The sequence below is a fragment of the Choloepus didactylus genome, chromosome 5 (assembly GCF_015220235.1).
Source record: "Choloepus didactylus isolate mChoDid1 chromosome 5, mChoDid1.pri, whole genome shotgun sequence".
Classification (NCBI taxonomy): domain Eukaryota; kingdom Metazoa; phylum Chordata; class Mammalia; order Pilosa; family Megalonychidae; genus Choloepus; species Choloepus didactylus.
Window position 1 is genome coordinate 77,360,540 of NC_051311.1, and position 144,179 is coordinate 77,504,718.

Here is a 144,179-nt window from a genome sequence, read left to right on the forward strand (position 1 = left end):
AACATAAAGGAGGGATATGGGACTCTTGGCATTGGTTATGTTGTCTGACTCTTTATTCTACTTTGGTTTAACGCTATCTTTCCTTTTGTCGCTTCCTAGCTGTCATGTTTTTTTTTTCTTTCTTTTTTTTTCTTTTGTTTCTCTACCTTTGATTCTTCCTCTTTCTTTGTGGAAGAAATGGAGATGTCCTTATACAGATAGTGGTGATGGTGGTGAATACATAAATATGTGACTATACAGGGAACCATCAATTGTTTACTTAGGATGGAAAGTATGGTGTGTGAACAAAACCGTCTTAAAAAAAATGGGTTGATGAAGAAACCTTGAGGGCACTATATTGAGTGAAATAAGACAACACATAAGGACAAATATTGCAGGGTCTCACTGATATGAGCTAATTATAATATGTAAACTCATAGACATGAAATATAAGTTACCAGGATATAGAACGGGGCTAAAGAATGGGGAGCAGTTGCTTATTATGAGCAGAATGTTCAACTAGGGTGAACTTAAACATTTGGAAGTGGACAGAGGTGATGGCAGCACGTTGTGAGAATGACTAACAGTGCTGAATGGTCTGTGAATGTGGTGGAAAGGGCAAGCTCAGAGTCATGTATGTCACCAGAAGGAAAGCTGGAGGTTAAAAGATGGGACTGCATAAAACAGTGACTCTTGTGGTGGACAATGTTGTGATTAACTGTACAAATATTAGAAATCTCTCTCACGAACTAGAGCAAATGTATGACACTATAACTAGAAGTTAATAATAGAGGGGCATATAGGAAAAAAATATACCTATTGCAAACTATATACTACAGTTAGTAGTATTTTAACATTCTTTCATCAACAGTAACAAATGTACTCTACCAAAACTATGATTCAATAATGGAGGGATATGGTTACGGTATGGGGGGATTTGAGTTTCCTTTTTTTTGTCTTTCTTTTCTGGCGTAATGAAAATGTTCTAAAAATTGAAAAAAAATTAATTGTGGTGATGGATGCACAGCTATATGATGGTACCATGGGCAACTGATTGTACCCTTTGGATCTTTGGATAATTGTGTGGTTTGTGAACAATCTCAATTAAAAAAAAAATCCCAATGGCATGGAAAAGTTCAAGTCATATCTCCCTGAAGGCAAATTATGTCCTTTACCAAATAAGAGTAGTAATATCCATCACACAAGATTGTTAGGGGCTCAGATTAGATCACATATAACAAAGTATTTGCTAAATAAATCTTTATTAATATTTATAACTTTTATCTGAAGTAACTAATAAATGGCCTTAACAGAAAAGTCCCACCTAAATGATTTCTTTTGTAATAATTAAGAAGTTGAAGACCCTTCTCCCCACAAATATGCTGCAAACATGTACACACACTTCACACATACTATGCACATGCAGAACATATACACACTCAACACACAGCACATATCTGTGTCCGGGAAAAATGATAAAGATGACTGTTGAACTGTTAAACATTTTTATTGTGAAGACTTGTAATCTTTACAGAACATGCAGGATAAAAAAAGTGTCAAATAGATCAGTAAGCGTATAAAACGTCATCAATATTTTGGACCAGCAACTGGTTTGCATGAGGCACTAAGCATCTATGTGGAACAGACATGTCTTAGGTTACACAGCTTACAGATTGAATCACAAAATAATTTCCCGAGTGATTTTCTTTATATAAAGATAAAAATATCTTTACAGTTAAAAAGTATGTAATATAGTACTTTTTCAATTATGTACACAGTTTAAAAGTAAAACTATGTTCATGCCAGTGTCTGTTTTAAATGCAAAAAATAATAAAGGTAACAGGGTGATAATTAAATTGTTAAGAAAAATGTATGAAGTAAAAAAAAAAAAACAAGCTGAGTTCCAATATGTATATGAAAATAAAAATACAAGCATACTTGTAGTTTAAAAAAATCCCCAAGGGCAGAATCACAATATGAGCAGGAAAAGTAAAAAGCTTTTGGATGTACCAGGCAGCTTTCTGTATGACTCAGGTTTACAGGTAAAATTCCTCAGTTTGATTTCAGAAGAATTTGAATTTATTCCAGCAAATTTACCTCCATCTTTTATTACTACCTCCTCCCCCAAGTTCTCTTGGAGCAGAGTGATGCTTGGATCAGGTCCAAAGCTCCTGGCAGGGTGGGGGGTGGGGTGGGACCCTGTGTCACAGCATAACAGATGGGTTGCAAGTGCTTCACTTTGAGGGGTTACATTTGCAACAACTGACAGTCTCATACAATAGCCTCCGTTTTGACAGCCCTTCCCCAGAGGCCCACAGATCAGCTGAAAAAGGGAGCACAATGTTGAGCCACTAAACCACCCCAGTAATGGATTAGTTTGGATTCAGGAATGTGTGATTATTCCTGAAAATAAACGAAGCTGAATAGACATGCTGACCTCATTCAGCTGATGAGAGGCAGGGAAAGTTGGCTTCTACCCCTGCCAGCCCGGAGAGTGCGCAGCCCCATTCATCCACCTTAATCCACTTCATGGGGTCAATGTCCACTGTACTCAATATGCATAGAGAGGCTGCATGATCAAGCACAGGCATCAGCTTCACCAGACTCTATCTCAGAGTCAGAAATAAGCATGGAGAACTAGGTAATGGATTTTCTAGTTTTGTTCTTCAGGGAGGCTGCTGACCTAAGGTAAGCTGATGAGTTAGATCCTATTGGAAATGGAAAAAGTGAAAAACAGGAAGGCACTTAGGTTTCTTTATCTGCATAACAAATATTCAGGCACAGAAAATTATCATGGGTTAAAATTTCAAGAAGGATAAGGCATTAGTTGGATCATGTGAATGCAGAAGATCATGGCTGTTAACTTGCTAAGGATCACTAGATCCCATTGGATCAGTAAAGTAAATAGTGGCAATCCACTTAACTCTTCAGATGGTGGGGGGACAGCTTACTTAAAATCTGCCCACATACCTGTGCACTCAACGACTGTAGCCTGGGATTCTTCCCCCACCATAAAATGACCAACATTGAAGAGTAGGCAGTTGAGGTTGCTTTTTTTTCTTCTTAGTTCTTCATATTTCTCTTAATGACACTACCTTTTAACAACATGTTCATATCTCAGTGAATAAAATAATTCACATGCAAATGAAAAAGGAAAAAAATTTAAATGGGTTTTAAAAAATCAGACAACCAAAAATAGATGAAATAACTCAGAAGGAGACAAAATAATAGTAAATTGTAACCAAGAAATTGTAACTGATTTCTTTGTTCTGAACCAAGATATTCATTCATAAACTGTTGCTGTATTAGCAACTTGGAACTTGAAATCTGCACCAAGAAAATTAAAAGAACGAAAAAAAAAAAAGATCAGATATACTTCTTTCCTTGAAATGTCATTTATATTTCTTTCTGCATGTTGACACGGATACTGCTGAACACTTTGCCAAAAGCCTCAAAGAGTGGGTCACAGAAGGTGTGGATGTAGATGGAATAGACACGGCCGATGCACTGAATCTCAATCAGGAAACTCTTAATGCATGGAACAACTGCCCAGATGTGCAGGAAAGAGAGAATGGCAAAGTAAATGCCCCAGATGAGTGCCATTGGCATGCCAAAGAGGGCAGACAGCAAGCGGTAAAACCAGTATTTTGTCACAGTGAAGGTGGTGAAGCTGGCCTTCCAGATGCCGTCAAAACTGTGTGTTCCTTCTGGTTCTGCGATCACATCTTCAAAATCAATCTAAAAGGAAGAAGTGACAGAATGTGAGCTTGGAATAGAAGATGAGAGGGAAAAAAACCACCACCACCACCACGACACTCCTTAGTGTCTGTAAATATATCTTAGCTTTTATGTGAGGGTTCTGGGTGAGATGTTCAAAGGCAAAGCTACTTAACCAGAAGCGTCGGCATCACCTGGAACTTACTGGATATGCAGATATTTGGTCCCCACCCCCACTCATTGACTCTCTGGGGGTGGAGCCCAGGAGAACTTTCAACATGTTTTCCAGGTGCTGCTTTATCATGAAAAGGTTGAGACTCAGTGCCCTAGAGGAAACTAAATGGATATGATACAGTTCCCTGACTTGAGGTAAAGCCTGGCAACATGGATAAGGGTACAAGATACTCAGTAAAATGTAAGCAGCATGACAATAGTTAACTGCCCTCAACAGCTACACACACAATGTTAAAGGGTAGTAAGTTCATAACCGATGATCTACTCCTCAAAATTCAATCAGTAGAATTTCAGGAAGTTAGATCACTCTGTTTTGAGGCTTCGCTGGGGTGGTAGGATTTGAGCAGGATTGGAAAATGGGGTACGGTTTGAAAGGAAGGAGGAAGGGGCCTTGGAAATGGTGTGAAATGAAGAAGGAAGGGCAAGTATGGTGAGTGTCACAGGTGGAGCAGACCTGGGTGACCAAGGCGGGAGTTATAGGTTGAAGTCAGGCAAGATTTTATTTTACACATGGTGGGGGTCTGTTCTAGTTTACTAATGCTGCTGGAATGCAAAACACCAGAGATGGACTGGCTTTTATAAAGGGGGTTTATTTGGTTACACAGTTACAGTCTTAAGGCCATAAAGTGTCCAAGGTAACACATCAGCAATCGGGTACCTTCACTGGAGGATGGCCAATGGTGTCTGGAAAACCTCTGTTAGCTGGGAAGGCACGTGGCTGGTGTCTGCTCCAAAGTTCTGGTTTCAAAATGGCTATCTCCCAGGATGTTCCTCTCTAGGCTGCAGTTCCTCAAAAATGTCACTCTTAGTTGCACTTGGGGTATTTGTCCTCTTTCAGCTTCTCCAGAGCAAGAGTCTGCTTTCAACTGCTGTCTTCAAACTGTCTCTCATCTGCAGCTCCTCTCTCAGCTCCTGGGCATTCTTCAAAGTGTTCCTCTTGGCTGTAGTTCCTCTTCAAAATGTCACTCTCAGCTGTACTGCGTTCCTTCTGTTTGTCAGCTTATTTATATGGCTCTACTGATCAAGGCCCACAGTGAACAGATGGGGCCACGCCTCCATGGAAATATCTCATCAGAGTTATCACCTACACTTGGGTGGGGCACATCGCCATGGAAACACTCAAAGAATTCCAATCTAATCAGCACTAAAATGTCTGCCCCACAAGATTGCATCAAAGAATATGGCTTTTCCTGGGGGACATAATACATTCAAACCGGCACAGGGTCCATGGAAGACACTGGAGCAGGGCGAGTTTATTAAGGTGAATTTGAAGACTGGGGAAAAGACGAAAGAGACACTAGGCAGGAAGTAACCTGAGTTTGAGATGGCAGAGCCAAAACTGGAATAGAGGCCAGGAAAACCAGAAAAGAAAGGACTGCACAGACGTTTATGGGAAGAATCCACAGGACTGGGTTACTTCGGCATGTGGAAGAGAGAAATCTAAGATGAGCTTTGAGATCTTGATCTGCCTGCTAGGGAGACAGAGGTAACATTATCAGAAGAAAAAAATTAGAAAGGGACGGCAGTTAAAAAACGTTAAGAAGAGAATTTCACTTTTGAATTAAACTCAGTACAGTTTTGGATAAGGACAGATTGTAAATATCAGTGTTCTACACCTAATAATCCTGTAGAAGTCCCTATTGGCGGCCATTAGGATGTAATCAGATGAGCACTTCTACATGCATCGTCTCTACGTGATCTGGGGTTTCAAACCAACCAGTGAAGGTAAATTATAGTCACTTTACAAATGAAAAAAAACTGATGTTCAGAGAGGTTAAGGTGACTTGCTAAGGCAAAGAAACAGTAATGGCAGGACTAGAAGACAAAGTCCCTTTCCCATAATACATGTTCACCTAAAAAAATAAATTCTCAGGAGCTTTTTATCCCTTCTAGGGATTTACACAGTTTAAGCCAAAGCATTGGATTAAATAAAATTACCAATAAAACGATAGGATGGAGGTGGCTCAACTGCTTGGCGGTGGCAGCTATATGCAAGAATCCAGTATAGTTCCAAATCCAAACAAGTTGATGACTGCCAGCAGCAATCCAGCCGAGCTCAGGAATGAGGACTTGGAAGCCTCCAAGCAGCCGCTCACTGCCAAGGAGTCACCTTTGATTCAACACAATAAAAGTCTTTGGAAAAAGTACATGGTGCTTACCAATTTTTAAAGTTTATTTTCTAGAGTATTCTAGCTACTTTTTATCTATTGTCCAATGTAATATGCAAAAACGGTATGGCCACAATTATATAAACAAATTTAAAAAGATTGTCATCCTAATTTTCTCTCTATTCTTTTTGCTCATTTAAATCTAGGCTCAGAGGTAAACACTTGTGGGTTTTAATTTTTTTTATTTACTCTTTTTTTTCTGAGTCCATGTTAACATCGTAAGTCAGCATCAGGTCTCAACTCCAGTCTTCTTGTGTTGAGTTCCTCGGCTATTTATTCTAAGTTTGGTACTCTGGTTTTCTTATTAGTTCCAATTTTTTAGCATCCTCAGTGGATATGAGACCACTCTTTTTCTCCCCTTTTTGCTGTATTTTGTGTTACCGTTTTTATACTTAAAAGTGTCAATCATCGTAAGAAGGAGAATCACAGGGTAGAAAACAGGTATAGGCCCTATAAGCCTATTGTTTAAATTGTCCTCACAGGCTGATGAGTTTGCAGTTCTCACTGGACCAGTGCACACTTGGATGAATATTGCTGTGGGTCACTAATCAAACTGGATGAGGTTCTCCTTTCATCTTGATACTTTGTCCTAAGAGCTCGATTGATTCAGAGAGAACATTTTCTGCCTATTGGGGGCAGCACAGATTGTGAGGTCTGCGTTCGAAGGCAGCCAACCATTAGATTGGGGGCCCAAGATCCATGGTGCATGAGTATTATCTTTTGACAGATGGTTGCCAGCTCTTGTGGGGTCATCTAAGTCTAAATCCTCTCTTCCTCCAGGAAAAACTCCTGCTTCTTATATGTGCTCTCATAGCAATCCTAATTCTTGCAACTAGCATTCTAAATGGCATCACTTCACCATGGATGACCTGGGCCTTCAGCAATCACTCTGGGAACACTTGACTTGAACAAAATTCTTCCTCTGAGAGGTGCCTTAGGAATGAAAGAGATTTCTCAAGACCAATGGGCAGCATACTTTGAGTGGTATGCAGAGGACTTCCAAAAAAAATTCTGAATCAAAAATTGCCTTGCTAAGAAATTCTTTGGCCAAAGCTAATGAACAATTTGAAAAACTTAAGTGATGACAAACTAGATTAATTTCCCCAGTAAATCCTCCCCGTCCTTGCTCCCCAACTTCCTCCCAGTAACCCACTCTCCCTTGTCCCCCTTATTCTTCTGATTTCTCTGCTTCTGCCACTTACAGGTTTTAAAACGTGACAAATCCAAATGGGTCATTTAATGACTTTTCTGCTTTCCTGCACAATTTATTTAATTGTTTATTATGGGATTGTGTTCTGACATTGCATTCTTCCCCAAAGCTAACAAAAATAAGGGCCTGAGGTTTTCTTTCCATTGAATTTCAAGATGCTCAAACATTTTGTTTTTTAGAAATGACCTTGTTCATGAAAGGGTTTGGAGAAGTCAAAACTAATACACCAGAGCAGGTGCTCTTAATCTGGGATCAAAGGATGGGCAATGGGGGTCCATGAATGCCTTGAAATGGCACATGTTTTGAGAGTCTAATGGGGGTGGGTCCATCACTTTTATTAGAAAAAAATAAGTCTATTACTAAAGGAGATTAAGAAGCACTTTATTTGGGAAACAGGATTCCTGTCTCTTTAGAAGACAGACTCAGAGCAGATCTGCCTTGAAACTGTTTTCCAAGGGAAGAGACAGTTACTAATATTTGTTGACTGGCTGTTAATAATCCAACACTGTTCTCATTTAACTCACAACAACACTATAATATAATATTCTCATTTAACAAACAAAAATGTTTGAGTCCCAGAAATGTTAATAATTGCCTAAATAAATAACAGGCAGAACAATAGTACAGCACTTTTTCAAATTTTCTATAAGGTGATCATACTATTTCATAATTAAATGGCATATTAGTTAAAAAAAAAAAAGGGGGGTGTGCTGAATTTGACGCTTCTGGTAGCTATAATAATTTCCACAGAATGGTTTCTGAGGACAGTGTTACAATGATATGTACACAACTGGCTTTTGTCCAGATATCTATGAACATATGACTCTGTGGAAGATTTCTTTATAATAATTATAATTTCCTCAGAACAAATATAAATACTTTTTTTTATGAACATACTAGAAATCCTTAAGCCTTCTTTTAAGTTGCTTAGAAAATTTCCGAGTGGTTGCTTTTTGAGTGCTTTGCAGAAACTGCCAGTGAGCATGATTTATCCTCAAATATCTAACTGAATTTAGAGCACGTCTCCAGGGGTGGACAGCAATTCGACAAAAATAACATGTTCTATAAATAACTCAGTTGCTGCGTTAGTTTTGAAAATTTAAAGTGGCTTAAAAGAATAAGAAAAGTACAACAAATTAGATGTAGCCAAGAAAAAGAAAGCAAGGCAGGCGAAGGACACACAAAGGAAACAGAAAAAAGGTTAATTTCTCTCTTCCTCCATTTCCTCAACTCTAATAGTGAAAGCGTTTTTGTGAAGATTACATGAGATAATTTATGTAATGCTTAGCATGGGGCATAGAGCCCTGCATACAGTAAACACTCAAAAGATAGTAGCATTAAAAATTCCCTTGCTCTGGGTGACTGAGATTTTTAGCAATTATAATAAGAAAAGTTATCAACAGCACAGTGCAGAGTGGCTCTGAGCTCATCCTCCACCAGTGGATCATAAGAACTAACTTTCATTTGTAACCATCTTCACCACAAACTCTCTAAGATGTATGTCACTATTTCCATTTTACAGATGAGGTTACTGCAGGAGGTTAATAAATTACTCAAGGTCACAAAGATAGTAAGTAGCAAAGCTGGAACTCCATCTTATTTCAAGTCTGAGCTTTTTCGGCTTATGTATCCCCGGGACTGACCAGTGCTTGCAATAGTCTTACTTGATTAATTTTCACCTTGATGGATATGCTTCCTAAAACATTTGCATTTTGATTATTAAAGAAATTACTGTTAACTTTTTCAGTTTAATTAGGACATCTAGTAACTGGGATGTTTTGCAGTTTTGGTACCTATTGTACTTTCATGGCCCTGCACAGTACGTTCTCGCAATCCTGGGCACCCAGCCAAGGACTCTTATTCTAATTGGCAGATAAGGAAACTGAGGCACAGAGATTAAATTGGGCAAGACATTCTCAAGGTCCCAAGTGAATCAGTGGAAAAGCTGAAATTAGAACTCTAACTTCCTATTCCCAGGCCTACGTCCAGCCCTGCACTCCACACTCTTTCCCTAGGAACTCACATCGTCCTCAACATATCCCTTGTCTGCCTACCCCATTCATATCTCTAGGTTGCATTTAAATCTTTCACTGCCTCCTAAGAACTGACTTGACTCTTTGCACCAGTTTAGGAGAAATGCCCTTTCCATAATGTGAACATGGACATTTTTGTACATTTATCTGAGGCAATGAAAACTGGAGGGATATTTTTTTAAAATACCCTCTTTGTATATATTTTTTTCCAGGTATGACTCTTTAATGTACAAACATAAAAAAAGACAAACCAAAAAGCAGTTTTTACACTGAACCAGCAGAGATGATTACATTCAGCTGTATTAGCAAACGCTGCAACCTGTTGACAGCTCCTGTTAGAGTTTACCTTCCAAGCTGAACTGTTCTATCCTATTTGTTTATAGCAGAATCAGAGAACGGAGCAAAGAAAACCACCTCAATCCTCCTTCCTAAGCAAAGAGGTCAGAACAGGACTGTTCTGCGTTATTAGCTAGAAGGAAGTTGTAAGAGTGGCACTGGCAACTTCATGTAAAACCCTAGGCCCACAAGATGATTTTAAGAGCCCCACTTGTATATATGTGAGTAGGAGACATTTGGTCTGAACATACAGGGTGGTTTGAATGGTTCTAGGCCAAGGAACAAATGCTATATCTTCAGTGAAATAAGACATAAACTGTTACCCAAAAATATCTTGAGGCAAGGAGTGATTACCAGATGTGGAGACTCAAATCTTGGACTTTGCAAAAATAGAATCTGGGGTGCTGGTGACCTGTTTTAGTGAAAGTCAAAGGTCCCAGAACATAATCCTAGAAAGTCTATTTTAATCACCCTCGGGATAGCTAACATAACTTTAAGAAGAAAAGAAAGCATTAACCACCCTTCCCTTCAAGTTTTAGCATCCAACAGGAATTGGGGCTCTGAAAATTCACAAACACTTTTTTCCAGGATTATGAACAATTGTGGCAACTGGCCAACTGCGTTAGGAGCAGGGAAGCTGAGAGTGACCCACGTGTGTGTTCATAAGGGGCAGACTTATTGCCATGACCAGCACACCTCCACATTCGGAGAGAGCATTTCTGCTCTGCAGTTCTGCCTCAGGCAGGATCCATGCCCTCACAGGGCCAAGTGGATGGAGTGCTGAGAACAGAAGATTCTGTCTTTGGAAGATAATGGTTATGAAGTGATGGTTAACAGGTAAGGCGTAAGAAGAGCATTTGGAAACAACTCCTCCAGATGTTCTGTCACTAAATTCTTAAGAGGATAGAGCCTTAAATGATTGAGAACTTCTAAAGAATCTAAAAATAAAGGAGGGTAGAAGGTATCAAAAACACAAGAGCTCTTTATAAATGCTGACCGTGGCTCACTTTGTCCTCCAAGTTCATCTAAGAGCTCAAGTGAATTCAAGACATGAGGCAGAGACACTAGACCTGTGTTAGGGGCAAAAAACTTCTGGTAGTAGCTCTTGGTGACATCAATCATCAGCTCCTGGGTACACTCCAGGAGCTCCCCTGAGAAGAGTCCTGCGCAGCCTGAGAAGACGATGAATGGTGGGACCACAGTTTCTGGGGGGTAATACCATGTTGTCAAGAATTCTGCAACAGTCCTTCAAAACACACTGGTGCCCAATCACACAGTTTTCGTCAATGTGAACGTAAGAACCAATCAGAGCTGTGTTGACCACACAGTCCTCAATAAAGACATGGTCTCCAATACACAAAGGAAAGAATGCAACACCTTCGCTGAATTTCTTAAATGGTGGCCTTATGATACTACGACTTTTCATAACACAACAGCGTCCAACTCTTACATTTGCCAGATCCCCTCGGATAATACAACCATTCGTTACAATGGTCTTGCCATTGAGAACAATGTCTGGCTTCCACACAGCACTGATTGTCGACTAACTTTGTTGCCAGATGCTGTCTGGATGTATTCGGACTTGTTGTAGAGCAGTTAGCCCAACTCCATCACCACAGCTGCCGCCTCCTTTTTTTCAGCTCCCGCTTCTATAAAAGTCTCTGTACATTTTTGACATGTATTCAGAACGTGCTGGACCCAACAAAATTCTGCTAAATGACCAGTCATTCTATGTAAAGGCAGCTCTAAAATTCCACATCAAGAAAGCACAGTTGCTTCAGCAAATTCATAGATATTTAAAGCTGAAGGGATCCTTATAAAAATAGAGTTCCAGGTGAGATAGAGAAACTAATGACCAAAGCTGCCAATGACTGACATTTAATGGCAGAACTCGTGCTTAGGACTTCTCCCATTACCGTCTACTATCACCATACACTGTTGACCAGTCTGGCTGCTGCTACATTCCATGGCCAATGCAAAAGGCTGCTAGGCTTGCATCACAATTTAAACATCGTCTTGATCACAAGAAGCTCCTCACGTCTATTTGTTGAATGGATGACAGTGCGTTTCTCTGACGATCCCCAATACAATGTTTACATGCATCATCAATTTGATTTCCCCAAATAAAAACAATCACTCTTGAGTCTCATCTCCTCAGGGACCAACTCTCTGTAGGAAGCCTGATCTTGCCTGGAGCAGCACTTCAAGGGCTTTCTTAAAAAATTTCTTAAAAAAAAAAAAAAAAAGAAAACCAAGAGATGTAGGTGCTATTTACTTTCTTATAACAGGATACCAAGGACTGATTTTCTGTTCTGTAATCTATGGAACAAGTCGCCTTTCTGGCAAGAATCACTGTGCGGATCTAGAGTTCAAAGGCATGAATTTGCTTCAGTGATATTTCTGTCTTAATAGATGCTTTATAAGGAGCCAACTGTTTATATTACTAGATTCTTATAAATGGCATTAAATAACTTTGTGCAACATTGGCTTATGATGCTACAATTTCAGAAACATTAAGTTGACAAAAATCTAGCAGCAGATGTCAAGAAAAGCAATCTTTTTTTACTGTGTTTTGATAATACTTGGCTAATACAGTAAATCTCAGAGAAAATTTCCTCCTGTTCAATGTATATTAAGGCAGTATGTTAAAAACAGTTTATATGTAATCAAGATTAAAAAAAGTATGGCATCATTTTTGTCTCAGAATCTGGACAGATTATTTTTGAATAAGGGATATTTTCAAAGAGGATACTTTAAATACATTTGGGATTTCATAAGCAATGATGCACATATGTTCTGTTCCTATGGGAAAATATCTTTTTAGCAGAACCTGAGTGAATTAGATACATAGAAATATAAATAGCAACACTCACAAAGATGCTAACAGAAAACTTGTCTGTTGCCTGCCAAGCATCCACAACCCCACTTTTCTGCCAACAGAATCCTGATTTATCCAGGTAGAGGCAATGGACCTTTGATCTTAGTGATGTCATGGTTGGTATAATCTTCCCATGGTAATGTTAGTCTCCTGAGCAAGAGATTGGTTTAAGGTGAACATGTGATCCAGTTCTGGTCAATGAGATCTAAGTGGAAGTCTACTGAGTGAGATCTCCAGGAGAGCTTTATCTTCTTATGTAAAGAGACAGAGGCATCTGGCATCACCCTTTGCCCCTCTCATCCTGCTTAGAAAATGGTGTGCTGCCTAGATATGGAGAAGTCCATGTGGTGACACAAGGTGACATGCATGATTAAAATGCCAAGAATAGAAAAAATGCTGCTTTTGCTGAACAATGCCAGCAGCTGCCCATCTCTAGAATTCTCCTTATGTGAGGCATATATACCTCTATTTTTAAATCACAGCTATTTCGATTTTCAGCTACCTGTAGCAGAAAGCATTCCTAGGCAATACAGTAACTAATAATCTTTCTTTCCTATAGGGTAGCATGGCATGTGAACATCTCATTTAAAAAGTTGAATTCAACTTATAACCTCTTCATATCCTTCCAACACTACTAGACACTATTCCCAGAACACACTGCTTAACCTGTATCAAAAAAATGTTCGCTTTACATTTAACAAAGCCTAAATGGGATGATAAATGGACAATGAAGAAACAAATTCATGCACTCTTGGGATTGATAGCATCTAAAGTTGCTCCCAAAGATCTCTCCTCCTAGTATCTATACCCTGTGTAAAGCCCTCCCCCTTGAGTGTGGATGGGACTTTGTGACTTGCCTGTAAATAATAAAACATGGCAAAAGCAATAGGGTGTTGCTTCCAAGATTAGGTTACAATAGATGGTGACATCCTTCTTGCTCATGTCTCTTGCTGTCTCACTGGCTGGCGCTGACGGAAGCCAGCTGCCATATTGTGGAATTGCCTTACGGAGACGCCCACATGGCAAAGTACTGAGGGAGGCCTCCAGTCCACAACCAGTGGGGAACCGAGGCCTGCCCAACAGCCTGGGAGGGTCTGCATCCTGTCATCAGCCAGGTGAGTACACTTGGAAGTGGCTCCACCCCTAGGAGGCTCCATCTCCAACCCCAGATTGCAGCCTGTGAGAGACCCTGAGCCAGAACCACTCAGCTAAGCCACACTCAGATTCCCACTGCACAGAACCTATGAGACGATAAATATTCATTGTTAGATGCTGCGAAGTTTTGGGCAGTTTGTCATGCAATGACAATGACAGATGATTAATACAATTCCCAAAAAAAAAACCCACCTTTATTTTGATTATTTCTTATTTTCTATTTTATTGCTCTTTGCTACTAGACAATTTGATCTTCATGTTTAAAGAAAAATACATGCAATGAATATATATCAAATAGCCTGGAATTTAGTCCTAGTACAAAGCCTGGAAATATATGAAAAGGAAATACAGTACTTTCAACTTTCTACAATTCAGCACCAAATAGAAATAAATATTAGAAGTATTTTAGGCTATTGATAAGTATTAGAACAGCATTCTCAGCCCATTTACCTAGAATGGCCTGTATATACAACCCAGATATGCACAAAGATGAAACAAGTTCCATCTAGAAGTTCCATCACCAAATCTGGACTCTTGAATATATTACCCCTGAAGACACTAGCAGAGGAGCTCTCAATCTGTAGCGTAGGATGCTTGTTAAAATGCAGATTCTCTGGCCCCATTTCAGACTCAGATCAGACACTCTGGAGTGGGCCCTGGGAACCTGCATTTTGAACAAGGACTCCTGTCTGCCTTCCTCTTGTTAAAAGGCTACAGTCTGAGAAGCTCTAAACTAGAGCATGCCTTGCCCCTCTAAAAGTAGCGACAACTCTCTTTTGTCCATGCCACTCTTTTGGCTTCTGATACCCTTTCCACCTCCATGTCTTGCAACCCTAGTTTTCTTCCTGCTTCTTTCCAAGAGCTGCTTGTGTGCTGGGTGGCATCTCGAAGCTGGTGGATAAATTAATGGAAATCATCTTTGAAAGCATTTTCCTAATCTAAATTTTCAAGTACATATTATTGGATGAGGAGAACTAGCCATTATTTATTTATGAAAAACACACAAACTGGCAGTAGAAATCCTGACATTTTCATTATACTAAACCCTGTATAAACAAATGCATGTTTTAAAAACCCAAATATGCACTTTCCAAATCCTAAAGTATGTACCAGACAGACTCAGTCATACAGAAAAATGGTTTAGACCAATTTCAAATTCCCCTCACTGTTCCTGCACATATTTCCAACATATTGAGCTCCCTTTGAAGTAAATGGATTAAATGTGTGTGATTGTGTGGGTGCCGAGGGGGTTGAGAACTAGCACAATTAAAAGTTACCAGAACATGGGAACTTTGCTCTAATCTTACCATGTGTTTTCTCAGCGCAAGCTTTCCTGGCCCAAACTGGACTGTTGGGGAAAAGACTGGAGAGTGCTGCTGATGCAGCACTGACTGAAAACGTGGCCCACGTGGCAAGGAATTGAAAACTGGAGGCAACGGCTGTATTGTAAATGCCTGAGATTACCTGGATTCCCAGAGGTTTCTGCCTCCCACCCTAGGAAAACTGTAAACCTTGGGTGTGAATATCGATGTCCATTCTTGCCTTGAATGTTGGCTGCCTTGGGGTGGCAGGAGCTATGTAGCTTCCGGTTGCAAGAGCTGTCCCATGAGGATGGGGTGAGGGCTGCATTCCTGTACAGGGTTACAAGCTGGAAGAGGGCAGACGTGTGTGTACTTACCCACCTCTGTGAGTGGATGAAGAGGGTTGGTGTGTGTGGAGGGGATGCTGATGGAGGGGAGTGGGGGACTTGCAGCTCCTGACCAGGGCATCCAGCTCGGACTCTAGGGTCTCTCCCTTTGGAATGACCACCTTCTTGTTGTCTCCTAGTTATTACAGAGGCTTTGGGATGATGGTATTTTACATTTATCTCATCGATTTAACTCATCTGATTCTTTTCACAAACTTGTGAAGTTGTAGGTGATCTTCATAATAAGAATGGCAAATAGCTTCTTTTTCCCCTCACTAAAGAAAGGTCACTAAGCCGATAAGGTCACCGGTCTGAGACCAGGACTTAGGGTAAGGTCTTTTTCTGTCTCACCCATCTTGGTATTCTCCATAATACCTGGTAGTACTATACACATATAAATTAGCAAATAAAGATTTCTCCAGAAAGTGCTATATTATAAAGGAGTTATAAACATCAATTGAAAAGACATAGGCATACATAACATTTTACTAACCACATATGAATTCTTTGTCTTAGAGCACAAGTGCTTATTTATTATTTATTCATTGGTACCCCCCTTTACTTGAAATGATGTTCTTATTCACTGTAGCTCTAGAATTCCACAGCCACTCTGATCAAAATGAAGTGGAGGATTGATTATCACTTAGGTAATTTGGGCAGAAAGTCCCTGGAGGGGGGGGAGGCAATTCAAACTCAGAAGTCCTCACCTTAAAAAAAATACTATTTAGAAAATATAAATTAAAGTATGTTTTTGTTTGGTTGCGCTTTGTCCCAATTATCTGAATAATGACTGCTGTGTAGACCTGGCCCAAAATCAGGGGGCATGCACTGGAGTATGATGAAGAGGGGGCCTCAAAGAAATAGCAGGAGTATAAGCAAAGCAGCCCCGGCCACTGGCTCTGCTGGGGATCAGCAGAGGATCCCGATGGGGAAGGAACAGGGTGACAAGAGTGAATTTGTTCCTTGGTGCCTCTGGCCTCCACTTTTTCTCATGTTTTTTTTTCTCTCTCTCTGTCTCTCTCTCTCTCACACACACACACTCTCTCTCACTCTCTCTCCCTCTCTCTCTGTAAGTTCCCAGTGCTTTCCTACTCTAATTTAAGGAGGCATATAAGCAATTTATACCCTAGAATAAGTGTAAGTGCCTGTGTCTTCTTTCCTGGGGAGTGCACAGGGGATGCACAGAGCACAGTGATAATCTCCAATTGTCCTGTTAGCCTCATCTGTGGACTCCAGGCATCAGTGTAACAGATACATTCTGAGGCAGGAAACTTACAGAGGACTTGGAATAATAATAATATTAAGACATATACTCTACAGCTCAGTGGATTTATATCACATCTTTGTGAAGTAAGCAAGGAAGGCATTACATTTCCCATTTTACAGATTTGGAGATTGAGCCTCAAGGAGGCTGTAAATCAATTACATTAATCAGTGACTGGACCAAACCCAAGACTTAGGTCTCTAGGTTCTTCCTCCAGTCCTCCCTACATCACTCCTCTCTCTTTAAGCCCACGCTGCATCCTTCTGTTTCTGCAACCCTGCTCATTCAAACAGACACGTGGGAATTTCTGAACCCTCATGCTCTGGTTGCCCTCCCTTTCCTGCACCCATGCTTCCCATCCAAACTAACAGAAAATGCCTCTCCTGGCTCAGCAGATAACCATTTCCATCAGGGAGAAGGGATGTGAGCCGAGCAAAGAGGATGTGGGTGGTCTCCTTCGGCTGTCAGAGCCCCACCTTGTGCAGCACCCTTCAGTCCCCAGCAACTCAACTCCTCTCTGGCCAGGACCCCTGGGACATTTGGTTACTGGGTCCCCACTGCCTTGCCATTTCTTTCTGACTTCTCTCTGCTTACCATAACATTGTACTTTTCCCTCATTCCATGCCTTGGGGGCAATGGTTCCAGAACTTTAGTATACTTGAGAATACTTGTTAAATGTAGATTCTTGGACCTTGAGTTCCTGAATCAACTTGAATATTTAGGGGGAGCACCTCCTACCCCCAATCTGATGTGAGTGGTCTGGGGAGGACACTTGGATAAACAAAGGCTGTCTTGGGCTTCACTTTCTGCTAGGTGAAATGATCGGAAAAATCTGATACTCAGATTGGAGTGAGCAAAATCAGCTCACTGATTTTGAAAGGCAACACAGTGCCCTGGTCAATATAATGGAGGCTGGAGTTTGAAGCCCAGCTACACAGTGTTATCTCACATAAGCTACTAAACTTCTCTGTGCTTTAGTTTCTCATCTGTTAAATGCAGATGATAATAGTACCTACTTCATAAGAATATTCTGAATATTCCATGAGTTAGCTTATGCAGATGTTTAGAATAGCTTCTGACCCGGACACCCTGACCATGAGTATGGAGAAGGGGCAGGAACTTCGTAACAGTGTCAAGAGGATGGAGGAGATGTTTCAGAAATGGAGAACCTTTTGGCATTCCTGACATCTTCCACGTGGGTGGCTGCTTATTTTGCACTCTGCCATTAAATGAGCGAAAGGACTAGCTCATCTCTCACAAGTGAACCAGTCTCCTGGAGTGCACGTGCCCATGGGACACGTAACGACTGGGCAGAGAGGGTGCCCTGGGTGACTGAAGACCTGGGGGTGTCAGAGAAGGATGTACGAACACCAAGTAGATGCAATTCTCTTTGCTTCAGATTAATTCCTTTTTATCCTATACTTCCTTTTCTTTCCTTAAAAGGCAGCCACCAGGATTCTCCATTTTTTACTCTTCTTAGGATGGAGTATGAATTACCCTGAGGTTCTTATATTTTTAAAATTTAACCTAAATTTCCCTGTTCTGATAACAAAGATGTACATTCCTAGTATACAGCCTCTTTCAAATTACTGAAAAGTAGTGAGACGTTTCAAGTTTCCAAAGTGGTTTTCTACCTCCTTGCGTAGGCTGTCCACCTTTCTCATGGGGATCCCAGGCAGAAACGTAAAACCACCTTTGGTGCAACTGAGAGCAGCTGGGCATGAGCTTTCTTCAAGAACCTGACGTATCTCTTGCCCACAGGCCTCAAATTTTCATTATCACAAAATGCACCTTACTGCAGATGACTCAGTGCAAAGCAGGCTGCACATCTTCCATTCCCTTTTTTGTCTCCTATGTCTGGTGTCGATTTGGTGGCACCTGCTCATGTTGAGTGACGCCAAACAAGTTGACCTGGAGCAGTGAACAGTGTAAAAATAGGCTAAGCAAGAGCCAGTCATAGAAGCATTGAGACTAGGTGATAAGGCAGTGAACTTGAATAGAGAGGAGTGAAGCTGCTTCTCGTGTTATCTTGGGGCACTCATCCTTGCCTTACTTGAAGAGAAATAACTACAGATCTTCACAATAATTCTCTTCCCAAACAGAAAAGCCCTGCATCGTTTAATGCATTGAATCTTATTTCATCCAAATGTGCAATATAAGGATTCATTCAGAGGCCCCACTGGCTCACTAAATTCGGTGTTTACACTTGGAAGTCTATTATTCTTTAACTTACAAGGCATATCATGGAGCAGATAGGAATGATCACCACATGAAAGAAAATAAAAGCTCACTGTAGCCTATCAAAGACACAAGAAATGGAAATGTCTTCACCATTTTCAGGCTACCCTTTAGTCTGCATATTCATTTGTTTGAACCAGACCTTTTAAAATTTAAATACCACTGACTTCTTTTCGGTTTCTGCAATACACTTCCTGATGGCAGAGGTTGTTTCCTACCATTCAGTTAAGTCGAACTAGGGTTACTAATGGCTTTAGTCTTACCTCACTGCTAGAATATTTTTCCTTCCAGTGTTTATTAAACAAATAGAAAATGAATGAGATAAACCTTTGCAGGTTTGAACACTGTGTGGTACGTGAGGAAAAAAAGGTACGTACTAGGGTTCTTGCAAGGTCTGAGCCATGATAATCACAGTCCATTATATAAAACTGTTGGGCACTGTTCTGGTTTGCTAATGCTGCCGGAATACAAAACACCAGAAATGGATTGGCTTTTATAAAGGGGGTTTATTTGGTTACAAACTTACAGTCTTAAAGCCATAAAGTGTCCAACATAAGTCATCAACAATTGGGTACCTTCACTGGAGGATGGCCAATGGTGTCTGGAAAATCTCTGTTAGCTGGGAAGGCACGTGGCTGGTGTCTGCTCCAAAGTTCTGGTTTCAAAATGGCTTTCTCCCAGGACATTCCTCTCTAGGCTGCAGTTCCTCAAAAATGTCACTCTTAGTTGCTCTTGGAGTTTTTGTCCTCTCTAAGCTTCTCTGGACCAAGAATCTGCTTTCAATGGCCGTCTTCAAACTGTCTCTCATCTGCAGCTACTCTCTCAGCTTCTGTGCATTCTTCAAAGTGTCCCTCCTGGCTGTAGCTCCTCTTCAAAATGTCACTATCAGCTGCACTGAGTTCCTTCTGGTTGTCAGCTCATTTATATGGCCCCAGTGATTTAATTTAGACCCACCGTGAATGGGTGGGGTAACACCTCCATGGAAATTATCCAATTAGAGTGATCACCCACAGTTGGGTGGGGCGCATTTCCATGCAAACAACCTAATCTAAACGTTCCAACTTAATCTCCACTATTATTTCTGCCCCACAAGACTGCATCAAAGAATATGGCTTTTTCTGGGGCACATAATACATTCAAACCAGCACATTCTACCCCCTGGACCCCAGAAAAACATTTTCTTTCAAAATATAAAATACATTCATCCCATCACAGTATCACAAAAACAGTTAAGTACAAGATCCCATTAAATTAGTTACAGGTGTGGTCTGTCCAAAAGCAAAATTCCCCTCTGACTGTGGACCTGTAAACTTAGAACAAGTTATGTGCTTCCAACATACAAAGGAGGGACATTCATAGGATAAACATTCCCATTGCCATAAGGAGAAACTGAAAGGAAAACAGGGTTCACAGGACCAAAATAGTTCCTAAAACCTGCAGGACAAACTATTAGATTTCAAATTCTGAGAGTCATTTCTAGAACGACATTGCATCCTTGGGGTTTGAGAGAGTGGGAGTCTAACCCTTCCTAAGGGCCTTTTTGGCAGCCCTTTCCTCTCTAAATGCTGGGGTGAGTTCTCCAAAATATCCACACGCTGGGGAGACCACCTTTTTGGCCCCACCCTCCTCAAACATTGGGGCAGCACCCGGATTCTCTTCCATCTCCGGGGCACATGCTCAACCCCTTCAGAACAGTGAGGTGGCGGCCAGGCTTTTCCCATTCCCCTGGGAAATGTGCTCCACCCTCTCTGGGTCCTGGGGTGGCAAAACTTCCTGAGAATCAAGGCAGAAGGCCCACCCTCGACCTCCGGGGCAAACTCATCCTTTCCATGCGTGTGGGACGCTCTGCTCTCCCAGCCCAAGACCTCTTGACTCCAGACCTCAACCTCCATGGCTGTCTTTGAAGAAATTTTTCCTTCAATTTGTTCCTTGTCTGTCTCCTCCAGTCCAGACCAGCAACAGCTCTGTCTATAAAGATCTCGCAGAAATTCTGTTGGCTTCACATGAAGCACACAGGGGTCAAAGTCATCAGACAATAGGACTTTCCACAAATCCTTTCTGCTTAACTCCTTTTTCAATCTTGGCTTGTACTGAAATGGCGGTTGGGTTCCATGTTTGGTAACATCCTCACGTTGGGCTGTAGCTTCTGGGATTCCACCCCCTGGAAGCCCGTAATTCTCCAAGCCATCAGCTTCTAGTTTCTTTGAACTCAAGAGTTCAGTTCTAAGTTTCTCTCTCTCCACTTGCATTTTGCTATAAGCTCCAAGGAGAAGCGAGGGTACATCCTCCATACGTAGTCTGGAGATCCCCTCAGCTAAGTATTCCAGATTGTTGCTTTCAAATTCTTCCTTCCATCTGACACCAGGACTCAATTTTGCCAAATTCTCTGCCACTTTAAAACAAGGATTGCCTCTCTTCCAGTTCGCAACAACATATTCATCATTTCTGTTCAAGGCCTCATCAGGAGTATCTTTAGAGTCCATATTTCCACAAACAGTCTCTTCAAAGCAGTTTAGGCCTTTTCTATTAAGCTCCTAACAAATTCTTCCAGAATCTTCCCCTTATCCATTTAAAAAGCTGCTCCAACATGTTTGGTATTTGCAAACTCAGCAGCAAAAGCACCCTGCTCTTGGTACCAAAATCTGTTCTAGTTTGCTAATGCTGCCAGAATGCAAAACACCAGAGATGGATTGGCTTTTATAAAAGGGGGTTTATTTGGTTACACAGTTTCAGTCTTAAGGCCATAAAGTGTCCAAGGTAAGTCATCAACAATCGGGTAATTTCACTGGAGGGATGGCCAATGGTGTCCGGAAAATCTGTTAGCTGGGAAGGCATGTGGCTGCTGTCTGCTCAAAAGTTCTGGTTTCAAAGTGGCTTTATCCCAGGACGTTCCTCTCTAGGCTGCAGCTCCTCAAAAATGTCACTCTTAGTTGCTCTTGGAGTGTTTGTCCTCTCTTAGCTTCTTTGGAGCAAAAGTCTGCTTTCAACAGCCATCTTCAAACTGTCTCTCATCTGCAGCTACTCTCTCAGCTTCTTGCATTCTTCAAAGTGTCCCTCTTGGCTGTAGCTCTTCTTCAAAATGTCCCTGTCAGCTGCACTGAGTTCCTTCTGTTTGCCAGCTCATTTACACGGCTCCAGTGATTTAATTTAGACCCACTGTGAATGGGTGGGGTAACACCTCCGTGGAAATTATCCAATTAGAGTGATCACCCACAGTTGGGTGGGGAGCATTTCCATGCAAACAGCCTAATCCAAATGTTCCAACTTAATCCCCACTATTATGTCTGCCCCACAAGATTGCATCAAAGAATATGGCTTTTTCTGGGGCACATAATACATTCAAACCAGCACAGGCACTTTATGTCACGTGGCCCTCCTCCACGTGTAACCTCCACCCTCTCCAACAGGTGTTCTCCACCTTGGCACTCGTGACATTTTGGGCTGGGTGATTCTTGTTGAGGAGGGACTGTCCTGTGCATTTGATGATGTTTAGCAGCATCCTTGGCCTCTACACACTAGATACCAGTAGCATCCCCTTCCCACCTACACCCACTCCCAAACTGTGACAAGCATAACTGCTGGCAGACATTGCCAAATATCCCCGGGGTGGGGGTAGGGGGCAAAACTGCCCTTGGTTGAGAACCACTGCTCTAGAAAATTAGAATATGGGTCCAGACCTGAAGTTTAGAAATATTAATAGCCTAGAATGCCTGCTTATTTATTGCTTTGTAGGCACTTTTGGTTTGCAGTACAATGAATACTCATTGAATATATGTTAAACACCTACTTTTGAGGATGGAAGAAGAGAATCGAGGAAACAGAGTTGGCGAAAAGTCCATAAGCTGGCTAAGGGTCACTGAAAAAGGGATAATGCAAATAGAACAAATATGGCCTCTGGCTGCTAACGCTGGCTCAGGAATCAATATCCAGGGGGAGGCATGTCCTTCCATAGGGCATAACCTTACTTTTAAGGCAATAGAGGAAGGAACTTTCTTGTCCTCCTCCCCCAAACACCAACTTATTGAATTTAGACTGGAATCTTGAATAATTCTCCCAGGAGGATGTCCCAAGCTCTTTCCTGCCTTGGGGCCTTCCCACTTGCTATTGGTTTTGCTTGGAACACTCTTCCCATCTCTCTTCACCTGGCTAACTCTGAGTTATTCTTAATATCTTAACCTAAATATTCTTTCTTCAATGAGTTCTTTCTGGCCCCCATCCCCACCCCCTTTTCCACCTGGATCTTTTTTTTCATCAAGCCTATCACATGCTCATTTAATGGTGTGATTCTGGGTATACATCTTATTACTTCTATTACTAGACTGTAAGCTCCCTGGAACATAGTAGGTGTCCAATTGATATCTGTCAAATGAATGAATTAATGAGTGCTCCCATTTGCTAAGCTATAATTTTGGTAAGAGAGTGAACAAAAGGTGACTAGTGGCAGGGAAGACCATCAATTCAGTTTTTGCTTATCAGGAAGTCTGGTATCAAACCTACAGATTTTCAAGTAGTTTTGCTTATTTTGCTGACGCGTTCCCTAAGAACGTTACGGTGGTCTGGAATTCATACAACTTGATGTTTACCTTCAGAATCATACAGCTGGGGTGCTGAGTGATGGGTTTAAAATCATCCAGGGCCCTAAATACGAAACTTAATATAGTTCAGAGAGAAACAAACTCTATAGTTGGGTATTGGGAAAATCTGACTCAAAGTTATAGTGCTTCTGCCCTGTAGCTCTTAGTCATCTGACCCTAATGCTCACAGATGCACCGTTAAAAGAGCTTCAGAAATGTGGCCACATGAACTAGGTGAATTTGACAACTGTCAGCACTCAGAAAGTCTGAGCATTTTCTATTTAGCTCGATCTTTTAAGACCATTGCTCTAACTGAAATTGTGAGTAACTACGCACTTCTCTCTTACGTGAACTAAGATGAATTGCCTGGTTACAAAAATAGAAAAGTACTGAAAGTTTGTAACCAACTTTGGAACTGATTTTCCGCTCTGTCTTGGAACACAAACAGCCAATTTGGAGACAAGGGCAGTAAAAGGGAAGACTGCAGAGTTCTGAGCCCAGATCAGAAGAGGAAATGAACTCTGGCTCTTTGGTTTTCTTCAGTACCGAATGTTTAATTTGTGGGATATCTGTATTCAGCATATCATCTGTTGACAACTCAATATTTCAAAGATAATTTAATTAAATCCCACAGACCGAATATTAAGAGTGATGGTGCGAAATGACAAAACCTAAGAAGAAGGTAGTAAAAATGTTATTGATGAGGGGTCTTCCACCATCTCTCTGCATGGACTTTTTGCGGTTTTATAGTCTTCAACACTTTTATGAGTACTGTCAACTGGAATCACAGAATTTTAGAAATGCAAGCAACTTAGAGATCGATCGTCTGTTTCAACTTCTTGATTATTATAGATGAAGAAACTGTTGTCCAGATTGTGTAAGTGACTCATCCAAGGTCCAAAGTAACCCTGGAGGTCAGTGTCCAAGAGAGGACTGGAATTCAGATTTCCTTTCTGAGGTTCAGTTTCCCCATTTGCTCTAAGGAGTGAAGGGCATCTGTAAGGCACTTCCCAGTGACTCGATGTCCCTTCTCTGCACGAGGCATGGTGAAATGAATGAAGTCTCCCACTCTTCAGGTTCTGTGAGTTCTCTGTGACCACAGGCAATGCAGAAATTTTGCTGCACCATTAAAAGAAAAGCCAGTGCATGTTTTGAGCCCTGTCCTTAGTATGCCAGAGCCATAAACCCAATAGGAAAAAAGGGATGGGGATGACATTCTGATATTTTAATAAAAATGCTAAGGACTCCCAAAATGAGGACCTAGAAAAGTGATAATTTTTTCACTGTGGTGCTTGGGATCTTAGAAGTTTTATCGTGGTCCACAGTTTTATTATTAAGAAATTCTGAGACTCAATTCTGGTGTATGTTAGCATTACCTGAGCTTTAAAAATGAATACATAGGCCTGGGCTTCTCCGTAGACCAATTAAATTAGAATTTGGGGGATAGGGAATACACAATACTAGTTTTTAAAAGTTCCCTGGATGATATATGGCCAGGATAAAGAACCACTGGTCTAAATGCACAGAACAGTCACCCATTGCAGAAGCCACACTCTCTCATGGGTTTAAATCACAACAGAGTTTCACACAAGCTGCAAAATTGTGGGAATATGCCATGTGTAGGAGGGTGGACCGGCAAGCTTGCCATAAAGATAATGTCTCACGCTGACCTTTTGGTACATACAATGCATGCATTTTGCTGTGCTCTACTTTTAGATGTTTACCACTTGCATTCTAAACCAGTTTAAAACAATGTCACGTCAACTCTTCCTTGCCCCCAAACAAACCAGGTAACTTTGCAATAAGAGCAGTGTTCATATGCACGCTTATGTTTAATTATGAGCCTGTGTGTAAAGGTTGCTATACACCAAATTGCAATTGCAGAGGAAGAAGGGTTTGAGAAGTTATATAGGCAAGTAAGGGTTTTTAACATGCAACTTAGAACAAAACAATCTCTTGTGACACCTTCTTGGGATGAACCATTGTTTCTACTTGGAAGTTCTCTCACATAACCTAATGCATTTTTTTTAAAAAGCTAAGCATACCTCTCCCCTCTTTTTTTTTTTTTTTTTTTGGTCCACTGTGGTAGTGTTTTTCTTGTAAGTTTCATAATAACTTGGCAATGACTGAAGGTAGTTGTCATTCTGCGTTCCTTTCCAACTGTTCTAATAAATATTCCAGGAAAAATAGTCCTTACTCTAGCCTTATCTTTTAGGTGTCTCTTTACCCCTTACCCATTTTCTACTGCTTTTCCCTAGGAGCTCTCTGGCATCTCTACCTCCCTCTTAAAAACAAAACAGGAACCAATTCTTAATCATGCTGACCAATAGCAAATAAGGCAGAGAATCTTGTATGTGACCTTCCTTTTGAAATATTTCACCGTTATGCTTCCTTTAAATTATCATTAAATTATTGAGATATTCGGTGATCTGGAACCACTGACAGACTCAGCTTGGGTCCCCTTTTGTCCAAAGGGTATGGAGTGTGGATTCCCTCAAGGGTATGTTTGTAATAGTGATTCTCAACCTGAAGATCTTATTCTCATCGGGCAATTGGCATGATGGTTACTGATTTCCATATTCGTTATGTTCACCAAGCACCTTGGTTTTCCACATGACAGGCTCCCACAAAAATGAGAACTCTTTCTTGTATTTTTAAATTTTTTGCAAGTTTACCTACTGTGATGGCTAAGTTCATGTGTCAACTTGGTTAGGCTCTGGTGTCCTACTGAGGGTATTTGGGTATTACTGGATTTAAACCATTAATCAGTTGATTGCATCTATGGCTGACTATACATGCAATCAACTAAAGAGACTGCCTTCAGCAATGAGAGAAGTCTTATCCCATCAGCTGAAGGTCTTAAAGGGAGACCTGATGATTTCAGCAGTCAGAAAGAATTTCTATCTCTACTTCAGCCAGCTACCTTCTCCTGGGGGAATTCACTGAAACCTTCACTGGAGTTCCCAAATTGCAGCCTGCCCAACAGAATGCAGACTTACTTATCTCCAAGGATGTATGAGCCAATTCCTATAATAAATCTCTAAATATTTACATATACATGTAAATATATGTATCCTGTCAGTTCTGTTTCTCCAGAGAACCCTGACTAATACACCCATTTATTTTCTACTTAGCATCTATACATTTTATTTCTAGTTCTTTAGCATTATCTTACTTTGTACTGGTCTTTATCTTATTTATTTGGGCTATTTTGTCAAAATCACGTTGTCATTACTTATATCATAGACATCAACAAGGCCATCGTAATTGGTGTCATTTGTAAGCTGAGTCCTCTGAACTCAGTCATTCCAGTCACTGATAAAATAGTAAAGGAATAAGATGTGGTCCTGACTGTATGTTAGATACCAAGTCACACCAAAAATTAATATTATAGATCGTCACTCTTTTTTGATGGCTACATCTTAACTGAATAATGATCCTAATATTTTATGTTTGGCTTGTTGATAGAGAAACTATTTGGGACCAAGCTGACAAGTCTTACTTTTATGCATATTATAGTAAATCCACTGCCTATAATAGTAGACATGGGAAAGAAGCATATCTGGGAAAATAGCTTACACTTGGCAAAGGCATTGGTGATGAAATAAATGAAATCGGACCCTTTCAGAAGTCCTTTAAGTGTTTTGCCCGATTTTAATCCACCTACTGCCTGAGAAGAGATTTGAGTTCTGTGAGAGACCACCTCTGAGGTAAAAAGAAACTTCCATGCTGTTGGAATAGTGGATTAACAGTTACCACCTTCCATAAGTAAAATCTCAGAGCTCTGTCTACTTAAGTCTAGAAGTAGTAAAGCCAAAGAGAAGGAAGCAGGGGCTCGGGTTTCTCAAAGCTGTTGTCTCCTACAGGCGAGGAAAGTTTTGTTCTTTTCTTCAGAGCTGCTGCCTGACCTAGCCATTCCTGATTCCCTCCATTGTCCAGGGGGAGTTGAGGGGCTGGGCAAGAGTTCTTCGACTGCTCTCCTGGCAGGAAAATTCCTGGGTGGCCTGAGGCCCAGCACTCAGTTTACACACGTCTAGCCCTAGGGAACAATGCCAAGCTGCAGCCGATGGCATCTCTTGGCAATGTGGGAATTTGCCTGCCCTGCCTGCCAGAGTCTTAGGAGACTAGCCTTATCTTCCAAGCCCCCCAGAATTTGTCCAGGTGGCACAGGTGCTTACTGGAAGGCTCAGGAGAGACATAGCTGTGCCCTCCTAAAACTGGGGATTAAAAACAAATCTTATTAATGAATATTTTAAATACATGCATATATTAGAACATGCTTTATTTTAACCTTATTAAATATAGTGAATGTTTTGGATTTTTTAATTAATTTTTTGATGTCTTTTTCTCACAAGATTCTAAATGTGGCCAATATAGAGAAAAGGGACAAAGAAAGATGCTCCAAAATATAATCCTACTGTATCTTTTTCATCTGCAATAGACATTACATTACCTAAAAAGGCATTTCAGAGTGTCAGTTCAATTTGGCTTCCCTTTTCTGACAGCCAACTCAGGGTGGGCGCTGGGCAGCCAGTGATGTGAGGTCTCTGACCTGCTCTGAAAAACTCAGGTGTATAGTGGGAAGAGAAAGGGGAGAAGCCGGTGGACGGTGAAGTGGAATATCTGGAAGATGGTGCTAGAAATAAAAACAAAATATGGTGTGAGCAAAGAGGAGGGATGACTGATTCTTTAGAGGGTGATCAGGGAAGGCTGACAGGGGCACGGTGGGTGGAGCGAGGTCCTGTCAGGCAGCTTTGGGGGAGAAGGCCCCTTGGCAAGGTTGGTGCCCAGTACGTGGTAGATGCTTCCTAAATATTTGTTGAGCGGTTAAATGGTCTTTCTGGGGAGTATGTTATTTGAGAAGGACTCTCATGCTTATCTTTCTAATTAGGGAAATGGGAGCTTACCCCAAATATTTTGTTTAACATTTTTAGACAAACAAGTTTCCTTCCTATTTAGTAGCCTGATTCTCAGGGACAGATGAAGAGGAAAGATCTGTTGATATGACTGAAATAACTGGTGATGAAATCCAATGAATGCAATTTCATTTCCTTGATCTATTTCATTATGCACATTTCTAGCCATACATTATTACTGCTAGTAATATAGAAAAGGCAAAGAGGGAGCTGTGATTGACGGAACATTTTAATTATTCTACTAAGAGATTCATGGTGACTTGTAAAATGCACTAAGTCTGTTCCTTACTTCTGGCATTTGTTTTTGAGAACAAATACATAATTACTAGGGAGGAAGTCACAGAGAAACTACTTTCAGGATTAACTAGGCATTTCTTCTACAAATGGAAAACTAAGGTTTTTTTTTTTTTCCAATTGTTTCTTGTTTTTGGAATGTGTTTAGTGGCACAAATATCTACAGAAGTTGAATGGGCAAACTTAAAAGAAGAACCTTAAAAGAAACTGTTAGTGCAAAGCCTGTTAGGACCTGCTTTCTTCTCTTACCCTTGCCCCTCTCCACACAGCCCAGGCAGGATCAGCCCCACCCAGGAGCACCCAACCTTGGAGATCAGGGTCATTTAAAGACTCAAGTGATTCACCAAAGCTGACATTGCAGCTTGTCTGGTTCTGAGTACGTGTCCCACTTCTAATAATGAAGTTTTCCCTTGTCCCTGACACCACACCCACTTTGTCCTCCACTTTCAGTCTTTGGGGCTTGACCCTCCCTGCCTTGTTGGGAATCTTCCCAGTATCCATATTCCTAGAGGTCTGGGGTTTGGCAGTGGTCTTGCCCTGCCCCTCCTTTCCCAACCCCACTGGGGGGCCTGGAGTCTGAACTTAGAACTGCAGGCCTGTCACTCTCAACACAGACCATGTCTGGAAACCCCCTGCCATATGGTGCCCACCCCACTGTGAGGACACTGTCATCTCTTTCTTTACTACGGTGACACCACTGTTTGCTTGGAATACAACCTATTATCAGAGAAGCACTGGGGTGAGTGGTGAAGAACCTGGGCTCTGGCATCTAATTGTCTGGGTTCAAATCTAGGCCAATTCTAACCTGTGCAACCTTGAGCAAATTTCTAAGTGTGAGTTTCTCTATCCGCAAAATGAATATGATGGTGATAATAATAATAGTACCCACTTCGTAGGGCCACTGGAGGATTAAGTAAAGTAATTCGTGTAACCAAACTGGCCTGGAGGAAGTGTCAGAGGGATACATCCCATCTCCTGCTTCACACCAGTCTGCATACCCAGAGCCCTTTGGCTTGACCCCTTTCACTGAGATTAGCTCATCAGGTCACTCCATGGTCTAAAAACCACTCTGTGGGTCAGTGGCAATCTAGAGTGGGATAGATGTCATGGTTGGGTCCTACTGCTCTGGCTCTTGCTTGTGTCCTTTGCTCTGACCATGCTCAACGGTTGCCTGTGTCTGGGTCATGTCTGGCACCCTCCCGCCTCTGGGCCTTTGCTCCTGCTGCTCCCTCTGCTGGGACCCTTTCCTGCCACGCATGCTTGGCCTTCATGTGCTCAGCTTTGGAGACTGCTAAGGCCTTTCTCCTGTGTACCCTACTAGACCCTGTCCCTCAGTTCCACGACCTCACTCAGATTTGCTTGCATGTATGTTTCCCCACTAAACTCTAACTCCCTCAGTCATGTCCTAGAGCCTGGTCATGTCATGAGACATGACAGCTCTGTGCAAAAATGGATGTGGGGAGTCCTGGAGTTGGGATGTGCATAACCTGGTTCATCACAGAAAGGGTGGCAGGACATGGAGGAGGGCCACTGTGATACATTTTTTTTGTCTTTGCTTCTTTTCCTCTCAGTCTCTCACTTTCTAACCATGGGGTCCAGAAATCAGCATCCTATCCAGTCAATTACTATAAATGAGAAAACATAAGTGTGTCTGATACCTGTGACATCCATGAGATGATACAGTGAAATCTCTAGACACAATTTATCTTTTTACATGGGATCTATCAATGTCCATTTGGAATGTAATATCTTTGTTGGGCTCAGGAAAGGTTTACATATTGAATGCAGATTTTTAAATGTTTACTTTTAAATTGCTATGAGATAGAATATTAAATACAGGCATATACCATAAAAACTAATTTAAAACTCTTTAAAATTAAAAATGTCTGGCTCTTAGTTAGCTAAACAACTAACGATGGCTAAGGGGAAGCTTAGTTGAGTCTTTAGAAATATGCCCTTCCTCTGATGTGAAATAATGAGAAACCAGAGGCATCTTCTCAAGGTACAATAAAGAAAACAAGATGATTTTATATCTGAAACATCAACATATTTCCCATGAGAGGCAGGAAATATGTATTCTGTGCAGGTGTAAATCTGTTCTACCAATTAATTTCCTTGGTAGTTTCATAGTACATGGATCATGCAGATTTCCTTTAAGACAATAATAAAAACACACCCCCCACCTTGAACAATGGTTCATGTGAAAGCATGCCATTTTAGGTTTCCTGGACTAACTGAAAAACAGTTAAAACATTTTAAACACATTAATCTTCAATTCAGTAATTGAAAAAATATGTGATGGAAGGATGTCAGTTTTACTAACCCTGTGTTTCAGGTAAAGAAACTAAGGTCTAAGTATAGAGTAGATTGGAGCTTAAGCTCTCTGCAACCTAGTAACAGTACTGTTGATGGCTGGGAAGAAGGGCATGAGAAGGGTGACACAGGAGAATAGAGAGGAAACAAAGGCATGACATGCCTGGCATGTGGAGATTTTGCCCATACTGCAAAAAAAAAAAAGTGAGTAGGGACTTACAGGTATCAGAATCAGTGGTATGAGGTCATTGCCAATCCATTTGTGGTAATGTATCTTCCAAACCGAGACACTCCAAGCATGAAAGGGGCACCGTTAATAGTTACATAGGGCTAACCAGCGTTGACTAGGATTGTATGGGGCAACCTAGACCATTTGGTCATCTCACTCCTATGTTACCCTGAGGCTCCAAGCTTTTGGTTGACACTAAGTTCAAGTCACCTCAAGGGATTGGAGAACCACTGAGCAAGGTTGATTTGGGAACCCTCCATGGTGTTTCAAAACTCTCTGCTGGGGTTTCAGGTGCACTAGCTCTCAAGTATTCTTGTGTCAGGGAGAACACCTAGAACTACGAAGTGTGACCCACTCGTTTCCTTAGGGTAGAAACAACCAGGATGTGTATCTCTAAGCCCAGTTTTGGTTGGGTACAATAATTTCTAAATCTGACTTCATAATGTAATTATTACGGAGCTTTTAAAAATACTGGGCCCAGGCAACAGTATTTTAAAAAATTCCTCCAGTGATTCTGATGCCCAGCCAAATTTGGGAGCCATCTTGGATTTGCAAAGAGGAGTTAAATGCTCCAAATTTCCAACTTTCAATGGAAAGTTCAGAAGTTGAGAGCCAATACAGAAAGAGAGAATATTAGAAGCAGAAATATTTTCCATAGCTGCACTACAATTTTTCATAGGGTCAAAACGGGCAGTTAAAACAAAATGCATGTCCCTTATTTTGCTCAAACCTTGTTATCTAGTTCAGGAACAATCTGAGGTATCGTGGATGAGTAGCTTTTTGAACTAAACCCTGAAGGATGAAGTAGACAGTAGAATTGGGTAAAGGAATTCCAACAAAGTTTGTGAAGGAAACTCAAAGAAAAGCAAAGAGGTAGACTATAGACTCTATGTGGGCAGCACTCATATTTATCTTTTTCCATAGTGTATTCCACAACACATAATAGTAGATGAATAATAATTATTTACTGAAAGACAAATGGCTTTTGTGGTGGGGGTGGGGCACCATGCAGTGAGAATGACTCATTCATTTCCTTACACTTAGAGAAACTGAAGCTTGGAAATATAAAATAGCTTGCCCTGAATCTTTTTATGGCTGGTATTTTTTAACACCTTTTAGCCAAACAATTTTGCTCCCTATTTATAAGCAGACTCTCAGGGACTGTTGAGAAGATAAATCTACTGAATTACCACCTTTCACTCTCACTTTCTTCCTTGGTGTCTGGGCCACACTAATGGAAGAGGAGAGGTTAGTGCAAAAATCTCTTCTCCTTCTGGCACAATACTCTTTCCAGCATTAGGCATATTTCTAAGGACTGAGGCCTCCTTTTTAGGAGTTTCTTTTAAAAGGAGTAGAGTATGCAAACCTTGTTCTCCAGGTCCACAGAGTACGGTATAATAGATAATATATACATGGTCTACACAGCATGGAAGAAGAATGAGTATGTGTATCTTGGCATAAACCAACTTTGTAAAAAAACTGCAGCCATGATCTTTCTCCATTGTAAACCCAACCAGGAGGGTCATGAAGGGGCTCAGATCTCCATGAATCAGTGCATATAACCTCCTTCTCCTAGGGATCAGTGTTCTCTGGGCATTCCATCATAGGGGAATTATGTTTAAAAGGAGGACAAACTAAAGGATAGTTTCATTTGGAATATGAAAGTGTCTGTTGTTTCAAGGACTTGAGTGGGCAGGATGCATAAGCAGGTGGTTTTCAAAATTACTGGACTTTCCAGATGCTGCTTACTATTGCAGCTGTTTGTACTTTAATCTCCTTAATAAGTGGAGCCAAGATTGCTGTTATTTGGAAGAATAACCCATATAACTAACTTTTGCAAAATTCAAGGCTATTTGGCATATCATGTTTTAAATTTTGATAAATAATACAAAATTTTATTCAGTTGAACCAAGGTGGAGCTATTCCTTAATAATTTTTTTTTCACCACAGTTAGGAGATACACAAAAAAATGACCTTCTTTTAATAACAATTTAAAATGTATACTGCTGTTGCCTGAAGTTGAAAGCATTTCAGATGCATAAGAACGAATAATATTTCCTATTTTAGTATCATTCTTTTCCCAGTAATGTGAGGATAATTTCTCAACAAAGATGACCATAATGCTATTTTACAAGCTGAGGATTCTGAATTCCATGCATGATCTCTTATGTGGCAGAATATCAATAACTATCTTTTGACACTATCTCCTAAACAAACAAACAAGCGACACTGATACCAATTCCAACAGAAGAGAATATTAACATGATGCTGAGGGCTTTGAGACATCTGATCTTTTACAGTTTCTGCTTTTATTATATGCATATCAAATAAACATATTTTTTAAAATTACAATTATATTGATATTAATTACCCATTGCTTTAGAATTATTTCTAGTTGAAAGTGATCACAGAGACATTAGAACATTACATTGAAATTCAAACTGATCTGATCACTATGTGCATGCCTTTTCTTGACTGTTAAAGAAAACTAATTTTATGCCTGTGCATACTTAAGAATCATTATATTCATGTTTTAGGGAAGAACGTTATAAACACATATTTCCATTTTCCAACAAAGACCTCCTCTCACTGTCCTGAATTGTCTCAGTGTTAACCTCAAGATGGTCTAAACTCATTTATCCTCATGACCATAGTCCTTGATGAGTCCTATAATCTTGTCTATTCTTCCTTTATGATAGGTTCCAAAAATATCTGTTTTAGACAGTAACTATACGAAAATATGGACAATTTTTAAAACTTCTTTTGCCTTCATTTCCTTCAAATTTTAAAAAAGAGAAATTGGTGGTTAGCCTGGTGACAATTAAGTCCTTTTCTGCTTGTGTGGTTCTATTCTCAATGCCATTACGCCCTGCCCTTCTCATTTTGCATCTGAAACAAAACAATTCCAACTTAACTGCTCTCTGCTCATCCAGTCTAGCGCCAATTCATCACATCCTGTACCTTCACCAAAGTCATCTTCCAAAAATAGTCCACCTTCATCATGCCATCCCCATGCTTGAAGTCTTCAGTGGCTTCCCACTGTTGACTTGATAAAGTCCAAACTCATCACAACTCCTGGATTCAGGAATCTACCTCCTGGTCACGAATAGTCTTTTCATCTTTATTCCCTAACACTCTCTGACGATCCCTCTAATTCCAATCCAAATGGGATGCTAAACCTTCCAGGATCATGCTTTGTGTGATTCATTCCCTTTTCTGTGCCTTGCTCATTTAGAATGCCTTCCTATGCTCTTCTCAGCTATTTGCATTTCATATGTCTTTCAGGACCCAACTCAGATTGTACCTCCTTCATGCTCTTCTCCATTAAACTATTACAATGCATCCTCCTCTGTATCCCCTCGCCTCGCCACGGTAGGGTTTCCCTAACGCTTAATATTGATACCACTCACTTTTCAAAACCTTTTCATCATGCAACATTCAATACTAGTTACTTTTGATTTATTATAGTATACATTTGGACTATTTCCAAAATGATGATGAGAAGGCTTAAAATAAAGATGACATAAACATTATGCCAGTTAAAAGAAGAAAGAGAAAATACCAAACTCTCTGAGGGAGAGAATAAGGAATGTGGATTAAGAAAACTTAAAATTTAGCTAAAAGTTTCCTAGAAAAAAATGAAAAAAGAAGCAAAGGGCAAAAAAGGATCCATTAGTTACCATCTGATTATGATTTACTGTAATGGTTTTATGTGTGTATTTAACTTTTTATGTGTAAGCGTCTTGTCTCACTAACTAATATTTGTGACAGCTAGGACATATTTTAGGAATTACCCTTTATAGTACATAGCACTGTGTCTAGTCTCACACATGGTAAGAAATTAATATGAGAATTGCTTGATAGTTAATGTGATATTGGATCATAAATTTGACCATTTTCTTTATCTAGAGAATAGATATTTTACATAATAAACATAAGAATGAAGATATTAGCCTAAGAGTAAAGCATAGAAATCTCAGAGAGAGAATGAAGGATCTGAAGTTGCAACCAGTTTAACATTTAAGAAAACATTCATAATCTCCTTAAGATCTTTGTATAAATGTCTATATAACTATCTCATGGTATGGAACAGCAAACCTTTTGTAAGACAAGAAACTAATTTTATTGGAGCTAAGTTTTATACTTTGTGTTGTGATCACTGGTGGAATAGTTGATAATATTCCACCTTCTTGAAATACGAATTCATGGCACACGCAGCTTCTGAGTTTTCTTTCCCTCTCTAACATAACTTTTTATGAGCCTGAACAGGATTTTGTGTTGATACATTAGGATGTTCTTCACACTTTACATCAGTTTCATTTCTCCTCCATCTTGAGTTATAAATAAATTTTTTGCATTTGGTTATGGGGACGAATATAAAATGCAGCAAATGCTCTAGTCCAGCACTGTCCAATGGAAATTTCTGCAATGATGGATAAGTTCTATACGTGTGCTGTCCAATAAGGCAGCTACTAGTTTCATACGGCTACTGTGACTGAGGAACTGAATTTTAATTTTATTTAATGTTAGTTACTTTAAATTTAAATAGCATATGTGGCTAGTGACTATGGTGTTGGACAACATAGCTCAAGCCTTTTACAGAACAGCTAAAGTTGCCTTTCGAACTGGCCTTTCCTTACTTGATAAACTGGGAACCTTAATAGCCGATTCAGATGTTAGTGGGGTATTAAACTACCATGCATTAACAATAAAGCTCTGGGTGTTTATTATTTTAAGAAGTATATCATCAAAAGTAACATCTAGGAAAATTTATTATTCACTGTTGAATATATAATAATACTTAATTTATTATTCTTAGTAGAGGCAGAGAATAATTCCTGCTTCTATCTTTACATTTGTGCTTGGACTCAAAGAAAATAAATTATAAAATAGGTGTCTCTACAAGGGGTTGGCCCCTTTTCTCTGCCTTGCTGACATGCTAGGACTCTTGGGACAGAATTCGTGTTTGCAGCACCAGTACCTTCGGCTCTCTCTGCAGGACATTCTCTGAAGTTCTCTCTAGGTGGGGTATTTGAGTAAGCCGCGCTGCCAAATTCTATTGAAGGTGGCGTTTTCTGTTTGACTGTCTTGTTTTGCTCACAGTTCTATGAGCGAGTGGGAGGGGTTTGATTTCTCTAGGCCAGCAGGAGCTTGCTCTAACTCTTCCTTTTAATTTCTTTAATGTGAGGATCCCCATACTTGCTCTTTGAAACAGTATTTTGTAAACTGCTATTTCCTCTCAGCCTGTTATGCTTTTTTTCCATCTGTGTTGAAGCCTCTTTTCCCTTGCTTTCTCAACTTAGTCATGCCATGTGTGGAGACCCAGATCCACGCTGCTGGGCACTCTGACTCATCTCGGGAGCTTTGGTTGCTCCAGGGAATCCCACTCCCAGAGCAACGGAACAACAGGGAGGAACTAATGAAACAGGCTTTTTTCTGAAATCTGTCCCTTTTTGCTGGCAACTCTCCTTTTTGCCCAAAGCCAAATGAGCAGGGGGAAGAAAAAAATAAAAGCAAAGATGCCCTTTCCCCTTTAAGAGAATGGTTTTAATAAATAGTTTTAGCAATTCTAATTTCCAGTTTATAAGGTGCTTTTGTCGTTGCTGCTGCTTTAACTATTCCATAATCTGGCTCAAAGAAAAACCTGTTAATGCTCCAGTTTTCCTTTTTCCTCCACCAGCAAGCCAAGAGAGTCAATTCTGACAGTTGCATTTTCTTCCCAGTTACAGATTAAACTGTCCCCCTCCCTGCTGCCCTGGACATATATTATTCATAGATGTAAACAGTCTCTGAACTCTCGCTCCTCCCATCCACAGATAGCAGACTGGGATGGATGGAGAATGCTAGATTTCTAACACTGTTGGCTGTTCTAGGGTCGTGCAGGACAGTGTCTTTACACTCTGACCACTGAGGCCCAGACTTTCCTTGGCTCTCCTAGTCCCTCAAAGAAAGTCCTCTGCCAAGGAAGGCTCAGGCCCATGATTTCTCAATCCAGATGGGTTCCAGGCCATACATTCCTCTGAATAGATTTGCTAAAAGGATCAGAGTTGAAACATAACAATAATAAAAACATAAACATAAAAAACTGACCACTGAGCCAGATATAAGTTTGGCCAATAGCATATTTAAATAATCTAGTCTTAAAATTACCAAGCACGTCTTGAAAGTATAAAAAGCAACTCCAACCCCACTAGAGTATCCTATTAGCTCAGGTCAGGCTGACCTAAGCAGTCGCTAAAGAAAAAACCTTCCACACCTAACTAGAGCTACGGAAGAAATCAATAGGTGCACATTGTGATTTTTGCTTTTGTAAATTTGCTTAGCTCTGCACAGTGCCATGTTTCTCTAGTTAAATATCTTCCCTTAATTATGATTATGTACATATATAAAATATATATGTATGTGCATATATATGTATGTGTATATTAATTAGTAGTTTGTTTGCTGTCTTTATTTCTAAGCATTTACATCCACTTCATCATTTTTAAGGAAATCACTTTAAGGTATCTTAATTTTAGCAGAGGGAACCTGCCCATTCTGTAGTATAGTCTCACCATTGGCACAAGACATTACAAAATTACCTTACTGCCTTACTTTCAAGTTCAGTGGGCCACCACCCTTCACTATACTTTCAGCCTGGAAATGAGAGGTCTCCTGCAGCACAATCCCGCTCACCCAAGGAGTGCAGCCTTGCCTTTGGCTGAGGTCAGGAGACTCATTTGCCAGGAGAAAAGTGCAGATATATGAACTCCTACAAAATTCATGTTAGCTAAATTCCAGCTGAACTAACCAGCAGGATTGGAGAAAGAGGATGTGACATTTCTGTCAACCGTGCGAGCTCGCAAACATCCAGCCCAGAAAACACTATGTGTGGCAAAGCTAGAGAAGGATGCACAGGCTTTCTGCCAGAAGAAGCCTGTCCTGGCCCTGACAGCGGTCTCTGGGGAAGTCCCCTCCCCTGTGACTGCTTCCGCTTACCTTGACCACGTCGTCGTTGAGATGCTTGGGGTCGCGGTTGACCAGATCGATCTCCTTGGTGTGCGCGTCGTATACTTGCTTTTCATTTATCTCCTCTGCCATGGCCTTGTTATTGGGCTTGTAGATGTTGCCCTTTTCCCGGATGGGAGCAGTGTAGAGATGTCCCTATGGAGGGCAGACGGCCAGGAGGGGGGCGGTGGCACCGGCGGTGGGAAGAAAATTTAAAAAAGAAAAACAAGTGGTCACAAGTCAGCTTGCCCTTGCCGGACGGGGAAACCTCGAGGCTTGAAATGGAACTAAATGCTTCCGCAGCGGCTGCTCCGCGCACAGTAAACTCCTCGGCGGCGCAAGCTTTTTAAGAGGATCGAGGAGAGCACACCACACCCCTTGGTACCAGGCAGGGAGCTCCTGCCTCCCCCGCCCGCCGCCAGGGGTCAGGGCAAACCCCGCGGCCGGGTCTGCTCGGCGCACGCACAGCGTGCAGAAGCCGGCGAGACCCGCAGCGCGGAGGGGTCCGCGATCTCTGACTTCTTTCCACCGTCTGTCCGCTACTGCTTTCTTGCCCCCGAGTGCTGCACCTGTCCATTTTCCTGTCCCCAGACCTCATTCTCCCTCTCCCCATAAACCTTCCCAACTACATCCTTATGATCTCAGCCTGAACCCACCATCTATGGAGTCTCCCCATTTTCGTTGGTTTCTGCCCATTCACACCTGCCTGCGCCCCCCATCCTCCCAACGACTTCTCCTGTCCCGGGATGGTCACAGTCCTGCACCCTCCATCTCTGGACCGAGCCACGTACCACATTCCCTGGATCCCCCCATCTAAGCTTTATCTCCCTGGCACTCCTCCCTCGACCCACCCTCAGGTCACTCTAGGCTGAGGCCGGTGGCTGAACGACAGCTGCTTTTGGGAAAACGAAGTTCCCAATCCCTGGCTGAGCCCAATCGCTGTGTGGTGGTTGGAAGGAGTGGAAGTGGGGTCTACCCTTCTCCAAATACCCCTGTCAGGCGCCAAGATGCTGGAAGAATTCTTGAGATGACTCAAGAGTTTTAGAAAGTACAAACAGGGCGCGCGCGCCGCCGCCTTGGTCAGCCCAGTAGTCCGGTGGGGACTCGCGAGGACTGTACCCAGGCTGGCGGGTCAATAGCCCTCCCATTCCGCGCTCCCGCTGCCCTCCTCGCCGCAGGGAGAGGACCGGTCCGTGGAGTCCTGCGACAAGAGAGCCACCGGACGCAACCAGAAGGCGCGTTCTCGGGAGGGCAGATCCGGCCTCAGGACCCCAATTCCCTTTTCCGTGTTCCATTATTGCAAGCGCCCCGCTGATCCCCCTTCTTGTAGAACATTCCTCGCTGCTCTTCACCTCTCCCGCCCAGGCCCATTCCTCAGCAGTGCTAAAGCGAGAGGAGTGCCCCGAAGTCGAGAGAGGGCTGGGGCAAGGAAAACAGTCGGAATATTTGGAGTGGAAGATAGCAGAAGCAGGCACTCCACGCGCGCCGCGAGCCTAGCGCACGCAGTCGGAAGCCTACCTCGGAGTCTACGTATTTGCCCCCAGACATGCTGGCTCTTGGCTGGGTGAAGGCTCTGAAGAGGTTTCCCTGGGCAGTGATTTAAGGGAACTGAGGAAGGAAGATCTTGTATTGTATGGGGGAAAAAAAAAGGCGCTGGCGAGGGGTAGTGGCTGGGAGGGAGCCTCCTGGCCGCCCGCCAAGGGTTTGTTCTGCTCGCGCTTGGCCGGGACGTGCGCGGCGCCGGGTCTAGGCACATCCCCAAGGTTCTGGCAGCAGTGGGCGGGGAGGGAGGGCCCGCAGGGAGCAGAGAGCTAGTGGGAAAGCGTTTCACCCGCTCTGGGACGCTTGGCCAGATATTTTAAACCTGGGGGAACATTTTCCCAGCTATGAACCACCGCGAGACGTCCTAAGGAAAGCGAATGTTTTCGCAGTGCATCATCCCAGCAGGGTGGCGGCTGGAGGAAGCCATTGCGCTCCAGAGACGCCAGTTTGGGCACCGGAGCCCTCAGAAAGAATTTTACCCTCTTCTAAGCAGTTTCTTCCCATAGCCCATGTTTCGCTGCTGCCTAAGAAACATCTTTCTCCCTTTTTCACAGAGGAAGGGATGAAGAATGGCTGGGAACCTTTAGGTGCATTTTACATCCAAACACAAGGAAGGAATCTGTGTGGGTGCGAGTGAGTGTGTGTGCTTTTGATGACACTCGTTTACATCTTGCAGTGTCAACGGAAACTTCGACAAGCAGGCAAGCAAAATTTAACGCTTCCCAACCGCTTCTGAAATGTTTCCCAAATACCTTGAAATAAGAAAAGCAAATGCTTTTCTTTTCTCTAATTTTACTACTGATCCTTATGGAACAAAGGAAGCTTATGCCAACAGGTTATGCCATGTTTACAAAAAATATAAAATATTTACAACTGTAGAAATATTTAATCAAAGTTTCAGGTTATCACTAGAGAGAACTTTTAAAAATGTGTTTGGCTATGAGTTAGGCTTACTTGATTTTCTACTAATTAGGGACTTTTTTTTTTTGGTCAGTAATTAAAATATTATATGTTTCCAAATTTGGGGCTTCTCTCTTTACCTTATTATAAAGCAGCACAAGATGAATTAAACAATCATCATTTTACTTTTTGGCTATAATAAATCAGGATATTCACTATTGAAAATGGAGAGGACTTTTTACCTAAGGTTCCATATGCAATCAAGAGTTAAATCATCACTTGAAATAAAAAAGCTGTCAATACACCTGAAGGGATGCAGGGTAAATAAAAAATACTGTTAGTCTAGAAAGACCATGAAGGAGTGGGAAGAAGGAGGAGGAGAAGGAGAGGTAGAATATAGACTCCTTGAAGAGTTGATTTTATAGTTGGGGAGAAAAAACCATGAAAACATAAAAGAGAACAAAAAGGATAGTCTATTGTCAATAGCAAAAAGGCAATAACATTTTGGAAAAAAAAAAAAAAGATCATTTTTCAACCAGGAATGACAGAGAAAGTATCACAAATATTGGTATGACATTAATTATGCTAGCTATACACTTTGGAAGACTAAAGATCTTCCAAAAAATTGGGTTTTATAAATTTTTATTTCTGTCAAAGTGCATTTCTGAAGTTTTTGAACAAATTGTGTGGTGACAAACATGATATACTAGAAATACTAGAAAAGCATGGTGTCAAGTTCAATGTGTTGTATAGTACCTAGTTTACCACTAATGACCGCTTAAAGATTACTGCTGTTTAACTCTTCCTTTATAAATGTTGACTGCAAAACAGTTGGGGTTATGTTCTATGGAAAAATGTTGAAACTGTTTCCCATCCATTGTTATTCAGTCTTCAGCTGTGATGAGTAATCTTAGCTGTGAAAAAAAAATAAGTCAACAGGAACATGGAGAGAGCTTGTCCTGCATTCCAGCAAGGAAAGGATCTTCTGGGGAGGTCGGTGGGTGAATGCTTAACTAGTACTCAGCTTAGGGAAAGCGACCTCGCTGGGGGAAGTCCATGTAGATATCGAGTAAACAGAGCTGCGGAATCAGTAATCATAATGATCAGTGAAGCGTTGTCAATGCCAAATGAATTCCTAATGAGAGGAAAAACCACAAACTTTTTATTAACGTGCCACAACAAGAAGCTGGCATGGAAGAGAAACAGATCTTATTCTGGTTATAAAAGCAAACTGGGAATAATGTCTCTGACTTTATGAGGAATAAAGAAAAGATGCAGAACATTGTTAGTATAGGAACAAGATCTGAAATGAAGAGAGTAAAAAAAAACTATTTTGGTTTAATTTTGGAAAACTTTTAGGCTTGGGGGCAAGTTAATTAATTTTATCCAAATCATTTATTGAAAAAATGGGCAGATGACAACTTATTTGTCCATGAATTTATTTTTAGAAGCAGCATTAATGGTAGAAATATAGAGCTACAAGGGACACAGATCATCTAAACCAACCCTCTTAGAGATGAGGAAACAGGTTTAAATGCATTAAAATGATTTGCTCTTAAGATGTTTCATTGGTTAATGAAACATTTTAAAGTTGATAAATGACTACAGCAGTGGTTAACTTATGGAATGTGGATTTTTAAGTAGTCTGGTAAGGGCCTGCTTATGGCAAAATTGTGAAGTTCATTGTTTTTTGTGTTCTCTCCTTTCTGTGTCCCCTTTTCCCCTGGTACAAATTCCTCTTCCCATCCCCACCACCCTGGGTCCTTTTCTTACTTTTAGCTAGCTTCATTTAATTCCCACTAGAGGATTTTTTTTTTTGCCAAAGAGTTCAGAGAAAGAATTATAATAGGGGCTATCACCAGGTATGATATAAAAATCATTTTTGATATCCAGTGTGGCAGAGCCATCAACCAGTCATTCTGGGCTTTGGTCACAGCACTGGTGCTGTGCCTTGGAGTCCTGCTGGCCAGGCCTCAGCCCTTCCTTTAGATGCTGGATCATGGGAAGGTTGGGGACTCTCAGGAGAAGGGAAAGAGGGGAAGGGGTGCATTTTAAGGCAGTGACTGTTTACCTGCATGTACATAAATATGTCAATATTTTTATAACCTGTGTGATTGGCAGAATATTAACCCTGGTTATCACCATCACCACCACATATACCTTCCGCTACTCTTTCCCCTGCCAGATGAGTACCACTGACAGCATCTGCCTAAACCTGCCCATTTTATACAGGGAAAGAAAAGGCTTTCTAGATGAAGAATTGCCACATCACCTGAGCCTTTCCTATCTTTGTTCCGGCTTAAAGACCCCACTGGAATCACCCTTGGTTTGGGTCTTTCCCCTTTGAGTATTTTAAATTATTTTTTTTTTCTATTTCTTTTCTTAAAAATATAAACAACTATTCCTACTTAAAAAAAATCTTTTTCACCAAGATGGCTGAGGAAATAGCCTTCATACACTGTTTCTTTAAATTAGCTTCATTTTCCCTATTTGTAAAATGGAAACAATTGACAGCTCCCTAATAGGAGTGCTGTGAACAGTAAATGAGAATCCTGTCTAAATCATAATTGAGGCTGGGTTTAAGGGGAGGAATTTCAGTCCACGAATTCAGGCCCTGAATAAATGTAGTTTAAATGAAAATATTTTTATTGTAAAATAGAACAGTTCAACCATCCAAGATAACAGCAAATAGTATAATGAATACCCACTATCACCCTTGATCAATTATTAGCATTTTGCCTTATTTGCATCAGATTTTTAAAAGTGAAAAATATTATAGATAATATTAAAGTCCCTTGTGAAATGTAAATTTCTCTTTCTCTAAAACTGAACTTCATTTCTTTTACAAATCTCTGTTCCTTTAGATGGAAAATTCTTGGTTTATTCTATTTTGTCGGTTGCATGTAAATTCCAGGGACTTATGAGTTGCCAAGTGTGCCAGTTTGAATGTATTGTGTCCCCCAAATGCCATTACCTTTGATGTAATCTTGTGTGGGCAGATGTTATCAGTTTTGATTAGATTTCCTTGAGTGTTTCTTTGGAGCTGTGACCGACCCAGCTGTGGTTGATGACTCTGATTAGGTATTTCCATGGAGGCATGGCCACACCCATTTAGGGTGGGCCTTGATCAGTGGAGCCATATAAATTAGCTGATGGGCAGAGGGAATGCAGTGCAGCTGTGAGTGATGTTTTGAAGAGGAGCTACAGACAAGAGGGACACTTTGAAGAAAGCACAGGAGCTGCAGATGAGAGGAAGTTTGAAGACGGCCGTTGACAGCACTCTTGCTCTGGAGACACTGAGAGAGGACAAATTCCCAGGTGCAACTAAGAGTGACATTTTTGAGGAACTGCAACCTAGAGAGGAACATCCTGGGAGAAAGCCATTTTGAAACCAGAACTTTGGAGAAGATGCCAGCCATGTGCCTTCCCAGCTAACAGAAGTTTTCTGGACACCATTGGCCATCCTCCAGTGAAGGTACCTGATTGCTGATGTGTTACCTTGGACACTTTATGGCCTTTAGACTGTAACTGTGTAACCAAATAAACCCCCTTTTTTAAAAGCCAATCCATCTCTGGTGTTTTGCATTCCGGCAGCATTAGCAAACCAGAACACCAAGGAATCTAGGGGCAGGTCTGTGGATGAAAGACTCTTCCTTAGATGTGCATCTTGGCATCTGTTGATGTGTCCATCACCCTGTCCTTCCTTAGTCACTGGTCTATTCAGAAGATTGCCACACTGTCCTGTGTGCCCCTTAGGGCCTGAGATACTTCTTATGGCTTTGGTCCATCTCTTGGGGCTCTGTGCCAGTCTGGTGATGGACAGGCTCATCATGGAGCCTCCTATAGGTGACTGAGGTCGAGAGCACAATAAATCCCTATATCCTTCCATGGTGCAGGGATACTCCGGGGTCTTACTATCTCAGTGGTCCTTATCCAGAAACAGAGGCACAAGTATTTCTGCTGTTAGGTTCCCCTAATTTATCTAGGTCATGTGCTTGGGGACATGCAGGTATCTAAAATTACTTTGCTTCCTTTCCTGACTTTCTCTCCCTTGAGCAGGAAGCCTTGCTCTTTTATCAGCCAACAATTTTTTATGTTGTGAATCCCCACAGGACCTGGGCTTTGGGGATCAAGATGCCCAGCCAAGAAAATTTCTCTCCCTCAGACTCACCTAACAATCATCTCATGCAGGGGGACGAGGAGAAGACTGCCGGGGCAATCTGAAAAGGATGTCAGTGAACATCTCAAGTGTTATCTTTCACTAGTTTTCCTGCCGTCCCTTTTAACCAGATCCTCTAAGATCTATCTGATATCTCTGAATTGTATACAAACTCTCAAACTCAAATTTCAGTGCTATAATTATAGAAATTCTGCCAACATTTATACTTCATTTATCTCCTTTCATTAAGGCTTTTATCCCTCTAATTAACTCAAAATTCCACTGGTAGTGGAATAATATGTTTGGCCTTTACCTTTCACCATGTTAAGTATACTTTACAATTTTCTCATTAAATCTTTTGTTATTCATGACCAAATCAATCTGCCTGGTTATTTAATATGACTGAAATAAGGTTATTCTTGGGAAAACTTTTGATTAGCTGATCTCATGTAGATAAGTACAATTGTTTTCTGTGTCCTTACAAACCTAGTAGAGGTGTACCTGTATTGTAAATACTAGGTTAGTACAGAAGTGGCTTTATGACTGTGAAATTATACCACAATAGCCAATTGAAAGTGAAAGATGAAGTGAACCAACATTTTTTTTTCCCATAACAGAGAGATTTGAAAACTGAATTTATAGGGTGTATCAATCAATTATTTCTACAATAATGCTGAGCAGACACAACACTGCAAAACTCAGCATCTCTAGACAACAAGCATTTATTTTCTTAGATTGACAGGGTGGGTAGACTGGGGCTTGGCTGATCTAGGCTGGAAGTGGCTGGGACAGCTTTGCTTCTCACTGCAGGTCTGTGGTAGCTTTGCTGCACATAGTTCTCTTCTTCTTTGGACCATCGGGTTCATCACGACATGTTCTCCTCATGCCCCAAGAAGTAGCAGAGGTGCAAGAAGGCAAGAAAAAATATGTAAGACCTCCAAAAGCCTAGACTTGGAACTGATACCATCACTCTTGTCCCATTCTCATGGCCAAAGCAAGATGCACGGTGTAGCCCAAAGTCAAGGGGTGAGGAAGGAAACTCCAGTAACCATGAGGCCATGACAAGGATGTGAAAGCAGGGAGGTATGAAGAGCCCAAATCTACACAAATATATGTGGTCATTTCAGACCTCTATTTGGCTTTCAATTTTCCAACTTTTAACCTAGTTTCAGATATATACCCTATTTACCATCTTTTGTTTCATTCTCAGAAAACTTTATACAGTGTATTAAAAATCTTTCCATCTAAAATATCCAACAAAATATCATTTGATTAATTAAATTAAATGCAAACTTCTATAAGAAATTGCCAAATATGTTGCTTGACAGTGGGGCATCACAGAGAGGGCCACTGACAGGACACAGGATGTATTCTCTTACATTAAAGCAGAATGTGTTTTTTCAAAGCATATAAAAATTTATACTACTTTCAAAAAATTAGGCTATTACCTTCCTTCAGAAATCTTGGCTAGGAAAAACTAAAGGAGTGATTGGTTCTGGAGAGCTGCGATGCTGGCTAATCTTTTGAGTGCCCAAACTTTTATATTTCAATATTTTGCTGGAAAAAATCACTGTTCAAAAGATTCATTTTCCCCCTTCCTGCCCTTCAGAACAGTTTGCAGAGTTAGAGCAGAGGTACATGCCCCAGACCAAAATTTAATGGTGCCTGGATAATGCTGGGTGCTGTCTTCCCGTTATTATCTTGTCACCTTTTAAAATGAAGCATTGCAGAGATGCTGCCTGTAGTCAGATTTACGAAACAAGCTTCCAGTTGCAGAAACATCCTGAACTAATCTCACTGACATTGGTGCTACAAAGTGCAAACTGTCATTGTTGTAGTTCTGGGGTTATAATTAAATCTGACGAATCTTGTGACTATCTTTGAAAATATAGAAAAATTTTGACTCTAAAAGTAGGTATCTCAAAATTTACAACCTCACTTTTTCTTTTATCCATAAAATGTTGTTCTTTGAACTGACATTTTCTTCCATGAACTACATTAAAAACAAAATCATAAAAGCAATTTGATTTATCAGTGACATAACTGTGTCTTCAAGTATTGAGAAAATTCTAAATGATAAGCAAACACAAATCACATTGAATTCTTTTTTATTTGTATTTAAAGTCCACCCAAAATTCCAGGTTCAATTAATCCTTTCATAATGATAAGATATGAGAAATCATGCTAGCTGCCATGAAATTGGGCAATCTCCTTACCTTGACTATCTTAATAACTGGATTATTATAGCCTTTCCAAAATATTTACCCTCACATTCTTTGAATATAGGAAATCTTTTTCTAAACTGAAAGCCAAATACTAGTATAATCAAGGGGTAATGTATTCAGAAAGCATGACATAAAAGGTGAACAAATATTTGGCTGATTCTCTCATCCAGGTAGATTTGTATCAATAATAGAAGTGGAGATTATAGTCTTGCCTAATCCAAAATTGAAAATATTTAATCTAGAGCTTGGGTACAGCAATATTCAGAAAAATTGGTGTCAAGTACTGAACCCGATTATTACATCTACATCTGATTGAAAGGAGTAGAATATTTAGATATGCGGACAATTACTGTATTTCCTCCTATTCAACCAAAACAAAATTATGACCACCCTTTAGCAATATGGGAGTTCTATAAATCTTAACCAAAGTATGAATAAATATCATAAAACCAAATAGGACAACAAAATATGATATTTTTGCTACATGGTATATATATATATAATCTGAGATACTTACCGTTTTATCGTCCTAATAGAGCTTTTAAACAGCACATTAGAACATCGTATCTTTTATTTTGTAAAAATAACTAATTTAAAAATTCCACTTTGATTATAATGAAATGATAAAGAAAAAAATGTATTAGCTCTTGAATACTACCAAGAAATAATGAGGAGATATTAAATTTCCATATTTTTCTTAATGTAAATATTTGGGAGGAGTCCTCCACAGAAGCTTTTGTTTTGTAACCAACCCATCTGGCTTTAAGTCAGAGCGCCATTATTTAGCAAAGGAAGCTCTCTTTCCTTTTGGCCCGTTCCCTAGTAAATAAACTATTTACCAGGGGGAAATTTATCTCCACACCACTCCCTTCTCGATAATGATGCTTAATCATAAAACATTTCACCCTTTCAAAAGTATATATAGGTACATATATAAACTCATATTGGTCAATCATTAAGTGATCTGGCCTTTATAGAGAATGTTACTTTCTTATAATCATATGATGATTTTGTTTTTTCTCTGATCCCAAAGAAAATTCGTGATTGCAACATCAGCTGTTGTGCCTCCTGGAGAATAGGGTCTAATTCTACACCATTGGCTTTGCATTCAACTTAGGTTATTCAGAAGGAATAGGAATGCGTTTAAAGCAGGTGTGGGTGATTATATTTATTGGACCACCTGTAGAATCTTTTCTCAGGGCCAAACAAATGATTTCTTCTCTTCTCATCTGTAGCGACGTCATCTTCATCTTTCTCTACATCTTACTTAAGCTAAATACCTGGGCCACCTACTCAAAATGTGGTCTAGGGATCTGCAGCGTCAGCATCACTGGGTGTCTGTTACAAGTGCAGAATCACAGGCCTGGCCCTGGAGCTACTGAATCAGAATCTGTATTTTAACAAGATCCCAAAGGTGATTCACTGACATATTAAACTTTGAGAAGCAGTAATCTAGGAGAAACTTGAAAATGCACACTCTACGAAGGCACTTAAAAAGGGAGAAGTTATGCCAGTACATACCACTTTCCTAAATAAGAACCACGAATAAGGAAAAACCAAATTCATGTGCAAAACAGCCTTTGTATCACTGGAAGGGTGGTAGAACTGCAGGCTGGATGGCTTACAGGGAATCCCTATTCAACTAGAGGAAGCAATACACTATTAAAGAAATATTTGTAAACAAATTGAAGGGAGCATCATTTAAGGGAAAACCTACAAGCTAAGTTGGCCAAGTTGTTTGCAGGGAACTGGCAGTTCTTTCCTTTTCTATATACTGAAGTTTTCTTGGAATGTGAAATCAAGAATTACCAACTGGGCAGCAGCCAAGATGATATTTTCCTTGCTAGGAAAGGGCCTGAGCTATATTAAACTCTCGCATTAGCCATACCCAAAAGGTATTGGTGACAGGCAAGAGTTGAGGCAGCACCTAATACATTAACTTTGTAAGACAGAGCTGTTTCTTAGGGGCTGCCTCAAAGTAGCCATACTCATCCTGTGCCCCAAGAGTCTCACACTGGGTAGACCTTAAGGCTGGGGGGGGATATCCTTTCCAATTCTGAATATTTCTTCAACCCCAAGAACCATAAAATCATGGTAATTTTCAAATGAATCCCTAGTTCATCAGTCAACATAGAACCTGGCCTGTGTCTGATCTCGTCATTTCCGAAGTTCTTCTGGGGAAAATATTTTACAAGTTTCTTTTGCCATTTCCCTTGTTTGAATACAATTATGGACATAACTTTTTGTATGCCTACTCTAATAAAAAAGTCGCTTAAGAAAACTCCACTTATGCTTTTGCTCCCTCAGAAAAAAAAGTTTTATTAAAAATTGTTCTTTGTACAATATTTTTTCATGTTCAATATGTCCCTTCAATCATCTCTAGAACAAATAATACCAACAACTCCAGCATTTTTTCAGGGATCTAATTTCCAAATTTTTAATTATCATAAGATCTTCTTGTCTAAATAAAATGTATATAAATAATTCAATTGATTGGCCAATTGTTTCTTCTACTTGAAAACAAATAATTTTTTGGCATTTTATTTCCAACGTTCCAATGTTTTTATCATTCCCTCCCATCCCCCAACAACTTCACCCCTCATATGTAATTGACCAAGTATTCTAGATATTCTGTGGCAATTCTCTCATCTTGTTTATATTATCTAACCCTAAAAAATATGTGCTATTCCTGTGACTGCCTCAACAAGGCTATACGTAACCCGGAGAGGAAAGATTGGTTGCATTTTAAGCTTCTTTTTATATATTCCAGTGTTAAGATTTTTTATTTTCCATTTGCCCCCTACTTTGATATTGAATAGTTAACTGCTGTTGTTTTGTGAGAAAATATGCATGTAAAAATTTGCCATTGCAGACAAGCTAACTTGGTGATTTCTTTATTTTGGTGCATTGTAGTTTACAAAGTTTAGTCAGAAAGAATATATTGAACTTTTTTAGATCATTTGATAAAGACAAAGTTCTAAAGAAATCAAGATCCTGTTGTGTGGTCCAATTAGTTTTTCTTTGGCTCATAGCAAAACATTGTAAACCCTCACCTTTCAAACTCATCTAAAATACTAAATTAGCTGGATATGAAGAGGGGAGGAGGAAGAAGAGGAAGGGAAGAGAGGAGAATGGATGGATCTGTGCTAATTATAATTCTAGGAAATATAAACTGCATGCCCTACTGATAGCAACTCAGTGTAATCATTATTGCAAAGTATTGCTATATTAGGCATGAGTGAAAAATTAGGGGAAAATGAGCATCAGTATCACAATACTCATTATCACTACAGAAAAATGTTTATTAAATTTTTCTATGTGCAAAATAGAGCACTACAGTGCTGTCAGAATGAGGAGGGTACAGCGATCCCAGCTGCTGGTTTGGGGAGGTTTTACTATCGTGAGTACAGAACTGACTCCATTGATGAGAACAAAACGGAACAAAAGGTTGTTATCCATAGCACAGAGCAGGACAGGTGACATGATTGAATGATGGGTGAAAAAGAAGATTTTGGCTCAAAGGGAGAACAAGTAATTAGAACCACCATGCACATATCCTAGGAGAAGAAAATCATCTTTAAATTGATTAAGAACTCAGACGCTGGTGCCGAACTGGCTCCTACCGTGATCTTGGGCTAATTATCAACAACCGAGCATCAATATCCTCATTTGAAAATGGGGATGATAATAGAACGCACATCATAGAGTGATTGTGGGATTAAAGAAGTGCCTAGCAGGTAGTAAATATAATAAATGTAAATGCTGTCATTATTGTCAGTGCAGGCGATGGGAATTCTTCCACTGATACAATGTATGAAGGATTCAAACGTTTCCTTTTCAGTAAAGTAAGCATATCAATCCTGCCACTTGCCTCACCAGTGCTTGCCTGCAACTCTTCCAAATGACTCCGTTTCACTGTCCCAGTTAGCTCGGACAGCGGTTGGCTGGAACTGGTGCACATTCAGCCAGAGAAGCAGGTCTTGCTTACTGCCCTTCTTTCCCCTTTTGCTACTGGTTGGTGCTCGATGACAGGAGACTTGGAGGCAGGGAAAGAAAAGAATGCTGCAAAGATGACCTGTTGCTCCCATCTCTTCCTGATCCATTTATGTCTGAGAGAAATATTTGCCCTTGGCTACGTGCTGTTTCCCTCTCTTGAGTCATGCCTCTTCCTTTCTCTCATCATTCTCCACTCCTACCTTTTCCTATAATGGCAAAACGACTTCTCCAGCTGTGCAGCCAGGCTGAGTGATCTAACACGTCTGAGAGCAGGCAGATAGGTGGCCCTGTCCTATTTTTAGATAATTGTTTAAGTGGCGTCCTCTGATTTCTGTGACTGCTGCATGGTCTTCTTCCTTCGCTGCAGACACATTGCAGCAGTTAAGAACACAGACAGGCAAGGTCAGAGAGACGCAAATGGCCAAAAGTTCTACTTTGGCTTTCGTTTTAAGTTTTGCTCTTCTGTGCTAATTAAGGGCACCTGGTTCCAGCCGAGTCTCCTCCTCAACTCCCCACCCCACCCCCACGCAGGGATCTTTTCACTCAGTAAGACAAAAGCTGCTTTTCTTTGTGGAGCAAGAGAAAAGTCTTCAGCTGACTTCAACTCCTTCCATCCCTGGTCAGGTTCCATTGCCTCCTTCATAGCAAAACTGAAGGATGCAGAGCGTGTCACTGGAGCCTCTAGCTTTCTCTTTTTTGTCCAAGCTTTCTCTTTGGTGGTGTCTCTTTTATTCTGTGTGTGGTGCCATCGTGATCTCAGGGCCCTAATGCTTGGGTTCCTTTTGAGAGTTTTCAATACTCTCTTCTCAGAGCCTCTAAAGTGATGGATGATGTTAGCAAATGGAAATGTTACCCGCCCAAGGTGTTTTCACTTAAACAAGCACCGAGGTGTAGAGTTCCAATGGCATAATTTCAGGTATAGTCCAAAGAAAGAAACTGGGGGTGGATAAAAAAAAATGATTAAAAATACATCAAGGACTGCTTTCTTTTGTTCATTGTGCAATTATGGGATGACTAGGAAGAAGAAATTGGGATGATTAGATATGGAAGCCAAAATCATTCTTATTCCTAAAAATATAACCTGCCCTTATCCTCTGCTCCTTCCTCCTCCAACTCTCTACCCCCAAACCCAATGCATTCATATATACCTTGAAGGAAGGAAATATACCAAATCCTGATTTATGAGAAATTACATTAATTTTTCTTTGCATCTCCACTATTTTGTTTGTTTGTTTGTTTCAATAAGGTAATGTAAAAGTTCTGTAAATTCTCGTTATCTTAAACACATTCTGAAATAATAAAGCTGCAAGCTAAAAATAACTGGGCCATTATTTATATGATGTCTCTCCACTATGCTATTTAATTTGTCCTGGGACTCAAATCAGAAAATGTATGGGACTGTATTTTCTAATATGTAAAACTCTGTATAAACAATGTTTTATTATTATAAATATCAAAAAGGGAAATAAAACAGTAAAAGAAATTCCAATGTTCTAAAATGTCTGAAAATATGTTTCCAAACAAATATTAGGGTTTCCTTCCCCTAAAAAAACTGAAGCTATGTTTCAGGTAAGCAAATTGAGATTAAAGGTAGTTATTATCCTAAAGGTCAGAATACCTCTGATCTGCTTTATATACCATTTAGTTTTCCTAATTTAATGATTCCAATTTAATGAGGAAATGGTTAAAAGGAGAATTTTATTAGAGTCAAGTCCATCTCAACACCCTCTTGCAAATGAAGAAAATTCTGAAGTCAAAATGTGACTCCCAGGCCTAGTTCCACAAATATCCTGAGTATTGTTCATCATTATTTATTTACATAGCCAGTCATTCAGAAAATATTGGTCAAGAACTCATTAATTGCTGGGCACCATTTCAGGATCCCAGGAAACAATGACGAAGTCATGTATTTTGTTCTCAAAGACTTAACTAGCCATCTAGTGAGATTAGTTAACATGGTTAGTTTTATAGTGTGGTAAGAGGTAACAGGAGTTTGTGTAAGGTTTATATGAAGTCACAGATGAGGCACTTCCTGTGAAGAAGTGTGAAGAGTTGGTTGGGAAGACTTCACAAAGGAAGTGAAGTCTGAGTAGAGTTTTGGAAACAGGTAGGAATTAAGGGAGGCCAAATAAGAGGCTGGCTGCATGGGGCAGGAGAGAGCTGTGTCCACTGCAGCAAGAGAGCTGCTAAAGATGACAATCGGTTGATAATGAAGGCCTTATATACATAGCTCAAGAGCTTGGATTTTATTCAAAGAGCAATCACATATAATTGAGGATTTTAAGCAGGGAAATGACATGGCACTCTTGATACGATCACTTTTTTTTTTTTTTAACAGAGAAAGACGGATTGGAGATCATATCGAAGGCAGGGAGTGAGGTCAGTTAGGAGGCTGTGGCAATGAGCATGGCAAAAGATGAAGATGGCAATGTTTATGATAGCAGGGATTTTGGTAAAACTCTCCAAATAAAATAAATTTTATTTAATTTAAAATATAGAGTAACATACTATTTTTGTAGAACATGTCACAGTATGAAGACAGAATTGTTAAGAATTTAGTCATCCCTGTCCTGAAGAATCAGAGCCACATCCACAGTCTCACAATCGGATGAAGAGTGAAAAGGGTGAACATTGATTATTTATTTACAGCCCAGGAACTCAACTCTTTAATTGATAGAATGCATTGATTTTTAAAAAATTCCTGAACTGAGCTGCTTCATTAGTTTGCATATACACAAGCCAAATTTTCATCTTTTTGAAGTCACAGAAAACAATGAGATGGGAAGCTCCTTAGCAATCATTTAGTCCAATCCTTTCATTAAAGATCAGAAAACTGAGACCCAGAGATTAAACTATTTGCTTAGTAATGGCAATGCTGAGATCAGAATCCAGATGCTGAATGCAGATCATGGCTCTTTTCACTACCCTCCAACAGTCTCCCAAGAAAGGCATTAAAATAAATTAACAGGATGTGGATGACTATCAAAAAGAGTGACTTTTAAAGTTCTTCAAAACTATAAAGAATATTTTAAAAACCCGAACACCTGCTTTACTATTAAATGTTGGTCATTTTTCCAGATTGACAAGAGGAAAATCTATGCCAATATTAGCAACTACTTTTCACATATTTGCTTTCCAAAAATAATTTTGGATTCTAGTCTGGCTTCATGGTACAGGTATCCAAGTACAAGTGAGTTATACTTTTATTACTTTCTTATTTAAAACTGAAAACAGAAATAGCAGTTTATTTAGGATTAGCAAGAAGAGGATTTACTTCATGAAGAAGATGAATTATGGTGGGCTTGTGAACAAGTTATTCCATACTATTCATCAAATGACAGAAAAATTTCTAAGAAACCTCTTTAAGCATTAGGAAAATAAATAAATTATCGATCTCATAGTCTTTCACAAAAATATTCCTTAATTAGTAATAACTCATTGTGTATTGAGTTTTTAATAAGGTAAAAATTAGTTTGAAAAGGTTCTTATTGAACAGTTCTATCATTAATCTAATAAAAGCATTCAACACATTTTATGGGTTTTTAGAAAGTTTATTATGGATATTGAAGAAGTCTCCTTGCCCTCCCACCCCAACCCAATAAAAGAACCAACATGTTTATTCATGAAACCTGGACCTGCTTGGCATAAAAATGGAGTCTTAGAAATAAAATAGTTAATGGCAAATCTCAATAAAAATTCACTTTGAAAGTAATCCAGTACTGTTCAGAAATAAGGAAATCATACGTATCTTTGTTAAAAATTAAAAGGTGTTTTAATATGACTATATGTGTATATTTAGACTTTAAAACAAATAGCCATAGCTGTTTGAAAAGATAGTTCATGATTGATTAAAATTGATTTCTGATTAATTAAATAATTTTGGCCCATCAACATATCCAAACATTCTTACAAAACATTTTAAATACAAGGTGTAACTGTAAAGTCATGCGACTGACTGACTTTTTAACACAATAGAATCTAAATAGCCAAATGAATGGTTGTTCTTTAAGATAACGATCCTGAGAGTGTTTTCCAAGGATGCTGCAATGGCCTAAGGCAGTTTTGAAATTTCTCTTTTGTATCTACCTTCAAGAGCATATGAGTGTCACACTAGAATCATTCACTAGCTTTGTTCCCCAGTAGTATTCCAGTTCAATCATCGTATATATTCACCAGTTCTGGCAATTTGGACAGTAAATTACTCTTCATTCAATGAAGATCTGTCACTGATGAGAATATTCAAATGAATGTTAATTCAGGTTCTGACAGTAAATCTGAAATCTGTGTATTTGCATACTTTTAAGATGTGTAAATTGTAGTAAATTTGTTTAAAAACCGCTCTCATCATAGACATTTTTGGTACACACTTATCATTTTGCTGTATTTTTAAAAGAACAGTGGGATTTTTAAAACAGTGACTCGTAACACTGAAAAAGGACCCCATAGCTTAAAAATGATAGAATAATTGTATACTGTGCTACAAAACACATATAACACAACATCTTCAAACTTTATAGCTGTTAGTTTTTAATTTATACATATAGTTCAGTAGCATGCATCCAAAAAGAAACAAACTCTCCTATAAGCCTTTCTACATGAATCATGGTAGTGTAAATTGTACTTTAAGTGCCAGAAGTAGTTTTTCTTATAAAATATTATTAAATAGCACCAACATTACTTGAAAATAAAGTGAAACATTAATAGGAATACCAGAATACAGGTTTAATTTTTAACTAAAAGAGAGAAAGCATCTCCTTGACAAAGTATTAATTAGATACGGATTATTTTAAGATTACGGCGAGATACAAATCTGTCATAAAACATTTTGGGATTTTGCTTGGAAAAGTTAGAAAGGAAAGGATTGTATATCAGTCTTTTACATTCTATTTCAAAATAAGATATATATGTTTACATAATCAAGACAGTGCAATCTCACCAATGACATTTCTTATGGGAGATACATTTACTCATTCTATATATTAGTTCAACAAGAAAACATATAATTACAAGTGCTTTAAAGCAATCTGATTAGAGCAACATTTACATTAAGTACAAAATATACAGCAAAATGAACATTTTGTTAAATAGGCCTGTAGGTTAACAATATCTTATTTAAAGGAACATGTTTTCATGAATCTATTTTCATTTATTGTTTTATTATATTCAATAGCTACTCTCCCCACTGTGTGCTTCTATTACTGCTTTTTCCAGGATATTTATATATTCTATCTCTAAATATCCATCAAAATTTATCTGTAAAGTTAATTTAAAAATACTACTCTCCAAGTAAAAAAATAAGAAATATCATGTTTTAACAGTTGTACACAAAACTATTGTAGGGTTTTGAAAGAAATGTTCATTGATCATAAATTCATCATTATAAAATTTATACTTCTGTACTAAAGCAAAAATTGCCTTTAAAATTAAGTGTTGCCAACCTACTTGTTATAAAGTTAGATATGAAACCCTTGGCTATTAATTATAAAAGATTATTTGAAAAGATCTGCCAATAAAAATGTCTAAACATGGTTGCCCATCTGAATAGTTTTCTTAATTAGAACAATTGGGAAATGAACGGAACAGTAGTGCTTCTATGTTACAATAACAAAGAAGTATTACAGTTTCCAAATCTCCAGACCTGGTGTGGAAGTGTTCAGTCGTGGCTCAGCTGCAGGCTGAGGGAAGAGAAGATGCGTCCTGCGCTTGTACACAATGGGCCAATGGCAACATCTGTCATACTCTTCCATATTGTCTGCACTGAAGGCAGGACCATTAGGCAGGTCTTTACAAAAGGCATTAGAATCCTGGAATGGAGGAAGGGAGATGTGTAAGGAGAATTAATGTTATAGAATAAAGCCACTGACTCTCCTACATTCATGAATAGAGAAAATAATGACCGAATTCACCAAAATTTAATTGAACATTTGAAACAAATAAATGAACATTTATCTCCATGGTGATAAGATGCACAAAAGAAACGTTGCTTAAAAAATAAACAGGCATCTAGATGGTAAACAGTAATATTCTTTCTACTGGTGGCACAAGCTACCTAAAACAGTAAAACAAAACTAGACGATGACAATAAACTTATCTACTTGCTCCCTCCCCCTAACTTTTAGCCTAACTAACTCTTCATATTTCCCTGAGGTTCCACTTCCTGGTGGCTTTTCCTGTTGAATCATTCCACTTCCCTCCCCAACCCTGGACCAGGCTGGGTTGGGGCCTCCTTTTTTTGTGCTTCCAAAATACCGGGACAGACTGTTAATCTTCAAATTTAAAAAAAGGTATCATAAGTCGATGCTTATATTCCTGGATTTCCTACCAGAAGATAAGTGAGGACATCCTCCACTCTTAGTAAATGTAGGAACTGAACTGAATTTAGCATTTCAATATGTTTTATTTTAATAATTTCTCACTGTAATTACAAACACTCAAAGGGACTATGTGGTATAGTGAAAAGAGCCCTGCAATTTATGTCAGAACTCTTAAACAAGAAAAAACTGCGTTGTGAATTAATAAAACACACTGCGTTGTGAATTAATAAAAGTGAATGCACTTTTCCTAAGGCAAGTGCATATATTTATATTGCCCAACCTGGTTAATTTTCTATGTAATCCTCTTAATAATGCTCTGTTGTAGTAGTGCTCTTTGAGCATAAAAGTAATTGTGATTTCTCGGGCTATGCTGGCGGCCTCAATGGAATCTTGTTTGTTACCTGGAGGGGCACGAAGGATAGTTTCATTTTCTTGGTTTGCTATTAAAATATGACTTAAATAAAGGTCTGGTGAACTTAGCCCAAAGTGAAGGGAAGATCCAGCCACTGTGACTAACTGGCTGACATTTCAAATAATGAATTATTCATATTGACTGTACATTTATTGTATTTATTTTGTGTTTTGTTCCAAGTGCTAAATACTTGAAGCAATTTTATAAGAAAATTAATTACTGGGCATTTCAGAGCTAAACACTCTGAACAGTATCCTGAAAGATGTCCACTTTGACTTCTTATCTCATCATGTTTCTCACTTGATGTGCAACCTTGGGCAAATCATTACAAGTGAAATTGAGTGAGGACAGGAAATCTAACAGACACTGGCTATCAAGAGTAACAATTAGGTTCCCTTGAAATGTCCTCAGGGTGCCATCATTATAATGAACAATAAGTACACCTATTTTGAAGTCAGAATATATAATGAAAATAATTACAACAAAGTAAACCCAAATTGACAAATTGATGTACCATGAGACTAAAGTTTAGATCAGTAAGCTTCATAACCAAATCCACTTCACCAAGAATCTATGTACTTTCTACTCTTCCTTAGGCTAAGAATTTTTCTATGCCTATAACTCCATGGATCTCCATGTCATAAAAGGGAATTAAGCCCACAACAAAAGTGGATTTTCCAGTTCAGCAAGGTGCAGCTGCCCACATTTGAGGGCTTCAGTTCATAGAATGTGGCAAACTCATTTATATTTGATTTTCTATAAGTGGCAATTCTCCCACTTTGGATCAGAAAATGCAAAGATCCTTTAATATGAAATTTAAATTGTCTCAATATCCAAAATGTTTTCCCTTCTGAAGCTTCAGACAATTTGGACTGACTCAAGACTTGGCTGATGCTCAATGTGGCCAACCAAACACTTCTTAAATAAATTTTATAATCTATAATTATTTAGTCCTCCATTGGATAAGAAAGACCTTAGGAAAGAGATTTTTTTTTTTTTTTAGCTTTGGGTTAACTACAGTGTCATGCAGACTGAATTGTCATAGCAATTCACTATATTAAAAATGTGGTCTTCTAGAATGAGATTGCTACTACTGTAATTCCATCAGATGGACATCTGTCTGAATTGCATTCAGACCAAACAAGGAGTATGGGGGCTTTAGCCACATTTCTTTGGCGTGATTCACTTATGACCAATAACATGCAGTTGCCAAAAGGTGACTTTCTTAGTTTGACTGTGATATGGGATCAAATCAAATCACTGGTCCCTATATGACCTGTACTTCTGGCTTAGGTCATTTGGTCGTGGCTATTTGTTTGTTTAAGGAATCTAAACTCAGAATCGTTGTGATGTTGTGACTTGGTTCACAGTTTCATTACTGTATATTTTCATAGTTTTGGTCACCAACTCCTTAGTAAAACAATAAACAACCTCCCGTGACCTCGGGGACGGTGGAGGGGGGGGGAGGGAAGAGCTTACCCAATGGGTTTGCTCTTTTATAAAATCTCTCCCTGACCTGGTCTTTTTGTGTCACAGGAATGTAATCCATTAATGAAAAACTTATTTTATCAAGTTCTAAACTAATTTAGCATTATTTAAAAAAAATTTACTCCCCTTACTTGCAATCACAGCTGCCTGATGACAAATATATAGCAGTTAAGTATTAATATACCACATGAACATAATATGAAACACAGGCTGAAGTTAAATAATACATTTTATGTAGCTAAAATAGTAGTCTGATGATTCACCCATAAAACACCTCTGTTCTCAGAGGAGCCAGGTGGAGAGAAACATCATTTGGTTAATGATAATTTTACTTACATCTTTCCACCACTTAGTAAATGAAAAACTTTTTTTCCCAATTCTTCTGCAAATGCTTTAGAAAAGCCCAGCTTTATTGACTATAAATATAGCACTTCATATTTCCAAATAGCTTCGAAACCAGTATTTCACAATATGCTATGTAGTCACTTGGTTTTTCACATTTTCGAAAGTGGGAAAACTGATCCAAAGGTTAGATGACTGGTTAAATTAGGAATCCACAATTTGATATGCTTACTTAAGCAACTTAAAAAAAATCTGTGTGCTAATGTCAGAATACGAGGTAACGTACATATGACAAAATTATAGGACCTTTATGGATCCACTCATGTATAAAGGCAAACATTTTTATTTCTCTGACAGTCATTTGGCACTTTTAACACAATGTAGTTGTTTGCAATCTTTAGTGTGATCAAATTAAATTGGTGTTCTTTATTTATCCTTTACTCCTTTGATGAATTTTTAATTCTCCTTTAATAGACTTTTCAGACTCTGTCACTACAGAGACTTCCCTGATCTCTCTTCAGAGATAACTGTGTTTTCCCCAGCATTACCTCTGTATCTAGCCAGCTGCGGGGACATGCTGTAAGCTGAAGGCAGATCCTACCTCATACTCTTTCTGGGCCCAGTACCCAGCACAAACTAAGCACTCAATAAATTTTGTTTGCTGAACTAAGAAACTAAAGAAATTAAAATTCAGATGATAAAGGGGAATGAAAAATAATTTTTTAACTTTTAACAATGAACACTGAGCATGTGTTAGTGTGTGGCACTACCATATAAAGTGATAAAAAAAGACAATGTGGCATTTATATCTCACCAGGGCTGCCCCAAAGCACTAGCTTGACAGTGCTGTAACTGTTGCAATAATACGGATGATCTGAATGTTCTTCCCCTTAGGATAAAGTGGATACCTTTTAAAAACAACAGCAATAACAATAAAAACATTTCTTGGTAAAATATGACATTTTGTTTAAAACTTGTTAATGCTTAAAAATGTTCTCCAAAGTTTTGCGATGCATTGTGAGTGTGAATACAGTTAATCCAAACATTATTATTGTCCAGTGAGTTTCCATATTTCTTTTCTCTTTAATTAGTGCCCACTCTCATTTGTGCTGGATCAAGTGAGAATTTAATTTGGAGACCTTCTTAACCTCAGTATCCTGCAGCTTTAGTTTTCATTCATTTGTGCTGGAGGCCCCTCACCTTATCTGAACACACCTGGGCATCTCCTTTGGTCCCACCCTTGCCATTTGCTACTTGGCCAGATTGAAGCCGACATTTCACAGCACTGCTTAACTATTCCTAATTGGTTAAGACTAACTGGTCTGCCCTCCCTGTCCAATTAGTATTGCCAGTGGCATTCTGCTTAGAGATCACTTGTTTTACCCCAAGCACAGGTGGTGACTGAATAAAAGGTGATGAAAGCAATAAGAGTCCTGACCAGAACCACAGGCACAAGTAATAACACGGTCCTAGGAGAGAGCAGCTTATCTGTGGCAGGAAGCGTGGCCTCCAGGTCTCCACCTCCACACTGGCTCAGCCTTACGTATCCGAGGAAAATCACGCCCCAGAAAAGAGGGTCGGTCATTCTTTCTTCTTTTTAAACTCCCAACCCAACCTATTATTCTAAAGAAAACATGCTCCCTTCAAGGCCTCCCACTTCTTGCTGAAGCCGCTCTTACCCCTGCACTCAAGTAAGGGAGGGGGAAGGTGGAGGGCAGGGGACAGGTGGCAAGGACTATTCCTCCGTTTCACTAAGCAGGTTCACCCCGGTGTGCCCCTTCTCACCAGATGTGCAGACAGCTGAGGGTGGCAAACAGGATTCCCGCAGCGAAGGCCAGGGGAATCGCCAGGAACACCGTCAGGAACTTGTACATCAGGTATCTGCTGATTTCAAACAGCGCATGGCTGCAGATCCACACCTTGTCTAAGGAGTGCGTAGAGACCGGCTCCGCGATCACATCCTCGAAACCTAGCTGCCGAGACAAGACGCAGGGATCCCGATCTGTTTATCCAACCTGCTTCCCCCGGAATCAGGAGCGCGCCATGCGGGGGCTGAAAGGAGGGAGGACTTGGCCAGGATGCCCGCACCTTCTTTTAGGGTCACGGTTGGTGCACGGCAATTTGGCTAAAAATCTCTGGCTACGCCCGCGGCTTCGCGGCGGATGGGGCGGGGGAAAGGTGCAGATCGCGGGCCTGACCTGTGTAGGGGGTGGGGACCGAGGTGGGCAAACCATCCCTCCGACCAAGGCGGCGAGGCGTGGGCCAGCCTCGGCCCAGGTTACGGCCCGCTCCGGCGCCTCACCTGGAGATGCGAGTTGAGCCGGTGAGGATCCCGGTCCATACCCAAGTCGGCGACCTTCTCGGGGTCGCCGTAGTCGATGCCGCTATGGCGGCTGTACACGTCGTCGTCCACGAAGAGCTGGACGTCCGCCTTCTCGGTCTCCAGCCCCATCACGGCGCTGGGTGCGCGGCGCGGCTCCCCCTGTCCTTTGCGCCCCGCCCCGCCAAGCCGGCGAGTCCCCGGCGGCCGCCGCTTCCCGCTGCCGACTCCACCTCCCGGCTCGCGTTCCCGGCTGGAGCCCCGCCCCGTGGCCCGGCCTGGGGAGGCGGGGCCGGATGCAGCGCGCGAGGTGGCTTCTGGCCCGCCCCCTCTGCTGCCACTTCCTGACCCGGTCCACGAACAGCTTCTTCTCACCGGTCACGTCCCGTCGTCGTCCCCCACCCCAGACCCCGAGGCGGGCGAAGCGCGCGACAGGGACGAGGACCTGCATTCTCTCCAATGAGGGGCCGAAGGGCCTTATGGATCATATTCCTAGACCCCAGAACCTGTGATGCTGAAGAGTTGGCAGGTTGTCCTAGGCAGGATGGACTTACTGAGGGAGGCAGTGTGGTGGTCAAGAGCGCGAGGGGAATAGACTCAGACAGTCTGTTCGCCTCCCGGCTCTACCATTTACCCTGTGTACTTCGAATTACAGTACTGAAGCTTTCAGAATTGCAGCTGCTGCGTAAAATGGAACCAATGGCAATTGCTTCATAGAGTTGTGTGAAGATTAAATGAGTCGATTTGCATAAAACCTTTATCTGATCCCCAACACATATTGTTTCTAATGAATGCTGTTGCTGCTGCACTGTGAGGTAAGGAGTCACCCAGCATACCTCATGGAAGGACCTCCCGTTGCCAGGGGTCTTGGAAAGGGCATCATCTCTCCAATTGTCCACAAAATGTGTGGTCTTGTCGGAGGCACGGTGGGGATTCGGAGTTGAGTAGGCGAGTGCCTGCCCCTAGGAGTTTGCACCTTCTGACCCAGAAGGGAGGTCTAATTTATTATTCATTTTTAAAATTACAACCCTTTTTTTCCGTTTGAATCAGACCCTGTTGAAAGATTTCAGGTACCTCTGAGTTGCAGTCACATCTGCAGCCAACTTAGAGGAACCATGTCAACAATGTTGCATAAAGTCACATTGCATTAGGTGAAAAGAGCCTGGGAATGACTCACTCAAAAGCTTTCAGAAGGGAGGGGTTTGCATGTTTATAAGGTGTGATGAGCTTACATGTGTGTTTACGGGGGAGGGAACCTATTGAAAAATGTGCCAAAAGCAACATAGAGGATCCCAGGACTTGAAAAGGGTGTCTGCAGCTTGGTCAGAGCCTAAGACATGGTAGGCACACAGTAAGTATTGTGTGATGAAGTGTTGGGAGTATTTGGAAATCGCTGCCCCTATCCCCTTGTGTGAACTGGATTTGAAGAATTACTTTTTCTGAAAGGAAAAGACTAATTTTTAAATGATATTACAAAAAGAAGCAGGAGCTGAATTGGAGAAAAAGTTTTGGAGTCAGAACATACTATTTCTAAAAATTAAAGTTTACCTACTGCTACTGTAGTATAAAGGTGGACCTGTTATAAGTGTAGAGTGTTACAGCTTGACTCTTAATACCCAAAGTGCCACTTTTCTCCCCAGGGGGCCATGCTTCCCCATTCACTTCTTTCTTACTTTACTATCCCCATGTTATTTATATTCAATTATTTCCAGAGTAATGACTTAGAAATTCTCTTTATTGATTGTTCTATATCTCTCCACCGCCCCCATTCGCCCAGTCAGGCTGTCTCTTTGAAGGTTGGGAATCTTTGTGAGTTGTTGCCCAAGTGTTTGTCACAGTGAATAGAAGACATTAATCCTTTAAGGGAATCCTTTAATAGCAATTACCAGGAAATGGAAAAGAAGAGTGTTTACAGCCAATAAAAATTTTAGAAGAATTTATTTTCCTTATTATTTTAATCCCATATTTTAAGACATTTAATCCAAAGAAGAAAGTCTTTCCCATAGCAAAAGAGTAGGTTTAAGCTGTGGCTGAAAATCTGGCATTAGGGTTTCTTGCCTTATTATTCTTTGTTATTATTATTACATTTCCAGTGTGATTTTTAAGACACTTGGAATAGTTATTACAAATAATTGAGTCATTTTTCACATAGCAGGGATAGGCCAAAAAGAACATGAAATTAATGTGGTTTTGACTGGACAGTTTAGATTATAGATACATGTTAAAAATGATAAATATTTATGAAAAGGTGCCTGTGGTGGCTTGTGGCTGTGTACCCCAGAAAAACATGTTCTTAAACTTATTCCATTCCTGTGGGTGTGAACTCTTGTAATTAGGACCTTTTGATGAGGTTATTTCAGTTAAGGTGTGCCCCAAAGGAATCAGGATGGGTCTTAATCCTATTACTGAGGCCTTAAAGGAAAGGTCAGAGAGAGAGAGAAAAGCTAGAGGGAGCAGCCAGAAGTTGAATGTCAATGGAAGAGAAAAAGAGAAGCCAGAAGAGGCCGCCATGTGCATTGCTATGCGACAGAAAAGCCAAGGACCAAGGATCATCAGCAGCCAGCTCCAGAACACCGTGGTCTTTAGAGAGAAAGCAATGCTTTGGTAATGCCTTGATTTTGGACTTCTCCTAGCCTCAAAAACATGAGCCAATAAATTCCCATTGTTTAAGCCAACCCATTGTGTGGTATTTGCTTTGGTGGCTAGGAAACTTAAACAGTGCCTCTAAAACCTAAGCTAAAAGAAACCCATCTAGGTTTGTTGTAAGTGGCATAGAACTTAAATGAGGAGGATTCATTTATTTAATCATTAATTTCCAATTTTTTATTGAGCACCCCCCCACACCAACACACATACACAATGGGAATGATCTATATGAGATTCTTATTTTTGATGAAATTCTTGTCCATTTTATCATTTTAATACATAAGATTTTGTGAGAGGAGCTATAAGAATGATTCTGCTTATACTAGTAGTAAATGCTTAGAAAAAGATTAGCTATTGTTGTTGTTTTCAAGAAGCTTAAACCAGAGTGATTCCCATAGCAAATGGTGTCTTGTCCCTACTAACTGGGCATGATCTACCAGAAAAGAGAGAAAAGAGTAGGTGGGTTGATGCTAAATGGCTGAGCACATTCTAGTATCTTCTACACCACAGGATTACTCATCAATAAACTATGGATTTTATTGTCCTAAAACCATTAGGACTCAAAAACTTTCACGATAAATCATTACTGATGCATCCATTTTCTGGCTTTCATAACTTCTGGCAAGGAATCTAACTTTCAGATAGAGTATTAATATATTTATATAATGTATTAATATAATTAATATAAAGCATAACAACTTGATACATTAGAATTGATGAGTAAGACATTCTCTAAACATTTGTTACTTTTCTCAACATAATGTCCTAGAAAGGTTATTTTTATCTGTTTCATAAAAAATTATATGAATGTTTTTATGAATTAAAGAAATCTCATTTTTTATCTTCAGTTTTATTACATATCACAAATGAGTCGTCTTTTTGTCTGCATAGCTTACATGCAGCTTTAGGCATTTTTTCAATTTGCTTTTGTGCCACCTGGTTATTAATGGGTATGATGGACTCTTGATCTCACCACTACAGTTTAATAATATTTAAAGCACTTGGATTATACTGGGGTTTCTCCATGTTGGCACTATTGAAATTTTGGACTGGATTATTCTTTGTTGTGAGAAGCTGTCCTGTGCATTGTAAGATGTTAAGTAGCATCCATTGCCTCTACTCACTAGATACCGATAGCACTCACCAGTCATGACAACCAAGAATGTCTCCAGACATTGTTAAATATCTCCTGGGAAGAAACATCCCCAGCCCCGTTTGGGGCTATTGGAGAGCTATTGGATTAGACACTGTTGAAACAGTTCTTCATGTTGGATGGGAAAAATTAAGCTCCAGCTGTTCATTTCCAAACCCATGCTCAAGATAAAACAAATCTCAGAATTGCAATTTATCAGAAATACAGGGATTTTTGAAATTAAGCTTAAGGACATTTGTCTACCTTGTAAAAGTTTTAGAACTAATTATTATTGATTAATTGCAAATGTTTGATACAGTGCTGATGAAGGGATATTGACACCAAGAGAACAAAAGAGGGAACAGACAAGCTCTGTCTCCTCCTCTTTCCTCACAAAGGCCAGGACTGTTGCAAAAGTTATCTCTGGAAAAGCAGAGGTTTGGGACTTCTTGATCCCTGAGATGCTGTCTAGCTGTGAAAGTTAGTTTTTTTTGTTTGTTTGTTTTGACAATTTCAGCAAAGAATAGTTCTTGCAGGTTTTAGGTGATCTTAACTAGGAAGTCCATGGACTTAGTGGAACAGCCAGGTGGTTGCTTACGAGGTCCTTCATGGGGCACTCCCCAGGCTTGCTCTTTGTCAGCAAAACAAAACTTGAGGAATTCAGAAAGAGCTGCCGTTTCCTATACATGCTGGTCTCTCTGTGGTCTATTGGGCTTTGTATAGGATGCTGTTCCTGCATAACTCCCTGCCCCTACTCTCTGCGTTCACTCCTCTCTGTGCCCCACCCCTCACCCCCAGCCACATTGCACAGGACAACCCCACACAAAAAGTTTCGAGGAACACATAAAAAAAAAATACCTGCTGTTAAAGTTACTCAATGATCAACTTTAGTGGTGTGATGCCAGAGAGTTGTATGGTACTTCATGAAAGTTTTGTTCATTTGTTTTCCTTACCAACCACTGGCCTTTTTGTCCACATTCTGTGTAAAATAAGCTTTGCTTCAATGAAGCAGAGAATTTGTCATTTTGTATTAAGACACAGTAGCTTGCTGTATGTAATAGGTGCCAGCTTGATCTGCTGGCTGTTTCAAATAGCACTTTCTCTGGCCAAAAACCTCTCTCCATACACAAGAATTCCCAGAATTAGCTTTTGTTTGGGAATACTTGACTTTCAGAAATAAATGGGGAAGAAGGTACACTCTTGAAAAGTCAATATTCGTGATTAGAGCTGATTGAATAGGTCATTTCACTCTCATTCAAAACAATGTATGACACTTTATTTTAGATTTATTTTATCCTGTTTTCCATAAGTAAAGGATGTTCCTGTTTAATCTTTTGAGTAGCCCATTGATTTCTGGACCACTGTATATATAAATAAGATATCTTCGTAGGACTTTGATATTTTATCTTTCCGGAACATGAAATAGGCACTAATTAACTTCTGGTGTGCACTAACTTCTCAAATTAAACTGTTAATAGTACAAATCCCTCCAAATTCAAATGGAAGCATAATTTCTGCAAAGCTGTAAGAGTTAATATACTTTCCTAATACCTACTGAAATGTTCACAAAATGATGACTATTTATTATAATAACAGACTTAGTTGTTTTCTTGATTTTAGAGTTTATTTTGGACACAAATTTCAATTCAAAGCTTTTGTGTTCACTGGTAATTTGTTTTTAAACAGACATTATTCTACTTTCACTTGGAGTTAATACTGATTTAAAAACTAACATAGCTACATTAGCTGAAAGAAAAAATGATGGGAAGATTTTTGCATATTTCCAGTAGGAGAATAAGGATAAAAATACAGAATGTGTTCCATTGGGGTCTTATGAATTACTGTTTTGGTGTTTACCAGGTAGGTGACCTCCTGGGCTACCTTTAATGTTTGAGAGAGTCATCTGTGAGTCAAAAGCAGAGGGAATCTAACTGCACCCAGCAGATGGAATACTGGGATGTTGCCAAGGGGTTGGCCAGAAGAAGTTTTAGATTAGATTTTCCTATCAATAAATATCTGGGAAGAATTTTGTTTCCAGAGTATTTACTAAAAGAATGTTTGTCTATTTCTGTTTGGTGGTTGCACAAATCTCTCTAAGGCAGATTTCTACAGTATGTAAAGACAGAAAATAAATTAGGCAATTTAGATGTCCATGTTCACTCTTTCTGGGTGTCTGGAGCCCAGTTAGAACTTTGATGCCTGTCAGCTGCTCCTTAGCTTCTCAGTTTCTTGTTTAGAACAGCCAGGGGATTGGATCTAAAGGTAGATAATAAAGAAGTTACTCCATTGAATACATTATAAACAGGCTATTGACCTTTTTGAGTGTCTGAATGAGATCATTCTTCTCTAGTTGAACAATCAGTAAATGAGTAAACGCCTTACTTCAAAAGTAATCTTAGTAGATATTTGCATTTTCTTAAAAAGAGAGTACGCCTTCAGAGCATTCAGAACATTCTCATCATGATAACCTCAAGAGAAACAGCAAACTTTTCATTGAAATGTGCTCTGTTTTCTATAACATCTGTATTTATGTCACCATTTCACTTTTGGAAAATGAGAACAATTATTTAACAAATAGAGTAACAACTCTTTTTCCCCCTTGATAATACTGCATCAGTCTAAAATTCTACTTGTCACTTATGTTTAGTCTATACATTTATATAATTACACAATTTAATGAAAGTACACTCTTTTCCTTTTTTAAAAATTATTTTGGTCTTTGGAAACTCTTGGATAAACAAATCACTGAAAATAAACTCAGACAGTAAAACACTATGGTCCTGAAAAACTGCATACTACTTTATTTGGAAACAGTAGAATTTGCAGAATGTTGCTGCAAAGGGCACAATACTCAAATTACTTGGTTCTGAAGACTCTTACTATGAAAGCAAAGTATTTTCTGAAGGAGTAGAGCACAAATAGCTAAATGTTTGGGCCAAAAAATAGAGTTATTATTTTTTCACTTTGAAAAAAAGCCTGTCCAATTTCACCATGTACAAATTGCCAGTTTTATTTTTTCATTAAAAAAAAAAAAGCATAATAGAAGAAATGAGAGGTGACAACTGTTATGTTTGAATTATTTATACTACGGGATGCTGATTATCTATCAGAGTTGGATTGTCCTTTAGGAAAACAATAAAAACTGGTAAGTTCTAGGTGTAGGGCATTGCTTAGGGTGTTAAGAAACTTCCTTTAGAAGCCCACACTCCAGCCATGGACCTTATTTTCCCCTAAATTTCTTGAGTGTTCTCATGTTGGTTTGTTTTTGCTGCCAGAGAAAGTGTGTCCATGATAGAAATGTTTTCCTTTTCCTTCCTGTTTCCCTTTCCCCCTCTTTCCTCCTCTCTCTTGCTTTCCTGCCCCCTACCTTTCCAAAATGTTATTTTTCCCAATCCCAGTCTTACTCATTCATGATATCTCAGAATTGTGGAGAATTTTAGAGGCTTGTGACCAATATCCACCCATCCATGAATCTTCACAAATAGCCATACATGCTCTCTTGGAATATTTTGGCAGTGGGGAGTTACTTTATAAAGCAACCCAAATATAGTTATTAGAAAAATCTTTATTTTTTTTTGGTGCCAGAATCTATCTGCAATTTTATTAAATGTCCTTAATTTTTTCTTCTGAAGTTAGGGGAAAAAAGTGTTAAATGTCAGCTTTTCAAGTGTTTGGAAAGTAGTTTTTAAACACCAATCCCTGCCCTTTCTGAATCTCTTTTCTAGCAAACATCTTAATTTTTTTCAGTGATTCTTCATGCATCACTGTTTCCTGATACTCTCATTGTAATATTTTCCTCTGATCCTGTTCTAGCCTCTTAAAAATCACATTTAAAGTGTGAGACTTGGTCTGGGGTCTGACCAGTATATGGTAAAGCAAAGAAATTATTTTATTTGATTTTTTACTGCTCTTTTCTAGTATTGATTCAGATTAATCATGCTGGAAATTAAAGCGCTTTGTATTTTTGTTAAGTCCACTGGCAAGAGGCAATTGATGACTTGAACCTAAGAGGATGACTATATTCTTTCTATCAAATTTTACTGTGTTTTGAGTTTTTCTTACTTTTGACAGTTTTAGTGTATTACTTTACTGTTATCTGTGGATCTGTTTATACATTTATCCATAGTCACAGATAAAATATTGAATCAGGCAAGATTAAGAGTGAAGTTATGAAATATTCCAATTTAATGACTATAACAGCTCTGACATCTCAAACTTCATATGTCCAAAAACTAGCTCTTGATTTTTACCCCCAAATCTGTCCCTCCTCTGGTCGTTTCCACTGCACAATTGCTCAAACTGAAAACCTAGGGAATAGCTTTAATCCTCTCCTTTTCCTCTTTGCCTCCATCCCCACCAAGCCTGTTAATTCTACCTCCAAAATAAATCCTCTCACCTTCCTTCATTTCACTTCCCCTGCCTAATCTAACATTTCACCTGACCACTGGTTGACTCTGCTTCCATTCTTTTCCCATAGATTGCTTTCACCACCCAAAATGATCTTTTAAGAATGCAAAATTTAATGAATTTTTTTATTGAAGTCTCATGTATGTCACCAAATCATAGATATACAGCTTAATGAATTATCACGAGGAAAACACACCCTATAACCTCCACCGAAATAAAAAAATAGAGCTTTATCAGATCTCAGAAGCCTCTTTCATGCCTAGTCTCAATCACCACTCCCATCCTCCTCCCCCAAAGCAACCACAATCCTGATTTTTAACACAATTCATTAGATTTGGCTATTTTATACTTTACATAAGGAGAATCATACCTAACACTCTTTTTGGGGGCTCTGTTTTTTTTCCACTAAACATGATTGTGAGATGCATATTGTTGTGACATTGGAGCAGTTATTTCATTTTCATTGCTGTATGGTGTTCCATTTTAGAATAAACCACAATTTATTTATGCATTCTAATCTTGATGGATATGTGGGCTATTTCCTGTTTAGAGCTGTTATGAATAATACTGCTATGAACATTTTTGATTATGTCTGTTGGTGCAGATATATACTTATTCTTGTTGGGTTTATAGCTAAGAGAAGATTTGCTAAGTCATAGGGCAAAAGCATGTTCAATTACAGTAGATACTTCCAATTTTATAACATGGTTGTACCAATTTACATTCCTGCCTACAGCGAAGGAGAGTTCTAGTTGCTCACATTCTCACGAACACTTCATAATTGTCAGTCTTTTTAACTGTAGCCATTCTTGTCTGTGTATATTTAATATATTTTTATGGTTTTATTTGAAGTTCCCTGATGACCAATGATTTTTGAGCACCTTTTCATAAGTTTATTGACCATTTGACTATCCTCTTTTGTGAGGCACTTATTTAAGTTTTCTGCCCATTTTTAAAATTGGATTTTTTGTTTTTGTCATATTGACTGATGGGAGTTCTTTATGTATTCTAGATGAGTCCTTGTTCAGTATATGTATTATGAGCATCTTCTACCACTTTATGGAAGTGTCTTTTCACTGTCTCAATGATGCCTTTTGATGAATGGATGTTTTTAGTTTTAATGTAGTCCAATTATCAGTGTTTCCTTTATGGTTTGTGCTTTCTGTGTCCTATTAAAAAATATTTTCCTACTCCAAAGTCAGGAAGAATTTGTCCTATGGAATCTTCCAGAAGGTTTATTGTTTTACCTTTCACATTTATGTCTGTAATCTACTTACATTTTGTGTCTGGCATAAGGTAGAAATCCAATTCCCTAAAATAGCTTTATGTATAATCATAAATTTTCATCTGTTGTGTTTTTATTATTATTCATATCAACATTTTAAAAATTTTTGCATTGTAATTTCTTCTTTGAATCATATGTATTTAAAAATGCATTTTTAACTGAAAATATTTAGGAATTTTCAAGTTATCTTTTGGGATTTCTGACTTAATTTCAATGCAGTCAGAGAACTTATTCTGACTTATTCGTTAAGACTTCCTTCACATCCAAGTATAGAGTATATTTTGCTAAATGTATCACAAGTACTTGGCAAAAATGGAGAATATTCAGCAATTGTAGGGTGCAGTGTTAATTTGGTTCAGATTATCATTCATATCGTTCAGATCTTTTAAATATTCACTAATTTTTGGCTGCTTGTTCTATCAAGTTCTGAGAAATGTTTGGTAAAATCTTCTATCTGTGATTTCTGAATTGTCTATTTCTCTTTTTATTTCTGTCAATTATCATTTTATCTATTTTGAAACTATGTTATTAGGTGCATACCAGTTTAAAATTATCTCATCCTAGTGGCTTGCTTCTTTCATTATAGGAAATATCCTTTTTTTTTTTTCTCTAGTAATGTTTCTTAATTTAAATTCTACATTGTCTGATATCAATATGGTGATGCTAACTCTCCTTTGGATAGTGATTGCATGGTAACTCTTTTTCCATATATTCCTTTTGACCTTTCTGTATCAATATATTTAAGGCATATCTGTTATAATCAACATATACCTTTTTAAAATCCTGTCTGATAATATTTATCTTTTAATTGAAAATATTTACTAGTTTTGTATTTAAAGTGATTACTAGTTTAGGTTTAAATCTACTACATTACTCTTTTTTTCTGTTCGTCTTACATCTTCCATGTTCCTTTTTCTCTCCTTTCTCACCTTGTTGTGAATTCATTAGTATTTTTTTATCATGTCACCCTTCAAAGAGTATTAGTTATAATTTTCCTTAAATATTATTTTAGTGGTCACCCTGGAGATTAAAACACACCCATGACTTAATAAATTCCAACACAAATTAATACTTTTATAATCTCCCAGATAATGCAGGTACCTTAGAATTTTTTGATTCCAGTTAGTCTTGCCATGTATTTTTATTCTATAATTATTTTGAATACCTCAAAATATTATTATAATTTTATACTGTTAAAGTTCATTAGATTGTGTGAAATTTTACCATTTTCTTTGCTTGTCATTCCTTTCTGTATTTTCAGCTGATTTTTTTTTTCTCCCTGAATTTTTTTTTCTGATTTTTTTTCTCCCTGAAGAACTCTATCATTTTTCTTAAAGGCCATCTCATGCTGACACATTTGGTTTAGTTTGTGTGAAAACATTTATATATGGTTTCAATTTGGAAGGATATTTTCATTGAGTATCATTTTCTAGATTGGCAGTTATTTTCTTTTATCACTTTGAAAATATTTTTCCATTGTCTTCTGACTTCCTTGTTTCTGTTGTGAAGTCAACTGTCAGTGTGATCATTGCTTCTTTAAAGGTAATATGCTTTTAAGATTTTTCTCTTTTTGTCTTTAGTTTTCAATAGTTTTACTATGACATGTTTTGATATACTTAGATTTTATTCATTTTTACCTTAATAGTGGCTTGTTTCACTTCTTGAATCTGGTACTTGATATTTTTTGTTAGTTTTAGAAAATCCTCAGCCTCTCTTTTTGACTATTGTTCCTGCCCATTTTTTCACTTTTCTCCTCCTGGAACTCTGCTTATACACGTACAATAGATTTTTTTCCCAACAATATCCCAATTATCACTATGCTTTCCTGTGTATTTTTTATTCTTTCCTCTCTATGTGATTAGGCCTGTGGGTTTTTTGTTGTTGTTGTTGCTGTTGTTAGACTTTACCTTCCAGAACATTAATTCTGTATTCTGCGTTGAATCCTCTTTTAATTTATCCATTTATCCATTTACTTCTGAATCTTCATTTATTTTTCAGTTCTAGATTTTCTATATGATTCTTTCTCATAGTTTTAAATTTTTCATTAAAATTCTTAATCATGGTATTTAATTTTTAGAATATATTGATCACAGTTATTTTAGAATTTGTTTTTGATAACTCCAATACCTAGGTCTCCTTATAATCTGTTTCTATTATAAGTTTTATTTTAATCTTGACTTTTAAGCAGCATTTGTCTTTTGGTATGCCTGGTTATTTTTGATATTATGCCACAGATTAAATATGAAAAATTGTAGAGCTAATTTGAGGTGCTGTATAAGTCATTTTCCTCCAGTGAATATATTTACTTTTGCAGGCAGTAAAGATTGGCAGAGATCAACATAATCCAATCAGAGTTAGCTGATACATAGCTGAACATCAGTTACTGTATGATCTGATCTACTTCTAGTTAAACATTTTGGGATCTGAACTGAAAGTTAGGAGTGTTTTACCAGGGCTCTTCCTTCTTTGTGGACACTGACCTCCAAGTTTTGTTCCTCCGGCCCTAGAGACTGCTGAATGCTCTCCTCAGTTTCTCAGTTTCTCTGGAGCTCTTTAGGAATCAAGGGAAAGCAGGTTTAAACGCTGAGCACATCACTGTAGGTTTCCATTCTCTCCTCTGTCTTTGCTTCATATGTTCTAGCTGCATTGGCAATTCATTAATGTCTTCAAACAAATATTTTTCAGTTATATTTTTAAGTTATATTTTCCAGGTTTTTAGTTGTTAGCAGTGGGAGAGTTGGTCAGAACACATCAGAACTCTAAAAAATGCAAATTTAATCTTTTCACTCTCCTTCTTTAAACCCTTTGGTGGCCTCTCCCAAGCTCCTTACCTTGCCCCAGGAGGCCCTACATGACTGGCCTCAGCCTTCTTCAGGAGCCTCATCCCATACAGCATTCCCTTTCACTGCCTTTGCCCCCTGTATATTGGTTTCCTTTCTGTTCTTTTCCCTCCTCCAGGCCTTTGCTCCACTGACCTCGCTACCAGGAATTCTGTTCCCTCAGCTCCTTGCATTGATGGTTCCTTTCCATCCCTCATGTCTCAGCTCCAGTATCACCTCTTCAGAGAGAGCTTCCCAGAATTTCCTGTCTAAGGTAGCTTCCACTGTTAACACTTTATTTCTTCAGCCTGTTTATTTCTATTTTAGTACCAATATAATCTGCAATTATTTTGTTTACTATTTGGTTGTTTACTGTTTGCCTCTTTCAAGAAAAAATCTTGTCTATTTCATTTTCTGCTTTGTCCTAAAATCTAGCACCATTCCAGACATATGGTAGGTGCTAAATAAATATTCGTTGAATGATGTGTGAATATTCCTAAATATACCCATTCATATTAATATTGACTCTTTAATTACCACTCTTGGGGAAAGTTATTCCACTGGCTATGTATTCATTTCATTATATTATTCTCTAGTTTATTCATCTTGTTCACAAGGTTTTCACAAGGGATTTTGCAGAGATTGCTGAAATACAGACCAGCCTATCAGTTTGACAGTGCTATCAGTAAAATTTCAGAGTCTGATTGGGCATTTCCTGTTTTTTTTGGTGAACCTATTCCTACACTTAGTGACCACTGCTTCTCCCCAAAACTACCCTTACTAATTTGTTCAGAATTTGGACCAAAACCGATGCTAAAGTCATTGATATTTAGTATTTGACATCTGTCATCTCTATTATGAACACAAGGTGACTTTTACTCATCTCCATCTTAAGTTACAAGTTCAATTCTCTGCAATTACAAGGGATTACTGATTTCCATTTAGAACTCATTTTCAAATTCTGTTTCTCCTCTTGGCATGTTTTTCATTGAAATCAGGAGCTTTGAACCTGTTTATGCCACTAAAGTGCTCCTTTCATGTTCTTTGCATATGTTGTCAGAACGAGTAGTACAGAACAATGTCCAGTGTGCAGGCTCTGGACCTAGAGACCCCGGGTCACATTTAGTTGTGGGGCTTTGGCAAATGTACATGACTTCTGTGTACCTCTGTGTCCTTAACTGTATTTATCTCCTAGGCCTGAGGAATTAACAAGTTAGTGCCTACTAAGTACAACAGTTTTTGGCATACCTAAGTGTTCAATTAAATGAATGCTGAAGCTTACATTCTGAGATTATTGATAATTTGCTTTGACCAAAAAGAAGGAATTAGATTAGGAACATTAGACTTTTTCTTTTTTAAACTTCCCCAGTAATTATACTACACACCCCAAATTGTGGGTTTATACCTTTTGAGTCTACTTCTTTTGAAGATAACTGGAAAAGTCCATTTGGTGTTCCTCTTTTTGTTCTTAGCTTTGTTTTACCTTATGGTATTGATGCAAATCCATGATTGTTTTATATACATCTGATTTCATCAGAGAGGTACTATGCAGTCGATGTTTGTTTGTTTATTGCTTTTTGTTTTGTTTCTCATCTTTTTTCCTTATGGGAAGAAAATGGAGAGAGGAGATGAAGAAGACTAAATCTTCTTCTTCCAGACCAGAGTGAGAAGTTAATAGCTAATATGTAAAGCTAAAAAAAAAAAAAAAAAAAAGAAAGAAAGAAATAGCATCATAAGCATGTTTATTTAGGGCTGAGATTATTGAAAGTGGTTGCCTCTGGGAGCAGGAAATGGTCCTGGGTGGGGTGGGAGGTTGTTACTGTTTTTGGTAGCAAACATTGCAGAAATATTTGATCTTTTTAAACCATGTGCACATATAACTTTGCTTTTGAGTAGCTAAAAATATAAAAACAAATTAGCTAGTTGAATAAGAATAGAAGATAATACAGTATTAAGTTTGGCAACTTCAAGAGTAAAAGGTGACACATCCTAGGTGTCATTTAAAATTGGGATGTAGATGAAAAGCAAAACTGGGTACTGGTTTGAGAACAATTTTCTTTCCAAAAGGTGGGTCACTGGTAAACATACACTCCTAGGATCACAGTGGGGCCAAAATAATCAGCCTAGCTAAAATATCCCTTTGGGTAATGGAAAACACATTCTTATTCACTCTACTTACCTCCTTTGAAGAGACAATATCAAGTATTAAGGAGATATCTTGCTTTTACAAACTGTCTTTTAAAATACCTTATTATGTACCAGTGAATTATTTTTTTCTGAGTGTTTTTGGCATATCCAGTATCACAATTCTTCATTTACATTTTCATCTCCTCACTCTTCCTCTTGTCTTTCCCATCTCTTCAGGCTAATTACTCACTTGTCTTTCGTCTTTGTATTATGCCTTTTTAGCTTAACTACACTCGTTTAAAAAAACGAAAACACACAAAGTCTGTAGCATGTTTACCAGTCTACAATGATGTTGATGCTTAATGATGAAAGTTGATAAAAACTCCGTATTCTAATTACTTGATTAATTTTCAGGATGTAAACCCAAAGCAGGTCAGGTCAGACCAAGACATTTTTGAGAGTATAAGTGGGGTGCTGTTAATAATTACATAAGGACAACCAGTGTAGAAAGGATAGTGAGGAAACTGGGACCGATTGCCATCCTAGCTTAACAGTCTTCATATCATCTTCCTCCATTTCCAGGGGCCATGGATGGTGGACACTAATTCGGATGTCTTAAAGGGATGGAGGATGTTCAGAAAATCAAAGAAAAGAGAACACTTCCAAAAGTATGGTACAGTAGAAAGAACATGAATTTAAAGTTAGGTTTTAATTCCTGTTCTAAAATTCAGTAACTGTGTAACTTTGGCTGTTATTCATCCTTTCTTGTCCTTGGGTTCTTAATTATAAAAGGGTAATAACATAAGCATGAAGCAAAATTCCTGAGTAAGGTGTTTAGCTCTTTGATTCCCAGAAAAGACGGTAAGTTTTGGTGTTCTGAGAGGGTACATTGTTTAACATAAGAAGGCTACCAAAAGGAGTCAAGTGGCTTCATACTGCAAAAAGTACAATTATCTCACCTAACTCAAACTTTTTAATAGTATATATGTCTTTTATAATTTTTCCCTAATACTTTCACATTTACTTCCAGGATTCATCCTGTGGGAGAGTCACGGCAATTCTTATGATACCCATATTAGAGACAAGGAAACTGAGGTTCAGAGAAGTTCATGGTTTGCCAAAGTTCCCGTGATTAGTAAGTTCTGGGCCTAGGACCCAAACCCAGAGCTCTTGAGACCTGGTCCAGGATTTTTTCCAATATTCCAGGCTTTTCCAATAGTCCTGCTTCTATCAGGTGAATAGGTGGGGAATTAACGCTGATCCTCAGGATTGTTGATCATGTAATACTGACTTTCATTTCAGGTAAGATATCACATTGATTTAAAAGGAAATGTTTAATAAAGTATTTAAAAGTGTGTTTGGTTGTTTGATATGCTTCACTTTCTTTTTTGACACAATTGAGGTATTAAGTGCATTTCTGGAAACAGTTAAAGGATAAAATCACTAACCTTTTATTTGCATATAACTTACATACTTTATGGTTATTGTAAAACAAATGTTCAATTCTGTAATTATTTTCCCCTGGATACTAGACACACTTCAGATATTTTTCCTGCAACCTTCTATTTAGTGAGAGCATTATGCTCTGGAAGTCCTGAAATTAAATCTAAAATGCAATTAATATTTTCAATGTGATAAATAGCACATAAACTATTTCAAAAGCAAATAAAAAGTAAATTGTAGACAAATTATTGTTTAGGATTATTCATCACTGCCTTCTTTGATTGGTAACACAAAAAAAGCTAGAATTAATCCCATAAAATTTGGTGTTTAAAAGTTAGGACTTTGCTAGTCCTTCAATGACAAAAGGAAGAGGGAAAAGCAGTAGGATGATGTTCCAAGTCAATGGGAGTGGCACATGCCTCTCCATGGGGGTAGGATGGGGATCAGGGTCAGGAAAGGGACCATTCAATTGGCTGCAGGATCAACTAAAATGTTCTGAAGTTCATCAGAAAATGCTAGACTAAAAGAGTAGAAAAAACTGCATGTACTTTGCCTGATTTGGGAGAATGATTTGAAAGAAAGTTGGAATCCATATGAAAAAAAAATTTAGACATATTTATAGATTTCTTTTTTTTCCAATTAGAGAAGTTGTGGGTTTACAGAACAATCATGCATAAAATACAGGATTCCCATGTTTATTTTTTGATAACAGCTTTATTGAGCTATGTCATACACCATACAATTCACAAAGTTAAAGTGTACAAGTCAATGGTTTTTAGTATATTTACAGAGCTGTGCAACTATCACCACAATAAATTTTAAAGCATTTTCATCACCCCAGAAAGAAACCTCATATCCATTAGAAGTCTTGCCACATTCCACCATCCACCCCCCACCAACCCTAGGCAATGAATAATTACATTCTGTCAGCATAGATCAGCTCATTCTAGAGACTTCATGTAAATGGAATCATACAATATGTGGTTTTCTGTGTCTAGCTTCTTTCACTCAGCATAATGTTTTCAAGGTTCATTTATGTTGAAGCATCTATCAGTACTTTGTTCCTTTTTATTGCTGAATAATATTCCACCATGGTAATGTTATCTATTCATCAGATGATGGACATTTTAGTTGTTTTCACTTTTTGGTTATTATGAATAATGCTGCTATGAACATTGTGTACAAGTTTTTGACGTTGGTCATAAGGTAACTTGTATGTTTAACCTTTTGTGGAACTGCCAGACTGTTTTCTAAAGTGGCTATACGTTTTACATTCCCACCAGCAGCTTATGAAGGTTCCAATTTCTTTACATCCTTGTCAACACTTATTTCTGTTGGTCTGTTTTTATTATAACCTTTCAAGTGCATGTGAAGTGGTATGTCACTGATTTGCATTTCCTTGGTGGGTGGTTAAAGATTTCATTTTGTGTATATATATATATATCTACACACACACACACACACACACACACACACACACATATAAATATATCATCAAGGAACTTTTTAAATGCACATTTGAATAATTTTATCCCACAATATTTTCTCCACTTATAAAAGTTCTTAATTCATTTCATATAATCAATATTCCATTGTAATCTCTATCCCCTGGATTTGTTGCTTATCACTTGTTATGGTGTTTTCCTTGTTGGTTATCTTTTTTCTGGAGGCTGATGATGCACTGAGGCCCTCTCCTGCTGTTTCATGTAGTTATGTGGGGGATTTTTCCCAATTGCCATCAACAGGACAAGTAGAATAACATCCCTAAGATTCTTTGGGGGATATTAAGAGACTTATCAAGGGTAATATGAGCAAAACTAGTTTTAGTGGAATCATTCTCAATTGTTGGACTTCCAGATGTACTCTTTATAAAAATTGATTTGCCTGATAAGTCATTTGTGGTTTTCCTTTCCCACTTCTTCTTTCAGAATTGCTCATTTTCCATTATGCACCAAAGAAATACAGACCTCTCAGCCACCCTGAACATAACCACTTTGTAGTGCATAGTGGTGTAAAAACCTCTGGGGGTGGGTTGGGTTGGGTGAGTGGGTCGGGGGTGGATGAGTGAGGAGCAGGGCAAAGGAGAAATTCAAAATATCGGTGTCAACAAAACCTGCTTCAGTCAAGGCACCATAAGCACTATCTGTAATCCATCTCATTAAGATACATGTTCCCAATATATTTTCTTTTTATGTTAGTAACTATTCAACAAAATTTATGAAATATTTAAATTGATTTGATTAATTGTGTATTGCTAATAATTTTAATAGTTATTGTTATTATCCACTACTAATGATTGTCACAATACCTCACTTCAGGAGAACCCTAGTAATTCTTAGATGCTTAAGATCAAAGGCAATAAAAATGTCAATTTATAAACTTTTTTTTGTAGCAGAGAAATATGATAAAGTGATCAAAATACTTTCAAGGATAAAAAATATGTTACTTTAAAATCATATTCTGTAGATTCTGTAGGAGCAGTCACATGGAATAATCTTCTCAAGGAGAAAAATGTCGAAGACAATTTTTTGATAATTAAAGAAAAGCTTGTCATATATTTGCTCATCTATTTTTAAAAGTAGATGATGATGACATAATATTGATATTATTTATATTCCATTGGTTTCATTTAAAGGAGTAATGCTAGTATTTTAATATTCTGGCAATTATATTCTTTGCAGTTATTCCAACTGGGTTGAAGAATTTTATATGTTAACCTAGAAGTTTACAAAGGGGTATATAATTTTTCCAAACTCTTTCAAGTGTTATTGAGGGAAAAAAAGCAAAGAACATTGCTATAGATCAAGGCAGGGTGCTTTGGAACCCCTCAGGCTTATTTATTGTAACTAATTGTTCCCTCTGATGCTGTCCAGGGTATTAATTTTGACCCTGATTTTATCTAAAATATATGGGCTTTTGTGGGATACGGTTGCAAATAGAACCCACAGCTGTCCAGTCTCTGAGCATATCCTGCTTCTGAAAGTAATCCTCCCAGACGCTCTTCAGTGATTGCAGTGGGATGGAAACCAAGTCTGCTTTCAACACCGTCTGAGAAGGCCCTTGATTTCCTTCTCAGAGTGATTTGCATCATTTTGGTGAATATAGTAAAGGTGTTTAAAAATAAAATTTGAAGTTAAGAAAAAAACCTTGTTATGTCAGAAAAGTGGATTCATGAAACATCATTAAACATTATGAGAGAGTTTCAAGTTGGTAAGTATATTGCAATGTTTCTTTTGGCAGTTGTGAAGCACAGCTTTAACTCTGGGTAAGATTTTCGTCTTTTCAAGCCTAATATGGTCAGTTTTTAACTCGTAACAATGACCATCCATATATAGATGTCTGTTTATAGTTTGACTTGGATTTATCACTCATACGACTCACTCCTACATGTGGCAGAAGTGTTTTCTTGCCCTTGACCCTTTCTTGTGGTTTGGCACTTGCCCTTCCCCCTGTAGGGCCCAGAATCCTGACAAAAGGCTAAAAGAAGGGTATCTTGAGTAAGATGAAGAAAGGAGAAAGGGAACCTGTGTGCCTTCAGGGTCCTGGAAGGAAATGGATGGGGTAGTTGAGGAGAATGTAAGGAGGAACTGTTTACAAGAATGTGGGAGGGACAACAGCAATGGGATCTACTAGCAAGCACAGGCCTGAAGGGCAGAAGGGCTGGTAAGCAGAACCCACAAGCTGCTTGAGAAAGCAGCCTTATGGAAGAGAAATAGAGCTACTGGTGGGCCCTGGCGGAATAAAACCCAGACTAATTCTTCTCCCAGCCTCTGATCTTCTGCAGGTGCCTCTAATTGGCCAAACCTAGCTGGAAGAAGGGGCAAGGGCACCCTCAATGCAGTTCACTAAGGAGGGTGGGGAACCATAGAGAGTGTATCTGAAAGCATGTGGAAAGTATACAGCACAGTGGGGATGATATATTGGAGGTTGAAGAAGTGGTCAGTGTAAGATAAAGTGGAGTCTTGTATCTGAATCGCTCCTAGGTTTCTAAAGGAAGTGATGGGTCTGGAGGCCCTAATGCTACCCTCCTTTACACAAGACATACATATTTGCTGTCTGAGAGCCAGGACCCTGGGGAAGTTGCAGGAGCCAAGAGAACTTTTAAGGCAGACACAGTATGAATTGATATGAAATGACAGAAAAGGAAATGAACTGTTTTAGTTACAGTCTCTGGACTCTGCTTTATCATCCAATAGGAATATTTACTTATAATGGATTGTTCTTCCCTATCTTTCCAAACATTAGAGGCACAACCAAAAAATCACATGCGTCCCCCTCCACAGACATATACACACTTATTTACGTATAATATGTGAGAATGCATTTTCTGAATATTATTAATGAGTTCTCATTGAATTTTCACTTAAAAAAAGATAGGTTTTATTTCAAACACTGTATTAAAATAATTCCTATATTCATATGACTTCAAAGTCTTATGCCATGGTGTCAAAACTATGTAATTCCAAACTAAATTTAACTTGTTTGATTTTATTCATGCAACTTTGTTAAACTTTTAACACTATTTCAACACATATGCAATAAGAAATGGATATATTGAAAATAAAGAGCAAGTAAAGAAATATATCTGTAGACATCATTGGAACTGAGTGAATGATAAGGAATTTTTTTCTTATAAATGGATAAATACATGTTCTCTTTATTTCTTTAGAAAAAGATCAACTAGAAGTGGATGGTACCGAGTACAAAGAAGGTTCTTTAGTTTAGAATATAGGAATATTCTATCTCCATGAAAGGAGAGAGAAACAGGTGTATCTCTGAGGACATAACTACGGACCTGTTGTCCAGTAGGAAGGTGTGAGTAACAGTGGCACTGAGGCAAGATATAAGGGAGAAGAGGGGCTTCACCTGTTGGTCACTTGGTAAAAGATTTATTCTGTTAAAAGCAGTGTATCTGCTGAAAAATTCATTTAGAAGATGAAAGTGTATATTTCAAGAGAAGCTACCATTCTGGACTTCATTTGAGCTATTAAAAAAGAACAAGTTCATAACTAGGATGAAGCAGGAAACTTAATCATACATTTTGGAATCATATAAGCAAAGCAATTGTTTTTTAGGAAAGCAGATTGCAGGAAAGAGAAGCTAAGTATGGCCATTTAGCTAGGAACAGCTAGACACAATAAAATAACACAGTGGAATTCCAAAAGAGAAGCCTTGTTAAGCCAATGTTTATTGCACATTGAATTATGATACCTTAGCAAATACGTCTGCACTAAATGGAATAAAAGGAATGCGATCAAAGACAAATGAAGCACGTGTTAGAAAGGCTAGAGATGAAAACAAAATGAAGCTTGAGAACACAGTTAGGGATGAAATAAAATGAAGGGATGAGCAGGAATGGTTTAAAGCTGAATTTGATGCAAGATAATTAAAAAAGGTGAAATCATCTCCCTATTAGTTCAGGGAATGTACACAGATTAACCAATGCTAGAGAGAAGTCTGAATTGCCAGGATCCTGTTTTGCTTCTGACTTATCGATCAAGCAAATGTGTGAAAAATATAGTCAAGGGGCTACCGAAGCCTTGATAAAAGAAGAGAAAGTGTGGTGGCGAGAACAGGAGTTCAAAAAAATGTTCATTATTTTCCTTGACTTATAATTACATATGGTAAAATGCACAGGTCTCAAGTGTAGAGTTTGGTGGATCCTGACAAACATATACATCTGGATAACTATCACCCCAATCAAGATACAGAACATTGTCATCATCCTAGAACATTTCGATTGCCCTTTTCCAGTAAACTTCCATCCACTCTCCTGTCCTGAGAAAACAACTGTTCTGATTTCTACCATCATGTAATAGTTTGGTCAAGTCTTGAACCTTATATAAATGGCATCCTACAGTATATATTTTTTTGTGTTTTAGTTTGCTAAGCTGATGAAATACAATATCCCAGAAATGGGTTGGCTTTTACAATGGGGGTTTATGAACTTATAAGTTTACAATTCTGAGGCTGTGAAAATGTCCAAATCAAGGCATCATCAGGATGATACCTTCTTCCTGAAGAAAGGCCACTGGCAATCTGGGACTCCTCAGTCACATGGGAAGGCACATGGCGATGTCTGCTGGTTTTTCCCTTCTCTCCCTGCTTTTGTTTCTTCCAGCTTCTGTCTTGGGTAGCTTCCTCTCTGAGCTTCTACTTATTTCTCTCTTTTAGCTTCAGTCTCTCTTAGCTTTTCTCTCTGGTTTTTTTCTATGTCTTCCCTCTGTCTTTTAACTTCTTATAAAGGACTATAGTAAGAGGATTAAGACCCACTTTGAATGAGGTAGGTCACATCTCAACTTAAGATTCTATTCATCAAAAGATCCTACTTACAATGGGTCCACACCCACAGGAATGGATTAGCTTTAAGAACATGCTTTTCTGGGGGTACATACAGCTTCAAACCATCAGTTTGCCTTTTTTTGCTAAACATAATATTTTGGAGATTTATCCATATTTTTATGAGAAAAGTTGTGTTTCATTTACTGCTCAAACACTCTGCTTGTGTGACCTCCACACAAAATTCAAACTCCCTGAAGGCAAGGATTTTGTCTTTGTTCAATGACCTATTCCCAGGGCCTAGACTAGAACCCAGCACATAGGAATTGCTCAATTTCTCAACTATAAAATGGAAATAAAAGTAATTATACCCTATATACATGCTCAAAGGGATTTGTGAGGCACAAATGAAAAAAAATTATTTTAAAGTGTACTTCACAAACTCTATAATACTTTCTAAAAGTTACATTTTAATATAAATAGGACATGGATTCCTTAAGGATAATAACCATGCCTACTGATCATTGTATCTTTCATATCCAGCACTGTGTTAGATATGAAATGGGAAGTTGAAAAATGCTTCTTGAACAAATTTCAGTTTGTTCTGAGACCCACAAGTTGATCTGTGAAGCCTTGAGGGTAAATGAACAGAATTAATATTCAAGTGTCTACTTGACATCTTTTCATGTTAGAATACTTTAGGTGGTCAAATTGCTTACGTCATAACTACTTGGTAATAAAGAATTCTGAGAGTTCATACTGGATTAATATTGTGAGCAGAATAATGATCCCCCAAAGACATTCATGTCTTAATCTTCAGAACCTATGAATATATTAACTTACATAGCAAAATAGCCTTTGCAGATATGATTAATTGATGTGGAGATGATCCTGGATTATCCATGTGGGTCCAGTGTAATCACCAAAGTATCTACAAGACAAATAGGACAAGGAAGTTGTGATGATGCAAACAGTGGTCAGAGAGAGAGGGCGAGAGATCTGAAGATGCTACGCTACTGGCTTTGAAGATGAAGGAAAGGGGCCAGGAACCAAGGAATTCAGACAGCTGCTAGAAACTGGACAAGGCAAGGAAACAGATTCTCTCCTAGAGCCTCCAGAAGGAAGACAGCCCTTTTGATACCATGGTTCTAGGACTTCTCAAGTCCAGAATTGTAAGAGTAAGTTTGTTTCGCTTTAAGTCACTGTGGTGGTTTGTGTATATTATGTTCCCCAGAAAAAGCCATGTTCTTTGAAGCGATCTTGTGGGGGAAGATTGATTAATCTTTTGATTAGGATATGACCTTTTGATTGGATGTTTCCATGGAGATGTGACTCAGTCAACTATGGGCGAGACCTTTGATTGGATAATTTCCATGGAGGTGTTACCCTACTCCTTCGGGGTGGGTCTTAATTGAATCAATGCAGTCCTATAAAAGTGTTTAGAGATGGAAGGAGTTGCTGCAGCTGAGACAGGCACTTTGAAGCAGCCATTGAAAGCTGACATTTTGGAGAATGCCATTTTGAAATGCAAAAGCAGATGCCAGCCTCGTGCCTTTCCCAGCTAACAGAGGTTTTCTGGACACCATTGGCCATCCTTCAGTGAAGATACCCTATTGTTGATGACTTACCTTGGACACTTCATGGCCTTAAGGCTGTAACTTTGTAACCAAATAAACCCCCTTTGTAAAAGCCAATACATTTCTGGTATTTTGCAAAACAGCAGCATTAGCAAACGGTAACAGTCACTAAGTCCCTGTTTATTTGTACACCAGCAAAGGCAAACCAATACAGAGGATGATAAGCATTGTTGAATGGGTTGGTGCTGAGAGATATACGCTGACTATAGATCTGGGGTGCACTAGTTTGGGTCCTGACACCAAGATGGAATCAGATTGCAAGAGATGTTGCTGGGGTTGTGGGAATGGGGGAAACTGTAGCAGAAAATGGGGAGGGAGTTGTAGAGAATGGGGAAAATTACCAGACCACAATGGGAAGTGAAAGAGAGAGGGAAAGCAGGAGAGTTGGTTCAAACAGCCTCAGACTGCAGCATAGATGTAAGAAAGTTTTGGCCAGGCCAAAGCTGCCCATCAGATGAGTCCCGCATATTGCAGGAATGGGCTGGCGTTAGTACCCCTGCCATGCTGAGCCATGTGAAAAGTCATGAGCTGAGGACAGCACATGAGAAACCTGGCCTCAGCAGGAACTCAGGTGTGTTCAGAAAGCAGCTAGGGCCAGTCTGTTAATTATGCTTCCCGCAGCAGGAAATCTGAGCTGTGCATTTTCACTGTAGCCGTAACAGGTCTTTTGTGGATAGGATTAGGGGCAGTATCCAAGTTACATTGTCAGTGGCATGAGGCAAACTTGGTTTAATATAGTCAGTTGATCCTAAGAAGTGGGGTAGAGAAACAGTGAATTAATAAATAAGATTGGTAATCTGGAAGCTTGGGTTAAGGAGGAGCCAATTTTCAGGGGGTTGAAATATGTGAAATAGGGAGTGCCTGGAAAAGAGTCACTTACACTTAATTTTAAGCTAAGTTAATTGAATGAACAGTGAGTTGTAGAATATATTTTATATAGAATTTGAATTTTCAGGTATTTTTTCCATGTGGAAAAATGATTGCATGCTAAAAATGGTTGATGGAATGCATTGTGCTAGAATCTGGAGAAAAGGCATCAGAAGAGAATTAAAAAGGGGAGAGGTCACAAATCCATCCAACTGCAATGAGAAAAGAGTTAAGCAGAAGCTTGGTGGTGAAAAGTCCTGAAAAGTTTTTTCCTTCTCCTGTCCCTTCCTCCTTCTCTCCCTCCCTCCTTCCCTTCCTTCCTTTCCTCCTTCCAAGTCCTACTAGCATTCACATGTACTTACTCGGCCATATTTTCCTTAAAATTGGTCAAGATTCCTGTGCTCATATATTTTTGCTGACATATACACTTACTGAAAAAGAAAGAAAACTTGAAACTATTCTCAAATGCGAGTGTGATCATGTACCTTTGTGTCTTATACTCTACAGTTGAGATAAATGATTCTGTAAGGTGAATTCATCTGGTATGTCCAGTAACTGGGGTTTGAAGGCATTCAGGGGATTTCCCAATTGTGCTTTTGCCCTATCAGTTCTTCAGTGATCTGAGAGTTATTGTGTCTATGACCTTTCTTGCCACAACCTAATCCATTATATTATATTAGTTTAATTTTTAGTATGAAGGTACTGAGATTCTTCATATAAGGAGGATATATAGTATAATACATTCCCATTTTCTTGATTTGCTTAAATGTATGGATACAAAAATGAATATAGTTCATTAGAAGTTACTATTTATCAAATCATGACTAACATTAATAGAAGAGCTATTAATAAAAAGATTCTTATGACTTGAACATTTTCTGTAAGCACTGTAAAATAAATTACAAAATTGATGTTAGATGTTCTCCATATTTTACATGGCCCAGTAGACTTCGGTATCTATCTACTTCTATTATTGGATTGTGGAATTTATTATGTTTCTTCAAAAGTTATTTTCCCTTTTTTTCCTGACATATTTTCCACATTTTTTGTCTTCTAATGTGTGTATTTTGTAGCTCATTATAATCTCTTGTATGAAAATGACATCTTATTGAACATCTAAATTGCTTACTATTTAAAATCATCTTAATATGGTAATTATTTTAGGATATTTAAAAAATCTTTGGGCTTTGAAAATATTAAAAGGATTTTAAAAGCAGAATATATGTAGGCACAATTTTTATAGCCTTTGAAATATCAGTGAGTATTTAATACCCTATTAAATGGTATTTTTGCTGTCTGGATTGGGATTAAGGTACATCTGGAATATAAAACATCTATAACCTCCCAAACCCCAGTCAAAATACAACACACACACACACACACACACACACACACACACACACACACACACACACATGTCAGTGTGTGTTAGCGTGGGAGCATGTGTGTCCTGTTGGTATGCTTGGAGATTCCATTTTGTCACCTAATTCTGAGTTTGGTTGGGGGCAGGGGCCACTAGAAATTGGGCAAGCAGGAGGATGGAAGGTAGAACATGGCATACGTTCTCATCCTGGCTCTTTAGACTTGAATTTGGGATTTAATATGAAGAGTTAGAATTTGGACGAAATGTTTCCATAAAAGACTTTATAAGACTCTGGACATATTAGAACTATTTTGGGACCCATTAACGTTGACTCTTTGTGGAGTCCAGTCCTGCTCTGGAATCTTAAGGTTTGATAGGTTGGAGAGCTTCAGTATTCAGCACCCTTAGCACCGATTTTGGGGTGGTGAGTACCATCAGTGGAGACAGTTGAAAGACTCTTTAGTAAAGCTCAGTGAAATGGGGAGAGAGAGGAAGTTGTATGCCATTTGGTGATTGTAGCTGATAGATGTTCATTAAATGAAAACATTATTGGCACCCATTTGGGAATACTGGAGATAACTAGAGAACACTTTGTATAGGTTAGCATTCTTAATAGAGCCATCACAATTTGGACTGTGTATGCATGTATAAACACACTGGTAAAACACAGTGAAACAAAATGAGAATTGGATTATTCTATAATAATAAATGAATATGTGTGTATACATAATATAAAAATTGTGAATTCCTTTAAAATATTAAAGTTATTATAAAGTAACAATATTACATTGTTTAAATGGTTATATTTGTTGTCTAACATGTACGAAACCTTTGAGCTTAATGTTTAGTTAGAGGCAGCTATCCACAACCAGGTATAATTAACATGACAATAAATGTCTTTGTAGAAACATTCTAGTTGTAATTACAAAACATTGCTTCAGGTAGCAATTTCTGAAAGAAATTGCCATATAAACTCCACCTATTCTAGTCTATACTTACCATATAGTCCCTCCCAAGGAAAACATCCTGTGGCAGAGCTGTGTTAAAAAAAAAGTCACACTGGCCCTAACTTCCCATCATAAGTAACTAGGCAACTTATCAAAATAATGAAGCAGCTGTTTTCAGTGGTTGGAGAAAAAGCATCATAAGACTGTGATCCTTGTGAGAAAGGAAATAACTATGAATCCTATGGTCTTCTCTGCTTTTCACCTAGAGTCATTTCTGACCATGAGCACAAGGAGAGAAAACCAGACAGAACCTGGAAATATTGCTGAGTTGAGAATATGGAGATCAGAATTTAGGGAAACTGGGGCATCTTGATGTTAACAGGGCTGAGTTCTGGAAAGGTGGGTATTCTGCAGGAGGAAAACTCTGTACATCTGCATAGGGCCTGTTGCATGCATTATGTCCCCCAAAATGCCATGTTCTTTGATGCAATCTTGTGGGGGCAAATGTATTGGTGTTGATTAGATTGGAATACTTTGAGTGTTTCCATGGAGATGTGACTCAATCAACTGTGAGTGAAAAGTTTGATTGGATAATTTCCATGGAGGTGTTACCCCACCCATTCAGGGTGGGAGCTAATTGGATCTCTGGAGTTGTATAAAGGGGTTCACAGACAGAAGACCTGAGAGCAAATGAGAGTGACATTTTGAAGAGAAGCTGCAGCTGAGAGACACATTTTGAAGACAGCCTTTGGAAGCTGACACTGACATTTTGGAGAACATCATTTTGAAATGCAGCTTGGGAGCAAGAAGATGCCAGCCATGTGCTTTCCCAGGTAACAGAGGTTTTCTGGACACCATTGGCCATTCTCCAGTGAAGGTACTCTGTTGTTGATGCCTTACCTTGGACACTTTATGGCCTTAAGACTGTAACTTTGTAACCAAATAATACCACTTTATATAAGCCAATCCATTTCTGGTGTTTTGCAAAATGGCAGCATTGGCAAACTGGAACAGGGCCTTTGGTCTTTGTTGAGTACTGGGCAGCATAGATGTAAAATAAAACTCCACAAAACTGGACAAAGGATGACCATGGAGTAATAATCTGAAATATCCCCAGAGCTCACAAAGGGCAGGAAAACATTTGCACTCTGATCATCCAGAGAGAGAGTCCTTGATGATCATATGAGAAATTCAGTGTAGACCCCATAGTGTTCCTGCCTTAGAAGCATGAGTAAACTATCACTGGAGTGAAGACCACTGTAGGCCCACTCTAGCAAAGTGTTTATATAAATAAGCTTCAGAGTGATGAAACTGATCTGCAAGTTAGATAACACTGTAAAGGAAGAAGACAACAGCCAAACTCCTAAGAATGTAACATTCATAAAATCCAGCATCCAATAAAAAATTATAAAGATTCCGAGAAGAAAGAAAATGTGACCCATAACCTAGATACAAATAAGTTGATAGGAAAAAAAAAACACACAGAAATGACAGCAAATTGGAAATGACCAACAAAGATGTTAAAATAGACATGATAATTATTTTTAATATATAAATGAAACATGAATACAGTGAGGAGAGAAATGGAAACTATCAGAAAGAACAAAATGGACCTTATTGGAATAAAATGTACAAAATATGAAAAAAAATTTCCTGTATTACAGTATAATGGACACTGCAGAAGGAAAGATCAGCAAACTTGAATACATTGTGATAGAATGTATCCAAAATGAAGTACAAGGAGAAAACATCTGAAAAAAAACAAAAACAAAAACGGAGTATCAGTGTCCTATAAAGCTCTATCAAGTGGATTGATATATGTGTAACTAGAGTCCCAGAAGGAAAGGATAGCAGGAGGACTAAAAAATAGTGAAGAAAATGGTGGTCCATGATCTTCCAAATTTGATGAAAATGTAAACCCACAGATTCCAAAAGGTCAGTGGACCCAAAGTAGGATAAAAACACACATGCTCAAGCAAACACATCAAGATACATCATAATCAAATTTCTGAGAGCCAGTGAAAAAGAATATTTTAAAAGCAACAAAAGAAAAAAGACACATATACAGAGAAACAAAGCTAAAAGTTAGAGCAGATTTCTCATCTGTAATTATGGAAGCCAGTGGACAATGGAATGAGTATCTTTAAAGTGCTGAAAGAAAAAAGCTATCAATCTAACAGTCTAAAAACACTAAATTACTTCCCAAAATAAAGGCAAAATAAAGATATTTTTAAGAAACAAAATTGAAAAACCTGTTTTCAGCAGATCTGAACCGCAAGAAATGTTACAGGAAGTACTTCAGCTGGAGAGGAATGATAGAAGATAGAAATTTATATCTATACAAAGGAATGAAGAGCACTGGTAGTGCTAAATATGTGATTAAATATAAATATTTCTCTCTGTAACTTTTAGTATCTTTTAAAATATTTGATAACTCTATTAAAATAATAATATATTTTGGGGGTTTATAATTATGCAAAAGTAAAATGGATGACAACAGAAACACAAAGCAGAGGAGGAATAGAAGATATATAAATGGCCAATAAGCTTATGGAAAGATGCTCAACATCATTAGTCATCAGGGAAATGCAAATTGAAACCACTGTGAAATATCACTACATACCTCTAGATTGCTGAAATTTAAAAGCCTGACAATACCAAGTGCTGGCCAGGATATAGAATGACTGGAACTATCAACATTGATTTTGGGAAAGTAAATGGTACAGTCACTTTGGAAAACAGTTTGACAGTTTCTGATAAACTTAAACATATCTTTACTGTATGATCTAGAAATTCTACTCCTAGGTTTTTAACCTAAGAGAACTAGTAAGCTAAGTTCACACCAAATTACACATGAATGTTCATAACAACTTTATTCATAATAGCCAGTAAATGGAAACAACACAGGTGTCCATCAACAGGTGATAGATAAACAAATTGTAGTATATTTTAAACATGAATGTTACACAGCAACAAAAAGAAACAAAATATTGGTACATACAACACAGATGAAACCAAAAATATTATGCTCGGTCGAAGAAATCAAACTCCACAGAGTACACACTGGCTGATTCCATTTATATGAAACCATAGAAAAGACAAAGTTAATCCAGAGTGAACAGTTGCCTGAGGCCAAGATGGGGTGTGGTGTGTGTCACTAACTGAGAAAGGTAGCAAGAGAATTTTCAGAGGTGATGGTATATATGGCATGTACACTTAAAATAGGTATATTTTATTTATGTACATTATACACCAGTAAAGTTCATTAAAATATAACATCAATAAAACAGAAAAGAAAATAATTAGAATAGAAATAATTTGGCTGAAAAGTGGAAACTCTTTAAAGAGTCCTGTGGTCGGGATGGCCAGGCCTGCTTTAGGCATGTTTACTGCAAGAAACAGGATGCAAAAATATGTAACTATAGCAAAGAAAGGAATTGCATCCACTCACTAATTTGTATCCTTGATCTTGCATATCCTATTATTGCTTGTTTCTGGTTTGAAGTGAAAACATCCTTGAATCAATTTGATGTCGCCATTCTTGCTCATCTTGAAACGTGTTCAGTCCCTTGCAGTCTGTTTTAACTAGTGCCTATTTCAATCACCTAAATTAAAACAAATTATCCATGAATTAAAAATAACGTGAACATAAGCATAGATTTAGTGGAATCATTAAGAAATGGAATCCTGGAACAGTAAACACTTAGGAATTACTTTGTCTGTTACCTGAGGGTAACAAGATGACGTGGCTGTGTAAAATTACAAACCTGGTGAGGAGCAAGGCCTTGACTTTTAAACTGAAGTTTCTACTTCTAATTGATAATAAATGTCAACACATATAATCCCCCCACCCTGCTGCTTCTTGTCACTCCGTCCTTGTGCCCTCTGCTCTGGTATCTCCCTGGATGGGACTCCTTGCCCTGCTCGTGCTTGTCTTTCCTGTTCCCCTCTCTGTGCCTTTGCTGACGTTGTGCTCTCATCTGGAACGTCTTTCCAATTGTCAGCAAAGTTGAGGAAAAGTTGTCATGGTGTTACAATACACAACGTGTTTCTGTTTCTTAAAAGGCTTATTTGTGGTTTTTAAAAATATGTTTTAATATGTAGTAAAATACATTCACTTGTATCATCTTCATCTTAACCTTTTTGTTCATAATTCCCTTTGAATACTTTCTTAGAATTCATCTACTCCAAGAAACCATTTCTAACCCATAGTTAGCATTTCCTCTATCCTTAATATCTATTTTGCAATTTATGTTTTATTTGATTTGGGTTTTTTATAGGCAGTTATGTCATAAACTATATATAAAATAATGCTTTTAGCAAGTTCATTAGTGTTTGATTTTGTTTTTTTAATAGGCAGTTATGTCATAAACTATATATAAAATAGTGCTTGTAGCAAGTTCATCATTTAGTGTCTAATGGGCACTTCTATTGTAAACTAGAATTATTTGTTGGTTTGACCTGAGGTCCACGAAATCTGATTATAGCTCAATGATGGTTAAAAAAAAAAATGAACTTACATTTTATAGCTGTTTGAATTATATGCTTGATTAGCTTATTAAGGACTCATGCTCAGTCAAAACTTTCATAAAAAAAGAATTCTCAGTAAAACACAAGATCTTATTTAACTTGAATAGTTCATTCTTATAGTACAATAGAAACCAGACCCTAACTAGTACATTTTTTTCCTTTAGAAGTCCCCTTTGCACACAAACCCATTTAGAATTCTTTAGAATTAAATAGGCCTGTCTCATCTCCTGTGAAGCATATCTTTAATTTCTTTTGAATTATCTTGCTTATTGAAGGAAGGAAGGAAGGAAGGAAGGAAGGAGGGAAGGAAATGACAGCTCTGTACTCCAGCATTCTCTATGACTTCCTTATAAGTAGGAAAACAAAATCTAAATTCAGAGCCAGTGAAAGATTCAGATAACAGTACTCATGTATATTTAGCCAAAATATGCTCTTTACTTTTACTCTCAATCTGTAGTGTGCATTACTTTTATTCAGAGAACTCAGAGACAGCAGAAAAACCTTTCAAAGCAGGTTAAAAAGTGCTTTCTCTAGCCACTGTCAAGACCCTCAGTGCCCTCTTCTAAACACTACCAGATGCAGTCCTGGAGATTCTTGTACCAGCGTATGCAGTTCTGCATGCAGCCTTGTTCTACACATTGTTTATCATGAGTTTCTTTTTCCATGTAACTGTGGCAATTTAACATTTCCTGTGTTAAAGGACATATGATGGTTAGGTTGAATACTGGTCAAGTTCCTCATTTCCCCCCACAAATCCATTTCCTCCCCCATACTTCCTAAGTGAATGGAATACCCATTCACACAGTTACCTGGCTGGAAACAGGTCTTCTCCCTCTTCCTCCTCCCTCAGACAGGTGCAGGGTGGTGATGGAGGTTGTGATGGTCACTGAGGGTGGATAAGCAAGCCTTCCAATCTCCTCCTTTCCACTCAACCTTAACCTGCCTTAGAAGAAGGGTCCTTTCTTTGTGCTATTCACCTGTGACATCTTTGATGTGATGGTCAAAATAAGAAAAAAAGCTGACTCAGGAGGCCAAATTCATTTTCATGAGCCAAAAAGGGAAGATAAGAGTGAGGAGCAAAATCAGAAAGGGCCTGGGAAGCTGGAGAGAAAGAGAAGGAAAGATTTAAGCTGCTGTTGTAATGAGCAGAACCTGGAAAAGAGAGAAATATTTAAAGAGGGTTTTAGGAAAGTATGCTTGTAATAAGCCATATAAACCCTTCTTTAGTGATTCACAGAAATCTTCAGTAGAGATATAATTTACTTCTTGTTTTGTTTTGTAGCTTGCCACTAACTTTTTAAAAATATAATTTTATTATTATCATTATTAAAGAAGTTGTAGTTTTATAGAAATACCATGCAGAAAACACAGAGTTCCCATATACCTCTTCCCCCTATTATTAACACTTTGCTTTAGTGTGGTAACTTTGTTACAATTGATGAAAGAATATTATTATAATTTACTATTAACCAAAGTCCATAGTTTACATTAGGGTTCACTGTATTGTATCGTCCTATGAATTTTTAAAAAATTTTATTCTAGGAATATATATATATAGTTGTCTCATCTCCTGTGTTGTGCTACCATCAGCAATTTACTTTAAAGAATTTTAAATTTGAAACTGTGCCTTTTATTTTTATTTTCTTAGTAGCTCTCCATTTCTCCATTATCATTTGGATAAGGTCCAAAATCCTTGACTTTGCATATAAGACAATAGTTTATTCTCTATTCACTTGTCTTGCTAGTTCCCTCAAGATATTTCAGTTCTTATAGAACCACTCCAAAGTTCATAAAAGCTTGAAGTCTTTTACATTCCTTCACAAACTCTTTCCTCTGCCTCAAAAAATAATGTTTTCAGTTGTTGCCCAGAATTCTGTTATGTGGCTATAACAAGAATTTATTTGATTGGCATTGCTCTACAAAAGACAATGTAGATTTAATTGTTTGCTAAATATTTCTCCACTGCTCTCCAGAAGGATTTAACCAATTTATGTTTAAGTATACAGTCTCCTTTCATAATCTCCCCCCTCTTCAAAATCGGGTATTTAAAAAATATTATGCCAGTATATAAGAAATATTTTCATTATTGTTTTGATTCATATTTTTTACACTAATGAAATAAGATACATTTAATATGTTAATTAGTGCTTTTTAAATTCTTCATTGTATATTACCTGTTAATGTGTTTCTTTACTCCCCTTGTAGTGTTTTTTTTTCTATTTTTAAGAAATGATTTCTGTACTATGGATAGTGAAACTTCCTCATTTATGTTACAAATATTTTTTCCCAATGTCTTTTAAATTTGTTCATTTTTTCAGAAATATTTAATTTTGTCCACTTTTAATAATTTTTTTCTGTATGGTTTTCTGAATTTGGTATCTATAAGCTTGCTTAAACAATTGATTTTTAAGGACCATTATTCTTCATAGATGAATTTTTTAATACAAATTTATTGAGATATATTCACATACCATACAGTCACCCAAAGTGTACAATCAGTTGTTCACAGTATCATCACATAAGTGCATTCATCACCATAATCAATTTTTTGAACATTTTCATTACTCCAAAAAATAAGAATAAGAATAAAAATACAAGTAAAAAAGAACACCCAAAACATGTCATACTCCTTTTTATCCCCTACTATTCATTTATTTTTTGTCCTCCTTTCTTCTGCTCATTTGTCCATACACTGGATAAAGGGACTGTGACCCACCAGGTTTTCACAATCACGCAGTTGCACTGTATAAGCTATATAATTATATGATCGTCATCAAGAATAAATGATAGTGGATTACAGTTCAAGAGTAGCTGTCTGCTTCTAGATATTCTAGTGCACTAAAAACTAAAAAAGGATATCTACCTAATGCATAAGAATAACCTCCAGAATGAACTCTCGACTCCATTTGAGATCTCTCAGCCACTGAAACTCTATTTTGTTTAATTTCTCTTCTCCCTTTTGGTCAGGAAGTCTTTCTCAATTCCATGATGTCTGGTCCAGACTCATCCCTGGGAGTCATGTCCCACATTGCCAGGGAGATTTATACCCCTGGGAGTCATGCCCCAAGTAAGGGGAAAGGCAGTGAGTTTACCTGCCAAGTGGGCTTAGAGAGAGACAGGCCACATCTGAGCAACAAAAGAGGTTCTGTGGGAGTGACTCTTAGGCACCATTATAAGTAGGCTTAGCATCCCCTTTGCAGGAACAAGCTTCATAAGGGCAAGTCCCAAGATCGAAGACTTGGCCTACTACAATGGTATTCCCCAATGCTTGTGAAAATGTTAGGAATTCTCTTTTTATTCTCTGCCCAAATTACTCTGGAATGTATTGGGCTTTCACACTGTCCTGTACAAACCAACCAGATCTCATCCCCTTTTCAAGGTTCCATGTAATTATGGTGTTTGAACAAACTGACCGTACAAGCTCTTAGATTCAATTATCAGAGTTTGCACATTATAGTTAGTCCATATTAGTGAGGTCTTTTTGATTCTATCTTATTTCACTCAACATACTTTCCTCAAGGTCCACTCACCTAGTTGCATACCTCACCTCAAACTTCATTTCTTCTTGTCGCCACTAAATATTCCATTGTATATGTACACCACAGTTTACCATTCCATTTATCAGTCGATGTACCTGTAGGCCAGCCACCTCTATCCATTGCAAATTGTGAATACGGCTGCCATAAACACCAGTGCAATGTCCACTCATGTCACTGCTCTCAGTTCTTCCAAGAATATACCTGATAATGGGGTTGTAGAACCATATGGCAACCCCATAGTTAGCTTCCTGTGGAACCACCACATTGCCCTTTAGCTGGGCTGCACCGTTCTACTTCCTTACCAACAGGGAATAGGTACATCCCTCTCTCCACATTTTCTTTTATTCCTTTGTTTCTTTTATTAACAGTTTTATTCACACACCATAGAATCCACCCTAAGTAAACAATCAATGATTCCCAGTATAATCACATAATTATGCATTCACCACCACAATCTATATGAGAACATTTTCAGCTCTTCCCCAAAGAAAGAGGAAAAAGGGAGAAAAAAAGAATAGAAATACAAAAGATAGAAGAAAAATAAAAATAAAATACAATGAAAATGTCAGTCAACATCACCACCACCAAGAATCCCATATTACTCCCTTATATAACCCTCTTACAGACATTTAGCTTTGGTATATTGCTTTTGTTACAATTAATGGAAACATCTTTCAATATTACCATTAACCATAGACTCTAGTTTGCAATGATTGTATTTTTCCCCTATACCTTCCAATTTCCAACACCTTGAAATGTTGACATTCATTTGCTCTCCCTTATTAAAAACATTCTTGTATTTGTACATTTAATCACCATCATTGACCACTCTAAGTTTCACTAAGTTATACAATCCAGTCTTTATCTTCTGTCTTTCCTTCTGGTGTCATATATGCCCCTAGCCTTCCTCTTTCAACCATACTCACACTTATCTGTGTTCAGAGTACTTACAATATTGTGCTACCACCACAGAGTATTGTGCTATCCATTTCTGGGTCTATACAATCAATCCTGTTGAGCATTCTGTACTCCTTCAGCATCAGATGCCTGATCTCTAACCTCTTTCTATCTTCTGATAACCTGTGTTCTCAACTCTCAAATTTCACTCATCATTGTTAGTCCATATTAATGAGACCTTACAGTATCTGCCCTTTTGTTTCTGGCTAATTTCACTCAATGTAATGTCTACTGTCTACCATTCTGTCTTTTGGATTTTATATATCTATCTTACTTTATCTTTATTTTTTCCGTCTTTCTCTCTTTTTTACCCTACTGATAGTCTTCATTTCTACACTGTTCTCCAAACCTCTCTCTCCTGTCTTTTCCTATCTGTCTGCAGTGCTCCCTTTAGTATTTCTCATAGAAGAGGTCTCCTGTTCATGAACTCTCTCAGTCTATATACGTGTAAATATTTTAAACTCTCCCTCATTTTTTTTTTAACATGGACACAATATTATTATTTAATCCACAAAGCTTACTTAAATTTTACCAAATGTCTTGATAATGATCTTCATAGCAATTATCTTTCCTGATCCTGGATTCAATTCAGGATCACGCATACATTTAGTTTTCATGTCTCTTTGGTTTCCTTTAATCTGAAACAGTCCGTCCTCAGCTTTTCTTTGTGTTTCAGGACACTAACATTTTTGAAGACTATTTCTTAACTTTGGCTTGTCTGTTATCTCCTTATGATCATATTAATTATGCATTTTTGATAGGACTGTCACAGAAGTGATGTGTCTTTCTCAGAGCCTTTCATCAAGAGGCATATCATGTCAGTTTGTTTCATTATTGGTGATGGTAATTTTGATCACTTGGTTAAGACGTCACTACCAGGTTTCTCCAATCTGAAGTGACTACGTTCCATGGTCACTAAGTAATTTGTGGAGAAATTCTTTGAGATATGTAAATATCCTTTTCCTCACTAAATCTTCACCCACTAGCTTTAGCATCCATTGACAATTGTTGCCTGAATCACCAGAACAATGATGGCTGCAAAATGGTGATTTTGATCCTTCTATATTTATTAGCTGACATTCTACTGCAAAGAAGAGCTTTTCCTTCTCATACATACAGTATTTATCCATGTATTATTATTATGGACTCACTCATGGATTCTCATTTAATTCAATGAATTGTCCATTATTGGTTATTTTGTTGCTCAAGTTGTCCCTGATTTGGCCAGTGGTAGTCCTTTCAAGCTTGCTCCTGTGTCCTTTTGATATTTTCCCATCATTTCTTGAGCACTTCTTAACATCTTGACATGAAAAGATTTTCCAGGCTCATTCTTGTTTTTCCTCCACCAGCCCTGGAATCAGTCAATTCTTCGAGAATCTCTGGTTCTTGGACTGCTAGCTCTTCCTGACGGCTGGTTTTTCCACCACTCGTCTCCGAGATCGTCTGCCATCTCCGCTTCAGACGCGCTGTGGGCTGACACTGGGGGAAAGAGGAATGCGGCAGGGACCTAGGCTGACTTGGAGCTCAGCTGCCGGTGTTGTCACATGAGGAGCTCCCAGTAGACCTCCCTCATTTTTGAAGTATGGTTTTGCTGGGTATAGATTTCTTGGTTGGCAGTTTTTCTCTTTTAGTATCTTAAAAATATGATACCATTGCCTTCTCGCTGCCATGGTTTCTACTGAGAAATCCACACGTAGTCTTATTGAACTTCCCTTGTATGTGGTGGATTGTTTTTCTGTTGCTGCTTTCAGAATTCTCTCTTTGTCTTTGACATTTGATAATCTGATTATTAAGTGTCTTGGAGTTGGTCTACCTGGATCTATTCTGTTTGGGGTTGGCTGTGTTTCTTGATCTGTAATTTTATGTCTTTCATAACAGATGGGAAAATTTCAGTGATCATTTTCTCCATTATTCTTTCTGCCCCTTTTCCCTTCTCTTCTCCTTCTGGGATGCCCATAACATGTATATTCATGCACTTCATGTCGTCATTCAGTTCCCTAAGACCCCACTCATATTTTTCCATTCTTTTCCCTATGTTTTCTTTTGTGTTTAGGATTTCTTTTGTGTTTAGGATGTCCTCCAGTTCATGAGTCCTTTTTCTACCTCTTCAAATTGGCTGTTGCATGTCTCCTTGTGTTTTTCATCTCTTCTATTGTGCATTTCATTCCCATAAGTTCTGCCGATTGTTTTTTTAAACTTTTGAGTTCTTCCTTATGTTTGCCAATGACTTCTTTATATCCTTCATCTGTTTTGCCATATCTTCCCTCAACTCATTGATTTGATTTTTGAATTCATTTAGGAGATTTGTTTGATTAATAATTAGTTGTTTCAATTTCTGAATCTCAGTTGAAGTATAAGTTTGTTCCTTTGACTGGGCCATATCTTCATTTTTCCTAGTATGATTTGTAATTTTTTGTTGTCTAGGCATCTGGTTTCCTTGATTACCCCAATCAGATTTCCCCAGACCAGATGGGCTCAGGTCTCAGGAGGAGGCTGTAATCAGTATCAGGTTTTCCTGAGGGTGACACCCAGCAGAATGTCAGACTTTCCTGTGAGGCCTCTAGACTCTGTTCTTTTCCTATCCTGCCCAGCAGGTGGTGCTTATCAGCCTGCAGCTCCCCACAGGCATGAAGAGGTGCACTGTATTTAATTCTCAGTGGACCCTGTCCCAATCAGGGACTGAGGGTGTCAGAAGCCAAGCTTAAGATCTTTCTGTTCCCCCCCACCCCCAGACCTTGGGGTCTGAGTTCTCTGAAGGAGGGCCACCACATGAGCTGGGCCCCACCCCCATCTTTTCTTAGGGAAGATAAAGCCTTTAGAGAGTTGTCTCCCACACTTGAGTTTTTCCTTTGACTCTCTGACTTTCTTAACTCCACCCTTGCCTGGGTCAGTGCTGACAACTGAAAATGCCTGAGGCTTTCTCTAATGAGCTACTTAGAATAAGAGGGAAAAAAAGTGAAAAAGCAAGAAGCCCCTTTTCAGAGCCAGTCCCCAGTCTTTCACCAGGCAAGAACCAGAATTGGTACCTGGTTCTGTTTGCCCCTTTTCTTGTGGCACAGCCCTTTTTCAGTATTCTTACCCCAGTGGACTCCAAAAGTCTCTGTTTTTATTTATTTATGCATTTTTTTCCCCATCAGCCCTGCCTCCTCTCTGCAGAATAAACCTGCAAGTTCCTTTCCTGCTTGCTCTGGGTTTATCTGTGGTCATAGCCTGTATTCAATAATCCAAATTTGTTAATTAAAACCACAATTGGAGGTTAGTTGAGCTATATTCCCCTGCTCCTAGCAGGGACAGCAAAATTTTGTAATTTAGCCTGCTGTGCTGGTGGGGGAGGGTCACCACTCCACAGTTTGGGGAGCTTTATTTGCAGTTCTATGCTGTGAGCTTAGCCATTCCACCCATTCCTGACTGGTGTACAATGTTGTCTGGTCACCCAAGTCCCCCCATCAGTTGTTCCAGACTATTTTCTAATTGTTCCTGGCTATTTCTTAGTTGTCCTAGGGGACTAACTAAATTCCACACCTCCCTATGCCACCTTCTTTCCCTGCCTCCTTTGAATTTTTTTTTTGCATTTCAAAAATTTTTCTTTAATTTTTAAGTATTTATTTTGTTAACATCAACAAGCCAGTTTATCCAGTATTTTTGTATGTTATTATCATTGATTAGGACTTCTTAAAAGAAATAAACATTTAAAAAATAGAAGCATAAACAAAACCAAAATTCAGTAACTTGTTGAATGTTTTTACATGCCATGGATATTCGTCAACCATCAAGCTGCAGCTATAACAGATATTGTATTGTTGTCACAGGTAATGACGTGTGGCAGTAAAATTACTTATTTTCAGTTGTCTTCCATTCAATTTTTTTTTTTTTTTAAATTCAGTTTTATTGAAATATATTCACAAACCATACAGTCATCCATGGTATACAATCAACTGTTCACAGTATGATCATATAGTTATGCGTTCATCACCACAATCTATTTCTGAACATTTTCCTTACATCAGAAAGAATCAGAATAAGAATAAAAAATAAAAGTGAAAAGAGAATACCCAAACCATCCCCCCATCCCACCCTATTTGTCATTTAGTTTTTACTCCCATTTTTCTACTGATATTTTTTTCAATTTTTTAACTTTGTTTATCAAAAAATTAAAAACAAACAGGCAAACAACAACCAAAAAAACCCCACAACATTTCAAACAAAGCAATGGATTAAGGAAAACAAATAACCTAAAATAACTACTTTGCTTCCAATATGTTCCTACCATACCCCAAGAAAATTAATAAACCATGTCCAAACAGAGGAGTAAGAAAAACAAATAATCTAAAATAACTACATTGCTTCCAACATGTTCCTTCCATACCCCAAGAAAATTAACAACCCCTAAGAAAACAAAGGAATAAGAGAAAAAAAAAAACCTAAAATAACTCTATTGCTTCCAACATGATCTTACTATATCCAAGAAAGTTTACAAACCATAATCATAATCATAATCTGTTCTTATTAGATTATCATTCCCCCTCCACTAATTGGTATCTCTAGGTCCCCTACATTCTACAGTATAAAACATTGTACATTTTTCACAGAATTCACATTAGTGGTAACATACAATATCTCTCTTTTTGTGCCTGGCTTATTTTGCTCAGCATTATGTCTTTTTTTTTTTTAAATCTTCATTTTATTGAGATATATTCATATACCACGCAGTCATACAACACAAATCGTACTTTTGATTGTTCACAGTACCATTACATAGTTGTACATTCATCACCCAAATCAATCCCTGACACCTTCATTAGCACACACACAAGAATAACAAGAATAATAATTAGAGTGAAAAAGAGCAAATGAAGTAAAACAGAACACTGGGTACCTTTGTTTGTTTCCTTCCCCTATTTTTCTACTCATCCATCCATAAACTAGACAAAGTGGAGTGTGGTCCTTATGGCTTTCCCAATCCCCTTGTCACCCCTCATAAGCTACATTTTTATACAACTGTCTTCAAGATTCATGGGTTCTGGGTTGTAGTTTGATAGTTTCAGGTATCCACCACCAGCTACCCCAATTCTTTAGAACCTAAAAAGGGTTGTCTAAAGTGTGCGTAAGAGTGCCCACCAGAGTGACCTCTCGGCTCCTTTTGGATTCTCTCTGCCACTGAAGCTTATTTCATTTCCTTTCACATCCCCCTTTTGGTCAAGAAGATGTTCTCCGTCCCACTATGCCGGGTCTACATTCCTCCCCGGGAGTCATATTCCACGTTGCCAGGGAGATTCACTCCCCTGGGTGTCTGATCCCACGTAGGGGGGAGGGCAGTGATTTCACCTTTCAAGTTGGCTTAGCTAGAGAGACAGGGCCACATCTGAGCAACAAAGAGGCATTCGGGAGGAGGCTCTTAGGCACAACCATAGGGAGGCCTAGCCTCTCCTTTGCAGCAACCGTCTTCCCAATGGTAAAACCTGTGGTAGAGGGCTGAACCCATCAAACCACCAGTCCCGTATGTCTGTGGTCATGTTAGCAACCATGGAGGTGGGGTAGGCGAATACCCCTGCATTCTCCACAGGCTCCTCAAGGGGGCACTACATCTTTTTTTTTTTTCCTTGTTTTTTTTTTTTTTTTAACTTTCCCTTCTTTTTTAAATCAACTGTATGAAAAAAAAGTTAAAAAGAAAACAAACATACAATAAAAGAACATTTCAAAGAGACCATAACAAGGGAGTAAGAAAAAGACAACTAACCTAAGATAACTGCTTAACTTCCAACATGTTCCTACTTTACCCCAAGAAAGTTACCTAATATAGCAACATTTCTGTGAACTTGCTCCTACTATATCCATCAGAAATTCACAGACCATAGTCATTCCTGGGCATCCCCAGAACATTAAATAGCTTATCTATTCTTCTTGGATTATTGTTCCCCCTTCCTTAATTGCTCTCTATTGCTCGTTCCCCTACATTCTACATTATAAGCCATTTGTTTTACATTTTTCAAAGTTCACATTAGTGGTAGCATATAATATTTCTCTTTTTGTGCCTGGCTTATTTTGCTTAGCATTATGTCTTCAAGGTTCATCCATGTTGTCATATGTTTCACGAGATCGTTCCTTCTTACTGCCGCGTAGTATTCCATCGTGTGTATATACCACATTTTATTTATCCACTCATCTGTTGAAGGACATTTGGGTTGTTTCCATCTCTTGGCAATTGTGAATAATGCTGCTATGAACATTGGCGTGCAGATATCTGTTCGTGTCACTGCTTTCCGATCTTCCAGGTATATACCGAGAAGTGCAATCGCTGGATCGAATGGTAACTCTATATCTAGTTTTCTAAGGAACTGCCAGACTGACTTCCAGAGTGGCTGAACCATTATACAGTCCCACCAACAGTGAATAAGAGTCCCAATTTCTCCACATCCCCTCCAGCATTTGTAGTTTCCTGTTTGTTTAATGGCAGCCATTCTAACCGGTGTTAGATGGTATCTCATTGTGGTCTTAATTTGCATCTCTCTAATAGCTAGTGAAGCTGAACATTTTTTCATGTTTTTCTTGGCCATTTGTATTTCCTCTTCAGAGAACTGTCTTTTCATATCTTTTGCCCATTTTATAATTGGGCCGACTGTACTATTGTCATTGAGTTGTAGGATTTCTTTATATATGCAAGATATCAGTCTTTTGTGAGATACATGGTTTCCAAAAATTTTTTCCCATTTAGTTGGCTGCCTCTTTACCTTTTTGAGAAATTCCTTTGAGGTGCAGAAACTTCTAAGCTTGAGGAGTTCCCATTTATCTATTTTCTCTTTTGTTGCTTGTGCTTTGGGTGTAAAGTCTAGGAAGTGGCCGCCTAATACAAGGTCTTGAAGATGTTTTCCTACATTATCTTCTAGGAGTTTTATGGTGCTTTCTTTTATATTGAGATCTTTGGTCCATTTTGAGTTAATTTTTGTGTAGGGGGTGAGGTAGGGGTCCTCTTTCATTCTTTTGGATATGGATATCCAACTCTCCCAGCCCCATTTGTTGAAAAGACCATTATGACTCAGTTCAGTGACTTTGGGGGCCTTATCAAAGATCAGTCGGCCATAGATCTGAGGGTCTATCTCTGAATTCTCAATTCAATTCCATTGATCTATATGTCTATCTTTATGCCAGTACCATGCTGTTTTGGCAACTGTGGCTTTATAATAAGCTTCAAAGTCAGGGAGTGTAAGTCCTCCCACTTTGTTTTTCTTTTTTAGAGTGTCTTTAGCAATTCGAGGCATCTTCCCTTTCCAAATAAATTTAATAACTAGCTTTTCCAAGTCTGCAAAGTAGGTTGTTGGAATTTTGATTGGGATTGCATTGAATCTATAGATGAGTTTGGGTAGAATTGACATCTTAATGACATTTAGTCTTCCTATCCATGAACATGGAATATTTTTCCATCTTTTAAGGTCCCCTTCTATTTCTTTTAGTAGAGTTATGTAGTTTTCTTTGTATAGGTCTTTTACATCTTTGGTTAAGTTTATTCCTAGGTACTTGATTTTTTTAGTTGCTATTGAAAATGGTATCTTTTTCCTGAGTGTCTCTTCAGTTTGTTCATTTCTAGCATATAGAAACATTACGGACTTATGTGCATTAACCTTGTATCCCGCTACTTTGCTAAATTTGTTTATTAGCTCTAGTAGCTGTATCGTCGATTTCTCAGGGTTTTCTAGATATAAGATCATATCATCTGCAAACAATGACAGTTTTACTTCTTCTTTTCCAATTTGGATGCCTTTTATTTCTTTGTCTTGCCGGATTGCCCTGGCTAGCACTTCCAGCACAATGTTGAGTAACAGTGGTGACAGCGGGCATCCTTGTCTTGTTCCTGATCTTAGAGGGAAGGCTTTCAGTCTCTCACCATTGAGTACTATGCTGGCTGTGGGTTTTTCATATATGCTCTTTATCATGTTGAGGAAGTTTCCCTCAATTCCTACCTTTTGAAGTGTTTTTATCAAAAAGGGATGTTGGATTTTGTCAAATGCTTTTTCAGCATCTATTGAGATGATCAATTGATTTTTCCCTTTTGACTTGTTAATGTGTTGTAATACATTGATTGATTTTCTTATGTTGAACCATCCTTGCATGCCTGGAATAAACCCCACTTGGTCATGGTATATGATTTTTTTAATGTGTCTTTGGATTCGATTTGCAGGTATTTTGTTGAGGATTTTTGCATCTATATTCATTAGGGAGATTGGCCGGTAGTTTTCCTTTTTTGTAACATCTTTGCCTGGTTTTGGTATTAGATTGATGTTAGCTTCATAAAATGAGTTAGGTAGTGTTCCATTTTCTTCAATGTTTTGAAAGAGTTTGAGTAAGACTGGTGTCAGTTCTTTCTGGAAAGTTTGGTAGAATTCCCCTGTGAAGCCATCTGGCCCTGGGCATTTATTTGTGGGAAGATTTTTGATGACTGATTGGATCTCTTTGCTTGTGATGGGTTGGTTGATGTCTTCTATTTCTTGTCTGGTCAGTCTAGGTTGTTCATATGTTTCCAGGAAATTGTCCATTTCCTCTACATTATCCAGTTTGTTGCCATACAGTTGTTCATAGTATCCTCTTATAATTTTTTTAATTTCTTCAGGATCTGCAGTTATGTCACCTTTTTCATTCATTATTTTGTTTATATGGGTCTTCTCTCTTTTTGATTTTGTCAGTCTAGCTAGGGGCTTGTCAATCTTGTTGATCTTCTCAAAGAACCAACTTTTGGTGATATTTATCCTCTCTATTGTTTTTTTGTTCTCTATGTCATTTATTTCTGCTTTAATCCTTGTTATTTCTTTTCTTGTACTTGGTTTAGGATTGGTTTGCTGTTCATTTTCTAGCTTCTTCAGTTGATCCATTAGTTCTTTGATTTTGGCTCTTTCTTCCTTTTTAATATATGCGTTTAGTGCTATAAATTTCCCCCTTAGCACTGCTTTTGCTGCATCCCATAGGTTTTGGTATGTTGTGTTCTCATTTTCATTCGTCTCTATATATTTAGCAATTTCTCTTGCTATTTCTTCTTTAACCCACTGATTGTTTAGGAGTGTGTTGTTTAACCTCCAGGTATTTGTGAATTTTCTAAGTCTCTGATGGTTATTGACTTCTAATTGTATTCCATTGTGGTCAGAGAATGTGCTTTGAATAATTTCAATCTTTTTAAATTTATTGAGGCTTGTTTTATGTCCCAGCATATGATCTATTCTGGAGAAAGTTCCATGAGCACTAGAAAAGTATGTGTATCCTGGTGATTTGGGATGTAATGTCCTGTATATGTCTGTTAAATCTAATTCATTTATCAGATTGTTTAGGTTTTCAATTTCCTTATTGGTCTTCTGTCTGGTTGATCTATCTATAGGAGAGAGTGATGTGTTGAAGTCTCCCACAATTATTGTGGAAACATCAATTGCTTCCTTTAGTTTTGCCAGTGTTTCTCTCATGTATTTTGTGGCACCTTGATTGGGTGCATAGACATTTACGATTGTTATTTCTTCTTGCTGAATTGCCCCTTTTATTAGTACATAGTGGCCTTCTTTGTCTCTCAAAACATCCCTGCATTTGAAGTCTATTTTATCTGAGATTAATATTGCTACACCTGCTTTCTTTTGGCTGTAACTTGCATGAAATATTTTTTTCCATCCTTTCACTTTCAGTTTCTTTGTGTCCCTGTGTTTAAGATGAGTCTCTTGTATGCAACATATTGATGGTTCATTTTTTTTGATCCATTCTGCGAATCTATATCTTTTAATTGGGGAGTTTAATCCATTTACATTCAACGTTATAACCGTGAAGGCATTTCTTGAATCAGCCATCTTATCCTTTGGTTTATGATTGTCATAATTTTTCCCCTCTCTCTATTAATATCCTTTATTGTACCCATACCAAATCTCTTTAGTACTGAACCTTTCTCCAAGTCTCTCTGTCCTTTCTTTGTTTCTCTGTCTGTAGGGCTCCCTTGAGTATCTCCAGTAGGGCAGGTCTCTTGTTAGTAAATTCTCTCAGCATTTGTTTGTCTGTGAAAAATTTAAGCTCTCCCTCAAATTTGAAGGCGAGCTTTGTTGGATAAAGTATTCTTGGCTGGAAATTTTTCTCACTCAGAATTTTAAATATATCGTGCCACTGCCTTCTTGCGTCCATGGTGGCTGCTGAGTAGTCACTACTTAGTCTTATGCTGTTTCCTTTGTATGTGGTGGATTGCTTTTCTCTTGCTGCTTTCAGAACTTGCTCCTTCTCTTCTGTGTTTGATAGTGTGATCAGTATATGTCTCGGAGTGGGTTTATTTGGATTTATTCTATTTGGAGTTCGCTGAGCATTTATGATTTGTGTATTTATGTTGTTTAGAAGATTTGAGAAGTTTTCCCCAACAATTTCTTTGAATACTCTTCCTAGACCTTTACCCTTTTCTTCCCCTTCTGGGACACCAATGAGTCTTATATGTGGACGTTTCATATTATCTATCATATCCCTGAGGTCCATTTCGATTTTTTCAATTTTTTTCCCCATTCTTTCTTTTATGTTTTCATTTTCCATTCTGTCATCTTCGAGGTCACTGATTCGTTGTTCAACTTCCTCTAGTCTTGTACTATAAGTGTCCAGAATCTTTTTAATTTGGTAAACAGTTTCTTTAATTTCCATAAGAACATCCATTTTTTTATTTAGTCTTGCAATGTCTTCTTTATGCTCTTCTAGGGTCTTCTTGATTTCCTTTATCTCCCGTACTATGGTCTCGTTGTTCATCTTTAGTTCTTTGAGTAGCTGCTCTAGATGCTGTGTCTCTTCTGGTCTTTTGGTTTGGGTGCTTGGGCTTGGGTTATCCATATCGTCTGGTTTTTTCATATGCTTTATATTTTTCTGTTGTTTTTGGCCTCGTGGCATTTGCTGAACTTGATAGGGTTCTTTTAGGATTTGTAGACCAATTGAAGTCCTTATCTCTAATTTATCAGATCTACAGCTTCGTGGAGTACACTTTCTCTAACTAACCAGCAGGTGGCGTCCACGAGCCACTTGTTCTCCACAAGCCAGTTCTCCCCTGCTTAGCCTTTTTGGTGAGTGGGGGAGTGAGTCTTGTGGGGTCCAATCGGTGTACCAAGCTTGCGTGTGTAGTTGGTGTTGCCCGCCCTGTATATGGGGCGTGTTTCTGGGCAGTCAGGGAGGGGGGGGTGGCTCTAACAATCAAATCTCCCTGGTGATCCTAGAGTTTTAAAGCTGCTGCAATAGTCTAATCCTTCAGTTCAGTCCTGCCACAGTTTGTCTCTGCCACTGACCCACAAGTCTTTGGTATTGGCGTATGGCTCCTGAGACTTGCAAGTGGGCCCCTCTTCCAGGCCGTGCACCCCGGGTCCTCTGTTGAGGGATGACTGTGCTATGTCACAGGTGAGTGCCGTCCCCCCAGGGCAGTTCTGGGCTGGTGGGCTGTGTAGGGAGGCTCCCAGTCTGCTGAAGTGATGGCTGAATGGGGCTTTGTTAATTCACACTGCTCTACCTTCCCAACTCTGGGACTATCAGCTGAGGTTGCAGGGAAGGCTAATGTCCACACCCAGTTTTGTGGTGTGTGCCTGTTATTTGAAGCACTTCCGTCACACTGGGTTGTCTGGGGCAGTTCTGGGCTATGGGGCTGGCGATGGGCAGGAGTGTTTCCTGTCCACCAGGATGATGGCTGTGGGTGGACACCCCCCTTTTCTTGGGAAGTTGTGGTGTTTAGTGAATTTTCTCAGCCACTGGATTATTGCATTTTGTCTCAGAGCTCTCCTAGTTCTGCTCTTGACTTGACCTGCCCAAATAGTAAGTCTTTGAAGCTTTCTGTATTGGGCTTCTTAGAGTAATTGTTTTAGAAAAAGAAAAAAGGATTAAAAAAAAAAAAAAAAAACGGGCCCTCCTGGGAGATCTAATGGGTTGTTGAAATGCTAAGAGACAAAGCAACCAGGGCCATTAAGGAAAGGTCCACAGGGCAGAGAGATCAGCTTTTCTTCGGGATTTGCATATGCGCCTCAGGGCCCTTCCCCTTTCTATGTTCACCAGAACTCCAAAAATCCTCCGCTTTTATTTTGGAGTTTTTCGTGTTGTTTTTTTTCTATGCCTGTCTCCTCTCTGCTGGGCTGGCTGCTCTCAGATTCTCTGGTGTCTGGTCTCAGTCTATCTATGGTTGGAGTCTGTATCAGTAGAATGAGTTTCCGATAAGAGCAGCCACTGCAGTTCTCCCTTCTCCTTCCCGGAGCTGACAGTCCCTCCTCCCCCGGGACTGAGCCTGGCAGGGAGGGGCGTGGGTCCCCTGGCCGCAAAAACTTACAGATTTCGCTGATCTCAGCAGTTCCACGTTTTCATGAGTGTTGTATGAAGTATGCCCAAAGTCAGATTGCTCTGTGGTGTCCAGTCCACGCAGTTCCTGGCTTTCTACCTACTTTCCTGGAGGAGTAACTAAAACATACAGCTCACCAGTCTGCCATCTTGCCCCGCCTACCTGTAGCTAAGTTCCTTCCATTCAATTTTATTTACTTTCTAGGGAGACCAAGTGACCAATAACAAGTTATAACAGGTGGAGTGGCTAGTAAGGAAAATGTTTGTACTAATGGAATATTTACAGGTTAATGATAGTTTGATTTCTTGTTTGAAAGTGCGATCATAAAAACAACAGCAAAAATAGAAGTAGAAAGATTAAGCAAGAGGTTGGTTTCTCTCTTGGAATATACTGAAAAGGGAGAGGCAGCATGAGAAAAGAGAGACAGAAAGCAAGTTAAGCGACATGTTAAAGATCCAAGAAGCATGAACTGGAAAACAAATTAAATGGAAACAATGACCTTACTCTAAGCAAAACATGACAGGCTGATCTAGGAGGAAGCAAAATGTGTTGAGTCCCATCCTGCCACTTTGGTTTCCTAGAACCAAAGGGAATTTTTTTTGCAAGTTATACCAATAGTAAAGAATCTCTCTCTCTCATATGCAGGCATTAAATATTTCCACATAATAGTTTTCATATCCATAGAATGCTATTATCTTAAACTTTTTTTTGTTTGTTTTTTTAGTAGTAGAGTTGGGAATTCTAATTTTTTTTATTAGAGAAGTTGTAGGTTTACAGAAAAATCATGCAGAAAATGCAGAATTCCCTTATATCCTTCTCATACAGTTTTCCTTCTTACTAACAATTTGCATTAGTGTGGTACCTCTGTTACAATTGATGAAGGAACATTATTATAATTATACTATTAACTATAGTCTATAGTTGATAATAGAGGTCACTGTTTGTGTTGTAAGCCCTATGGTTTTTTTTTTTTTAATTTTATTCTAGTGACATAAATACAACCTAAAATTTCCCTTTAACCACATTCAAATATGTAATTCAATGGTGTTAATTGCTTCCACAATGTCATGCTACCATCACCACCATCCATCATGAAAACTTTTCCATCACCCCAAACAGAAGCTCTGTACCAATTAAGCATTACCTACCCCTTCTATAGAATGCTATTATTTTAAAATCATTTTAGTTTTGTATGTGATGTTTGGTTCAAATAATAATTGACCTGACTTTCCTCTCCATTTTTCCTAATGAGATGAATGGAAGACTCACTAAACATTTGCATTCTGATTGTATATTTACGGTTTTCCCCTTTCGTCATAAGTAGAAGAAAATACATTCCTATGTGTGAGAGAATAATAATTTTATTTAAATGGACAAATTTCCATATTTTTATTAGAATTTTAGGAAGATGGGCAATTTTAGGGTAGACATGGAAGTAATTGTGGTAGCTGTCAGGGGCTTTCTTCAAATATCCATTGGGAAGAGAGCTCTACTATACTTAGGCATTTGGGTCAGGTTCATTCTTTTGGGCCTGGGGAATTAGAGACTGAAAATGATTACTGTGGGCTGGGGCATACAGCAAGACACTTTTTAAAATTTAAAAATTATATAGAATTCAAGATATTGGGGGATGATTATTTTAGAGTCTGTGAAAGTAGGTAAAGAAGATGGGTCACTTACAAGACATTTGACTCAGTATTTCTGATTTGTAGGGGGTGATGTCCTGAGACCTGAAAAGTTATTGTAAGTAAATAAATCAACTGACATTTTTTGCTAGTTTGAAATCTTTGGGCTTTTTTTAAAGGTGCAATATCACATTAGAAAACATTAGAATATGGTTGAAGCTATTTTCCACATATAAGAAAAATTAATATTTTAATATTTTTGCCAAGCATATGTTTCTTTTGGTTAAACTAAAGAATATTTAATAAAATCCCATGAGTTTTTTTTTCATTGACACTCTTGTATTTTAATCATTCACTTCATAGGAAACTTAGAAAATGCTTTTAGGACGTCAAATAGGTATTATGAAATGGCCCTAAAATAAGGACCAAAGCACAGTAACGATGTTATTTATGATCCCCTTTAATCTCTAAATTGGCAAATTCTGGTAATTTGAGGATTTTGAAGCTGATCTTTTACATGCATGGAGACAGTAATAAGTAGAGTGGGGTGTTTAAATTCAAGACTGAAGGCGAGTGGGAATGAAATAGTTCTGCAAGAGGAAGGCTGAGAAATAGAGAAAACAAGAGAAGAAAGGAGACCAACAGGGAGTGGTAAGTGGGAGGAATGAATGGAGAGGGAGGGAGGACAGATGGTTGCTAGGACAACAAGGGGATTGAGACTGTGAGAAGTACTAGTTGGCTGACAGTTGAAGTGCATGGGAAAAGAGATATGTCTAATAAGTAATATTTGAGTCTTTATGTATGTCTCTGTTTCTTCTTAAAATATTCACTAAAGGTTTTGGATATATTGAGATACTTTGTTAAACATTACAAAGAGGACATGATGAAAACCTTCTGTGTTACATAAGTAGAAGAATGCCTAAATTCAGGAATCTCCATAGTGTTCCTAATTGTAATGAAAATCAAGAGCTGCTTAAAATATTTTAAATATCTGTAACTATATTTTAAATATCTGTAACTATATGGTATGGTATGGTATACCATACCATCTGATTTTTTGATTCATTGATTCATTTTTTTGTTTAGCAAAGTATTTAGAAAGCATTTGACATTGAAAGAAAACTTGAGGGACAAGTTTAAGTAAACAGGAGAAATGTTCAATAATTGTTCATCACCATGGAAACTACTTTACATAATCTTAAGGAGAGCATATTTTATTGCTCCCACTCTAGTGGGGATGATGTTTATTAAATAAGGCTGAATTTACAGATGTGTTTCCAGGAAGTGTATCATGCCCCATAAGTATTCCATTTTTACGAATACACCACAATTTGTTTATCCATTCACTTATACATAAATGCCCGTTTTTTTTTCCAGGTTTGGTTATTATGAACAAGATTCCTATGAATCCCTGTGTACAAGTCATTCTTTGGTTATAGGTTTTCATTTCTCTTGTAGAAATACATAGGAATTGACTTCTTTCCATTTGCTTCACACACATACCAGTTTAGATTTTCTCAGCAGTGTTTTACAGTTTTCAGTATAGAGGTACAGCATGTCTTTTTTTTTTAGTTAATAGTACAATTTTAATATTCTTTCATCATTTGTAACAAAGGTATCACTCTAATGCAAAGTGTCAACAATTGGGGGGTATATGGGAACACTGTATTTCTTACATGATTTTTCTGTAAACCTACAATTCTTCAATTAAAACATATATATATAAAATGATTAATCAAAGGAAAAAATGAATAAATGGAACAAATAGGAAACAAAAAGCAATCATTTGTAGATTGAATCTAAATATATCAGTAACTACATAAAATGAAAATAGATGAGATACTCCAATTAAATGACAAAGATTGTAAGACTGGATAGCACATCAAAATCCTGTATAAACATACCACGAGAGGTACAAAGAAGTACCAAATACTTTATGAAAATAAGAAAAATTACACTATACAAATATAGTGCAGTTTGAATCTTTAAATTCAACTTAAAAAAATTGCTTCACTGATTTTATATATGGTAGGTAACAAATACTATTAAATAGCCTCTAATAATATCCATTAAGTCAAATAGAACAGATTAAGATAACCTAAAGTAAACATTCTAATTATAATTTTAATTAACAAAGTTCTTTTAAATTTTTTACCTGAATTTAAAAATTAAATATATATATTTTGTGTATATGTATTTAATCATATTTTTGATTGTAGAATATAACATATATACATAGAAGTGATAACTTTCCAAGTGCAATTTAACAAGTAGAGAGCCAATTTCAAAGAATATTATAGGTTACAGTTCCACAGTTTCAGTTATTTCCTTATTATGAAATATAACATATACACAAAGAGGTAATATCTTTCAAAGTATGATTTAACAAGTAGATATATAAGAAATTTCCAAAGTTGTTATGAGTTATAGTACCATAGTTTCAGTTATTTTCTTTTTGTGAAATATAACATATATACAAAAAGGTATAGCTTTCAAATTACAATTTGACAAGTAGCTTCAGAACAAATTTCAAAGGATGTTATGTGTTACAGTTTCACCATTTCAGTTCTTTCCTTCTAGCTATTCCAATACCCTACCAACTAAGAAAAAGAAAATTATATAAAGATTCAGTATTCATAATCCTTTGTTAAATTCCATCTTGTCTGTTCTTACCCTTTCTTCTATTTTAATCATTTCTCAATCATCAGGGATGTCTAGGCAGTGACCACCAAAACCTGTCTATGTTGAAAAGGGGTGTTGATGTTATGAGAAAAGGGGACACATCTGGTTGATGTTCTTGAAAAGGCTTTTGCCTCTGGGTTTGGGGACTTATCTGGCGTAGGAACACTATGGAGGATTTAAGTTTCTGAAGAATAAACTTAGTGAGTGAAACTTTTACAGAGTCTCAGATAGGGATCCGGGTATTCTTTAAGGTTTTGGGGACTGCTGTTGACTTGAGTTTATCATATTGTGGTCATTTGGCATATCTAGGTGAAGCCCGCACAGGAGTAACCTCCAGGACAGCCTCTTGACTCTATTTGAATTCTCTTAGCCACTAAAGCCTTATTTTTTTGCCTTTCTTTTCCCTCTTTTAGTCAAAAAAACATTCTCAATCCCTCAAGGCCATGGTCAGGCTCATTCCTGGAATCCATGTCCCACATCACCAGGAAGGCTCACTCATCTTGGGGGTCCTGTACCATATTGGGGGGAGGGTGATGAATTATTTGCAGAGTTAGGCTTAGAGAGAGAAAGTTCATATTTGAGCAACAAAAGGTGTTCTCTGGAGGTGACTCCTAGGCATAATTATAGGAGGGGTCAGCCTCCCCTTTACAACAACCATAAGTTTCACCCGAGCAAGCCTCAAGATCGAGGGCTTGACTTATAAAGTAGGGGGTTCCTAAGTTCACATAGCATGTGTTATGTCCATGATAATCCATCCATAACTCACATTATCAGCATTTAGTTGTACAATCCTCATCATTCTCCATTTTAAATAATTCTCATGACCCAAAATATCTTTTAATCCTTAATTATTTGTCCCTAGCATTTGTGTAATTGTAGTATGGTATTCCTATTAATCGTAGTCCCTAGTATGCAATATGTAGATTTTTCCCATGTTTTCTTCTGTTGTCAGCTCTCTGTGCTAGTGTCATACCTTAGAAGTATATCATGCAAGCACTTATCTATATTTATGGTGCTGATCTTTGGGAAAACATGCCTTTAAACAACCCCTTTCAACCCTATTTGCCTTCAATACAGCTCTGATACTTATAATCCCATTAACAAACAGTCGTCACCCCATCTATTACCATACCTTTGAATTCACCATTGTTAACATATCTGAACCTATTAGATTATAATTACCCCTCAATAGCTACTGTCTATCCCTATATCCCCAATATTCTATAAGACATTGATTATATATTGTTCAGGTAGTTCATAGAAGTGGTAGCATACACTATCTCTCCTTTTGTGTCTGACTTACTTCACTCAGAATTATATCTTCAAGGTTCATGCCTGTTGCCATGTTTCAGGACCTTGTTCCTTCTTAGTGCTGCATAGTATTCCATCGTATGTATATACCACATTTTGTTTATCCACTTGTCTGTTGAAGAATACTCAGATTGTTTCCATCCCTTGGCAATTGTGAACAATGCTGCTATGAACATGACATTGAACATTGGTGTACAAATGTCTGTTCATGTCACTGCTTTCAAATATTCTGGATATATACTGAGAAGTGGAACTGCTGGATCATAGGGTAATTCAATATCTAGTTTTTTGAGAAAACACCAAACTGTCTTCCAGAGTGGCTGTACCATTATAGAGTCCCACCAGCAGTGAATGAGTTTTAATTTCTCTACATCCTCTCCAGCAAAAAATTAAATATATTTTATTTTCTTCCTAGGAATGCCAGAAACATGACAGAGAGAACTTAAATTCTAATAAGAAATTCCTAAAACCTATTAAAGACTTGTGTTTTTAATGTGGCTGTTGCATCTTGTTTTCCAAATAATACTGACTGTCAGGGTAGGCGAGAATGTTGTTCAAACTCAAAGCAAGCCAGAAGCCAAAATTTAACTGCATAATAACAGTGCACTTTTCTTCATGCAGCCTTGTGTTTCCTATATATTCATAAACTTATATTCTTATGATTTTACATTTGATTGGTTTTGTTTTCTGTTAACTACAGACTCTAGTTTGCATTGATTGTATTTTTCCCCAATACCATCCCATTTTCACCTTACAAAGTTGACATTCACTTGTTCTTCCTCATGTAAAAACCTTCTTATATTTGTGCATTTAATCACAATCATTGACCACTCTAGGTTTCACTAATTTATACCGTCTTTATCTTCTGTCTTTCCTTCTGCTTTCATACATACCCCTAACCTCCCTCTTTCAACTGTACTCACAGTCATCTTTGTTCACTGTCCTTGTAATATTGTACTACCATCACACAGTACTGTGCTATCCATTTCTGGGTCTATACAATCAGTCCTCTTGATCATTCTGTTCTCCTTCAGCATCAAATGTTTGATCTCTACCCTCTTTCTATCTCCTGATGTCTTCATTTCTTCATCTCCTGATCTTCTCCAAACCTCTCTCTCCTGCCTTTTCCCATCTGTCTGTAGTACTCTCTTCAGTACTTCTTGTAGGAGAGGTCTCCTGTTTACAAACTCTCTGTGTCTATTTATCTGTAAATATTTTAAAAACATTTTATTTTAATAATACTCCTTATCACTTCAATTTATCATACCATTAAGAAAATTTCTCAATTGAAGAGTGAATCTTTCTCCAAATATCTAAATTAAGCAGAGATATATCAAAAAAATTACAGCAATACAGCCTTTAGAAATACATAATTCTTCATTTTACAATAATACTTCCCCTTTAAAAGTTTGTCATGGTTTGTCATATATTTAAAGTACAAGACACCTACTGCTATGAAAGGATAATACAGTATATGTAGGGTAAGTGAACCAGATCTTTTCTCAAATATTTATTCTTTTAAAAGTCCACCAAATTTGTATGAACATACTTGTTGCATAAATTAAACACTTTTTCTGTGTTGTTATTTTGCAATATTCTACAAAACTCAAAAATATAATCTGTACCTATTACAGGCAGCTTATTTTAGCACTGTACCTGTAAGAAACACTGATCTATATACTTAAATGATTTCTTGAAAACGTTTTCATACTATAATCCAGCATTTAACAAATATGTGAAGATAAAATCTCTAGAACATTAGGATTTTATTCCTTGGTTGGTTCAAATTGTTTCGTCAGCTGAATTCCTTGAGGGGTGTAAGGCAGGTCAGTTCTTTCAATGGCCTGTGGACTGGAACTCCCTATAATTCTAAGAATATGTACACTGCAAAGTACTTCTTTATCAAAATGAAGAAAACAGATATGAAGAAAACATATTTTAGAGTTTCAAAGAACTGAAACTGTTATTTTTCAGACTAGGCACTGAAACATTTTTCTACAAAAACTTGCCAGGGATTATCTCTTCACTGTATATTTTATTATCAGGCTGGGCTACAGACAACAGCTAACTAGCTCCATCCTCCTGAGAAACACTGTGCATAGGAATGAGACTCTCACACTGTTCCCTGTCTTCTGGGACCCTCTGAATTCGATGTTTTCTGCATATAAAGGCAAAAATTCTTCTGCTTCCTACCATCACAGGATCCCAATTATTATAATGGCATAGGAGAGTTGCAATAAAAAATGAAACAAATACAGGAATAGTGCCTGCAAAAAATAACCAAGAAACCGGCACCTTTTGCATACACATTGGCTATTATGGAAGAGCTATTGTAAGGCTTAGTGCAACTGTGCCTGTCAATGATGAGGTAAGAAAGCAGCCCCCAAACCACAGGAACTTGGAGAGAACTGTTCCAATAAGGCCATTAATGATAATGCACAATAATACTACTTTATTGGGGAACTCAAAGTCCTCAAATCCAGTATAATGAAGAAAAAGAAACCTGGCCATAAGAGCAGCAAATTAAACAGACCTACAAAACCAAGGAACATTGGAATATCCAACTTATCTTCTCTGTCTACTTTTCTCTCAGTCATGACAATATAGACAGCACAGAACATGGCTCCAGCAAGAGACCAAATGGAACCTACTGCATCTCTTCCAACAGATTTTTCAGACCCAGACAGGTTTACCAGCACAACATCTCCAATGCTGAAAATTACAGCTAATAGTTTAGAAAGGGTAAATCTATCTCCACTGTTACTTGGAAACACTGCAGCAAGGATTAAGGTAAAAAGTCCAGAAGTTGAAGATAAAATGTTAACTATAGCAAATTGTGTGTCTGAAAGTGCTTTTTGACATGACAAATTTGCCAAAAACCACACACACACACATGCACGTGAGTGCGCGCGCACACACACACACACACACAGAGCTTATTTTTGCTACTTGAGTTGCAGTAAGTTTCCCTACAGTTTTCAGTGTGGATTCTTGTTCTTTCACAGCAGGGTGTGACATGCAGGACAACTTAGCTTCCAATGCATGACCTGATGGAAGTTGTCGAATCTCCATACTATTACTGAACCTTATACGAGACTTTTTGGGAGTTTTTTCAGTGTCAGTATTTGTGCTCTCAGGTTTTTCACCTGGAAGATCATAAAATTTCACAGGAACATACAAAGTTTCACTCAAAGAACTATTCATAGTTGTATCTGTTGTGCAAGCAGCAAAGTAACCTTCAGCATCTGCAAAAAAAAGCAGCATACTTTCCTCAAAATCCTCTTGAACACTGTTGTCTCCATGGCTTCCAAACAATAAAGCCCAAAGGTACAGAACAAACATAGATGTTTTTGCAAAGGTGCTGAAGAATGGTTTGTTGTACTGAGTAAAAACATATGAAGTAAGTTCTGAGGAAGCCATCCATATCACATCAGTAAGTAGGAAAATAACAATCTCAAGAGCCATTCACCTGCGCTGAGTGAAACCACTACTTTGGGAATTCATTTGGTTCACGATAAATACACATACCATTTGCAGTCTTATTTTAATGGCCTTTCTGAGGTCTTCAAAAGCAATGCCTGACAACTTGGCAGATCTGAGTCTAAAAGGAGGTGAAGAACTCAGTACACCTGGCCTTCCTGCCCTATGATGGCATCGTGGTGGCACCATGAGTGGACCCAGCAGGGCCCTGCCACCTCCCAGCACTGTGGCCGCGCCTCAGACTCACAGAGCTGTTGCTGCACCCAACACCACCCTGTGGTGGAGGCTGAGACCCTGAAGCCATGGTGCCCCTCAGGGGGAGGCCGCTGAAGCCACCCAACTACACTAGGCCCTGTAGGGCAGGGAGTGGCAAGCAGAACAGACCCAGCAGGGAGCGATGGCCATGGAAGCCTTATCTATAAATATTTTAAACTCCCCCTCATTTTTTTTTTAAATTTTGTTTTGAAATAAATTCAAACTTACAGGAACAGTTGCAAAAACAATACAAACTCCATACACAGAACTCCAGCATACCCCGACCCCCCTCCCCCAATACCCTGATCCACCCACTTTAACATCCTGTCACACCACCATTTCTTTCTTTCCCTCCCTCCCTCCCTGTCATACATCATCTATTGCTCTGTCTTCTGAACATATGAGAGCAACCTGCACACAACCTTGAACAAACAATATAATCCACATATACATTTCCCATGAACAAGAACATTCTTTTATGCCATCCCATTAAGTGCAGCTAAGAAGTTCAAGAAATTCAACATTGATACAAAGCTTACATTCTATATTTCCTTTTTTTCCTTATGTCCCTTCTGTGTCCCTTTGAGCCTCCTGTCCTCCATCCTCAGATCCCATCCAGGATCATCCTTGGCATTTAATTGTCATTATCTATTTAGACTGTCTTTTTTTTTTTTCAATTGTGGAAACATATATACAGCCTAAATCTTCCCATTCCAGCCCCTCCCTAGCATTCCATTAGTGGGATTAATCACATTCAGAATGTTGCAATGCTATCACCTTCCCACCATCCATTACTAGAAATTTCCCTTCACCCCAAACAGAAACCCTACACTCATTTCTTAACTCCCCATTGCCCCTTCCCCCACTTCTCATAACCCATACTCTACTTTTCATCTCTATGGTCATATTCTCTGATACTTTCTTTGTGTTTACCATGGGGCTTAAATTTAACATCTTAAATCTATAACAATCTTGTTTTTCTTTGATACCAACTTAACTTCAATAAGACACATAAACTATGTTCCTATACTCCTCCATTCCCCCACGTTTATGTAGTTCTTGTCAAAAATTACATATTTTACACTGAGTCCAAAACCACTGATTTATCATTACAGTTTATGTATTTTAGATCCTGTAGGAAGTAAATAGTCGAGTTACAAATCAAAAATACAGTAGTATTGGTATTTGTATTTACCATGTGATCTTTACTGGAAATCTTTTTTCTTCATGTGGTTTCAGTCAATTGTTTGGTGTCCCTTCCTTTCAGCCTGCACAATTCCCTTTAGCATTTCTTATAGGACTGATCTACTGGTGATGAAGTCCCTCAGCTTTTGATTATCAGGGAATGTTTTCATCTCCCCTTCATTTTTAACCTCCAGGTGTTTGTGAATTTTCTAAGTCTCTGATGGTTATTGACTTCTATTTGTACTCCATTGTAGTCAGAGAATGTGCTTTGAATAAATTCAATTTTTTTTTTAAATTTATTGAGGCTCGTTTTATGTCCCAGCATATGGTCTATTCTGGAGAAAGATCCTTGATCACTAGAGAAGAATGTGTGTCCTGGTGGTTTGGGATGTAATGTTCTGTATATGTCTGTTAAGTTTCTCTATATCTCTCCTTACTTTGTTTCTCTGTCAGTAGGGCTCCCTTTAGTATCTGAAGTAGGGCAGATCTTTTATTAGCAAAATCTCTCAGCATTTGTTTATCTGTGAAAAATTTAAGCTCTCCCTCAAATTTGAAGGAGAGTTTTGCTGGATAAAGTATTCTTGGTTGGAAATTTTTCTCTCTTAGACTTTTAAATATGTCATGCCACTGCCTTCTTGCCTCCATGGTGGCCACTGAGTAGTCACTACTTAGTCTTATGCTGTTTCCTTTGTATGTGATGAATTGATTTCCTCTTGCTGCTTTCAGAACTTGCTCCTTCTCTTCAGTATTTGACGGTCTGATCAGAATATGTCTTGGAGCAGGTTTATTTGGATTTATTCTATTTGGAGTTTGTTGGGCATTTATACTTCGTGTATTTATATTGTGTAGAAGGTTGGGGAAGTTTTCCCCAACAATTTCTTTGAATACTCTAGAGCTTTACCCTTCTCTTCCCCTTCTGGGACACCAATGAGTCTTAAATTTGGATGTTTTATTCTATCTATCATATCTTGAGATCCATTTGAGTTTTTTCAATTTTTTCCCCCATTCTTTCTTTTGTTCTTTCATTATCCATTCTGTGGTCCTCAAGGACACTGATTCGTTATTCAGCTTCCTCTAGTCTTGTACTATGAGTATCCAGAATCTTTTTAATTTAATCAACAGTTTCTTTTATTTCCATAAGATCATCTATTTTTTTATTTACTCTTGCAACTTCTTCTTTATGTTCTTCTAGGGTCTTCTTCATGTCCTTTATATCCTGTGCCATGCTCTTGTTGTTTGTCTTTAGTTCTTTGATTAATTGCTCCAAGTACTATGTACCCTCTGTTCTTTTGATTTGGGTTCTTGGGTTTGGGTTCTCCATATCATCTGGTTTTATCATATGCTTTAAAATTTTCTGTTGTTTTTGGCCTCTTGGCATTTGCTTTACTTGATAGAGTTATTTCAGGATATGAAAAACACCAATCTCTAATTTGTCAGATCTACAGCTTGGTGATATACACTTTCTCTAACTAACCAGCAGATGGCATCCACAAGTCACCTATTCTCCTCAAGTCGGTTCTCCCCAACTTTGTCTTTGTGGTGTGTGCGGGTCTGATTCTTGTGGGGTTTAATTGGTGCACCAAGTTTGGGTATGTTGTTGGTACTGTCCACCCGGAATGTGGGGCATGCATCTGAGTGGTTAGGGAGGCAGGGCAGCTTTAATAATCAAACCTCCCAGGTGTTCCCGGAGATTTAAGGCTGTTGCAAGAGTCTAAACCTTCATTTCGGTGTCACCACAGATTGTCTCTGCCGCTGACCCACAAGTCCTTGGTATTGGCATAGGGTCCCTGTGATTTCCAAGCGGGTCCCCCTTCCCAGCTGTGCTCTTCCAGGACCTCTGCTGAGGGAAGGCTGTGCCACATCACAAGTGCAAGACCCCTCCAGGGAAGCCCTGGGCCGCCGGGCCACGCAGGGGCATTCCCAGCCTGTTGTAAAGATGGCTGAATGGGGCATGTTAATTTCCCCCTTTTCACACAGCTCCGCCTTCCCAGCTCCTGGACAATTAGCTGTGGGTGCACTAAAGGCCACTGTCCATGGCTGATATTGTAGTGTGTGTGTGGTGTTGCGGGAAACACTCTCCGTCACATTGGGACCCTTGGCGTGGCTCTGGGCTGTGGCTCTGGCCCCGGGCAGGAGCGTCTCCAGCCCACCAGGAAGATGGCTGCAAGGGGTGCGGTTTCTTTCTCCTTTTGGCTCCCCTCTGCCCTCCTGGCTCCAAGACACTTAGCAGCAGGTGTGGGAAGGGCAGATATGGAGGCATTCACAAGGCCTGCTCCTCCTACGCTTCACTGCGTGGTTCTCGCCGCCATATCCGCACTCGCTCCTGGGTTTTTTTTTTTTTTTTAAAGAACTAGTCCACCTCCAAATGTCAACCCAAGGTTTTCCCACACCTCAGTGTGGCTGCTGGATTTTCAGCCAGCTCACTCACTCGTTTCAGAATGCAGACTCCCAGTTTCACCAAATGCATGGTTCCTGTGGATTTAGCAGACCTTGTCCAGCTGGTGCATCACTGGAACTGGTGGAGGTTGTTTTCTCTCTTTTGCTTAGGGTTTGCCTGTTGGTTGTCTTTGGTCTCTATTTTTTTCTTTGTTTCTCTCACTGGTCAGTTGTCAGCTTGGCTCTGCCCTCTAGTATTCTCCCCAAAATCAGGCACCCACCATGGCATGCCACAGGGATGGTAGGTAGGCACTGGGTCACCATCAAGTTCACTGTGTGTGGAATACAAATTTGCTGGCTTCCAGTAGTGTTCTATTTTCCACCGGCCAGCAAGACCTGGGTTTGTTTTAGATCCCTGCTTTAACAGTTGGGTCTCCATATTTCTCAGCCAAAACAGGGCCAGGTTTCTGTACAGGCATTTAGATCAGCTCCTGTGGTCCTAAGAAAGGATCTCAAGCATCTTTTAAAAAGTGTTTCAATTCTCTTGCACTTTCTGGACTGTCTGGTAGATGGTGCTGTTCAAAAACTTAATTGTCCTCAGAAGCTGCTTTGCCTTCAAGCACAGGCTGTGTCTACACAGGTGAACTGGAACTGTGGGATTCCTGTATCCTCACTTTGATGGCCAAAATTTGGCTTGATGTGGGGCTCTACCTGTGGCAAAGTACTCCCTCAGCTGACCCAGTACTCTGGCTGTCTCCAAGGCAAGGAAACAGCCACTGGCTGCTGTTTCCCTCAATGGTGGGGGAAGGACTTTTAGACCAAAGGCTGGGGAAACACAGTCAGTGTCCACATTTTCTGTCTCTTTGTCCCTCACTGACCTGGGTCTTGAAATGTCCTCCCGTCTCCTGGGTCTTCAGACAGTGGGGGTACATCTCACTGCTGTGAGAGATTTTATAGACTGTGTCCCTGGTGGGAAGTGTCCCATCTGCTGAATCTGTGCCTTTCCCACCCTGAGACCAAATGAGGGAAAAGGGAGTGGAATGGCTGGTCTGGTATGGAAGATTCCTACCTGATATTTGTTTATTCTATATATTTTATTTTAATGATGTTACTATACATAGTAATTTTACTATTGTACATGGTAAATCTCATCTTCCAATTGTTTGTTGCTAATATTTAGAAATACAATTGATTTTTGTTAATTGGCTTTGAATTGTGAGATCTTGCCAAATTTACTCATTTGTCCGGCGCCTTCTCGCTCGGTCCCACGCGTCCTGTCCTCGGCCGGCAAGGAGAACAGAGGGAAAGAGGGAGAGACACAGACAAACTGACACTTGAGGCACACAATGGCAGTGAATGCAAGCCTTTTACTGGAGCCAGGAAGAAAACTTTCTCTGTTACATATTCCACACGAGGCCCTACACCCCGTGGGAGAACAACCTCTATGCGGCCGTCAGGCACGGCTCCCTGTGGGCTGTCTCCCCGAGGCTAGCCCGGGCAATTTCTTATATACAATAGTTACAACCAATGTGCTGGCACTACGTAAGCGTGTACAATAGGCTAGCAGCAACCGCTGCCTCATGCGTCATATGCGGAAGCAGGATACGGTCGCCATCTTGGCTCAAACGATGGGCGGGGGCTACTCTAGAGCAGGTCGCGGCGTGTCCACCAGGCCTTAACCCGGAAAGCGGCTCCCCACATCTCCCCCTTTTTTATATATTTCAACCCAGTGTCTCCATTGATGAGTGTACTCCCGTGGGCTTGAATGACCCACTACATGTTTTGGTGCTTTGGGGAGTCTGGACTAGGCCCCTGCCATTTTACGGCGGAACCTCTGGCACCGACCAGAATGCTTACCTCATATAGAGACCGGAGAGCCCGTGAGCTGGAAACAACGTGACTCTCCCTACAGTACTTCGCCTCGCAACTGGGGAAAGACGGTTGGGGCAGGAGAGTGGCAACCAGCGTCAAAGGCGTCACTAGGCATCTCTGTGCAATGGCCAGAGCCCAGTCTGGCCACAACTGGGACTCCGCCTAAGAGACTCGCCTGAGACAAAAATTAAGACTGCTGGAGCTATATGTTATATCCGGGATACGGCCATGGACTTTGCCGCGAACCTGGCCCCAGAGCGCCCCACCCCGAGTGGCCGGGATGGGGATCGATCAGTATAGAAGCTGCTGTCAGAAGTACTACAGGTTGAAGACATAGCCATCATAGTGGTAACACGCAGTTGCTGCTGTGCTTGAAACAAGCGTTCTAACAGGCATTTGACAATTACTAAACCCACCAACAACCCTATAGCGAGTAAAACCCAAGTGGTCAGATTGGGCCATGAAAACCAGGAGGTAACTCGGTTCCACAGGTCAGTTACCAAACTGGCAAGGTTGAACTTAATGGGGGTCAACTTAACGGTTCCAATCTTGTCCAGGCTGACGTCCACCTGCTGGGTAAGATTGGCAAAAGTTGGCAGATAAGTATTTTTAAGCCAGTCAGAGACTTTGTGGGTGTTAGTAGTTACATTGGCCCTGACCGGAGTGACACAAAGTCTGAAAAGGATCCATCGGGTGTCACACAGTTGCACAACTGTTTTCCAGAGCCCATCTATCTCTTGTCCAAGTTCCTGTATTTCACTTTGCATTTTCTGGATCGCTTGCGAATTCAACTCTAACATTAGATTGTGGGCATGCAACGCGTCCCGGGTGGCATTGGCTAAAGTGTTGACTGTTTCCATCGTCAGGGCGATCTGCTCCGTTGTCCAGGCTTGAAGCACCACATTCCCCACTGCTGGGACGAACACTGAAGCGACGATGCCGCCGAGGTTCCACAGCCAGCTTTTGACACTTCTTGGTTTCCTGTTAAGGGAGGGATTAAAAGGCCCAGAAAACGGAAAGTTTTCCATTGACACAACCTGGGTAATAGGGCCTACCCAATCAGTGGTATTGACCGGAACCCAAACATAGCTGGGACGGTAGGTTAGGATGGCGTAGGGAGGGAATCCGTTCCAGCATTCAGACAGGGTACATGGGACGCTAGAACAGTTGAAGGTAGGCTCTGTAGAGAGTAGAAAGGCGAAGGGAGGGAGCACACAAACCTGCCTGTGCAAAGGGAAGGAACAATTTTTATCCGCATATGTTCCCTCTGTACCCGAAAAAGAACAATTGGAAGAGTTACCCGTCGCGTCGGTTGACGTGTTGGTAAGGGTACCATTCAATAGCATGAAATAGCGCAGGTCCAGACATGCCCCCAGGGGGTTGCAGGCCAAATGCTGAGCGAAGGTTTGGATACGGGAGGCTATGGGGTCAATTAGCGGTTCTCGACATTGGTTTACGGTACCCCACGCCGATGCCTCAGTATAGTTTCGGATCTTGCTTATTGCTGTGAAATTACGTATGTGAGGGCGCACGGACCAGAGCCACCAGTCCTCACTTAAGAGGAACGGGTGTCTCACGGGCACACAGCTGTGCCAAGAGAAGTCCTCCAGAGTGGCTTTCCTGTGCAGGTCATGCGCGCAAGGAGGGAGAGAAGGCTGCGGGACATCAGGATCTCGAGAGCAGTTAAGGACTGTTGGTCTAAACCCAAAAAACTTGAGGCATCTTTTCGTCTCATTTTTGTTAAGCAACCCCTCACAGTCCTGTTGATAGCCAGCCGAGGTATTAAGAAATTCTAGCAAGACTCCAAAAGTCACCTGAGTGCAATGGGTATCACAGGCAGTACTTGTGCTGTTTGCGCAGGAACAATTAGCTATAGAGCGATTAGCAAATGAAAGGATCAGCATATCATCGGTTAGAGGAAAGGTCTCGTTGAAGGTTATGGAGGAAGCATTGGCAGGCAAAGGTAGATGATGGAGGCTAAGAGTTAAATTAGGAGTGAAGAACTGAGGAGAGGCGGGAGACCCCGCAGAAAAGGGAGCTAACGTCGGGGGATGGTGCCAGAGGCCCCAGAGGAACTGATCTTCTCCCTGGACCACTGCAACACTGCTGAGAAAGAGAAAACAAATCAGGAGGGTATTTATAGGAGAATAAGGGTTGGGATCACCGGTCCTCCCCCTGGACGACGGGGAGGCGGTCAGGATCATTCTCATCATCTTGCTGGTCATCTTGCTGATCGTCACCAGCGTTGAAGGTTGGGTCTCTTGTGTCATATTGGGGTTTTCCCAATTGGTCAGGCTGCAGCTTCTCAGCGCTCTCGGGCGTTGATACGGTTCTCACCAATCTCTCCGGAACCCACACCGGTTGACGTCCTGGTTCCTGTGGGAAGACACAAACAGAGCCTCTGGCCCAGCTGAGCACGGGGTCAGGGCCTTGCCACTGTCCTGACAGGACATCCTTCCACCGGACTAGACCTCTATGTGGAGGACTCGGGGTGGTGTGTTGAAGGGCAGGTGTCATGCCCTGCGAATTTTCATTTAAGAAATTATACGTGAATAAGGCTACAGACAGTTGAGCCCTTGGGGATAGGCCGTGACCTATCCCCTCTTTCTGTTTGTTGAGCAAGTCTTTCAGAGACCTGTGTGCTCTTTCAATGATACCTTGTCCTTGAGGGTTGTAAGGGATTCCGTGCCTCAATTGTACTCCCATATTATCACAAAATTTTTGGAAAGTTTTACTGGTATAAGCAGGTCCATTATCTGTCTTTAACATTTTTGGCTTGCCCCACGCTGCCCAAGCGGCAAGGCAGTGTGCAATGACTTGGTGGACTTTCTCTCCTGTCTCAGCAGAGGCAAATAATATTTGAGAACATGTGTCTACTGACACATGCAGGTATTTGACTTTTCCGTACTCTGAGTGATGAGTGACATCCATTTGCCAAATGTCTCCTGGGACGAGACCTCTAGGGTTAACTCCCACAGATGGGATATGCTGTTGAGTAACACAATTTCCACAAGCTCGGACTATGTCTCTAGCGGCCGCTCGCGGTATACCAAACCGCTTAGCCAGGGTACCTGCATTGATATGAAATTTGGCGTGGAACTCTCAGGCTTGCTGATATGGTGTCAGCACGGGGAAGACGTGTGGCTGTCGAGTGGCCACATCTACTATGTGATTTCCTTGGGCCACGGGACCAGGTAGGCCTGTATGGGCCCTAATGTGAGTTGTGTAAAAGGGATGTTGCCTAGTACGAATCGTCTTTTGCAGCTCGAGAAAGAATGTGCTTACAGTGGAGGAGCATTTTATAATGCCCACAGTTTCTAGGATTTGTAAAGAATTTACGACATAAAGGGAATCAGAGACAATATTCAGGGGGCCAGGAAACTCTCTCAGGACTGTAATAGTAACCTGCAATTCAACCCACTGCGGTTTTTGTGGTTGAAAAAACACTGTTTTGGGAGTATCCCCTTCCACACAATACGCCCCTGTACCGGAGCTGGAGCCATCCGTGTACACGGTGAGGGCGTTCGCTAGTGGCCTAGACGAAGTCACTTTGGGAAAGATTACCGGATGTTGGGTGACAAATTGTAAGAGGGGGTCTTTGGGATATTGGTTATTAATACATCCCGAAAAGGTGCATCGGAGAACAGCCCACTGATCTATGCATCCGGTAAGCACCTCAATTTGTGGGAGAGAGTAGGGTACTCTAAGGTTTTTTGGTGGTTGGCCAAAATGTTGGATGGCCTTCTTGATGGCCTCCAGGGCCAGATCTGCAACTGCGGTAGGGTAATGCTCTAAGATCTTTTTTGGAGAAACTCCGGGGTGGATCCAGAGTAATGGCCCCTGTTGCCACAGCACCGCCGTGGGCTGTGACACCGTCGGCAGCAGGCAAGCTTCGAAAGGCTTATCAGGGTTTATTCTTTTTAATGTGGCACTACTGAGTGCCTGTTCTACTTGGCATAGTGCTTGTCTCGCTTCAGGGGTGAAGGACCGGGGCGAAGCTAAGTCCGGATCCCCTTTAAGCAAGTCAAACAAGGGTCTTAATTCAGCATTGGGTAGCTTCAGGTATGGGCGAATCCAATTTATGTCTCCCATGAGCTTTTGTAGGTCATTGAGGGTGTTCAGGTTATCTAACCTGAGAGACACCTTTTGGGGGGAGACTTGAGTAGACGTAAGTTTCGCTCCCAGGAAGGTGACAATCTCGGTCATCTGGATCTTCTCCGGGGCAATTTCGAGATTGACCTCTCTAAGTGTAAGAACCAAATGTGATAGTGCAGCGTTAAGGAGATCTGGGCTTTCATGAGTCAGCAAGATATCATCCATGTAGTGAAGGATCCTTACTTTGGGGAATTGCTGCCGGGTATCGGCCAACTGTGCAGCGACATACAACTGACACATGGTAGGGCTGTTGGTCATGCCCTGGGGCAGGACTGTCCACTCAAAGCGGTGACAGGGCCCCTCTTGGTTTAGAGAGGGCACAGTAAAAGCAAATTTTTGAGTATCCTCTGTGTGAAGTGGGATAGAGAAGAAACAGTCTTTGATATCTAAGATGATAACAGGCCAACGCTCTGGCAGGGCCGAAAGGAGGGGCAACCCCATCTGAACGGGCCCTAAAGGCTCCATGCAATTATTGATGGCTCTTAAATCGTGCAGCAACCTCCACTTGTCTGATTTTTTCTTTATAACAAAAATAGGGGTGTTCCAAGGTGATGTGGAGGGAATGAGGTGGCCCTCTCTTAGCTGATCTGACACCAGAGTGTGTAATGCAGAGAGCTTTTCCCATGATAAGGGCCACTGAGGCACCCAAACCGGAGATTTGGTCTTCCATTTTAGCTTTATGGGTGTGGGTGGGAACATTCCCTCAGTGGCCCCCAGGAAAAACCCAGGCCTTGCTTGGCAATGTTGGAGGTAGCTTGTATGGGCTCTACACGCCCCTGTAACGAGGCTCCTAAGCCTTTGCCAGGGACATATCCCATTCCTTTTAACAATCGCTTAGAAGTTGGGGAACAACCACTGGTCAAGGTAACGTCCATCTGGGTAAGAATGTCTCTTCCCCACAGGGAAACAGGCAGGGCCAATACATATGGCTGAAAACTACCTTGGTGTCCTTCTTCGTCTGCCCAATGAAGGGCAGCGGCACTCAGCATGGGTGCCGAAACCTGGCCTATTCCTCTGATGGTATCTTCCGCCTTGCACGTCGGCCAGGTGGAGGGCCAGTCCTGTTGTCTTATAATTGACCGATCGGCCCCGGTATCTAGCAAGCCTAGGAAAGATCTGCCTTGTACCTTGATAGTCAGCATGGGTCGAGACTCCAGAGACATATGGAGGCCCTCAAAAACTTCCCCTGAAGACCCAAATCCCTTATCTCCTCTCTGTCTGGGTCTACTCTGAAAGAGTGTATGCAAGCTGGGTAAGAGCAAGAGCTGTGCCAGCTTGTCACCTTTTGCAATGACCAGCGTACCTTGCTGAGATTGTACCATAATCTGGACGTAACCTGTGAAATCTGAATCCACAACACCTGGTATGACACTTAGTCCTTTCAGGGCTGTGGATGCTCTCCCAATTATGAGCCCAACAGTCTTTGCTGGCAAGGGCCCTTTAAAGGAGGTCCCTACCAATTGGACACCCATGGAGGGGGTCAGTACGAGTCTGGAGGTGGCACAGAGGTCCAGTCCCGCTGACCCAGGGGATGCGCGAATTTGGGCGGACTTCGTGTCGCCGATGGCATGCAGGGGGGCCCACCGAAAGGGTGGACCCCCCCTGCCCGTTTTTTGGGTCCTGTTCAGGACGGCCAGAAAGGCGCACACCTTGCGCATCGAAGGCTGACCTACAGTCTTCTGCGCGATGAGGTCCCTTGTGGCAACGGCCACATAGCCTGGTTGCTGCATATGGTCTACCAAACTGTGGAGTGGCAGGTGGTTGACCTTTATTGGGACAGTTCCTCTTAATATGTCCCAGCTGGCCACAATGAAAACATCCTCTGGGCTTCATTTCTAGTTCTTTAGATTTCTTTGCAGACACTTGTAAGGAGTTGGCTAGCATGGCAGCTAGACCTGCATTAGTTAACGGGCTGCCAGCATCTCTGCAAAGCCGAACCCAGTCCGTCAGCTGTTTTCCTCTGTTTTGTGCTAGAATAACTTTACATTCTTTATTACACTGTTCAAATATCATTTGTTTAACTACAGTCTCTGCCACCCCTGGATCTGAGAAAATTCTCTCGGCTGCAGTCTGCATTTTGGCTACAAAGTCCACAAAAGGTTCTGTGGGGCCCTGATGAATATTACTGAGCGATGCTTGAGCCTCTCCCTCACCTGTCAGCTTTTTCCAAGCTCCCACAAAACAACGGAAGATTTGGGCATAGACCTCTTGAGGGAACCGCGTTTGATTTTGGGCATGGGCTCCCCTTCCTAACAGCATGTCTGTATTCCATGCGCCATGTCTTCCCGCTGCGTTCCTAGCCGCTTGTTCCTCAGCTAATTCCTCAAACCACGCTTTCCAATCTATAAATCGACCTGGTGGCAAACAAGCACGGGCTAACTGAACGATATCTGCGGGCGTATGATTTAGGGCGGAGAGGTTTTCAACCATGTTCAGGGTATAAGGGGCATTGGGGCCGTACTGATGGACGGCCTGCCTTAGCTCCTTCAAAAGTTTGTAATCATATGCTTCATATTGATTGTTGCCTTGGTGGTTAATAATAACCGGGTACATTTCTGGGGATGGTTCTGGCTTAAGTGGTTGGTACCCACCTAGTATACCGAAAGGCCTAAAGGTGAAAAAGGGGACCCATTTCCAGAAATGCCTCCCCCTACATTCTGATGATGTGGGGTCTAGGGGGCCTGAGTATTCAGGTGGGGGATACGGCTGTGAATGCCCCTCCCCCGGCCCGCCTGCAAGGGGTTCCGGGTCCCGCAAAGGCGGACCATCGTGATTATCGGATTCGGGCACTAGTGGGAGCTCTCGGTAAGGGCCTTTGACGGAACCGCTCGACCAGCCCACCGGAAGCCGCGGCGTTTTTCGTGACGCGGCAACAGGCGCCGGCGGGGCGGAAGGCCGCGTGGGTGGGGCGGGAGGCTCCTCCCAATCAATTAATGGAGGCGCTTCCGCTCCCTCACCGTCACCGCTATCCGATTCTGAGGCAGAGGTGTCCGAGCTACCACCACTCAACTCTGGCTGCTTGCCTTTATGGGAGCTGACCGCAGATGACACCGACTGGGTTTCTTGGAGGGCGTGCCGTACCTCTTGCAAGGCGGAGGACGGACTTAGGCCTGTAGTCGACTCCAGTTCAAGGACCGCGCGGACGGTCTCCCATATAGGGACTAGAATTGGATCCAGACAAACGCCCGTCTGACGCGCCCGGTCTATATCGTGACCAAGCTTCAGCCAAGAGGGCAGACTGAGGCTGCCGGTGGAGGGAAACCAAGGGGCAAAAGTTTCAACATCATCGAGAAACCTCTGTAGGGAGCTTTTCTTAACTGAAATACCCCTCTGCTTCAGGAGGGTTTTTAAAGGAGCCAACAAAGGTGAACTTCCAGACTGCCCCATGCTTGCAGTCGGCACTGTACTTTAACCACTCGGAGAGCTCTTCCGAGTCCCCGGGACCGCCTGAGAACCCACGGGCCCTGACTCTCACGTAAAAGGAACACTCACCTTCTCGCGCTGATCAGGCGCGGGAAGTCCTCTGCAATGAAAAAGGAGCGAGGCGAAAGGTATGTGTTTCCCCGTACGGGCCACCACTTGTCCGGCGCCTTCTCGCTCGGTCCCACGCGTCCTGTCCTCGGCCGGCAAGGAGAACAGAGGGAAAGAGGGAGAGACACAGACAAACTGACACTTGAGGCACACAATGGCAGTGAATGCAAGCCTTTTACTGGAGCCAGGAAGAAAACTTTCTCTGTTACATATTCCACACGAGGCCCTACACCCCGTGGGAGAACAACCTCTATGCGGCCGTCAGGCACGGCTCCCTGTGGGCTGTCTCCCCGAGGCTAGCCCGGGCAATTTCTTATATACAATAGTTACAACCAATGTGCTGGCACTACGTAAGCGTGTACAATAGGCTAGCAGCAACCGCTGCCTCATGCGTCATATGCGGAAGCAGGATACGGTCGCCATCTTGGCTCAAACGATGGGCGGGGGCTACTCTAGAGCAGGTCGCGGCGTGTCCACCAGGCCTTAACCCGGAAAGCGGCTCCCCACACTCATTAATTCTAGTAGTTATTTTGTTGACTCCTTAGGATTTTCTAAATAAAAAAGCATGTCAGTTACAAATAGCAATGGTTCTTCCTACTCTTCCTTTACAATCCGTATATATTTTATTTATTTTTCTTGGCTTTTTTACTGTGTAAAATTTCAGAACTAGCTAATAGGAATGGTAAGAGTGGACATCTTTGTCTTGTTCATAATCTCAGGTGTGTGTGTGTGGGGGGAGTGTTCAATAGTTCTATGTTAACTACAATGTTAGCTCTGAGGGTTTTTAAAAAAATGCCTTCTATGAAACTGAGGAAATTCCATTCTATTCCTTGTTTCTGAGAGTTTTTTTTTTTTATCATGAATGGTGTTTAATTTTTGCCATATGCTTTTTCTTCATCTATTAAAATAATTGTTTTTTCTTCTTATTCTGCTAATGTGCATTAATTACATTAATTGATTTTTAAATTTGAGTCACCTTACATTCTTGGGGTAAACTCTAATTTTTCATATTGTATCTTTATTATATAATTGCTGGATTTGATTTGCTAATGTTTGTTTAAAATTGTTCTGTCTTTATTCTTGAGGGATGTTATTATGTTAATTTTAAGACTGAGATTTCAGAATTTGTTTACTGCAGCATCCTGTATTCTATTTTCTCTATTCTACATGTATATAATGATCTATACCAGATTCTTTGATTTTCTGTTTCAACTTATAGCTTCTTCTATGGAGTGTATGTTTTTCCCCCTAGTATTTGTTTCTAGGATGCTTTTCTTTTTACTAGTCGCAGAAAATCCGCGGTCTCTATCAATGGTAAATAACTCAGCCTAGTCCTTGCAGTCTGGTCTAGGATATCTTTAGATTTATTGCACACAATAAATTTTATAACTTATACAAAATATTTTCACTTGCATTATTATACAAGGATCTCAGCCTATATGTCTCTCTCTGTGCCACTTTTGGTATGTTATGTCCCCCCAAAAACCATATTCTTTAATGCAATCTTGTGGGGGCAGATGTATTAGTGTTGGAATCTTTTGATTGAGCATTTCCATGGAGATGTGACTCAATCAACTGTGGGTGAATGATTTGATTAAATTATTTCCATGGAGATGTGGACCCCACCCATTCAGGGTGGGTCTTGATTTAATCACTGGAGTCCTATAAAAGAGCTCACAAACAGAAGGAGCTCAGAGTAGCTGAGAGGGACATTCTGGAGAGACTTTTGGAGAGACACTTGCTGCTGCTTGGAGACGTGGACAGAAGGACATTTGGAGATGCTAAGCTGAGAGATGAAGTCCAGAGTTTTGCCCTGGAGAAACTAAGAGAGGATCCCCAGAAGCTTAGAGAGAAATACCCATGGTGAAAGAAGAAACAATGCATAGGAGCTGAGAGACAGGAGCTAAGGCAAAAGCTGAGAGACATTTTGGAGAAAGCCATTTGAAACACAACCTGAGAGCAAAGGAATAGCAGATGCTGGCCATGTGCCTTCCTAGTTGACACAGGTGTTCTGGATGCCATTGGCCATTCTTCAGTGAAGGTATCATCTTGTTGATGCCTCAGTTGGACATTTAAAACAGTAAATTTTTAGACAAATGAATTCCCTTTATAAAAGCCAATCCATTTCTGGTATTTTGCACAATGGCAGCATTAGCAAACTGGAAAACCTTCCTTTTCTTCAGATGTAATCATCTCCTTCTTCATTATTCACTATCTGTTTTTGGCAGCTCCATACATTTTATTACCCAAATCAGAAAAATGTGGTTCTTCCTTTCTGTCAATTTCTATTTTTAATCCATAACCAAATCTTGCCAATTCTGCGTCTTAAAAATCTCTAAAATCCATTTCCTTTTCTGCATCCTGTTTGTCACTGCTTTGCTCATCATTTCTCTCCTGGATTACTGAAACTGTCCTCTAACTGGTTTATTTTCCCCACCCTTTCAACTGCCACTAGATGAACTATTCTAGAAAGCAAATTTGCTTTTCTACATACAATTCAAATTATTCAATGCCTCATTTTTGCCTTTTGAATAAAACGTAAACTACTTAGTACAACTCCCAAATCCTTCAAGTCTGTTCCCTATTAAAGAAATATCAAAAATGGGTTTGAGCTGAAAATGAATTCCACACAACTTAGCAAAGTGATAGATACCCTATAACACCTTTGGTGCAATAATCCTAGTCAATGTTTCCCCAACTGTAGTGCAACTAAGACTTTGACTATTCAATTATCATATTTCCACTGTTGTGTGTGCCAGGAATTACATGCTCAAAATTGTTTTTAAAGCTTTGTCAAGATGTTCACATTTTTGTTTAATTTGTGTGAGGCAAAATGTCCCATCCATCTAATGGAAAACTCATCCTAATCAATTCCTATAGAAAATCAGGCTGCATTTGAGAAAATGGCAATGACTGAAATTGAGCAATTACTCTAGCTTATTTCTATTCTGAAGTCAGAAATAATCCTTTCTTCTTTTGTGCTCAGAAAGACTTCTTAACCTCACACTATGTTGCTTTGCAATTATTTTTTTTTCCTATATGCTTCCACAAAAGATTGAAGTTTTTGATGCAAGGGCTATAACTTACTCATTTATGTATTCATCCATAATGTGTCTCATGGAGTCCGGCTTAATGAAGGATCCTAATAAATAAATCAAATTCATATCAGACTAGGAGTATGAAAGTATAGATATGGAGCTATTATAAACATAAATACTATAGTAAACCAGCTTTTGAAACCTCTCAAAGGTTGTTGTATACCCTCCTCACCCCCAAATCCAGACCCATGGATCAAATATATCATTATTAGAATTGCAAATACAAGATTAAAAAAAAACCCAGCTTCCTAGGTGTGGATTAGACTGTGGTAGTTTTCATGTTTAAGTATTATTCTAACTGAGGTTTTGCAGGGTAATGTTCATGTTTTACCAATAAGGTCAAAATTTCTTTTGGTTTTTCCATCAATTAAGACCTCAGATATTTTATAAACATTTATCTAGTTATTTATCTTATTCATATTATATTTTATTCTTTTCATACTTAACTCTATTTAAAAATTATTTTCTATTATTGACCCAAGTTTGGTGAGAGAAAATATTTTGATTTTCCTTAATTTTCATTTTGTCTAACAATAATTGTATGAAGTCATTGAAATTGAGTTATTTTCATTTGGGTGGAGGAAAATTTTAATGAGCAATTTGAAACATATTTACATATGGCCAACATATTTAAAATCTTCATCTGCTGTTTACTTTACTCTTGGATTTAAGAAAGGCATCATAAAAGCATGAATTTCACATGTGGTTTATGAGTATAGATCATTAATGACTAATACAAAGTTGTTTATTATTTCCATCCTTTATGGAAACTTTGATGAATAGAAGGTTAGATCATGAGACAGTTATAGCTTTCTCAAAAATAAGCAATTTGTATTGTGGTACATAAAAATATGCAAATTTATTTGTCATATCATTATCTTAGACTTTTCTTGAACACTTTCATTTCCTGACATTAGAATCCTCTTTGATGAATTCAATTGTTAAATCCAGTAAAGGGGAAACTTAGCACATGTTAATATGGTTTACCAGCCTTCAAATTAGAAGGTTTCTGGTGATTTCCTTTTAATCAATGAACAACAAAGACAATAAATTGAGTAGCCAAAAGGCTTCACCACTAGGATAAAAGATACTAAGATGCTGAATAAAAATATTTATCTAGAGCATAAGCATGTAAATTAAGTAAGCTTTTATCCAATATTAGGATGAAATTATACAATTTAAATAATCCAGTAAATTTAGAAAACATGTGTGTGATATCTGGGAACTTGTACTTTTCTATCTTTTTGGTATACACTTAACTGAATGCTCCTGGACAAGTCTCCACATTATCATCTGAGCCTGTATTTTAACCTGTGATATTTTTTATGTGTTAAGAAATGCCTACTTAATTAATTCAGTAAATATTTATTGAGCTCTTATTATGGGATAAACACTGTTCTAGGCATTTACATTATGCAAAGGAACAAAAATGTGTGGGGAGACAGAAAATAAACACTACAAATAAGTAAACCATATAGCAAGTTAGAAGATGAGAACCAAAATGGGAGAAAAATTGAGGAGGGTAAGGGCAGAAAGTTCCTGGTAGGAGGGGTGGGCTCATTGAGTTTAAAACAGGATAGTCAGGGTAGACTCCATGGAGAAGGTGACATCTGAGAAAAGACTCAAAAGATGTAAGGGAGTTAGCTTCCAGGCTGAGCAATTCACTAGGCCAGAGGGCCTAGAGTATGTTTGATGAGTCTCAGAAAAGCAAAGAAGCCAGTGTGGGTTTAATGGAGTGGGTGGAAAAGTGGTAGAATTCAGAGAGGTAAGGAAGATTGGAAGATTGTGGCTGGGAATATATGTTGATCATGTAAAGTCTTGTAGGTCACGATAAAGAGTTTGTTTTCATTCTGGGGGAGATAGGAAGTCTTGGGAGGGTTTTGAGAGGGGTGATAAGATTCAAATTAGGTTTTAAAAGGATCACTCTGACTACTGTCTTGAAAATAGATTATAGAGGGCAAGATTGGAAGAAAGAAGACCTCTTAAGAAGCTATCGAAGTGACCTCAGGGAGATGATGTTGGCTAACAGACTAGGGTGGTAGGAGTGGATATGGGAAGCAATGCTTAAATTGTAGATATCTTTTGAAGGCACAGCCAACAACATTTCCTGACATATTGGATATGGGTTGTGAGCCAAAGTGATGAGTCAAGAGTGGGTCAAGGATTTTGGACCTGAGCAACAGGAAGAATGGAACTGACATCAACCCACATAGAGAAACTGCAGGTATAGCAAGTTTTGAGGAACTTCAGAAATTCAGTTTTGAGCATGTTAGGATTGGGATGTCAGTTTGACATCTAAATTAGAATTATCTAGATTGTGCTGTAGTTAAAACTAAGTGTCAAAATGCCGGTGACTTAACATATCAAATGTTTACTTCTCACTGATGGTACATCTCAAATATGGGTGGTGGGGCCCTTGTTTCACACATGCCCTTGGGGACTAAAGCTGATGGAGGCACTGGGCGTATTGTAACTGCATCTGAAACATGGCTTCCAGCCTCCTGCAGCAGGGGAAGAGAAGAATTGGTTAGTCATGCATGGCTCCTAATGTATCAGCCCAGAAGTGACACCAATAATTCCCTCTCATAGCACATTGACTAGAGCTAATAACATGGACTCACTTACCTGCAAGGGGGTGGGAAAAATGGAGTTGGATATACAGCAGGCTTTCAGGTGAGAGGTCTGTGCTAAGGATATGAATTTGAGAATGCTTGGCACACAGATAGTAGGTAAAGCCCTAGTGATTGAACTAAGGTTGAACACAGGGAACAGACGAGGGGGAAGGATTGATCCCTGGGGCACTCCAGAGGCTGGTGAGAAAAAGAAAGACCAGCAAAAGAGACTGACAGGACCATCCAATGAGGCAGGAGGAAGGTCAGGAGACTGGGGTGCCTGGAATTCAAGTGTATCAAGGAGGAGAGAGTTATGGACTATGACAAATGCTGCTATCCAGTAAGATGAAAACTGAGAATTGACCAAAGTATGTGAAGGAGAAGCTCATCTGTGGCCTCACTAAGGGCAATTTTCGAGGTGTGATAGAGGTGAAAACATGATTGGGGTGAGAATGGGAGGAGAACAATTTTCTCTTGAGGAGATTTGATGTAAAGGAATGAGTGAAATGGAGCAGTACCTAAAGGGGGAGAAGGGGAAAAGAACAGGGTTTTTTAAAATAGGAGAAAAAGCAAGCACATTTGTATGCTAAAGGTTAGAAAGGGAAAACTGATGAGGCAGGAGTGGGTGGGGAAAGTTACTGAAGTGATGTTCTTGAGCAAGGGGGAGTAAGTAGATGATACTTACACAAGTTGAAGGAATTGATTGGGTTCAGCTAGGAATGTGTGTATCTCTTCTCTACTGACAAGCAGGAAGGCAGAATCAGAGTGAGATGTATAGATAGAAGGTTCTGGAAATTTGGTGAAGCTTGTATGTAGGTGGTTTTGGAAGCTGTGTCTCGGGTTTGGCATAAACACCAAATGAAATAAACTAAAGTAATAAACAAATATAAGTTATTACAAATCTGCTATTAGTTTTTTTTTCAATAACTTAGCATTAGTAAAAACTGAAGCCACCAATAAAATATCTAACAAATCTGGAAAGTCAAGCTTATCTAGAACAAGACATAATCTATTTATAGGCTCTTGGCAGCAGGAGAGTACACATGCTTTCTGGACCACTCACCTCTGCAGAGATGACACTGGAGGGTAAGGTTATCGTAAATTATTACTCTGGAAAGATGGATCAGGAATCTAATGGGTGTAGTTTTATACCTCTGGTGCTTGGCTGCCCTTATGTAGCTGTTTGCCCTAGGTTAGCCTATAGCCAGTAGTTACAGTAATCTGTTATTTCAGTCAAATTGGGCTCCTTTGTATGTGCCAAAGTAATAGTAGACTTATAATAATTTATTTTCTCACAGGCCAGTGCTTCGGGAATCAGAGAGCTGCACATTCAGGAGAACCATAGGGACCTAAGGGAACTCTTCCATCTTCCAAATAATATCATTCATAATTTTGCATGATAATATTTACATTCCATTCTGAAATCATAATTCATACCTTTTTATTATGGAGTAAAATAAGCTATTTTAGGCACAGACTGGCAACCAGGACCGTGACAGGTTGTTGTCAATTCTGTTGCCCTGGAGACTATTGTTTCTTTTTTGGGATAAAACTGAACCATGCAGAGATTTGTTTACACTATGTGTGTTTTCCTGATTAATTTAAATTGGCAGTAATTGCCTGATCAACTCCATGGATCACTGAAGCAATTCTAACTTTTCTGACCTATAAAAACAATTTTTCTCTTAAATGAGTACGTGAAGCTGCCACATTCTGGAAATCAAGTTATTTTCCTGCTACAGATCCTAAACATGGCCAAGAAATATTACTAAACATTAAAATGGAGAAGTATCCGGAGCTCTCCTGCACTGTCAAGATTTGTATACACTTGGAACAGTGAAGGAAAGGATTTTTAAGGTCATATAGAAGCCCACTGCCATCATCTGCATTGCCCAAAGAAGGACAATAGAATCGCCAGTGGAGCCTCACTCTGGTCTTGTCAGCAAGTCTTTTATGAAAAACAATTTAATTCATTCTTCCACTCCAGACCTTTTAACAGGATAGTAGTAGATCACCTTCAGAGTTTTATTGCCAAGAATAGAAATAGAATCGCTGTGTCATAACAGTTAGTTCTGAACAGGAGCTTCTACATTCTTCTAATGCAGGATTTGGGAGTTCTGAATTTTTGATGCATTTAACTTACTTGCCCAACTTGCATATCTTGCTAAAATTGAAATATTGTACATATAGAGATATTTAAAAACTTAAAATTTTTCTCATAAACATTTCACATTTTAATAGTCATAGTCTATGTCCATGATTAAAAAAATAAAATATAAGAGATTTTATAATTAAAAACATCAGCCCCTTGCCCTATCTTTTCCTATGCATAATTTTGTTCCCCAGAGGTCACAACTTTTTTCTTTTAAGTGTTCTCATCTTTAATTATTTTGCTAGTAAATGTAATATATTTACATATTATGTACACTATATCACTATTTCTTAATTTTCCACTTAGACATTATTTATTTACTGTCTGATATAATAGATGAAGATTTTGTTGGTTTAGCCACTCCACACCTCACTACCGCCTTCCAGCTTTGTTACAGCATTATTTTATGGCTTCTATTGGTCATTTGTATTATCTACCAATTTTAGAAAATATTTCTAGACTCCTCACTTCATAAAAAGACCTGAGTGCCCTTAACCTTGGTTTAAACTCTCCTCCTTGTTTCTCTCTCTCAAATTAAATTGTTTATACTTTTTCTTAAACATGACATTTACATTCTGTTCTGCAACCATAGTTAACACCTTCCTGATATATATAAGTTGATTTTAAAAGTTGAAAATTTATGACTTTGTTTTTTGCTACCATCACCAGTTATCCCACCCCATTCCATTTTTCGACTCCTGTAAATTCATTACAAAGTCTTAGTGGCTGATGGTCCATCTCTGGTTCTCTTTATTTTTTATGTGTTTGAAGATTCTATGCCTTCTTTATTTCTTTACTTTTTAATAATGTCTTGAGAAGGAAAAACGTGCTCAGTGTTCCAGAAGCTCCTTTTCCATTTGGATTATTTTTTTCTGCTACATGTACAACAAAAGAAAAGCATCGTACAAGCTTTCCACATTTCCACTAACGCACTGTTGGAACTACATTTGCAAATATTTGTCTTTTATTTCTGCCAGATAACATTTCACTATTGCCTTAAATTTAGAAAGGAAAATACTCTAATCCAAAACATTCTGAGATAGCAAATTATAGGGCAAACACATGCTTTGGAAATTTTAAAGAAGCATATAAGACTAATCATTGCTTTGAGTAAGTCTTTAACTCTGACATTCTTAACAAAAACTTTTCAAAAAGTTTTCTTTTTAAGTATTAGCATGATATCTTGATTCTTTATTTAGAATCCATCTTCAGTTTCCATTTATAGCATACCTGGCAGGCAATTGTCTATTTTGATATCTTCATCTGCACTGCAGGATAAGATAGTAACATGCTTTCCTCTTTCCTCTGCCTTCTGTAGATCCTGGTTTACAGTTTTAATAAGTCCTTGGAACACGCTTCTATACAAGATAAACATATATTCCTGTTTATTAGAGTGACGGTTTTGTTATTGCTGTATTATAAAAACAATTCTGATTCTAAAATAAAATCCACACATAAATTAAAACCAAGAACTTAACTATAATATATACACAATTTAAAGTCCCAAGAATTTTGTTCTACAAAATTTATCTAACCTGCAACAGATGCCTATGTAAAGGCAAATTCCATATTATTGATTTTTTAAGTATGTAAAATTTTTGTCTCCGTGTTTTCTTAATGATCACAAACAGTGCAATCTTTGGGATCTTTTCAGTACCACTTTGGAGGTTCAGACCATGTCTTGATGGAGCAACATGGCAGTCAGCTCTGTTTATACTGAAGGTGGCCTTTTGAAAACGCTGATTTCAAGAAAGAAGCAGTGCAGCTTAGTGGGTAAGGGTCTGGCTTAGAGGCCTGGTGGTGTGGGCCAGTCCTGGCTCAGTCCCTTACTGACCTTGGATACTTGACTTACTCTCTTGAAGTCTGTGAAATGGGTATAGTAATAGTACCTGTGGTATAGAGATGACAAGAAGCTAAAATGAAACAATGCGTGTAAAATAGGTAGCAAAATGCCCATACTTAGTAAGTACACATTTACCATTTTTATTCTTACTAAATTGGTTAATTATTCAAAAGTAGTAAGCCTGCCAGGGCAAACAAATACCTGTACGTGAATTTCTCCCTGAATTGCATTCTGAGAAGAGCTTCACAATATTAGGTATATTTCCTTGTTCCATTTTATAGGCACAATTCATGTATTTAGGAACTGCTTACACAGTGCACTGACAGAAATGTTAATTCCAACTTTTACTTTTCCTTCAATTAGGAGGTCAAGTTTGTATATAGTGTGTTTATATCTAAATCTCTGTTTTTATGAAGGTGGCTTCAGGAGCTTAACAGAGAGGTTCATTTCATAAAGCCTGAGATGTCAAGTTAAACCTGTTAACTTTGGATATGGCAAACAAATCCCTACATTTCCAACGGAGAAGTTTGTGTGCTCATAACTAGATAGAGAAGAGGAGTAATGGGTGGGGTGGGGGTCACCAAAGATTAGAATTTACTTCTGGCTCTACCACTAACTTTCTTAGTGACCTAAGTCAAGATGTTTCATTGATTCATTCATTCACACACCTTTATCCAGCACTATGCTTCAGGAACTAGAAGAGAGAGACAAATAAAAATCCCTTTCCTTAGGAAACACAGCTTGGTTTGGAAGGAGGACTTTGTGACAAGCATTGTGCACCCCTCTCTGAACCATGGGGGGAGAGGTTGGGGGTGAGGGTGTGGGGGACAGGATGGCCATGGAAGGTCTCCTGGAGGAAAGGATATCTTACCTGGGTTTGGGGTACCTAGGCAGGGGTGGATGCAGGTTTAGTGGGGCCTGAGCTTATACAATGTGGTGGGGTTAGGGGATGGGAGGGGAGGTGCTCTTTAAAAAAATAAAATAAAATTAAGAACATGGCTTTGGAAGGAACCTGTGAAGGGCCTGTTCAGCTCCATCAGCTTCACAGTAAATATGATATCATATGGAAGAGAAAAAGCTGGCAATGTACTGGGAGTCAGAGGCCTGGGACAGGAGGTTTCCTTCTGGAATGGCAGGACTTTTGGCTGTGGGTACAGGGTGTGAGTGGAGGAGAGAGGGGGCACTGGAGGGAGAGGTAGACAGGAATGTGGTCAAGAAGGGCCTTATACCTAAGACCTAGGTGCTCTTTCTCCCAGGATCCTATCTGGATACTAATGAGACCAGCTGAGGGAATTTAACATGTTGGTGACTCAATAAAATGTTTGTCCTTGGGAAGGTCATGGAAGTAGCAGTGTGGAGAAGGCCAGCTGGCCAAAGCCTTCTAGGCCTGAAGAAATGTGGTCCAGAACTAAGGCCCCTGAGCAGGCGTGGAGTGTGCTGGAGGGGAGGAGAAGGTGTGGGGGAGAGGCATGGGGATTTATCTGGCAGGTGAGTGGGAACTTCAAGTGGTATTGGAAAGCAGGAAGATGGGCAGGGAGGGAGGGGTACAGGGCAAATTGTCAGTGCCAGTGGCCCGGAAGAAATGGGGGCAGGTGAGTGGAGGCAGATAGAGGGGTAAGATGCTGGGTTAGAGTAGACTTGGACATAAATGCAATGTCTTTCGGCTTTAAAGTAGATAAAGCCACCCTCCCCAAACACCTGCTGACTGATCTGGGTAGGCCCTGTATGGACATTATGAAATCTTTTGTTACTTGGTCTTCCCTATTTGATAGAAAGAAATGATTGAGTAGTAATGATCTCCCTTCTATTCTAAACTTTG

General features: G+C 39.2%; 2 protein-coding genes and 2 pseudogenes across 7 annotated transcripts; all 4 read right to left on the reverse strand.

The window, feature by feature from the left end:
- Positions 1–1,467: 1,467 nt before the first annotated feature.
- CAV1 (caveolin 1) lies at positions 1,468–39,868 on the reverse strand. Of its 4 annotated transcripts, none has more exons than XM_037836325.1 (3): positions 39,731–39,868; positions 38,204–38,368; positions 1,468–3,717 (listed from the first exon to the last, which is right to left on the reverse strand). In XM_037836325.1, the coding sequence occupies exons 1-3, from the start codon at positions 39,758–39,760 to the stop codon at positions 3,376–3,378; spliced, it is 537 nt and encodes a 178-aa protein (XP_037692253.1). In that variant the 5' UTR covers positions 39,761–39,868; the 3' UTR covers positions 1,468–3,375. The 4 variants fall into 4 exon arrangements, with proteins under 4 accessions (XP_037692253.1, XP_037692255.1, XP_037692256.1 ...); XM_037836327.1 differs by lacking the exon at positions 39,731–39,868 and adding an exon at positions 39,064–39,184; XM_037836328.1 differs by lacking the exon at positions 39,731–39,868 and adding an exon at positions 39,004–39,107.
- On the reverse strand, positions 10,742–11,288 carry LOC119534203 (annotated as a pseudogene).
- A 15,669-nt stretch (positions 39,869–55,537) lies between the features above and the next one.
- On the reverse strand, positions 55,538–62,144 carry CAV2 (caveolin 2). Of its 3 annotated transcripts, none has more exons than XM_037836330.1 (3): positions 61,893–62,095; positions 61,376–61,563; positions 55,538–56,838 (listed from the first exon to the last, which is right to left on the reverse strand). In XM_037836330.1, exons 1-3 carry the CDS (start codon positions 62,040–62,042, stop codon positions 56,688–56,690), a joined length of 489 nt encoding a protein of 162 aa, XP_037692258.1. In that variant the 5' UTR covers positions 62,043–62,095; the 3' UTR covers positions 55,538–56,687. The 3 variants fall into 3 exon arrangements, with proteins under 3 accessions (XP_037692258.1, XP_037692259.1, XP_037692260.1); XM_037836331.1 differs by having other exon boundaries at positions 61,376–61,559; positions 61,893–62,035; XM_037836332.1 differs by lacking the exon at positions 61,376–61,563 and having other exon boundaries at positions 61,893–62,144.
- Positions 62,145–117,846: 55,702 nt separating this feature from the next.
- On the reverse strand, positions 117,847–119,470 carry LOC119535059 (annotated as a pseudogene).
- Positions 119,471–144,179: the final 24,709 nt, after the last annotated feature.

Coding starts and splice junctions, on each gene's coding strand:
- CAV1 (XM_037836325.1), bottom strand. CDS start 39,760: ATGTCTGGGGGCAAATACGTAGACTCCGAG. Junction 38,369..39,730: donor GCAAATACGTAGACTCCGAG/GTAGGCTTCCGA, acceptor TGCCCTCCATAG/GGACATCTCTACACTGCTCC. Junction 3,718..38,203: donor TCAACGACGACGTGGTCAAG/GTAAGCGGAAGC, acceptor TCTTCCTTTTAG/ATTGATTTTGAAGATGTGAT.
- CAV2 (XM_037836330.1), bottom strand. CDS start 62,042: ATGGGGCTGGAGACCGAGAAGGCGGACGTCCAGCTCTTCGTGGACGAC. Junction 61,564..61,892: donor GGCTCAACTCGCATCTCCAG/GTGAGGCGCCGG, acceptor TTGTCTCGGCAG/CTAGGTTTCGAGGATGTGAT. Junction 56,839..61,375: donor CTCAGCTGTCTGCACATCTG/GTGAGAAGGGGC, acceptor CCTCCATTCCAG/GATTCTAATGCCTTTTGTAA.